Source organism: Aquarana catesbeiana, linkage group LG11 (assembly GCF_042186555.1).
Source record: "Aquarana catesbeiana isolate 2022-GZ linkage group LG11, ASM4218655v1, whole genome shotgun sequence".
Lineage (NCBI taxonomy): Eukaryota > Metazoa > Chordata > Amphibia > Anura > Ranidae > Aquarana > Aquarana catesbeiana.
Window position 1 is genome coordinate 90572416 of NC_133334.1, and position 144179 is coordinate 90716594.

The following is a 144179-nucleotide window of genomic DNA, read 5'->3' on the forward strand; positions in this document are numbered from 1 at the left end:
ATACCAAAAGATAATATCAAACGTACACCCTGATTTCATACAGTGAAATAATTTTATTAAAAGTAAAAAACCTGTTTAAAAAAAAAAAAACGCGTTTGTGATTGCATTTTGGGGGAAAGGAGGGTGAGGTTTAATATAACAAATTCCCTTTTGAGCATTAAGTTCTGTTTTACCAACATTATGAATTTGATTCATCAGTGAGAATTTGATTAAATAATGTTAGTGAACATAAAGAACAAAATAGGATATACTGGACAATTAGCATATTTTTACATCTGTTAACCCTTGTGTTTGGTTAGAGATACGCACAGTTTTTCGTATAGGATTGAATGTTAATTTCCTTTGCACCAAGATAAAGCAAAGTGTTATTTAATTTTGATTTAGGATTCTGTCACTTTCTCTTTTTAAAACACTGTCTTGCTTTTCCATTAGCCTAGAATGTGTCCTTTATTTAGCAATGCAAAAGCACAGCTTACATAGAGAAAAAAGAGAAACTTAAATCTTAAAGCTCAGTCTGACAGTGACAAAGCGAGAAGAAAAGAAAATAAAGCTTTAAATAGACTTAAATCATTTTTGTCAATGTGTCTATTTAGATTACATTAATTCATATTTTGAACTGATTACTTCATTTATAATACATTTGAAATACATATTTTTCATTCCAATATTCTTATTGCATGAATATAAAACTTTTTTTTTTTTTTTTTACTGGTGGGGTATGGAAGGTTTTGGAAAAGTTTAGCGGACCCTGGCCTCACTAGGGTTGAGGACCACTTCTCTATGCACTTGATAAAGATTTAGTTTGCTAACACATGAACCTTTTCTCACTTTAATGAATCAAGCAGTAATAACACATATTAATATTGACTGATATGCCACACCCAACAATCAGTTAGTAGTATCAAAGCTTGATGAATTAAATATAATGCAGTAAAGATCAATGCACCAATTATTTTGAGGGTTATTAGTTAAAGCGTAACTCCACCCACAAAGTGAAGCTCCGCTTATTTGCTTCCTCCCCCCTCTGCTACCAAATTTGACACCTTTCTGGGGTGAGGGGGTACCGCGGCGAAATCCCCTGGAAGTTTGGCCCCCCTCCTCCTTCTCCTGCCAGCAGGCCATTCAAAAAAGTGCAGTAGAGAGCATGGCTTCAACGCCGGTTACCCTTACAAGAAATGGCAGCAGCACCCGAGAGTCAATTGAAAAATCGTCTAGGGCGAAGACACAGCTGAATTCCAGGACACGTAAGTGGCCTAATATTAAAAGTCAGCAGCTACAGTATTTGTAGCTGATGATTTTTAATTTTTTCTGAAGGAGCCTGGAGCTCCGTTTTATACTAGCTTCTATCATGCTACAAGATTTTAGTATTTTGATTTATTTAAGATTTTAGTATGTTAACAGTATACAAGGAAGGGACGTTATCAGAACTGCAGCAGTTGTGCATGGCAAGCAACTTCTATCTTTAAAGTATCTTTAAATCGTTCACTTTTTTTTTTTTCTAAAGCCCAGCTCCCCTATGTACTAATATACCATCAATGTACCTCAGTTGCATAAAAATAAAAGCTTTCTTTGATTTGGAGAACAAGGCCTTACCTTAGTCCAAGCTATATTTCTTAGAAAGCTTCAGAGACTCCCTGATATACAGTGACAGAGGAACCAGAAAGACACCAGAAGAAGTTTACCAGCTGACATCATTAGCACACACCCTTCTCCCATCAGCTACATTTTCACAGCGTCCCCGGCATTTCTCCACGTGTGCATTTACCTGGCTTCTCCAGAGTTCCTTCAGATTGGCTCAGGCTGCATGCTAAACTCCCTGGGGCCACATGAAGCCCATGGGACACCCTTGATGGGCTTGTCTGATTGGATACAGAGTGATTGGATAGATGGTGTGTCCTCCTATTAAATAGTTTTGGTAAATCAAAGGAGACTGTACAGAGATTGTACAATTAGATTGTAGTGTATGGCCACATTTATACAGTACACCTAAAATTACCTATTTGCGCTTTCAGTGTCATTAATTGTTCAGGACACACCAAACACAGAAGCAAACACATTTTGCCACATTAAAAGACAGGTGACAAAAGCAGTAAATAAAAGGGCAACTTGAACAAGGCCAAATTGTCCCATGAGCTACTTTGAAATGTGTAGCGCAACCCATTGGGATCAACAGGCTGCCCTATGTTAAGAAAGGTTTAATATGTTATCCCGCGCTACCTCCACAAAATAAATGATAAATCTTCTATTGGGTGGCCGCATACAACCTGAATGTGTTCCCACAATGTGAAATCAATACCAAAATATACATAAATGTTGTTGCGTCAATACCCTTCCTAATGAGTGATATTTAAAAAAAATCTGAATTCATAAAAGGTTTTCAAACAATAATAGTGTGTGTACCGTGATGAAATACTGTGAAGTAAAAAAATACACATGACAGTGAACACAAAAGTTGTCCTTTTAAATCAATAATATTTCAGTGAAACTATAGACCAATATGTCCCATTTAAAATACTAGTCCTTTTAAATCACTATAAGTAATAGGTATTAAAAAAGGTATACCGCCCTTCACCAAAAACTAATACCTCCACCGCGCCACTATGTTTCACAAACTGAATGTGAATTTGCTCAAAATCAATCTATACAATAACCCACGTGGGGAATTGAATTCCCACACCCACTATGAAGCAGCCCCTTTAAATTATAATGCATATACTAAGTATTTAATCGGAGATGTCTGTAAACTACCCAAATCCTCCCACAGACATCTAGGAAAAAATAAGAGGCGCTTTCAAACAAAAAATCAAGTGTATTAAACACAGTGATGGTGTGACCCTCTACACATGTGTATGTGAACACTAATGCAAAGGTGAAATCTATAAACAAATCTACACAAAATGTATATAGGTGTAAATGTACCAGCCAGATCAGTGGTCAAATATCGATCAACACAGTGATGGTGCGACCCTCTTAATGTGTATAAACCTTACATGCAGTGTAATCTTAGGAAATACATATCTCAATACATTTCCAGTGATAAAACCTATCCTGCCACTTCATATCATGCTGTACATGCAAAAAATATATCCAAAAATAAAAAATACAAAATACAAATTAACTTCAAAAATATAAATCAGTCCACAATAAAACGTGACCACACACGTGAGAAAAATGTGTCCGAATAAAGTGGTAATAAATCTTGATAAAGCACAGGTGATGTGTCTCCTCCACCTCTCCTCTTGTGTGCAGTGATTCCACTCCCTCAAGACCTACACTCACCGACTTAATTTGCCAGCACTCTCACGCAAGGCAATAATCGCTTATCTACCATACACCAAGGTAGTAGGATCAATCGTTGTTCCACAGTGAATGTTTCCAACCCGGTCCACATGAAAAAAATAATATGTGCTCCAATAGTGTAAACCAGTATCACACATTTATTAAAATCACTGCAATCTTCAATCAGTACACTCACATGTAAAATGATAAAATACAGCTCATACACATGTGTAGAGGGTCACACCATCACTGTGTTTAATACACTTGATTTCTGTTTGAAAGCGCCTCTTATTTTTTATTTGACCACTGATCTGGCTGGTACATTTACACCTATATACATTTTGTGTAGATTTGTTTATAGATTTCACCTTTGCATTAGTGTTCACATACACATGTGTAGAGGGTCACACCATCACTGTGTTTAATACACTTGATTTTTTGTTTGAAAGCGCCTTTTAAATCACTACTATTTTAGTGAAGCCATGATCCATACTTGAGTGCAAAGTGCTTCAGTGACTTCAATGAAAAAAAATACTCCACCTAAAAAGTTCAGAGTGCTTCGGTGAATCCCACCACCTTCCAGGCTATGCGCTCACCTCTCCTATTATTATTATTATTATTTATTATTATTATACAGGATTTATATAGTGCCAACAATTTACGTAGCGCTTTACAACTTGAGGGTAGACAGTACAAATACAATACACTTTTATACAGTAGGAATCAGAGAGCCCTGCTCCTTAGAGCTTACAATCTAAGAGGGAAGGTCAAGTGATACAAGAGGTAATACGTAACTCTGATGTGCTGATTGAGAAGATAAATGTACAGTTGTTAGGTGGGGGACATATAGGCTTCTCTGAAGAGATGAGTTTTCAGGGATTGTCTTAAAGTGGATAAAGAAGGAGAAAATCGGACGGATTGGGGTAGAGCATACCAGAGGATGGGAGAGGCTCTGGTGAAGTCCTGAAGGCGAGCATGGGATGAGGTGACAAGGGAGTTTGAGAGCAGGAGGTCTTGGGAGGAGCGAAGAGAACGATTAGGCCTCATGCACATGGACGTTTTTACAGCTGCTTTTTTGAGCTTTTTTTTCAGCTTAAAAAGGCCTGTCTATGTTAGTCTATGGCTTCATGCCCACCTAGGCATTTTTGAGCTGCAAATGGCATAAGCGTTTTTAAGCTGTAAAAAAAACCCAGGACCAGTGGGTTCTGAGAGACGTTTTTCAGCTGTAAAAACGCTCTAACGCTCAAAAACGTCATTCACCAAAGTTTGTTAACATTTTTGTTCCATTGGAAAAAAAAAAAAAAAAAAAAAAAACCCCGCTAAAAACGCTAACGCGGAAAAACGCTCAAAAGCGCTATTACAAAAACGTTGAAAAAAGCTGAAAAAAGTTTTAAAAAAATCACTGCAAAGATACTGGCGTTTTCATAATGTTATTTTAACAGCCTGTGTGCATGAGGCCTTAGGTTTGTATTTTGAGACTAGGTTAGTGATGTAGCTGGGTGCCAGGTTGTGGATGGCTTTGTAAGTTATAGTTAGTATCTTGAATTTAATTTGGTGGCTGTGTGGCAGCCGATGGAGGGATTGGCAGAGGGGTATAGCAAACGGTGAGCGGTTTGTGAGGTGGATGAGCCTGGCAGCAGCATTCATGATGGACTGAAGTGTGGATAGCCTATTTAGAGGTAAGCCAATGAGGAGGGAGTTTCAGTGGACGAGGCGGGAGATGACCAGGGAGTGGATTAGAAGCATTGTGGTGACATTGGTTAGGAAGAGGCGTATCTTGAAGATGTTGTGGAGGTTGAGGCGGCAAATTTTGGATAGCGATAGGATGTGGGGCCGAAAGGTTAGTTCAGATAGTTGATAGTTGAGCCGTTGATATTGATAGAGAAATCGGGGAAGTGGCACCTGAGGGAGGAAATATCATGAGCTTGGTTTTGGATAGGTTGAGTTTGAGGAAGTGATGTGACATCCAGGCTGATATGTCTGCTAGTAAGTTGATAATGCGTGAGGAGACAGATGGAGAGAGCTGGGGGGTGAAGAGATAGATTTGGGTGTCATCAGTGAAGAGAAAGGGGTCTCACTATCTAAGGAAAAAAACACACAGATTACAATAAACATATAATAAAAAGAAAAACACTGTTTGTCTCCTGTCTCGACATAAACAGTGTTTTTCTTTTTATTATATTTTTATTGTAATTATCCTTAGATAGTGAGACCCCTTTCTCTTCTTTGCAACTACTGAACCCCAAATGTGCCCTGAAGAAGTGTATAACGAAACGCGTAGACGCATTAGGGCTCATATCATATATAGATTGTTTTTTGTATATATGATTTTTATCAATGTTTCTTTCATGTTCCTGTTATTTGTATTATATATATATTTCAATAAATGCTAATATTTTTGTGTATTTCTACTGTTTGTTGTGCCTTTAAAGTCCGACCACAGGTTTTCCTTTTTTGGAATTCTTTTTCTTTATTTCAGTACAGTCACGGAGACCAAAGGAGTGGAGTTTATTGAGGAGGAGAGGGTGGTCCACTGTGTCAAAGGCAGCAGAGAGATCCAGAAGAAGTAGTACAGAATAGTGTCCACTGGTTTTAGCCGTTAGGTCATTTGAGAGTTTAAGGAGAGCAGTTTCCATGGAGTGTTGAGGGTGAAATCCGGGCTGAAGGGGATCAAGAAGTTTATTCATGGTCAGATGGTTGCTTAGTCTGTTGTAGACCAGTCTTTCAAGAAGTTTGGAGGAGAAGGCGAGTAAGGAGATGGAACGTAGGTTGTTAAGATTGGTGGGGTCCAGTGAGGGCTTTTTAAGTATGGGGGTGACTAGCGTATGTTTTAGAGAGTTTGGGAATATGCCACACAAGAGGGAGAGGTTGAAAATGTGAGTTAGAAAGTGTAGAATTGAGTCAGAGGATGACTGTAGCATTTGCGAGGGAGCAGGATCCAGGGGGCAGGTGGTTAGATGAGTGTTAGATAAAAGTTTAGCAACCTTATTAATAGTAGTAGGGTTGAATGAGGGAAGTAAAGATTGTATCTGTGGACATGGGGTGTTGAATGGGGGAGGTTTTTGCGCATTGGAGATATCCTCATGAATTGTATCAATCTTATGCCCCGTACACACGATCCGATTATCGGACGAATGATCGGCCGTTTTTTTTTGCATGCTGATCTCGCGTCGAATCTGATGAGTTTACTAAAGTCACGTAAATTCCCGTACGACAGCATAAAAATTCGGAAGTGATGTCATGTGTTGTAATGCATTTGTATTGCATTTTCGTACGATAGGTGTACTGATGAAACGAAAATCGTACGATCTGGCATCTTACGAAAAAAATTTTCGTGCATGTCCGATAGAATAATATCAGATGAACTGTCCTGATCGGCTCTCGAAAGCTCTGTACTAACAATCCGATTATCATACGATTGATTCAAATGCGGCATTTTTCGTACGATTTTCGGATCGTGTGTACGGGGCATAAGTTTTGAAGTGATTGGCGATCTCCTGGGCAGTGAGTGAGTTAGAGGGTGGAGGCAGTGGAGGACAGAGTAGAGTGTTGAAGATAAAGTAGAGTTGACGTGGACTGGATGAGAAGGTGTTAATGAGTGTGATAAAGTGGTCTGTTTAGCATTGTGAAGGCAGGAATAGTATTTTAGGAGGGCAGATTTATATTGTGTGAAGTCTTCCTGGAACTTAGTCTTATGCCACAGACGCTCAAGAGCGCGGCTACATTTTCTGAGACTTCTGGTGTCGTCTGTTTGCCAGGGTTGTAGCAGTCGAGGCCTAATTGTGCATGTAGTGAGGGGGGAAAGCTTGTCTAGGGAGGAAGACAGTGCGCTGTTGTAGATGAGAGTGGCTAGGTTAGGGCAGGACAGGGGTGAGAGAAGCGTTGAGGAGGCGAAGGTTTCTACGTGTAACTGTTAGGCGGTTGGAGGGAGAGGAGGTGGAAGATAGGGAGAGGGCAAAACTAATAAGGTGGTGATCAGAGAGTGGGAGAGGATTGTTGGAAAAGTTGCACAGAGTGCACAGATAGGAGAAGACAAGGTCAAGGGTGTTGCTGTTGGAGTGAGTAGGAGCCTGTATCCATTGCTTCAGGTCAATCGATGAGGTTAGACTGAAAAGTTTAGAAGTAATAGTAGTTTTAATGTTAACAGGGATGTTGAAGTCACTGAGAATAATTGTGGGGATTTCAGAAGAGAGAAAGTAGGGTAGCCAGGCAGAGAAGTCATCAAGGAAGGCTGATGCTGGTCCAGGGGTCTGGTAGATGACAGCAATTCTTGGGAGAAATGGGAGAGAATAGACAAATGCAATGTGCCTCAAAAGAGGAGAGTCAGAGAGGGTGGTGGGTGAAGTACCTGATGGGTGCTGCATGGGGCTAGAAGGATTCCCACTCCACCTCCCTTCCATCCACTTGGTCTGGGGGAATGAGTCCAGAGAAGGCCACCATGGGAGAGGGAAGCTGGAGAAGTAGTATCCGATTCATGAAGCCAGGTTTCAGTAATGGCATGTAGGTTAAAGGAATTTGTGATAAAGAGGTTGTGGAGGGCAGTGAGTTTGTTACAGACAGAGCATGCCTTCCAAAGGGCACAGGAACGAAAGACAGGGTCACCTGCAGTCTGTTAGGTGCTTTCCAGTGCAATTTCCTATATATGTTTGCTTCGTGGTATCGCTGAAGTGCAGAAATTGAAGTGCATATCACTTGTAGAAAGAATCACTTAGAGATAGAAGCCCCTGCAATGTGCTCCACCAGCAATGTGCTGACCCCTTAAGGATGCTCAAATTTATACTGTTATACTCCTATTGACCTATATTAGGTCAAAACACGCTTTCCCCTAGGTTGGGGCATGCAAGGTAGGGCTCCTATGTACTACTCCTCCTCTCTTTTACTCCTTCTCCGTATTTGGGATGTATGGCCCTTTAAATCTGCAATATCCTCCATGTGATGGTTCATGCAAAAAGGGGGGTTCTCATAGTGCAGTAGTTCGGTATAAAACTTTTATTAAAATAGTAACTACTTACATTTCACAGTAAAACATTCAGCTTCTAAAATCTGACAGTGGTTCTGGGAGGCTCCCGCGTCTCTACCTGTCTCGGCAGTGTCACCTGGCTCCACCCCACGCGTACCGTCACTGCACTATGTGGAATATTTTTTCATTGAATTCACTGAAGCACTTTGGACTCAAATATGGATCATGGTTTCACTGAAAAATTATTGATTTAAAAGGACAATGTTTGTGTTCACTGTCATATGTATTTTTTCATGTTGCAATAACACAGTATTTCATCACAGCACACACATTATTATTGCTTGAAAACCTTTTAGGAATTTTGTATTTTTAAATATCACTTATTAGGAAGGGTATTGGCACAACAACATTTACAGTGCCTTGCAAAAGTATTCATCCCCCTTGGCTTTTTACCTTTTTTGTTACATTACAGCCTTTAGTTCAATGTTTTTTAATCTGAATTATATGTGATGGATCAGAACACAATAGCCTAAGTTTGTGAAGTAAAATTCAAAAAATATATACATAAAACGATTTTTCAGAAATAAAAAAATGATAATTGGTATGTGAGTATGTATTCACCCCCTTTGTTATAAAGCCCATAAAAAGCTCTGGTGCAACCAATTACCACCAGAAGTCACATAATTAGTGAAATGATGTCCACCTGTGTGCAATCTAAGTGTCACATGATCTGTCATTACATATCCACACCTTTTTGAAAGGCTCCAGAGGCTGCAACACCTAAGCAAGAGGCACCACTAACCAAACACTGCCATGAAGACCAAGGAATTCTCCAAACAAGTAAGGGACAATGTTGTTGAGAAGTACAAGTCAGTTCTAAACAAATATCAAAATCTTTGATGATCCCTAGGAGAACCATCAAATCTATCATAACCTAATGGAAAAAACATGGCACAACAGCAAACCTGCCAAGGGACGGTCGCACACCAAAACTCACAGACCGGGCAAGGAGGGCATTAATCAGAGAGGCAGCACAGAGACCTAAGGTAACCCTTGAGGAGCTGCAGAGTTCCACAGCAGAGACTGGAGTATCTGTACATAGGACGACAATAAGGCATATGCTCCACAGAGTTGGGCTTTATGGCAGAGTGGCCAGAAGAAAGCCATTACTTTTAGCAAAAACCAAAATGGCACGTTTTGAGTTTGTGAAAAGAACATGTATGGAGGAAGGTGCTCTGGTCTGATGAGACTAAAATTGAACTTTTTGGCCATCAAAGAAAACGCTATGTCTGGCGCAAACCCAACACATCACCCAAAGAACACCATCCCCATGGATGTTTTTCAGCAGTCGGGACTAGGAAACTGGTCAGAGTTGAGGGAAGGATGGATGGTGCCAAATACAGGAATATTCTTGAGCAAAACCTGTACCACTCTGTGTGTGATTTGAGGCTAGGACAGAGGTTCACCTTCCAGCAGGACAATGACCCAAACACATTTGAGTGGTTTAAGGGGAAACATATAAATGTGTTGGAATGGCCTAGTCAAAGCCCAGACCTCAAGCCAATAGAAAATCTGTGGTCAGACTTAAAGATTGCTGTTCACAAGCACAAACCATCCAACTTGAAGGAGCTGGAGCAGTTTTGCAAGGAGGAATGGGCTAAAAACCCCAGTGGTAAGATGTGGCAAGCTCATAGAGACTTATCCAAAGTGACTTGGAACTATGATAGCCAAAAAAGGTCGCTCTACAAAGTATTGACTTTAGGGGGGTGAATAGTTATGCACATTGACTTTTTCTGTTATTTTGTCCTGTTTGTTGTTTGCTTCACAATAAAAAAAAAAAAAAAAAAAGTCTTCAAAGTTGTGGGCATGTTCTGTAAATTAAATGATGCAAATCCTCAAACAACCCATGTTAATTCCAGGTTGTGAGGCAACAAAACACGAAAAATGCCAAGGGGGTGAATACTTTTGCAAGGCACTGTACATTGAATGTCCTGTTGCTTTTTTTTTTTTTTTTTTTAACATTTTGACTAAACTTAGGTTTTAAGTGATTTCCCTAAATCGCATCACACAGACATTGCATGTGATGTGAACAGCAGTGCGCTGCGAATCACATGCGATGTCTGGCATCGCACCAGTGTGAACTGGGCCTAACGCATGGTTTCAGTCATTACAAACACCACATTGCAATACCATATACCCATGATGCTGTGCCTTGGGGCATACAATTATAGAAGCCCCCAAGGCAACAAGCAACCATTCTACCAAAGTATGTACATATACTTGCTCTTGTACTAATAGACTTTTCTTATCATTAATGCAACATACAATTCAGCCAAACATACACCACAAATGTAAAATTCATTTTAATTAAAAAAGTAAAAGAAAATAGCACAGGATAAAGGAAAGGTCACAGCATACGTTTTTATTTTATAACAACAGAATTGTAATGGCAATTTAAGATCAATTGGATTAATGGGAATAGGCTAGAAATAATTGAAATACAATGTAGAAATTCATTTATGATTTTACATTTTGACAATAGATACGCTTTAATTAATTTAAAAAACATTATAATACTCAATCTTCTCATCTTCACTTCCCAGACCCTAACCTTGAGACAGATGTACGCTACTTATTTAATAATACCATGAATTATATTTTCACGTTGTTTATTTTCTTTCAGTGCTGCTTTTAGTTTTTTGGTTGATGTCCAAGGGTTTTATTATGATTTTTATGTCCTATGCTAGTGACTCGAGCCTTCTTTTGGAAGAAGTATCACTTTCTGGTAAGTCCTTGGTTCATTACTAGAAATTTGTTCCTCATCTTGATTATTTAACCCTGATCCCCTGCCAGAACTGTTATCACTGATGTGTTCTGTTTTCATGCCTGAACCATAGCGTTAGTTATTTTTTGCTTTCATTCCAGAGTGTTTGCTTTAGCCAATGAGTTTTGCTTTCATACCAAAACTATGGTCTTCACTAATATGATTTACTTCCATGCCTGAACCTTGTCCTTGGTCTCCCCAAATTTTTTTTAAATCCATTCCAGAACCAAGCTCTTGGTCCTTCCTTGATATGACTTTAGCTCTACCTCCAGTCGATATGTGTGGTTTAGACACATGTTCAGATGGCTTGAAGTTATTCTTATTCACATCAGCCAGTGCTGTTTCATTGTTAACATTTGGAGTATCTGCAAACAAAGGAAATATTAAAAAGTCTGTATAGTTCAGAAATAAAGTATAATAATGTTTAAATAATAGGTATAAAGTGAATATCCAGTGAACATAAGGATTGTAAGTTGCTAGCCACAACGTCACCTCAGAAGTTGTCAGTTTGGCCCTCCACCTCCCTTGCATCACTATTTGTCAGCACAACTGCCATTCACATTCAAGGACCAATAATAAAGGTGAGGGGGTGGGCCAAAGCGATAACCTCCTTGAGTCAGATTAAGGGGCACCTCTTTGTACATATTTATATCTATAATCTACATGCCTGGTGAGCATGCTTATCTTCAGTGCACTAGAATAAATACACACCAGAGGGTGCTAATCTACAAAATTAAACTTTAAAAAACCTAAAATATACAATTTTTATTAATATAATTTCTGGATGCCTTAAACCTGCATTTGAAGTTACAGAGGATTACGATCTACAACTTAGAAGAGACATTGTTTGCATACAGCAAACGGGGATCTGTCATTTAGCAGTAGTGACCATGACCATATTTGGTATAGTGGCCATAACCATATTTGGTCAATAATGTCACCCAGGATTTCCAGGTGGTTTGTTTACAAACAGAAGCTGTTCAAGATCTGTCATTTTGTAGCAGTAGTTGTACCACCAAATATTTTAAGATCAATGGCTGGCTGCTGTTTTGTAAACAAACCAACCAGTGGTTTTTCATTTAGCAATAATGCAAGCGATAGTCAAGCCGTAGCACTATTGTTAGTGTAGCAGTAGTGCTACCACTGCTATGACAGTTTGTTTACAAACATCAACTGGTCGGGGGTCTGTTATTTTGTGGCTGTAGTGCTATTGATGTAAAATGTAAGGTCTCTGGCTGACTTGTGTTTTTTTTTGTTTAATAAGTTTTTATTAAAGAAAATATATCATGCATACAGTTGTAACAGTTATAACACAAATCTTCGAATATTTTAACAACAAAGGTTATAGGATTTGTAGAGTTCACTACTTAGTTAGTTTTGTCAGGTGCGCTTAAAAAGTTACAATAAGTCAACCAAGCAGCTGATTTGGATAAAGAAGTGTGAGCTAGGTGATCATCATACATTAAGTGGAATTAAAATAGAAAATATTGCTTTAGTTTAACAAAAATATACATCAGGACAAAATAGTGGTAAAGAGAGAGAGGATAGAAAAGAATGAGTTGAAGATGGGAAGGAGATAGGGTAGGAGGTTGCTGGCATGCTAGACCATGTATTGAGCATAGGGGAGGATTATCTTGGGTGGGTGTTTAATGGCTATGCTAAGGTATTTGGGTTGAAGGGTTAGAGCAAGAGGTTTATATATGTGGCAGTAGTCTGAAATTTTTTCCAGGGTTCCCAGGTTAAGGAATGTTTCTGGGAGGTCCCTCTAATATTGTGGGTGATACTCTCCATAAGGTATACATTGTCAATCATTTGTAGCCAGGCCTTCATAGAGGGAATAATTGGTTGGCCCCACAATGTGGGGATTAAGGCTTTGGCAGTGTTTAGTAGATGAGGGATGATTGATTGTTTGTACGCCTTTATGGGGGTTTTTGTGATATGAAACAGAATAGCCCATGGGTCATTTGGTATTTGAACATCCGCTATCTGAGCAATCAGAGTGCGAATGTTTTCCCAGTATGGTTTAATCAATGGGCAGAACCACCATATGTGTGCGTGAGTAGCTTTGTTCCCACAGTTCCTCCAGCACAATGGGGAACTGGCGGGGAACATTTGGTGTAGGCGAACTGGGGTGTAATGCCACCTGGTGAGCAGTTTATAGTTGACCTCTGTCATTCTTGAGGCCATGGACGAGGTATGAGCAAGTTGGAGGATCCTATCTTTTTGGTTGTCAGTTAGGGAGAGACCAAGGTCAATTTCCCATTTAATCAGGTAGGAAGGAGGGTCTGGGTTTTGAAGTGTAATAAGAGCTTTATAGAATATAGAAATGCAATGTAGAGGGGGGTCTTTTGGAAAGAATATGACTTCTATTTCGTTTAAATCGCTAATACCCCTAAGTGGGTTAGGAAGGGAGCTTAGAAAGTGTTGTAATTGGTGGTATCTCCATTTATCTAGGAACGTGGCTGGTTTAGGGGTGAGGATTGAAGTTAAGGGTTTAAGTGTATTGCCTTTTAGAACATGGTGTAATAAGAGGGGATCCCCTGACCTCCAGGACTGAAAACCTGGGTCCAAAAGACCTGGAAAAAAGTATGTGTGATTGAGAAGGGGTAACAAAGGGGAGTCATAATTCCAGGAATGTTTTTTGTGTAGTGCATCCCATATATCCAAAGAAGAAATGGTAAGGGCCGAGGTGGTGTGGGCGAGGTTCCTGTGGGAGCGGGGTATCCAGGGAGCCATTGAAAGGTCCACTCCACTCAGGTGATATTCGATTTGTACCCATAGCTTCCTGCCAAGGGCATATTTCCATTCAGCTAGTCTGGCCAGTACCGTTGCTTGGAAATAGGCTTTAAAATTAGGAAGTGCCAAACCACCTGAGCATTTGGAGCGGAACAATAATCCCCTGGATATTCTAGGGTGTCTATCCTTCCAGATAAAGCGGGAGACCAGGGACTGTAGAGTAGTAAAAAAAACCCACCGGAACACCTAGTGGTAGCATTTGAAAGAGGAAGAGGATGCGTGGCAATATGTTCATTTTAATTATATTAACTTTCCCTAACCAGGTATGTGACAGGTTAGACCATTTTCGTAGGTCAGTTCTAATTTTATTTAACGTGGGGATATAATTATATCGGAAAATGGATTGAAGATTAGGGGTGAGGTAAATACCTAGGTATTTCAAACAGTTTGATTCCCATCGAAAAGGAAAAAGGGGTTTGAGGAAGAGAGTCTCGGCCTTGGGGATGTTAATGTTTAAAATTTCAGATTTAGATAAATTTATTTTGAAGTTAGAGATTGATTGAAACGTGGAGAATGCAGACATCAGATTCGGAATCGAGATCCGAGGTTGTTGAATAAAAAATAGTACATCGTCTGCATATGCCGCGTATTTATGGGATCTATTGCCTATTTGTATACCTTTGATGTTAATATTGTTCCTGATTGTGGCGAGAAAAGGTTCTAGAGTGATAGCGAATAGGAGAGGGGAGAGGGGACAGCCCTGCCTGGTACCGTTATGTAGGATAAAGGGGTCGCTCAACGTTCCATTAATCCTGACCTGAGCCGAAGGATTAGCATAAAGAGAGGAAATACGGTGAAACATTTTAGGACCCACCCCAAAATGGCGTAAGGTTAGCTTAAGGTACTCCCAGTCCACCCTATCGAAAGCTTTCTCGGCATCAGTAGAGAGGAGTAGGGTGGGCTGGGAGCACCGTCGAACGTATTGAATCAGAGAAATTGCACGAAGGGAGTTATCTTTCGCTTCTCTGGCGGGTATAAAACCTGATTGGTCCGCCGAAATCCAGTTTGGAATAAGGGGAAGTAGGCGGTTTGCCATAACTTTGGCAAATAATTTAATGTCAACGTTTATTAACGATATAGGTCTAAAACTATTACAGAGTGTAGGGTCCTTGTCTGGTTTAGGGATAACTGTAATGTGGGTCAAAAGTGATTCTGGGCGTAAGCCTGAAGAGTGGGAGATTGAGTTTGCGTATTCAGAAAGTCGAGGGAGAAGGATGTCACTAAATGTTTTATAGTATAAGATCGTGAATCCGTCAGGTCCAGGGGCTTTACCAGAGGGGGAGGACTTCAATGCTGTCTGGAATTCCTCAACCGAAAAGTCTTCTTCTAATTCTTTTAGAACAGATATGGGTAATTTGGGAAGATTTGCCTCTCTCAAGTAGGATAGCATACGGTTTCGTCTCTCCTCACAGGGGAGAGACGATAAGTCATTTTTAACATTATATAGGTCCGCGTAGTAGTCTCTAAATGCTTTAGCAATATCTGGGGTTGCATGGGCCAATGTACCTGACGGAAGCTTAATCTTGGGGATGAATGATTGCGACTGTTTAGTCTTTAGTGATCTAGCTAGAAATCTACTTGGTTTGTTCCCCCATTCGTAAAATTTTTGCGACAAACGCTGAAATTTTCTCTTGGTATCTAGATTGAGGAGGGACTTCAATTCCTCACGTTTAAGTGTGAGAGATTTAAGGTGTTCATTATGTAAAGAAAGTTTATGTTGTTTATCTAAAGCCTCTATTTGTTGTAGCACCCGGTTAATTTGTTGACCATGCTCTCTTTTTATCCGCGCACCAAGCTCAATGAGCCGACCTCTAATGGTAGCCTTATGAGCTTCCCAAACGACCGAGGGGGAGGTATCAGAGGATTTGTTATCACTAAAATATTGCGATAAGTGGGAGGCTAGTATAGAGACCTCTGCTTCATTAGTGAGAAGGGAATCGTTAAGCCTCCAGTTGGTAGTGCGTCGGGGTAGGGAGGGCATGGTCAACGTCATCGACACAGGTGCATGATCTGAGATTGATGTGAGACCAATGTGGGCAGAGTGTAAAAAGGGAAGATGGAAATGGTCTAAGAATATATTATCTATTCTAGAGTATGATTGATGTGTTGAGGAGTAGGCTGACTTGTGTTTGCAAAGAAACCAGCTTGGGATCCTGGGTGATGTCCTCAATCAAATATAGTCATTGCTATATTTGGTCAATAATGCCATCCAGACTGATTTGTTTCCATACAGTAGCCAGCTGGGGATTTCCCCATGGTTGAATAAGTATGGGGTACCTAGTCCGGGGAGTCATCAGATATTTTGGGCCCCTTACACAGCTTTAGACCTGCCCCAAACCCCCCCCCCCCCGAGCCTGAACACAAATATCCCCCAGGGCCAACCCACTGGCCATCCCACCAAATCCACCCACTGGCCATCCCACAGTCCTGCAGGCAGTCCCCCCACACCTGTACACACTCAGCCCCCCCTCACATCTGTACACACTCAGTCCCCTCTGACACACACAACACAACACACACACCATAGCACAACACGCAAAACACACACAAAACAACACACACAGCACAAAACCACACACCATAACACAACGCGCACAACACAGCAAGACAGAACACAATACCACACACACAACACACACAGCTCTGCCCCCCCCATACACAAACAGTCCCTCCCCTCACTTATATGCACAGACCCTACTTGTAAAGGAGGTCTTCCTAGTCGCAGCTCGTTTCCACAAAGCTGACACATGTCCCTGAGACTGAGTCCCTGAGGAGCTGCAGCCAATCACAATACAGAATACAGTACAAGCGGCGCACTCACGAGGTGCGCAGATGCAGGAAGCAGCCACAGTTGGCAGTAAAGAGCCCAATGTGAGCAAAATAACAGAGCAGCACCTGCCGACGCTTATGTTGTGAATGAATGCATAGAGAAAGACAAGGCAGACATGCGCCTCCCGACCCTGTTCGGCTGTCGGGCCCCTGGGGACGCTCGGGACCCTCCCATGTGTATTGGTTGTCTCCCCTGATGGCAGCCCTGTACCTAGTACTCCTTGTTACTCACAAGGATATCAAGGGGTTAAAAAGTTAAAACGCGAACAAAAACTATCACACTGTGAAAAAAGCCATGATTTATGAAAAATAAAGTAAAATAGAAAAACAATGTCCTCCGGTGTAAATCCAACATCAATCACTTCATCCAATGACTCAGATCTAGGTGAATCATCATGGCCCACTGTCTGGCAATGTTAAACAACCAACACAAAAACCTGCTGCCCATTAATGTTCGCCGTCCACTACTCCTGGAGCGAATAACAGATCCCCAGCATGTTCAACCTGAACCCAAGGCTCATCCCTAACTATAAAAAGACAGTGAATAAATTACTTCATTTAACCTGAAAGGCTGTAACCATCTAGTGAAGAAAATGAATTACTGCTGGGACAACTCTGAATTTAACCTGGGTATTGCAGCAGAAGCGGCTTTTTAATTCATCTGGAGTGAAAACTTCATTGCTGTCATTGATACTAAGGAATGAGCTATGTGTTCTAGAATGCAACCCAGGGTAACACACTTTATGCTTGTTGTTGCTGTGTGTTGCCATTTATTCTGAACTGTACCCCAGCACACCTTCACAATGAACCTCATTGCATGGTTATGCACTATTAGGGGTGATGAAATGAATCGCTGCATCGGTGCATCGCGATTCGGGTGTCCTCGATGCGGCATTGATGCCGACTGGAAAAACGATTGCCCGGTGATGTCATCCCGACTTGCCTCGCCCCTCCCAGGGGAGCGCTCCAAGCTTATTGTTAAAATTACTGTGTTTTAATAAATCCCATGTTAAATCAATTATGTGCCCTGCTGTATGTGCTTTAAAAAAAATATGCTACAGTCAGCGGATGGGGCTGAGAATTCCCCGCTGATGTCAGGAGAAGCGTGAAACGTGTGAGGAGAGAGTCACATGAGCGGCATGTATTGTACTGAGAAATTCGGTATGAAGTTCCATATTTTTTAAAAAGCACATACAGCGGGGCACATAATTGATTGTAATATGGGAATTATTAAAACATAGTAATTTTAACAGCAGTAAGTAGAGTACAAATGTGTTTGTACTCTACTTACACCTCGTAAATGCTCCGTGCTGACAGTTCCCCGGCTTCCCCTTTCTACGTTCCATTGTGTTAACTCCTAGTGTGCTGAAAGGTGCAGACAGGAAAGCCAGGGAACTGTCAGCACCAGTGGTGGCCCGTGCATTGTGGGGGGGGTTAGTGAAGTGATGGCTGCATTTGATGGGGCAGAAGTGGCTGCATATACTGGGCAGAAGTGGCTTCATATGATGGGCACAAGTGGCTGCATATGATAAGCACAAGTGGCTACATTTGATGGGCACAGTGGCTGCATTTGATGGGCACAAGTGGCTGCATTTGATGGACACAGTGGCTGCATTTGATGGGCACAAGTGGCTGCATTTGATTGGCACAAGTGGCTACATCTACTGGGCACAAGTGGCTGCATATACTGGGCACAAGTGGCTGCATTTGATGGGCACAAGTGGCTGCATTTGATGGGCACAAGTGGCTGCATTTGATGGGCACAAGTGGCTGCATTTGATGGGCACAAGAGGCTGCATTTGATGGGCACAAGAGGCTGCATTTGATGGGCACAAGTGGCTGCATTTGATGGACACAAGTGGCTGCATATACTGGGCACAAGTGGCTGCATATACTGGGCACAAGTGGCTGCATATACTGGGCACAAGTGGCTGCATTTGACGGGCACAAGTGGCTGCATTTGACGGGCACAAGTGGCTGCATTTGACGGGCACAAGTGGCTACATTAGATGGGCACAAGTGGCTGCATTTGATGGGCACGAGTGGCTGCATTTGATTGGCACGAGTGGCTGCATTTGATGGGCACAAGAGGCTGCATTTGATGGGCACAAGTGGCTGCATATACTGGGCACAAGTGGCTGCATTTGACGGGCACAAGTGGCTGCATTTGACGGGCACAAGTGGCTACATTAGATGGGCACAAGTGGCTGCATATGATGGGCACGAGTGGCTGCATTTGATTGGCACGAGTGGCTGCATTTGATTGGCACAAGTGGGTGCATTTACTGGGCACAAGTGGCTGCATATACTGGGCACAAGTGGCTGCATTTGATGGGCACAAGTGGCTGCATTTGATGGGCACAAGTGGCTGCATTTGATGGGCACAGTGGCTGCATTTGAAGGGCACAAGTGGCTGCATTTGATGGGCACAAGTGGCTGCATTTGATGGGCACAAGTGGCTGCATTTGATGGGCACAAGTGGCTGCATTTGATGGGCACAGTGAGGCTGCAATTGATTGGGGGGTTCCGTATTTTTCAGTTTGTTTGCGCCCCCCAAAAAATTTTGAGCACCAGCCGCCACTGGTCAACACAGAGACAGTACAGGGAACTTCACAGGGCTGTTTGTCAGCTGTGGATTGTAATCCCTCCTGACCTCCCAGCAGCAGTGTGTGTGAATGCCTATACCCTGTAGTGCACTAGATTAGTGCACTTTTTAAGGGAGTGAGGTTATTTTTAATTCAAAGCGGAGTTCCAGTCCATTTTTTGTTTATTAAAAGTCAGTAGCTGCAAAAAAAGTGTATCTTCTGACTTTTAATAAAGACTCTCACCTGTCCCACAATCCAGCAATGTGGCTACCCAAACTCTCCCTTCTCTCCCCCGCCTGTCCACGGCACTGGCAATACTACTGTGAGGGGGGCATCCGGCTGTGACCGCTTGCAGCTTCACAGCTGGATGCGCTTGTCTCACTGCGCTGTTCTGCATAGCCGGGCAATCTTTTGGGACCTGTGATATGTCCCAGAAGATTGCAGGGAGGAAGGGCCGCCTAAGCCGCCCAAGCCAAAGTGGGAGCTCGTCGGTAATCATGATGCATCATGATGCATCGTGGAATCGTATCGAATTGAATGGTTGACCAGATCATCGTAATCTAATCAAATCGTGAGACCAGTGAAGATGCGCACCTCTATTCACTACTATGAATTTTGGTGCACCAAGTCTGTAAAAAAGACTGCAGGTAGCATTCTACATCAGCACTGGTCTGTTGGCAGCCCATTAAAGATGAGCGGGCTGCCTTAACACAACACATGTGCAATAATACAATGCACCAGAGCTGAGAGATGTGAATGGGCCTTTAATTGACTCTGTCACTAGCTTAAAAGTGAGATGAAGGCAACCTGTAAAACAGCATGTTGAATAATTACTACTCTGACACTAGCGGATCCAGTCTTCACTCTCTTACAGAGCTCCTGGGCTACTGCTGCTATCCAACACTTCCAAGTATCAGATAATGTAACCACACTGAGTGCTGTGGTTCCTCCAGCTGGTTTCTACATCACACATGTATCCTGTGGTCAGTGCATTAGTAATATGTGGCAGGAGCCGCACCGAGACCTGCTGAATGACAGCAGTACCTGAAGCTCTACAAAGGAGCACCAGGCCAGTAAGTATTTCAAAGTGTTCTTTTAAAGGACTCTATTGTTTTATTTTTTTAAAAATGTATTAATATGGTAAATTTATGCTAGAAATTGTACATTTAAACTTTGCCTATGTAGCCTGACCCTGTGAATGTAAGGGAAAAATAAACATTTATCAGAATTTAACTTACCTGCAGACCTTGTGCTGCAATCACCTAGGCATGCTGACCTTTGGTCCTGCGTAACTAGGGAAAAATACATTGTCATCATTCTCTGCATATTATTATTTCATATAGTTTCATTACTTTTTAAAATGACAGTGACAATGACTGAAAACTGGCAGCTGCATGCATATGCTCCTTTCTGAAATATCATTGTTGCCATTGTTTCTGATTTTAAGTGACAATCAAATATTTGACTAAATGATGCCAAACATTGATTTGTCTGTAGTAACAGCCTCTTCAACTAAAGGACATTCCAAAAGAGAACTAAATCAAGTTACCATGTGGTACATAAGGATAATAAAATAATCAAAACATTTCCTTTACCATCCCTCACTGAGCCAAATCCTCCTTCATTTGTGTCTCACTTGCTCCCCCTCCCAGACACTGCAGCTAACAATAGGGGTGTTTCAGCAACAAATGCAGTGCTGTAGTATAGGGGGCAGGACTAGGTGTGACCAGGTGCTGATCAAGGCTTCATGCAAATTAGGTGTCTAGCTCCTTCTGTACAGAAAATCTCAGAATGGGAGAGGGTGAGGCATGGGGGGGAATGGGGCATTCTGAAAAGGAACATTCTCTCTGAAGGAAAGAGCAGAGTAAGCACAGGGACAAACTAATCAGCCTGCTGTTCCTTCACAGGTACAGCAACTGTTTTCTTGGAATTTAGTATTAGGATTCCAGGTAAAGGACTAGGACAAGCTTTGAATTTTGGGCTTAAGTTATGTTAAAGCACAACTAAAGGCTAAACTTTTTGGGGGGATTTTGATAGAGTGGGTTAGAACTGTTTTTATTGCTGTCTGTACCTCCATTAGGGAGAGTCACCCTTTTTATTTGTTCTGATTACCAGTGTTACCAGGAATGAAAATGTGGATATATCCAAAATCTTGAGTTTCCATTATAACAGGAATAGAAGGGAAATCTCCCAAAGGAGACACATGTTCTGGTGAACAATGTAAGGAGGTTTCCCACTGAAAAGATATCCTTTAATTTCCTGTAGAGTCTACAGGAAAGGAAGTGAAGGGTAATTTCGCTAAAGTGACAACAATGGCAAAAACCCTTTCCCTACTCTAGTAAAAATAAGTTTGGCTTTATATTACTTTAGGTATTTAGTGTTAGGAAGGGTTCAAATTTACGATAAAGGCTGCTTGTGTGGCTCATATAAAGCATTTGGTAAAGGGTTGGGTTAGGAATTTGGTTTAGCTTTAGGCTGGGTTCAGACTATTTCCCTGCATCCAATTCACATGTCAGGAGATTGTGACTGGCTCTCTATAGAGCCGGTTCACACATATTCGGAGCAGCTCTGGAGTGGATTGCACAGGAGTCCTGTGCGTCTTCTGGTCCATTTTAGGTCCGAATTCAGCCAAACATTTGGACCGAAATCGGACCTTAAAGGGTGAACAGAGAAGCATCAGACTCCTGCTGTGAGCCACTTCGTACGGCAGTGTGATCAAAGCCTTCATGATAGGTTTAGAGGTTGGACTATTTTAGCAACTAATATTGATGTACTGTATATGACTGTGAAAAGGAGGTAAATTATGATTTAAACTGTAGATGTTCGAGAAATGCCAATTGCACAGACACAGTGAGTTTGATTTGCTAAAACTGAAGAGAGTGCAAAATCTAGTACAGCTCTGCATAGAAACCAATCAACTTCCAGGTTTTATTGTTAAAGCTTAATTGAACAAGCTGAAGTTAGTAGTTGATTGGCTACCATGCACAGCTGTACCAGATTTTGCACTCATTTTAGTAAATCAACCCCAGTGTGCCCATCTGAGATAGCAAGTATAACTTGCCACAAATTTTAGGCAGTTTTGAAATGTAAGTCTGTTAACTTGCTGCAAATTTTCATTGGCAAGTTGTGCACATGAAACAGTTCTAGTTGACACTTTTCCAATTTGTAGCAACTTTGCATGGCAAGTCTCTAGCAAGAGCAAAGTTGCAGTGGTGAGTCTACAGCAAGAGCTCTGCACGTCCACAGCATGAAAATTCAGCCACAGTGACCCCTGTGGTGGGATGACTATTGCACAACATAACTGAACCAGAACTTTCAGAAGACTTGAAGAATGTTTGCAAAGAAACTTGATCTGGAGTCATGCACTGCAGACTTGCAACAATTGTGCAACAAACTTGTGAAGCCTGGCAAGTCTAGCAATAGCTTAGCAAGTCATTTTCAAACTTGCAGCACAATTGCTTGCTATCTGGGATGGGGATAACTATGACTCCAATTACAGGGAAGAACATAGAAAAGGTTAAAGAGGAAGTAAACCCTGATGGGTGTTACTTCCTCTTTGTTTTCTTGCAATGGTAAAGCATAATGGGTTACTATGCATTGCATAGTAGCCCATTATGTGACACCTGCAGGAGAAGCCTGCGCTGTCCCCGTTTTCCTCGCTAGTAGCGAGCATCCATTCTTCACTCCTCTTCCTGCCGGGGCCGCCCACTCCGGCTCTGTGACTGGCCGGAGTCGCGCGACGGCGTGTGACGGTACTCCACACGCATGCACGCGGGAGCCGCCTTTAATGGCATGACCTGAGCTAGAAACGGCACAGCGTGCCCTTTCTAAATCTGGCGCATGTGCAGAAGAAATCACCCTACGGCGATTTGCAAATATCTCCTAGATCGTGCAGGTCTGGGAGATATTTCAAGCACCTACAGGTAAGCCTTAATCTAGGCTTACCTGTAGGTTAAAGTGGTTGTAAAGGGTTTACAACCACTTTAACAAAAACAAATATTCCATCTAAGACTGGTTGGTTTGGAATGTGCGTTGACTGTTTGTGGCCAACACTAGCCCTTAAAATATGACAGACAAAATTAGAGAAGAAACTGGTTTTACTAGCCACACTAGCTAATGAGGGCCATGACTGGTTTTATGGTTATCTACCCCATCAACATTTTTCAGTTCAGACCTCTAGTCCAAATGTGTCCATGCTTTGGACAGAAAAAAACAAAACTATTGTTTGTAAAATCTGTAGACTGCCATTCCACTAGTTTTTCTTGTGTTGCTATCTTTGAACAAGAAATATAGCTATATAAAACTGCATACCCATACATTTAAAGCTGAACTCCACCAACTTGATTTTCCGGATAGCAAAAAAATACTTTAGAACCTCTATGAGTTTGCTATCTCTGTCCCTGCTGGGGAGATCTCCCACTGTGGAACATGACACAAAGGGAAACTCTCTACAATAGCAATATAAACCCAACTACCGCTAGTCTGTATAACTAACAAGAAGAAAAAAAAACTTTTGCTGAAGTTCCACTTTAAACATAAATATAAAAAAAAAAAATAATTGGATATAACAATTTGTTGATTTGCTGATGATGGGACATTTACTGATAAATAACAATATATGTGCAAATTATTTGAATAGAAAGGTTGTTTTGGATATTATCTAGTCAGCTATTAGCTTTTAAGGCCAAGAGGCAATCAATGAGATATAGGATGGCCAGGATGGAAGACAGAATCTCTGTGTTAATGGCTCTGGCTTTTATTGTCTTCAGAGCATCAAAAAGATGAATTGGCGATTTGATCGATCGCAAGCATTTGCATTTACTAAAATCTTTGAATCAACTTTTTTCAAGGTTCTCTAAATTCCCATCAGGGCTTGAAATATTACAGAGGAACAGCTGTAGGAGTGAGCTCTATGTGTGTGTCAGAGTTTTCAAGTAAACAGTCTCTATAAGGAAAATTAGGGATGCAGAGGTCTGGTGCTCAGTGTTTACATGGAGATACTCTACATGTGAATTCACATTTCGCATATTGCTCATTAGTGACTTTTTGAACACTGTTAACCATAATACCTAAATTATACCTAGTACTGATGCACCATACTAGGGACTATTATAAATAGTCATATGTTATCATTCCTTGTTTTTAGGTGTTTATTTTATTTTATTTTATTTATGTATGTGTTTAACCTTATTATCTAATTTCTGTTGATTATTTAATAAAGTAAAGTTTAAGATAGATACATATAAGATTTATTAATGGACTATGTTAATCAGGGACCTATAGTAGTGCTCCATTAAAGACCATTTTACCCTCTTGTAGGTTGTAGACACTCAAATTTGGATTTATAGTTGTACTAGTATATATGCTTTAATTTTAAGCCATTTTAATTTAAAGCCTGTAGTTTATATGTGCATAACATGCTAAATAAACAAAATATTATAAGACATAAATGAAGCTCACATATATTTATACACTTTGTTGTATTCCAACTATGGGAGTTCAGACATACTGGTGGTACTAAACAAATTTTGCATTGCATTATGCGTGTGACTTAAAAATGTCTTTTATTAGGTAAGCACCATTCATTACTACATATTAATGCTGGCCCTATATAAGTAAAGACAAAATCAAAGAATTGTCCTTTAAAAAAAAAATCTAATTTGTCATGTGTGTTACAAAACACACCTAGACTATTATTATATATATTTTTTATATATAAATGGCCTTACCTGGAAAGCAGAGGACTTGATTTAACAGGAAGAGGGTGAGTACAAGTGTCACTGGCATCATGATGCTCATTTTCCTTTTGACTTCTTCAAGGTAAGAATAAGAATAGGGCTAGATGATGGTCAGTGTGTCCTATTTATATAGTATATGTTGATGGTGACAGGGCTCCTCCCTACTGCCTACATTTATCATGTTACATTAAGATTACCAGCTTTCTGCATGTTGCATTTGCTTCTGGCTTATGTTTTTTAGGAGAATCAGAAATATATTTTTTTTTACTTCACCCGTAGGCAGGTTTGCAGTAGTGCGGGTGCCAAATTCTAACCCCATTAAAGTCAATAGGATCTGAATGTTAAAAAACAGTAATGTCCATTTCCTAAGCTAATAGATAGGAGATTGTCAAACAAATTGCACGGGGAGCTGGGAAATGTCCCAGGAACATGTACTAAAGCAAAATTAAAAACTAAAAACTCCTTTAAAGTGTTACTAAACCCAGGACCCAGCATTCACCCTAGTCTCTCACAGTACACAGAACATGGAAATGCAATTATTTAGTAAATTTAAACTGCTTAATACCTTTTCACACCAGCAGTATATAGCAGTCTTGTGACTTCTATCAGTGTCGGGCCAAACACTGGTTAAAGCTCGTAGGAGGAATTTTCGGTATCTTCTGACTGTTCTATGAGGCTGCATGACCCCTGACTTTCTGTTTGGACAGTGCTGATTGGTCCTGTGCTGATCACATGCACCCCCCCCCCCCAAAAAAAAATCTCTCTAGCAATACACACCAAACTGTGCATGTGCAGAGTGCCTCCTAGTGCTCTGTTCTATCAGCAGATGGATTGGGGACTGTTGAAGAGGAGGATCAGACAAGACAGGCTCAAACATCCTTTTACAAAATGCGGAGGATTATTCCCTTAGGTTCCACAGTGAGTATAACAAGCATGCTTTACTGCACATACAGACTGATTTTACTGTTGTGGGTTTAGTAACACTTTAAATAAGGAAGGGGAATTATTAGTGTCCCATCGCCTGTGTCAGTGGAAGGAACAGTGCCCTATCTCCGGGGTCATTGGAAGGAACAGTGCCCCATCGTCAGTGTCAGTGGAAGGAACAGTGCCCCATCGCCGGTGTCCGTGGAAAGAACAGTGAACTAAAAAAAGAAATTCCCCTAACTGGATTTTTCCGGCACTTGCACAAAAAATTGTATAGATTGTGATCTCATATAAGAGTAAAAACAGTATTTTTATTTAAAGATTATAAAAACAAAACATTCCAAGCAACGGAAACATGTATAATACATATAATTCAAAAACATTACTGATTGTGTTCAACTAGACAATGATATTCCTACAGTCGGGGTTTTTTTAGGCCCATTAATTGTATTCCACTACACGGTGGTATTTAAACGATGGAAACTCTTTGCCAGCCCAACGCGTTTCGAGATATATTAAAATTCAGTCCTTCTTCAGGGGCTTAATTGGAAAGAGGAATTCATCTGAATTAATTAAAAAAGCGTAATAGGTAAGTTACCATGCATCTTTTTATGTCAATATCTAACTGTATAGGTTGATCGATTGATCACCTACCTGTGATGTTGACGTTGCTTGTTTTAGAACCAATGGTAAAAAGGGAGAACAGGAGTACTTGAAAATATGATGACAGATGGTTATAATTTTTATATATATGAAGTGCTGTTCTCTGGATACTCCATCAATATATTTCAATCCCTCAAATTGTGGATATGTACAATTAACATTACACCTACCCTGCCCGTCTCGGATGCGTGCTGGCCGCAGCGGTACACTGGAGCAAAAACAGGGGAGAAGGCAAACCTATAGATAGAATTTAAATAGAGATTCTCTTTTAAAAATAAATTCTTATTCAAAGTAACTAATTGTGAAGAGAAAAAAAAAAAAAAAAAAGGGGCATGTATAGACATATATACATGAATGCGTAATACACACACATACGTATACGCATACAGAATTCAAATGGGCCATTGTTATTGCATCCTAAAAGTGGAAGTGTAAAAAATAATCATGAGAGCTAATAAGGAGGAAGAACCTCTAGAGTATTGCTGCATTTAAGTCTTTTTTATTATCCTGAAAACAAATTGTAGTATTACTTATGGTATTCCTACATATAGGTCTTTTAAATATTATAAAGGCGTTATTACATAATTATAATTAGGGCAAAACAATATGTAAATATAGTAATAAAATATATCCATATATAGAATGTTCTATAACAGAAGCAGTATAAACAAACAGATTGCCTTGCATAGCTTGTAGAGATAATTATCATATCATCTCCACAGTGTGCACCTAGATTGCACCTAAAGATATGCATAAATGAATCAGGAAGCAGCCAATACTAAGCAGGACATAGGAAGCAAAGCTTAAGTATATAATTGTAGATAAAGAAAAAATATAAATATAAAATAATTAGTTGCAGTAGAAAAGTAAAGAGTAATACCTGTAATTGAATATTTAAAGTTTTAGCCAGCCACAGATCCCAGCATCCGACAGACACGGTGTCTGGGCTGGGAATAAATGAGGCTGGTTTTTAAAGTAGAGCGAGTTCCAATCAGCTGGCGCAATAATCGCGCTCAGCTGATAAGTGGAACTCATCAGCTGGAGAGCCTTCCTATTGCTCCCTGGGACAGGGATGCGCGGCGCCGCCCCTACCGCGCATGCGCGAGCGCAGCTACGTTGGGACGGCGTCACGCACATCCGTCCCACCGGCACGGAATGCCTCACCGGCGGACTGCGCATGTCCGCCGGAGTGGCAATATGGAGGAGAGAGGGCGTGATGTTAGGTCGCCCTGGTAATCTCCCAGAACGCCGCCCAGACCAACATTCAGGGCGGCTTCCCGTGCTGGGTGACCGCTGAAGCAACACGCACCCAAAGCCGGACAGTAGAGGGCAGACATAAAGGGGCATATTTGTCGCCATTTCCAAAGTAATATGTGTATCTTATGATATAAAATAAAGTATAGATACTTTGATGTAGTAAACAAGGAGCAACAGGGATATCAGCAAGACATATATTTTTTAGTTAGAAATCATCATATATTCATAAAGTAATATTACGAAATGGGCAAAAAACTGGTACTACAAATGTTTGTTTCTAAAGGAACATGAAGTAATAAACATAGAAGGAAAATACATTCCGTAATTCTCTGTTAATTACAACAGACTATGCTTAATTAGATATTGAACAGTATATAATGAGTGATACAAGTGCAGTTGCTAATCAGAATTCTATATAACAATAATAGACAATTGATGTTAGTAAATAGACTGGTATATTACACAAATATAATAGGGGAGAAGGAGAAAAAAGGGAAAAAACAAAAATTTAAAGGTATTGTCATAGCATTACTATTGATTTGCCTGAATAAGTGCACACACAGTCTCTGCATCTAACTAGTCCTGAACGAGAGACTAAGTGTATGTGAATATGTTTCTATTTGCAATCAGAAACAGATGAAATTATTCCATTAGATGTAGTAAGATTTGGATCAGCATTGAAAATGCTGAAAAAAAAAAAAAAACGCCATATGTTTGTGCAGAAGTCGTGTGTGCATCCCGACAGGCATCTCAAGAGTTTACAGCGTAGATGTTGAATACATATTATTGTATGGTACTCACATGAAATCGTATTACGAGAGACCTAAGTACCTGAGGGGACAACTGGAACAAAACCCCGATACATGTCAAATGTTGTTTCTATATCATTCCTGCAAGATTGTAGAAAATCCTCTATTAAGGTAAATCTTACGTTATATCTTATTTTTCCATTCCACCGGAGTTAAACCCTTCTAGGAATGGTTTAAAGCATACAGCCTCATTAAGGCCTGGAGGCGAGGTAGCTTTTAATAAATAAATCCATTTAAGCTCTTTCTGGAGCAAGATCTTGTTCCAGTCGCCCCCCCTGGGACTCGGGTGCACCCGATCTAAGATTAGAAAGCTGACCTTGGGAAATTTGCCCCCATGTACTAGGGCAACATGGCGACCCAGGGGAAGGTCAGGATCGGAAGTTTGCATGGACACAATGTGTCTGTATGCTCTTTTCCAAAATTCTTGTTTTGTTTTCCCTATATAAAAACAACCGCAGTTGCACTGGAGTAGATAAACCACTCCAGTGGTTCTGCAGTTAGCAAAATGTTTCGGATACAATTTCCTTCCATTGGGGAGGATAGGGTTCTTTTGTGTAAACATATATGCACAATAACGTCAAGAGCCGCACATGAACGTTCCTTTATATTTACAGTGTACCTTTGTCGATTCATTTCTAAACTCACTGTTTGTTATCTTGTCGCCAATAGATGTCGCTCTCCTAAATGTAAACTGAGGTCTACTTGGCACCAGATGACCCAGAGATGGATCATGGGTCAGTAGGTGCCAATATTTCTCAACTATTTTTTGTACTTGACGGTGTTGTTGATTATATGTGGTTATAATACGAAGTGGATTAATATCTTTTCGTCTAGGGGCCTGAAAGAGCGTATCTCTGGGTTTACTCATTACTCTTTTAAAAGATTTTTTCAAGGATTTATGTGTATATCCTCGTGCTAGTAATCTATTTCGTAAGTTCGCCGCTTCTTTCAGGAATGTATCATTATCAGTACAATTTCGTTTGATTCGAAGAAATTGTGAGTACAGTATAGAGTCTATGAGAGGCTGTGGATGGAAGCTCGCAGCGTGCAGTATAGTGTTTCCTGAAAAAGGAGCTTTCTAATCTTAGATCGGGTGCACCCGAGTCCCAGGGGGGGCGACTGGAACAAGATCTTGCTCCAGAAAGAGCTTAAATGGATTTATTTATTAAAAGCTACCTCGCCTCCAGGCCTTAATGAGGCTGTATGCTTTAAACCATTCCTAGAAGGGTTTAACTCCGGTGGAATGGAAAAATAAGATATAACATAAGATTTACCTTAATAGAGGATTTTCTACAATCTTGCAGGAATGATATAGAAACAACATTTGACATGTATCGGGGTTTTGTTCCAGTTGTCCCCTCAGGTACTTAGGTCTCTCGTAATACGATTTCATGTGAGTACCATACAATAATATGTATTCAACATCTACGCTGTAAACTCTTGAGATGCCTGTCGGGATGCACACACGACTTCTGCACAAACATATGGCGTTTTTTTTTTTTTTTTTTCAGCATTTTCAATGCTGATCCAAATCTTACTACATCTAATGGAATAATTTCATCTGTTTCTGATTGCAAATAGAAACATATTCACATACACTTAGTCTCTCGTTCAGGACTAGTTAGACGCAGAGACTGTGTGTGCACTTATTCAGGCAAATCAATAGTAATGCTATGACAATACCTTTAAATTTTTGTTTTTTCCCTTTTTTCTCCTTCTCCCCTATTATATTTGTGTAATATACCAGTCTATTTACTAACATCAATTGTCTATTATTGTTATATAGAATTCTGATTAGCAACTACACTTGTATCACTCATTATATACTGTTCAATATCTAATTAAGCATAGTCTGTTGTAATTAACAGAGAATTACGGAATGTATTTTCCTTCTATGTTTATTACTTCATGTTCCTTTAGAAACAAACTTTTGTAGTACCAGTTTTTTGCCCATTTCATAATATTACTTTATGAATATATGATGATTTCTAACTAAAAAATATATGTCTTGCTGATAGGTTTAAACAGATTTGTGAACAATATTTGAGAGAAATAGGTCTTTTGTGTACATAGGAAAAGTCATAGATCTTTCTGTTCAGCTCATGATAAATAGGGGCAAACACAAAAGTGTTACATTTATAATTTTGCTCAGTGTATATATGTAAAAAAATCTCCTAAAAAAAATATCATACAATCCTAAGTACACAATCCTGTACCCATAGTTGATCCAGAGGAAGGCAAAAACCCCCAGCAAAGCATGCTCCAATTTGCTCCAGAAGGGGAAAAATCCTTCCTGATCTGAGAGGAAGTCAGATATTCCCTGTATCAGCGTTACTTATTAATGTTAGTACCCAGTTATATTATGTACATTTAAGAAAGAATCCAGGCCTTTTTCAATCTACTGGACAGAACCAGCTCTGGAGGGAGTCTATTCCACATTTTTACAGCTCTTACTGTGAAGAATCCTTTCCGTATTTAGATATTAGATCTTTTTTCCTGTAGATGTAAAGAATGCCCCCTTGTCCTCTGTGATGACCGTAAAGTGAATAACTCAACACCAAGTTCACTATATGGACCACTTATATATTTATACATGGTGATCATATCCCCCCTTAATCTCCTCTTCTCAAGAGAGAATAAATTCAGTTCCTCTAATCTTTCCTCATAGCTGAGCTCCTCAATGCCTCTTATCAGTTTGGTTGCCCAGATGAGGTCTTGCTATGTTATATGTTTTGATATAATTTTATTGTATGCACATTGGCACTTTTGAACTTTAAAGGGACAGTGAGCCCAGTTTTCTTAAAGTATATAATGTTACATACCAACATCAAATCAGATTTGAGTCTGTTGCAGCAGATAGAATCAAAGAAACCATGGCAATTCCTTGATTTCCTTTTTCCTTTTTTTTTTTTTTTTTTTGCAAGGGCTCTTGAACAATATTTGTACTTGGCTCCTCCAATATATTCAAACAAATCAAGCATGTTTGTAAGTCATACCTCTCCACTTTTTAGTTCCCCTGCTGTCTTTTAAAAAACAGGTTTCATTAAGGCTACTATCTATTTAAATCGCCCTCTGTTTTCTGAAAATGCCATATTAAAACATAGAGCTCTCTGGATACATATAGAACCTTAATCAGCAGTGGTATTGTTTTAGATCTTCATGCTGCTCGAGCTAGGTCATGAATGGGATCATACACAGCTACGAGATCTTTCACCCAACAATACATGAATTATTATACATTCCATTGACAAACATTGCCATGCGTCAATCCACCTTGTGTTGAAAGGCTTCATAAGTGTCTTGAATGGCAAACTGTCAACCCAGACACAATGCAACATAGAGGACTACACATGAACTGCAACTGAGGAAGGAGTTCAGTTACTCTGAAATGCGTCAAATTGGTTGATGCATGTGTCTTTATGTAAATGTTGACAAAGTTATCTTTGTAAATAACAATGTGTTGTGATGTGTACCCATCATAAAGTTTTATTTGCACCACTTTTTGAGATTTGTGTATCATTCAAGTTTTATACTTCTTTGATAACCAATAAATGTTGTACTTTTTTGTAAAATAAAAATCAACAGTTTAAATATACATTTTTGAGCCTTTAAAGTCCCATCTTTACTATAAGGGGGAAACCTTTCTTTCCATGTGATTAGGGATGTGGCCATACCTAACAGAATACATTTAACCTCCGCTTTCTAAAAAAAAAAAAAAAAAACTGTGTCTTCTGCAACATAGTCAAAGCAGGATCTCTGTTTTCTAATCTGAAAATGAGCACAAGTGGTCAAATAGGTATAATTAGTATAAGTCATGTTCACTATGCATTTAACGGATTCAGACTATCAACTTAGTGAAGCAAGTCTTGGTGCCTGAAAAGTAGATTTACTGAGATTTGACCCTTCCCATTACTAAGGATTTTTTTACAGTATAATCGTTGTACTTAGACATAATTTTGAATTTTTATTACCTCCCAGGACATTTCATGACCTGTCTAGTAACATTCCTGGATGCTTATTGTAGAAGATTGATAGCTCTGGAACCTTAAGACACTGGTGACACTTTTAGTAATTAAATGTATCTTTTCAGTTTTGTGCTAATGGTGTCTCTGTTGGGCTTTTGGATGATAAGGGGGGTGAGGGGCAGGATGTGAAAACTGTATTTGAATCTGAAATCAAAATGCCACATTGAAATCCTAGAGTCCAAAGTTTTTATTCCAAATATTACATAGGTATAAGAGCCAAAGCCTTTCAGAGGTCACATATCATCCCCCTTCATCGTGGCTTCTTGAAATGTGAGGTCTGTTTGTGTGGATTCTGGTACTGATATTTAAAAAAGTGCAGCGCAAAATGATACATATGAAATATTATATACATTAAGTTCACAGAGTAGCAAACTAAATAAGTCCAGTGACAAATATTGTGACAGATGTACCTTTCAGTGTAGCAAAACGTGCTGCTGAATCCCACCACTAGAAGATAAGTTGGCCGCTCACCTCACCTACTGTATATGACTCCTGAACCAACAGGAAGGTCATATTAGGCATTCCCCTCAGGATAAAATCCAAAGGCAAAGATATTGATGGGATCGCTGTCTCCCGAGGCAGGACTCTGGCACACATATGCAAATAAAAAAGGCGATAGCATAGTGCTCTCTGTATACACTGATTTATTCAACAGAACATAGAAAATCCACTAGCATAAGATGGCACTGATCCCAATGTATATAAAAGGCAATATTGATCAAGCAACTCCACATGAGACAGCTGCGGGTGACATCATCTCAAGGCTCCTCCCACCATGCGCATTACGTCCAGGGTGGGACTTCGTCAGCAGGGATAGAGCTTGAACATCAACCCACATATTAATAGCTGATAAGTTGCCATAGTAATCAGAAGCACCGCTGAACTAGCATGGCCAGGTGTACATGGACACAAAATAGCGAACCTCCTGGTAATAGTGACCCCTCTAGCTGGACTTATACATCACTGACTTCCCTATACCTTAATTTTAGTTAATTACATTTGGTATATATGTCCAGCTAGCAGGGTCACTATTACCAGGAAGTTTGCTATTTTGTGTGCATGTATACCTGCCGTGCTAGTTTAGCGGCATTCCAGGTTACTATGGCAACTTATCTACCTACCAGTGTTCAGCTTGCAATTTTATATTTCATTCTATTTATTATATGTATCTATTTTAGCTTTAATGGTAGTGATATGGATAGGTATGTTGTCCAAATGAACTGTGCAACAAACCAAACCAACCGCTGAATGCTACTAAGTTTATTTTGACAACATACCATACCTGGTATACCATACCACACAAACAGAACCCATATTTGCAAGCCCTGATGAAGGTAGGAAGTGTTTAGGGCTCAAATTTAGGGCTCAAATGCATTGGCACTTATAAGTAATTCATATTTGGAATAAAACCCTACTTTGGACTCTAAGGGGGTTATTTACTAAAACATGGTGCAAAATATGTTGCAGCTCTGCATAGAAACCAATCAGCTTCCAAGATTTTTTGTCAAAGCTTAATTGAACAAGCTGAAGTTAGAAGCTGATTAGCTAACATGCACAGCTGCACCAGATTCTGAGTGCTCCCGTTTGAGTAAATCTCCCCCTTAAGATTTTGGTGTATCGCTTCAATTTCAGATTGGAATATAGTGACATTTCTGGACAGGTGAGAGACAAAAATGGAAAAGAGAAGAGGAATGGAGTACTGGTAACATCAGCTAATATACAAAGGAAACATGTTGACTATTTTGCATTTTGTGCCTGAAGCGTAACATATTACCCTGTTTTTTAACTACATATAGATAAACAAATTAAACTAAAAAAGGTACACCAGTTTCCTCCAACACTCCAAAGACCTGCTGGTGGGTTAATTGGCTCCTGTCTAAATTGTCCCTAGCACTGTAAAAGTATGAATGTGAGCAAAGCCTAGTACACACTGTTAGTTTGCCCAATGGGCTGAACGAAAAGAAACTGACAGCTCAGGTCGGAGCCACTGTACTAGCAATCCGATGTTAGTACAGCGATCTCCCCTTTATTTTATGCTACAAATGCTTTGTTAAGGAAGGGTTTGTACCAAATTGGAACATGTACATGTTTTAAAGGTTTTTAATTAAAGGAAAAAAAAAAATGTACGCTATGTGGAGCCCGTTTTTCTTTTTGGTTTCCATGAGGTTAACCCTTGGATTACAGATCACAGTAAGGAGACTACGATTGGAGCTGGTTCCGTGGTCACTGAGACCACCTAAAGCGCATTTGACCTCTCGTACGACATTGAGGGTCAACTACATTTGGTGAGTAGGGATCTTCACTTTACTCCTACAAGCTTGTTTTGGGAAGCACTTTCAACTACAAATCACTATCCTGTGGGATTCAAACGGAGAACATGCACTTTTTTGGCAAAAAAGGAGTTCATTCCAATCACTGTTTATGGACTCATGATACATTGTATACACATGCTAAGTATTTGTCTATTGCAATTGCACAATTGTTTATTTATGGGAATGTTTGTTATCACTTTATGCAAGCACTGTTTGTTCACAGGAATCTAGATTTTTGTGACACAACAGTGCTCTATAAGTACCTGTAATAAATAAATAAAACAGAATATGTCCATTTATTGAAAAAATAGGGCTCTACTTTTTAATTATAGTAGTGCCCAGGGTTTCACTGGCTTAAATACATAATGGCACCAACCTTGAACAAGGACACAACATGTAAAGTTGAAGTCAATCAGACCTACATACTGATCCCATGTTTACAAGACAAAAAATATTTAAGCCCGAGGATCAACATGACAAGGCTACCCGAATTTTCAGTAGGAGGTGTTAGAAACTGTACTAGGAACGAATTGTTCGGTGCACTCTGTAAAGATTGCTTGGTATGTCAGCAATGTTTAACTATGGGAAATAAGTAAATATAATAAATATCTGCCCATGTATTTCTGTCAGCGCTGGTTTTCTATAAGCTTATTCGGTGCTTGTAACGTCTAATTTTCTCTGTTAAGGAATAATGTGCTGTCAACTCCCTGCCCCAACTTGCTTATTGAACAATGTAGAAGCAGTGGGACACTAATGAGATCATCTCTGCAAAATGCTTTTGTCTATGGGATAGAAAACACACTTTCACTTACCCGATTCTACACTCCCCCTGTAAACAGCACTCATTAGAACATAAGTTTGACCCAAACATAGGGTGTTCGGCCGTTCGCCGAACAGCGAACATTATGGGGCATTCGCAGAAAATTTGAGCGCCGCGGAAAGCCCCATAATGCACTGCGAGATCGCAGTGCATTGCTGTATGATGATTGGCCAAAGCATGCACCTGACCTGCATGCTTTGGCCATAGAGAGAGCCTTAATTGGACTTAGTCCCCCTGAGCCATGGTTGGCCAAAGGCACCCTGCACCCTGGACTAAGTCCATGCCCCACACTATATAAGGCTGCTTACACGGCGGCCGTGTGTAGTGTTGTTGGCATGGACAGAGAGATAGCTTGAGTTAGATTAAGCAGGCAGGTTATTCCGTTAGTGGCAGTGTATTTGATATACATTTACTCGATATTCAGTCAGTGCAGGCAGTGTATATATATATATATATATATATATATATATATATATATATATATATATATATATATATATATATATACTCTGCATCCAGTGTAGCCTATGTCTACAGTGCATTCTGTGGTGTACTGTTTCTAATACACTTCAGGCGGTGTATTAACCACTTGCCGCCCGCCATATAGCAGAATGACGGCAGCAAAGTGGTTTCAATATCCTGACTGGGCGTCATATGAAGTTCGCAGGATATTGAGCCGCTGCGCGCCCCCGGGGGCGCGCATCGCGGCGATCGTTGTTGCGGGGTGTCAGTCTGACACCCCGCAACACCGATCTAGGTAAAGAGTCTCTGATGGAGACTCTTTACCACGTGATCAGCCGTGTCCAATCACGGCTGATCACGATGTCAATAGGAAGAGCTGGTGATCGGCTTTTCCTCACTCACGTCTGACAGACGCGAGTAGAGGAGAGCCGATCGGCTGCTCTCCTGACAGGGGGGTCTGTGCTGATTGTTTATAAGCACAGCCCCCCCTCGGATCCTACCCAGGACCACCAGGGAAGCCGCCCAGGACCACCAGGGAAGCCGCCCAAGACCACCAGGGAAACCAGTCACACTGGACCACCTGGTATGCCCCCTAGACCCCCAGGGAAATACTAATCTGTGCAAAGGCAGCTGCCAATCAATGCCCGGGCAGTTGCCAATCAGTGCCCACTCCAATGCCTACCACTACCAGTGCCACCAGGGATCAGTGCCGTGGATCAGTGCCCATCAGTGCCACGTATCAGTGCCCATCAGTGCCGCCTATCAGTGCCCATCAGTGCCTAGCAGTGCCGCCCATAAGAACCCATCTTTGCAGCCTTTCAGTGTCGCCCATCAGTGCCACCCAGTGCCACCCATGAGTGCTACATATCAGTGCCACCCATCAGTGCCCATCAGTGCCGCATATCAATGCCCATCGTCAGTGCCCGTTAGTGCCCGCTCATTGGTGCCACCTCATCGCTGCCGCCTTATCAGTGCCTGTCGGATTGAGCAGCCGCCAGTGAGTCCCGTAGTGTACGAACGAACCCGCCCCCTGGTATGGCTATGACTAGGAGGCGAGGGGAGGATGAGGCGGTCACGCAGGAAGGAGGGGGTGCAGCTGGAAGCGCCCAGGCCCTACGCGGTCCTAAGGGGGAAAAAACGAACCAGGCTACATTGGCTGCTGCAAAATTGGAACGGTTTGCGCACACGCCAAATCAGACACCAAGGAAAGGAGGGGAGCAGCAGCACCAGCCTTAGCGGCCCAACCTGCGGGGAGGAAAAGTCAGGGCTCTACGGCGGATACACAAATAAAATCAACAACAAAGACAATAAGATCTGCAGTGGCAGTGGCGGCATCGGCGGGGGTACCTGTGGTACTGATACCCCCGGGCCCTGAGGAGAAACAAGGGGTGGTGGAAGATACACTCACACCCACTTTAATAATAGGCGAAGAACCATCATTGAAAGAGATCCTCTCTGCAATCAATAACTGTAAGTTATCCTTAAATGAAGTATTTGTTCAGCTAAAATATATTGGTGAAGATGTGTTACTGATTAAACGTGAGATACAGGAGGTATCTGCGCGAACAACAGTTCTAGAGGAGAGACTTAGTCAGATAGAAGATGATGTAAACCCGATCAAACAGGATATGCAAGCAATGCAGAAACAGCTGAATATGTGCATCCATAAAATAGATGAGATGAAAAATAGAGCATGCAGGAAGAATGTGAGGGTACTAGGTCTCCCAGAAAAAAGCGAAGGGGCTCATCCTGCAGAATTTATGGAGGTATGGTTCAGAGAAACATTTGGCAGAGACTCTTTTTCAAATTTTTTTGCCATCGAGCGTGCACATAGAGTGCCATCCAGACCATTGCCCTCAGGAAGTCTGCCTAGGCCCATGATTATTACATTTTTGTATTTTAAGGATAAAAACACAGTTCTCCAAAGGGCAAGAGCAATGAGAAACATTCAGTACAAGGGCGTAAGAATTTCAGTATACCCAGACTTTTCCCCTGAATTGCAGAAACAAAGAGCAAAATTTACAGACTGTAAGCGCAAAATGCAACAGCTTAAAATCAATTATGCACTACTATAGCCCGCTTAAGAGTGACAGCTTTTGGGGAAACCAGATTTTTTAACACACCTGTAGAAGTGACAACTTGGTTGGAAACAAATGAAGGGAAGATACGACAGGGTGAAGAGCCATGATCCAATGGACTGACTTGGGCTTCCTCCTTTTTTTTTTTCTCCTCCTATGTCCGAATTTCTTTTTCCATTTTCTCTTTTTGTAGTTATTTGCACATTTATATGCACAAAGATGGGGGTGGGGAGGGGGGAGGGCAAGGGAAAGGTGGTTTAGAGTAAAAAGTGTGAGAAGGTTGAGCTATTCCCCCCTAGGAGGGGGAACCTCGAAGTGGTTTTGTGTGTTATGGAGGGAGTTGTTTTTTCTCTTCTCCCTTCCTTTTTTACAATGGACACAGTTAAGACATCTGGGACATTTGGGACTATTTTTTTTCTATTCTTCTTGATTTATAGTACACAGATTGTTTTTTACTCACTTGTTGGAAAGTTAGAAAATCTCACCTTGGGGAAGAAATGCGGTCAATTTAGAAGCCCCCAACATAGGCCCAAAGGAGGGCAGAGAAGAGGGGGGAGGAGGGGGTGGCGGGAGAGGGGGGGGCTGGGGGGGATGGGGGTGGGGGGAGGGGAAAGGGGGGAGGAGGATGTTTGGGGTGGGGAGGAGTTGGGAAAGAAGAATAGGGGAATTTGGGGGGGAAGGTGGTATGAATCTGGAGTGAGAGGGGGGAAGATTGCGAGACGTGTGTTGTGGATGGGATATAGTAATATATATGGAATAGGGTTTGAGCTTACATTGGAAGACAAACCACGAATAACACAATGCACGAGGGTAAGGAATTTGGAAATTTGAACACAATAATTATGGAAAATGAGTATAATAGATGTAAGGAATTATTTTGCAGGGACAGGAAGACTGGGAAGAGGAATGGTGAGGTTTGGGGATAGGAGGGAGGTGGCCTCAGGCCAGACCAAGAAAGTCAGGAATGTTAGGATATGCTCTTGGAATGTGGGGGGGTTAAGGATCCGTCTAAGAAACAGGCAATTTTTGCAGAGATCAGCTTTGATGGATCCAAAATATTATGCCTGCAGGAGACACACCTAGAGAGAGAGTCTGTCAAGGTTTTGGAACATAAAAAATATAGGGTACAATATCATTCGACACACACCTCTTACTCAAGAGGGGTGAGTATATTGATAGAGGCTGGGGTGGTTTTCTCCTGCAGGCAGAATAAATCGGATGAAAATGGAAGGTATATTTTCCTTTTTTGTATGATTGAAGATTGCGAATGCGTGTTAGCAAACGTATACATTCCTCCACCATTTAAATTGGATGTTTTGTGTGATTTGATGAGGTTTGTTGCTGATAAACCAGGAGTGCCGGTTATAATAGCAGGAGACTTTAATATGACAATGGACAAGAGTTTGGATCGGTTCCCACAGAGGACTCCTGTTAATGGTGCACCTGGAGGTCCACTGTTTGGAGATAATCAAGGATACGGAAGGGATTGCCACCAATTTGAGAGAATTTATAAATGTGAATACTGGGACTGCATCGTTAGGAATAATCTGGGATACGCTTGAAGCATATCTACGGGGGGAGTTGATACAAAAAATAACATATGTTAAAAGGCAATCACAGGCTAAAGAAATTGAGCTGAGGAAAGAGGTGGAAAGGGCAGAATCACGTTATGTGGAGTCATCTACTCTTGAGGATTAGGATAGATGGTTGAGGAAGCAGGATGAATATAAAAAAGTAGTCTGGGAGAAAGCAGAAAATAAAAAACTGTTTCAGAGGCGGACCTTTTTTGGAGAAGGTGAACAGGTGGGGAGAATCCTGGCTCTAATATCTAAAGCAAACAGCCCCTCAAATACCATATCAGCAATACAAGATAAAGAAGGGGATATTAGAACTATAGCGCCTCACAGAGGAACGTGGAAAGGGAGATGGGGGGTTTCTTTCAAAAACTAAGGATACCTCAACTATCGTAGGAGGACAGAGAAGGGTTGGAGGCTCCATTGACTCTTGAGGAATTACGCAAAGCCACAGCAGATATGGCAAGCCAGAAAGCCCCGGGACCAGATGGCTTGCCAATAGAAATTTATAAAAAATACGGGGACATTTTATTGCCTAAACTCCTTCAGGTATTCAATGGAGCTATGGAGGAAGGAAAGCTGCCAACATCTATGGTAGAAGCAACAATAATTGTGTTAGCAAAAGAAGAGAAAAATAGCTTAGAAACAACTTCCTACAGGCCAATATCCCTCCTGTGCTCGGATGTTAAAATTTTGGCAAAAGCTCTGGCTGCTAGATTGAACAAAATAATTAGCAAGGTAATACACCCGGATCAAACCGGGTTTATCCCGGATAGATCTACAAGCTTAAATATAAGACGAGCCTATCTGAATACACAGATCCCAGTCGTAGACGGAGGGAATAGAGACATTTTATCATTAGATGCAGTCAAAGCTTTTGACAGCTTAGAATGGTGCTACCTGTGGAAAGTATTGACAGAATTCCGTTTTGGTCCCCAATTCGTCCGCTGGATAAAATTATTATACGAGGGCCCCAGGGCAAGGGTTAGAATAAATGGGGAGTGCTCGGAATGGTTCCAGTTGGAGAGGGGGACGAGGCAGGGGTGTCCTCTGTCTCCTCTTCTTTTTGCTCTTGCAATAGAGCCTCTGGCCATTGCCTTGAGAACCTCCCAGGGAATACAGGGATTTAAAAGAGAAATAGGAGAAGAAAAAGTTGCTATGTACGCTGATGATGTCCTGTTATTCCTGGGGGACACACAATCTTCCTTGGAAGAGGTCTTAAGGCTGGTACAGGACTTCGGACGCTTCTCTGGACTGGAAATAGGATGGGAGAAGTCAGTGCTTATGCCCATAGACCCCCTTGTAGAGCCACTTCCACAGCAGGCAACCCAGATAAAGATAGCAAATCAAATAAGATATTTGGGTGTTAACTTAACAAAGGACCCGGGGCAGTTTATAGCAAGGAACATGATTCCGCTTATGGTAAAACTTAAACAGAAAAGCAAGGTGTGGGGCCGACTGCCGCTGTCGGTGGCGGGTCGGATTAATCTAATTAAAATGGTGTGGATGCCACAAATATTATACATAATACACAATTCCCCAGTATGGATCCCAAAGTATTGGTTTAGAAAATTAGAAGGGGTATTTAAGGAACTGATTTGGAGGAATGGCCCAGCAAGAATCCGCTTGCAGGCACTACAGCGCCCGAGAGATATGGGAGGGTTTGCTCTGCCAAACCCGGAATTTTATTTCCTGACAGCACAACTACAATATATGAGGGGTAGTAATTTACCTATAGGAAAGGAGGGAGGGAATAAATTACTAGTGAGCGATACAAAACATAGCACAGTAGTGGAAGCGGTAGAGGCGGACTCCTTTGAAACCAGATGTTTAACAACACAATTAATGGTAAGAATTTGGAACACTGCTAAGGCCATATTGGGCTATGGCGGTTTCTCTGAATTTTCCCCTCTTTGGGATAATAAAAACTTGGAAGAACTTAAGACATTGGGGAAGGTGGAGGAATGGGACCGGAAGGGCATTGGCTTCTTAGCACAGTTATACAGGGAAGGTAGACTGATTTCAGGAAATTAGTGCAGAATTTGAAATTTCGAACCGATTATTTTATAGTTATTTACAAGTCAGGCATGCGTTAAATACACAATTCAAAGGGACGGCACCAGAACTGAGTAAAATGCCGTACCTTGAGAGTTTGGTTAAGGCAGGATCATATAAAGGGTTAATATCAGGAATGTATGAGAAGATAAGGGGGGCAGCACAGAAAGGTGAAGTGGAGCGCAGTAGCAGGATTAGGTGGGAAAGGGATGTGGGGCCAATAAAAGAGGATCAATGGAGTAGGGTTTTGGCACTGGGCGCCAAGGTCTCGCTATCACCATCACAGACGGTATCCCACCTATACCTGCTGCATAGATCCTATTACACACCCGCAAGGCTGTTTTTGTTTGGGAAGAGACCGAATGCAGAATGCCAAAGATGTGGAGATGGGAGGGGCGATTTGGTGCATATGATCTGGCGATGTCCCAAACTGCATAGATACTGGCAGGGTATAATCAGGAAAATCAATGGGGTGTTTGGAACGTCACTAGGTACAGAGGCCAAGATATGCCTCTTGGGGTTAATAGAGGAGGAAGGGGTACGGAGCTCCGTTCAGATTGCAGTGACTAGATGCCTGTTTCAGGGAAGGTTGCTAATTGCTCGTAAATGGCAAGAAAAAAACCCCCCAACAGTAAGGGAATGGGAGAAAGTGGTAAATGAAACAATTGATAAGGAGAAATACATATATAGGAAAAGAAGGAACTATAAGCAGTTTATTAAAATATGGAAACAGTGGTTAGAATCGGAACTAATCAGTTAGGTGAATGTGAATTAGTATGAATGAAGTAGGTTAAGAATGGATGTTGTGGATAAAATGGATGGGGGTGGGGGAGGGTAGGGAGTGGGCAGGGTTGATAAAAGGGGAAATATGGTTTGTTTTTCTGGAAATTGCGACCCGTTGCTATTTTACTTCTGTTTTTCTTTCTCGTTGCTTACGCTAACCACCTTCACGGGTACTGTATATGGCTTTGTAATGTGATTTAGTGCTTGGAAAACAAATGAAATTTCTTAATAAAAAGTATTTAAACAAAAAAAAACTGCAACAGCGCTGAAAGCTGAAAATTGGTCTGGGCAGGAAGGTGTCTAAGTGCCCTGTATTGAAGTGGTTAATAAATATATATATATATATATATATATATATATCAGTCTTGTGTGTGTGTGTGTGTGTGTGTGTATGTATAGGTGTGTGTATGTATATATATATATATATATATATATATATATATATATATATATATATATATATATACACTCTGCATCCAGCGTGGCCTATATTTACAGTTCATTCAGTGGTGTTTCTAATACACTTCAGGTGGTATACTAATATATATATATATATATATATATATATATATATATATATATATATATATACACAGTCTTGTGTGGGGCCTAACAGTGTAAATTTGCTGTCCCCTCAAAAAAAACTCAACACACAACCATTAATGTTTATACTGCTGGCAACAAAAGTGAGTACATCCCTAAGTGAAAATGTCCAAATTGGGCCCAATTATCCATTTTTCCTCCCCGATGTCATGTGACTCATTAGTGTTACAAGGTCTCAGGTGTGAATAGGGAGCAGGTGTGTTAAGTTGGGTGTTATCGCTCTCAAATTTCTCATACTAGTCACTGGAAGTTCAACATGGCACCTCATGGCAAAGAACTCAGAGGATCTGAAAAAAGAATTGTTGCTCTACATAAGGATGGCCTAGGCTAAAAGAAGATTGCCAAGACCCTGAAACTGAGCTGCAGGACAGTGGCCAAGATCATACAGTGGTTTAACAGGACAGTTTCCACTCAGAACAGGCCTCACCATGGTCGACCAAAGAAGTTGAGTGCACGTACTCAGCATCACATCCAGAGGTTGTCTTTGAGAAATAGACGTATGAGTGCTGCCAGTATTGCTGCAGAGGTTGAAGGGGTGGGGGGGGGGGTCAGCCTGTCAGTGCTCAAACCATACGCCGCACACTGCATCAAATTGGTCTACATGGCTGTCGTCCCAAAAGAAAGCCTCTTCTAAAATGATGCACAAGAACGCCCACAAACAGTTTGCTGAAAACAAGCAGACATGGATTACTGGAACCATGTCCTGTGGTCTGATGAGACCAAGTAAAACTTATTTGGTTCAGATGGTGTCAATGGTGTGTGGGGGCAACCAGGTAAGGAGTACAAAGTCAAGTGTGTCTTGTCTAAAGTCAAGCATGGTGGTGGGAGTGCCATGGTCTGGGGCTGAATGAGCCCGCAATGAGGAGCTACAGTTCATTGAGGGAACCATGAATGCCAACATGTACTGTGACATACTGAAGCAGAGCATGATCCCCTCCCTTATGAGACTTTGCTGCAGGGCAGTATTCCAACATGACAATGACCCAAACACACCTCCAAGACGACCACTGCCTTGCTAAAGAAACCGAGGGTAAAGATGATGGACTGGCCAAGCATGTCTCCAGACCTAAACCCTATTGAGCATCTGTGGGGCATCCTCAAATGGAAGGTGGAGTAGTGCAAGGTCTCTAACATCCACCAGCTCCGTGATGTCGTCATGGAGGAGTGGAAGAGGACTCCAGTGGCAACCTGTGAAGCTCTGGTGAACTCCATGCCCAAGAGGGTTAAGGCAGTGCTGGAAAATAATGGTGGACACACAAAATATTGACACTTTGGGCCCAATTTGGACATTTTCACTTAGGGGTGTACTCACTTTTGTTGCCAGTGGTTTAGACATTAACGGCTGTGTTGAGTTATTTTGAGGGGACAGCAAATTTACACTGTTATACAAGCTGTACACTCACTACTTTACATTGTAGCAAAGTGTCATTTCTTCAGTGTTGTCACATGAAAAGATAGAATAAAATATTTACAAAAATGTGAGGGGTGTACTCCCTTTTGTGAGATACTGTGTATAGATAAATAATCTACATCCAGTGTAGCCTATAGCTACAGTGCATTCAGTGGTGTACTGTTTCTAATACACTTCAGGCGGTGTACACAGTATCTAATACAATGTGTACAGTTTCTACTACACTTCTGGTGGTGTAGACAGTATAAAATACAGTGCCGCCATTGTGCAGTTTTTAATACAGTGCAGGCGGTGTACACGGCATCTAATACAGTCTGTACAGTTTCTACTACACTTCTGGTGGTGTAGACAGTATAAAATACAGTGCTGCCGTTGTACAGTTTCTAATACAGTGCAGGCGGTGCACACAGTATCTAATACAGTGTGTACAGTTTCTACTACACTTCTGGTGGTGTACACAGTGCACAATACAGTGCAGCTGTAGTACAGTTTCTAATACAGTGCAGGTGGTGTACACAGTATCTAACGGTGGCGGCCCGTCCATAGAGGGCGCTCGGGTGCCCCCCCCCAAAAAAGAAAAAAATGGTCACTTTAAGAGTGACCAGATGCCGGGCATGCAGCAGTCTATGGGAAGCTTCCCAGCCTGCAATCAGTTTGCCATACCCCGAGGGGTCTGGGCTCTGGGGGTGACATGGGGGGGTGGGCTGGAGGCGGATCGGGCGGAGAAGATACCCAGACCCCCCCCAGCCGAAGCCCCACGGACCGGGGAGGTGGCTGGCTGGCTGGGGAGTGAGCGAGGTGGCCTCTACTTCTCAGATGGTGTGAGCGGAGGATCTGCTGTGAGGCTGCACCGAGGAGGAGTGGCGGGGATGGCTGGGATCCTGAAGGTAGGAGAGATCCACAAATACATTTGATGGGCACAGTGACAACATTTGATGGCACAGTGGTGGCATTTAATGGGCACAGTGGCGGCATTTGGGCACAGAGGGGCACAGTGGCTGCATTTGATGGCACAATGGGGCACAGTGGCTGCATTTGATGGGCACAGTGACTACAATTGATGGCACAGTGGCGGCATTTGATGGGCACAGTGACAGCATTTGATGGGAACAGTGGCTGCATTTGATGGGCACAGTGTCTGCATTTGATGGGAACAGTGGCTGCATTTGATGGGCACAGTGGCTGCAATCGATGGCACGGTGGCTACAATTGATGGGCACAGTGGCTGCATTTGATGGCACAGTGCCTGCATTTGATAGGCACAGTGGCAGCATTTGATGGGCACAGTTGCGGCATTTGATGGGCACAGTGGCTGCATTTGATGGCACAGTGGCTGCATTTGATGGACACAGTTGCTGCAATTGATGGGCACAGTGGCTGCAATTGATGGGCAAAGTGACAACATTTGATGGCACAGTGGCGGCATTTGGGCACAGTGGGGCACAGTGGCTGCATTTGATGGCACAATGGGGCACAGTGGCTGCATTTAATGGGCACAGTGACAGCATTTGGGCGCAGTAGCTGTAATTGATGGCACAGTGGCGGCATTTGATAGGCACAGTGACAGCATTTGATGGGCACAGTAGCGGAATTTGATGGGCACAGTGGCTGCAATTGATGGCACAGTGGCTGCAATTGATGGCACAGTGGCTGCAATTGATGGCACAGTGGCTGCAATTGACGGGCACAGTGGGTGCAATTGATGGCACAGTGGCTACATTTGATGGCAGAGTGACTGCAATTGATTGAAACAGTTTCTGAATTTGATGGGCACAGTGGCAGCATTTGATGGCACAATGGGGCACAGTGGCTGCATTTGATGGGCACAGTGACTACAATTGATGGCACAGTGGCGGCATTTGATGGGCACAGTGACAGCATTTGATGGGAACAGTGGCTGCATTTGATGGGCACAGTGTCTGCATTTGATGGGCACAGTGGCTGCATTTGATGGGCACAGTGGCTGCAATCGATGGCACGGTGGCTACAATTGATGGGCACAGTGGCTGCATTTGATGGCACAGTGCCTGCATTTGATAGGCACAGTGGCAGCATTTGATGGGCACAGTTGCGGCATTTGATGGGCACAGTGGCTGCATTTGATGGCACAGTGGCTGCATTTGATGGACACAGTTGCTGCAATTGTTGGGCACAGTGGCTGCAATTGATGGGCAAAGTGACAACATTTGATGGCACAGTGGCGGCATTTGGGCACAGTGGGGCACAGTGGCTGCATTTGATGGCACAATGGGGCACAGTGGCTGCATTTAATGGGCACAGTGACAGCATTTGGGCGCAGTAGCTGTAATTGATGGCACAGTGGCGGCATTTGATAGGCACAGTGACAGCATTTGATGGGCACAGTAGCGGAATTTGATGGGCACAGTGGCTGCAATTGATGGCACAGTGGCTGCAATTGATGGGCACAGTGGGTGCAATTGATGGCACAGTGGCTACATTTGATGGCAGAGTGACTGCAATTGATTGAAACAGTTTCTGAATTTGATGGGCACAGTGGCAGCATTTGATGGGCACAGTGGCTGCATTTGATGGCACAGTGGGGCACAGTGGCTGCATTTGATGGCACAGTGGCTGCATTTAAGGGGGACAGTGACAGCATTAGATGGGCACAGTGGCTGCATTTGATGACACAATGGCTGCAATTGATGAGCACAGTGGCTGCAATTGATGGGCACAGTGGCTGCATTTGATGGCACAGTGGCTGCAATTGATGGCACAGTGGCTGCAATTGATGGGCACAGTGGCAGCATTTGATGGTAAGATGGCTGCAATTGAGGGCACAGTGGCTGCAATTAATGGGCACAGTGGCTGCAATTAATGGGCACAGTGGCTGCAATTGATGGGCACAGTGGCTGCAATTGAGGGCACAGTGGCTGCAATTGAGGGCACAGTGGCTGCAATTGATGGGCACTGTGGCTGGATTTCATGGGCACAGTTACAGCATTTGATGGGCACAGTGGCTGCATTTGATGGCACAGTGGGGCACAGTGGCTGCATTTGATGGCACAGTGGTTGCATTTAATGGACACAGTGGTGGCATTTGATGGGCACAGTGGCTGCATTTGATGAACACAATGACAGCATTTGATGGGCACAGTGACAGCATTTGATGGGCACAGTGACTGCATTTGATGGCATAGTGGCTGCAAATGATGGTGCAGTGGCTGCAATTGATGGGCGCAGTGGCTGCAATTGATGGGCGCAGTGGCTGCAATTGATGGGCGCAGTGGCTGCAATTGATGGGCACAGTGGCTGCGTTTGATGGGCACAGTGGCTGCGTTTGATGGCACAGTGCTTGCAATTGATGGACACAGTGAGGCTGCAATTGATGTTTTTTTTTCAGTATTTTTCAGTTTGTTTGTGCCCCCCCCCAAAAACTTTGAGCACCAGCCGCCACTGGTATCTAATACATGGTTTACAGTTTCTACTACACTTCTGGTGGTGTACACAGTACACAATACAATGCAGCTGTAGTACAGTTTCTAATACAGTGCAGGCGGTGTACATATTATCTACTTAAAGACCAGCCTCGTTTTGGAATTTAGGTGTTTACATGTTTAAAACAGTTTTTTTTGCTAGAAAATTACTTACAACCCCCAAACATTATATATTGTTTTTTTCTAACACCCTAGAGAATAAAATGGCAGTCATTGCAATACTTTTATTCACACCGTATTTGCGCAGCGGTCTTACAAGCGCACTTTTTTGGAAAATATTCACTTTTTTGAATAAAAAAATAAGACAACATAGTGTGAAAGATAATGTTACGCAGAGTAAATTGATACTCAACATGTCACGCTTCAAAATTGCGCCTGCTCAAGGAATGGCGTCCAACTTTTACCCTTAAAAAATCTCCATAGGCGAAGTTTAAAAAATTCTACAGGTTGCATGTTTTGCAATACAGAGGAGGTCTTGGGCTAGAATTATTGCTCTCGCTTTAACGATCGCGGCGATACCTCACATGTGTGGTTTGACCACTGCTTACATATGCGGATGCTACTCACGTATGTGTTCGCTTCTGCGCGCAAGCTCGTCGGGACGGGGCGTTTAAAAAAAAAAAGTTTTTTATTTTACTTGATTTTATTTATTTTTATACTGTTTTAAAAAAAATTGTGTCAATTTTATTCCTATTACAAGGAATGTAAACATCCCTTGTAATAGAAAAAAGCATGACAGGTCCTCTTAAATATGAGATCTGGGGTCAAAAAGTCCTCAGATCTCATATTTGGACTTAAATGCAATAAAAAAAAAAAAGAAAAAGTAATTTAAAAAAATGACATTGAAAAAATGTGGCTTTAAGACATATGGGCGGAAGTGACGTTTTGACGTCGCTTCCGCCCAGCAGTGTCATGGAGACTGGTGGGTGCCATCTTCCCCTCACTCGTCTCCATGCACAGCTAGGGAAAGGACACAATCGCCTCCGCCGCTGTCGGCGGCTCCGGATCGCGGTGGAGGGCACCGGATTGCAGCGGGGGCCCCTCTCCCTCCACCGATAAAAGTGATCTCGGGGCGAATCCGCCGCAGAGACCACTTTTATCTTGTAGCCAACCGCCGGCTGAAAACGGGGATACAGGGGTTATGGCAGCTAGCTGCTGCCATAACAACGATATCCGCCCCCAAAGTTAGGACGTATATGTACATGCGGCAGTCGGCAAGTGGGTATCTAATACAGTGTGTACAGTTTCTACTATACTTCTGGTGGTGTACACAGTACACAATACAGTGCAGTCATAGTACAGTTTCTACTACTTTTCTGGTGGTGTACACAATATCTAATACAATGTGTACAGTTTCTACTACACTTCTGGTGGTGTACACAGTATACAATACAGTGCAGCTGTTGTACAGTTTCTAATACAGTGCAGGCAGTGTACACAGTATATAATACAGTGTGTACAGTTTCTATTACACTTCTGGTGATGTACGCAGTACACAATACAGTGCAGCGATAGTACAGTTTCTACTACTTTTCTGGTGGTGTACACAGTATCTAATACAGTGTGTACAGTTTCTACTACACGTCTGGTGGTGTACACAGTACACAATACAGTGCAGCTGTGGTACAATTTCTAATAAAGTACAGACGGTGTATACAGTATATAATACAGTGTAGTGTGCTGTTGCAAAACTAAAAATACAACATGTCCGGAAGGCCACCAAGGAGAGGCAGATGCTCACAGGCCACTAAAAGAAGGCAAGCAGCCTCTGTGTCTTCAGTCAACAGTGGTGGTCGTGGACATGGTGCATCCTCTGCAGGTGGCTGTGGGGCACGCTTGTCCTTTTTTTCTGCTGCTGGCCGTGTTGTTGAGCCACAACATGCAGAAGAGTTGGTGGAGTGGATAACAAAGCCATCCTCACCCTCCTCATCCTCTGTCACCCAGGCTCAGAGTAGTTTGCCTCCCAATGCAGCTGCCAAAGCATCCTATTCCACTGGCTCCTTGTCCATGGTCACTCCTTCTGTAACCCTACCATCATGCACGGAGGAGTCCCCGGAATTATTCAACCACAGTGTTGGGTACATGCTGCTAGAGGACGCGCAGCGATTTGAAGGCTCTGATGTTGGTTCCCAGGTTGGGGAAGGGAGTAACGTGAGCCTAGGGAGAGGGGGTGCCACAGAAGGACAAGAAACTGGCAGTCATGTTCCCCCAGCTGCAGCATACTGCCAAGTTTGCTCCAGTGACGAGGGAGGGAGGGGATGATGAGGTCACTGACTGTACTTGGGTGCCTGAGAGAAGAGAGGTGGAGGAGGAGGAGGAGGCAAACTCCAACGAGGCAGGATGTCCTTTAGGGGGCAACTTAATGGCAGCCACCCTATTGCATCACACCGCAGAGCTCCGCAGGTGTGCAGCAGATCGTACCATTGCTGTTTGCAACCTATGTCTGAAGCGGATCAAGCATGGCCAGAACAGCAGCCGCTTGGGCACCATATGCTTGACCAGACATATGATGACCTGCCATGCAGTCCATTGGCAACAGCACTTGAAAGACCCACATCAAAGAAAAAGGCGGACTTCTCCTTGCTCCTCATCTGGGATCTCCAACCCTACTATACCTCCAGTCCTCTCAAAAACCTGCACTGAGAGGTATAGCAATAGGTGTCCCAAGTACTTGCAGCGAATCTGCTAGCAGTACACCACCATCTGATTTTAGCAGGCAAATTTCCCTACCCTAGTTGCTTAATCGAAAAAAGAAATTCGGTCCCAGCCATCCACATGCTCAGCGTCTAAATGCTAGCTTGGCCAAATTGCTAGCACTGCAACTGCTGCCTTTTCAGCTGGTAGACTCTGCCCCCTTTCGTGAATTTGTGGAATGTGCTGTCCCTCAGTGGTAGGTTCCAAAACGCCATTTCTTTTCACAGAAGGCCATTCCGGCTCTACCGGCATGTGGAAGGCAATGTTTTGGCCTCGTTGGACAGGGCAGTCAGCAGTAAGGTTCATATTACCGCGGACTCATGGTCCAGCAGGCATGGGCAGGGACGTTACCTTTCCTTCATGGCGCACTGGGTAACTCTGCTGGCAGCTGGGAAGGATGAGGAACAGGGTTCAGTGTTCCTGGAGCTTGTTCCATCACCACGCCTCCAAAATTCTAGTGGTGATTCTGCCACAGCTCTCTCCTCCACCCCCTCCTCTTCTTCTTCCTCTGTGGCCTCTTCTGCAGATTTGTCCTCTGAACCAGTGGTTGTCCGTAAGCGTCAAGCGGCTATTCAAGCAGTCAGGCTAAAAGTTGCCATGCAGTGTTTGAGTTGGTCTGAATAGGGGACAGCAGCCACACTGGGGCAGAGATTCTGTCAGCTCTGCAGGGGCAGGCTCAGAGGTGGTTGACGCCATGTCAGCTTCAGCCAGGAATGGTTGTATGCGACAATGGCACCTACCTTCTCTCCGCCCTCCAACAGGGACACCTGACCCATGTTCCATGTTTGGCACATGTCCTGAATTTGGTGGTGCAGCGGTTCTTGAGCAGGTACTCAGGCTTACAGCATCTCCTGAGGCAGGCCTGAAAAGTCTGTGGTCATTTCCCCCTGTCTTACAATGCCAGTGCTCGGCTGGCTGACATTCAAAGGGAATGCAACCTGCCCACCAACCGCCTCATTTGTAACATGGACACCTGGTGGAACTCAACGTTGGCAATGCTGCAGCAGCTGCACACACAGCAGAAGGCCATCAATGAGTACCTGTGTGAGTATGGCACCAGGACAGGGTCAGGGGAGCTTGGCTTCTTTTCCCCACACCAGTGGCTACTGATCAGGGATGCATGTACTGTCCTGTTACCATTTGAGGAGGCCACAAGGATGGTGAGCAGTGACAATGCCTGCATCAGTGACACTGTCCCTCTAGTCTTCCTGCTGGAGCGCATGCTTTGTGGAATAATGGACAGGGCACCAGATAGCATTTCTGCTGGCCCACCAAACACACAGGAAAAAGAGGTGGAGGAGGATCATTGTGTCAGCATGGATGTAGAGGATAACACTCAGCAGCAGTCTTCAAAGGATGGTTTTCAGTCCCCAGAAACCCAAGGAGTTGTACGTGGCTGGGAGGAGGTAGTTACAGATCATGTGATCCTTAGTGACCCATAGGACTCAGAAGCGAATGCCTCTGCAAACTTAAGCTGCATCGCCTCCCTGATTCTGCAAAGCCTGCAAAAGGACCCTAGGATTCGTGGTATCGAGGAGAGGGATCGTTACTACCCTTCTTGATCCCAGGGCCGTCTTTAGCGCAGGGCAAACGGGGCACTTGCCCTGGGCCCAATCTTTGTTTGGGGGCCCGCGCTACCCGTGAATTGGGGCCCCGATGACGGCTTTGCAGAGTGCACAGAGGACAGGGGATGATGTATTCCCATGCTAGCCAGCTGAGAGGGGGCGGGGCCGGGAGCTCCACTGATTCTCTGACCCCGCCCACAAGCAGCTTGTATACTGGGAACAGAGCGTCTGTAGTGAGAGCCAGTGATCTGAGTGGGAGCGTCAGTGGAGCTCCCGGCCCCGCCCCCTCTATACTGGCTGTTGAATACAGAGGTCCGGGGGTGGGGCCGGGAGCTCCACTTACGCTCCCACTCCGATCACTGGCTCTAACTACAGACGCTCTGTTCCCAGTATACAGGCTGCACGTGGGCGGGGTCAGAGTGTCAGTAGAGCTCCCGGCCCTGCCTCCCTCAGCTGGCTAATGAGGGAATACATCCTCCCGTGTCCTTTGTGCACTCTGCAAAGCTGTCATCGGGCCCCCAATTCACGGGTAGCGCGGGCCCCCCAACAAAGCGTCAGTGGAGCTCCCGGCTGTTGTAGTGAGAGCAGAGAATGAAAGCCCTGCCCACAGACCTGAATGTATGTAGTGAGTTTGGCTGGCCAGGTATGTCCTTACACCCATAAAATAGAAAATGAACTCTATAGAACCCGTTCACCTCTCTACATACATGGGCTCCCTCCCCCCCCCTTTCCCCCCCCCCCCCTTTTTCTTGAATAGGCCCCCTTTCTTCCCTTTATGTTGTTATGAGCGGCGCATGCATGGAGGCCACTTAGCAGTGGGCCCCTTATGCGTGCGCAAGCACCTGACAAAATACATACCTGTGCACATATATGCACATATTCGTACATGTATATAGATGTATTAATAATCTTAACCTTAATGTTAATCTTAATGTTCATTTTACTCAAACTATCATCTCAAGATACAACAACATTAGCATCCATAATTATCATCATCACTTTGAGCATATTTTTATTTTTATTTATTTTTATTTTTATTTTTATTTTTTATTTTTATTTTTATTTTTATTTTTATTTTTATTTTTATTTTCATTTTCATTTTTATTTTTATTTTTATTTTTATATTTATTCTTATTTTTATTATTTATTTTTAATTTTAATCTTAATTTCATTTTTATTTTTATTTTTATTTTTATGTTTATTTTTATTTTTATTTTTATTTATATTTATTTTTATTTTTATATTTATCTTTATTTTCACTTTTACTTTCACTTTCATGTTTATTTCTAATTAAATCTTCATATCCACCTTTATTCTATTTACATATACATTCCCCTACATATTGATTTACACCCTGTCATTCTTTGGATAAACCAGATACACAGCCATCATCCTTTGTCCTTTTCCCTCCCCCTCACTGTGTTCCTGCCAATCCGCTCTTCCTTCTTCCCCTTTTCTCTCCAGTCCCCGCCCCCATTCTCTTCTTAAACCACTTCCACGATCCCTCTGCAGCTTTGATGAAGGAGCGCGGCTACCGTGCTATCGTAGCCTGCACGCTCACGAAACGCGTCGCATTCCAGTGACGTCACAGCTCCGCGCCTGCTTTCCATCAGCGTCTCAGGCCTCGCTTTGGAACCTCATCACCGCGGCCGGCTTCAGCGGTGTTCGGGCACAGCCGCACGCACAGCAGGACCCAGCGCCAGTTAGTGACAGACCTGACGGACCCCTCTCCTCCTGGATTTCTAGTTACATTACATGCTTAATGTTAATCTACAAAATGTGAGTGGTTTGCACAGAGTTTTTATTAAAATTGGTTTTAATACTGCACTTAGAGGCGCCTCCTCTCCTTGTGTTTTTTTGCAGATTATTGGGGCTTAGGTTCAGCTCTTCCAGGAAGGCAGCCATTAGTGTGGACTTTGAAATACTTGTTTGAACGTTTTATTTAGTCCCCTTTTTTCCCCACATAGACTTTTGATGGACTTTATTGATTATCACCTCCTGCCATCTACATAATGGGTACATAGGAATGCCCAGCAATTTTGCGCCTTTACTTGCCTACAGTGAAAAATTCTCGAAACCGAACTGTGCTGCATGCTGGTATCCTGTTATAATACCCGATGTTTTTTAATAATACCTGATGTTTTTTAATAATACCTGATGTCAATACATTTTATACTTTAGGTTTATCTTATGTTTACCATTCTTTTTTTCTTTTTCTTTGTACTAACTAACTTAACCCATTTCATACACTCCTGAACATTATGTAACATTAATCCTTTATTTTACCTCCAATTGTACCATACACGGGTCCCCCCCCTTTTTTCTATATTTCTATCACGTTAACACCATCTGTACATATGGATATTATTTCTAAAATAACCGCAAAAAAATATGCAACTACCAACGCAATATTTGCAACAATGTCCTCTGCAGTTCATTTTTCTGATACGATTAAGTTGCAAGGTAGGACACGTCAGAGCCTCTGTGGTAAATTCAAACAACTAGAGAGATTGATTTGCACCACCAATTTTCATTGGTGGGACAAATTCTTTCTACAACTATATATTGACTTAAAAGTTTCCCCTAGAGGCCTGCGTGTGATGAAGGATTGTCCCCTCTACCTGAATGAAGAGTTAAATAAGGAATGGACTAGCATTGCAGAATTCTGCACCACTAAGTGGATGGGAACACTCATTTCCCACCGTACGGATAAATTTAACTCAGCCAACCAACAAATCAACTCCCTCATTGAAGAGATATCTAGATCCTCTACCGAGATTCCATCATCATGGTTAGAGATACTAAAAGAGAAAACACAAAAAGATGAAGATAATTTCATAAACAAAAAAATGGGGAAATTGAAACGTGACCTGGATGATTATAACCTCAATAGGATTTTTTCATGGAATAAAAAGAATAGGCCCTATACACCCCCCACTCATACCAATTCTCATTCCCTAAACCATACTAGGCAGGACCCCGTATCCCTTAGTCACCCCCCCATACCTCTCATGAGTATTCGTTTTTCAAACGATAGAATTTCTAACATACAGCAGCGGAAGAGTCGTCACCTACAGTTTTCCAACCCATTGCCTCGTCATCCCCACAATGGCGATAATAACAAAAAGGATGAACTCATCCGTGCTTTACACCAATTCTACAATAGGCCCCAGAATCCAAAAACCCCGACTTCATCCATTTCTTCTGGCCCCAGTGTTTCAGTTGCTCCCATGGAGGTCCCAAACAAGTCTAGTGGTTCTTCTCTCACTCCTAACCCAGTGAATTCCTCCATTCCCACCAAACCAGAATCCTCTCTAATTAAGACACTATCTACCCCGAACAATCCAATCTCTTGTGGTCCCCCATCTGCACCCTCTTCCAGTACTATACCACCTCCTTTTTTAGCGCCCAGTCCTCCTCTTGCACAAACCTCCCGAAAAAGAAAACTCATAGAAGAGGATGCAGAGGGGGACAGAAGAGAAAATCAGACAAACACACTGAAATACCCCAAACTATAAAAATATTCAACTTATCTTCACATATGTTATCCCATGCAGATTTATCCCTCCTTGGTCGAGGACTCAACTTTGCGCCAACCAATAAACCAAACCCTTTTGTTCTTTTTAAAGATCTAAATGCTTATGTACGTAATCTTACTTTAAAAAGGCACTTTCATATCCAATCCGAAAAATTAGCTAATACCCCATGCAACCCCGATGCCCAGATCAGTTCCACTTTAGTACCACCTGAACTCAGCCCTGAACTCTCTTCAGATGCGGATAGTTCTGACGTATTTGATAGTGATGACGCATTGCTTCACATACTGACCCAGCATCTTGCAACATCCCCTCCAATTATCCATACTTCATTAAAACCGAAGTCTATATTTTTTCCTACACAATCTAAGGGCCCTTATATAGAAGCATTCTACAGAATTGTCTTCTCAGACTTAAAGAAACTGTGCGAATCCTCCTCGGCCTCCAAGTCCAACAACTTATCCCCCTCAGAAATTAAAGCTCTTGACCAAATCATTCATAGAGACGATCTGGTAATAAAATCTGCCGATAAGGGAGGAGGTATTGTACTACAGAATAAAGCAGATTATCTCAAGGAATCATACAGGTTACTTTCAGATAACAGGACATACGTCAAACTTTCTAAGGACCCTACTACCGAATACGCCATGGAAGCTGACCAACTGATTTCCACTGCCCTGCAAAAGGGTATTATCTCTAAAACTGAGAAGTCTTTTTTGCACAAGACCTTCTATCAGGTACCTTATTTTTATCACCTACCTAAGATCCATAAAAGCTTAGAGGATCCCCCAGGCAGGCCTATCGTGGCGGCCATGGAGAGTGTCACCACTGGTTTCAGTTTATATATTGACCAATTCTTACAACCCATGGTTACCCAGCTACAATCATATATTCGGGATGGTACTCACCTTATGGAAATGTTGTCCCCTTACAAGTGGGAGCCTACCTACATCTGGCTCTCACTCGACGTAAGTTCACTGTATACTTCCATTCCACACGACTTCGGACTGAAGGCACTGGAGCATTTCCTATCTGCAGATCCTTTGATCAACATGCGCCAAGCAGAGTTTGTTGTGCAAGCAGCAAGGTTTTGCTTGACGCATAACTATTTTTCCTTTAATGGAGAGTACTACCTACAGATACAGGGCACAGCAATGGGGGCAAACTTTGCACCATCTTACGCTAATCTAGCGATGGGTCTATGGGAAAATAATTTCATCTACAAAAACAATCCCTTTGCGGCCAACATCATATTCTTTGGTAGATATATCGATGACCTAATTATCATCTGGGATGGGGACATTGACCTAATCAACTCCTTTGTTCAACATTGTAATACCAACCCTTATGGGTTGTCCTTCACGTCAGTTTCTGACCCGGCTACCATTGCTTTTCTCGATCTGGAATTAGGACATGATGGTTCCATCATTACTTCTAAAAATTATACTAAGCCTACAGCAGGTAATTCCTATTTACACTTTAACAGTTGTCACCTTCCCAAATGGGTTACAAATATTCCAAAAGGACAGTTCTGCCGGCTTCGTCAGAACTGCACCAAGGATTCAGATTATGTTGAGCTAAGTGAAACTCTCAAGAGAAAGTTCCATGACAAAAAATATCCCGAACCCTTGGTGGAAGATGCTTTTAGTTATTACCTGCAAGGTAAACCATCAAAACCCAAAACTAATCTGTCGACTTATGGTGAGTCTAGCAAGTTTATAACCACCTTTCATAATAAGTACAAAGGTATGGAGAAGATTCTGGTAAAACACTGGGGGATATTACACCAAGACCCCCATTTAAAAACATCACTCCCAATTCGCCCCAAGGTGATCTATCGCAGGGCTCCCAACCTTAGAAGTAAGATTGCACCCAGCAAGTTCAGATCCATTCCAACAGCATCGTCTGTACCTACACTGATCCCCCTAGTAGGCATGTACCAGTGCCGTAAGGCCTTGTGCAAAACCTGCAAATTCATTCAGCATGGACAGAAGTCCTTTACCACTAAGGGTAAGACCTTTGTGCTAAAGGAATTCTACAACTGTTCATCCGACTTCGTCGTTTATGGCCTAATGTGTCCGTGTGGCCTAATGTATGTGGGCCGGACAATTAGAGCCCTGAGACGAAGATTTGGGGAACACAGAAGGCTCATAGAAGGTGGCACAGATCCTCATAGTGTCCCAAGACATTTCTCCTTAGCCCACCAAGGTTCTACTGAGGGCCTGAAAGTGTGGGTAATTGAACAAATTCCGAGGTCTCTCCCGGCGGCTGAAAGATTCAAAAGGCTCTGTGCACGTGAGACTTTTTGGATCTATACCTTAGATGTACTCTCGCCGGGAGGAATCAACGAAAGCATTGAGATTGCAACTATTCTGTAAACACAATATTATACCCCAATGTACTCCTTTATCTATTTATTTTATATCTGTTTACCATTTATAACCAATTGAGTAAGCTGTTTTAATGATAACCATACACTGACCTCCGAAGGTCTGATGGGTTCCCCGTTTTCGCTTTTGTTGTTGTTTTCTGTTTTTGTTTTTCTGTGTTTTGACTGTTTTTTTAGAAAATGAACTCTATAGAACCCGTTCACCTCTCTACATACATGGGCTCCCCCCCCCCCCCCTTTCCCCCCCCCCCCCCTTTTTCTTGAATAGGCCCCCTTTCTTCCCTTTATGTTGTTATGAGCGGCGCATGCATGGAGGCCACTTAGCAGTGGGCCCCTTATGCGTGCGCAAGCACCTGACAAAATACATACCTGTGCACATATATGCACATATTCGTACATGTATATAGATGTATTAATAATCTTAACCTTAATGTTAATCTTAATGTTCATTTTACTCAAACTATCATCTCAAGATACAACAACATTAGCATCCATAATTATCATCATCACTTTGAGCATATTTTTATTTTTATTTATTTTTATTTTTATTTTTATTTTTTATTTTTATTTTTATTTTTATTTTTATTTTTATTTTTATTTTTATTTTCATTTTTATTTTTATTTTTATTTTTATTTTTATTTTTATATTTATTCTTATTTTTATTATTTATTTTTAATTTTAATCTTAATTTCATTTTTATTTTTATTTTTATTTTTATGTTTATTTTTATTTTTATTTTTATTTATATTTATTTTTATTTTTATATTTATCTTTATTTTCACTTTTACTTTCACTTTCATGTTTATTTCTAATTAAATCTTCATATCCACCTTTATTCTATTTACATATACATTCCCCTACATATTGATTTACACCCTGTCATTCTTTGGATAAACCAGATACACAGCCATCATCCTTTGTCCTTTTCCCTCCCCCTCACTGTGTTCCTGCCAATCCGCTCTTCCTTCTTCCCCTTTTCTCTCCAGTCCCCGCCCCCATTCTCTTCTTAAACCACTTCCACGATCCCTCTGCAGCTTTGATGAAGGAGCGCGGCTACCGTGCTATCGTAGCCTGCACGCTCACGAAACGCGTCGCATTCCAGTGACGTCACAGCTCCGCGCCTGCTTTCCATCAGCGTCTCAGGCCTCGCTTTGGAACCTCATCACCGCGGCCGGCTTCAGCGGTGTTCGGGCACAGCCGCACGCACAGCAGGACCCAGCGCCAGTTAGTGACAGACCTGACGGACCCCTCTCCTCCTGGATTTCTAGTTACATTACATGCTTAATGTTAATCTACAAAATGTGAGTGGTTTGCACAGAGTTTTTATTAAAATTGGTTTTAATACTGCACTTAGAGGCGCCTCCTCTCCTTGTGTTTTTTTACCCATAAAATGCCTGACTGTTTAAACCCTGAGCTGTGTTATTCAACTGTAAAGCTGTGCGTTTCTGAACGTTTTCTGACCATCTCCTATATAATGTCTGCAGTCTCTGATTGTCTCCTGCAGTATGTCCGCAGTCTCTAGTAATCTCCTGCAGTATGTCCGTAGTCTCTAGTAATCTCCTGCAGTATGTCCGCAGTCTCTGGTAATCTCCTGCAGTATGTCCGCAGTCTCAGGTAATCTCCTGCAGTATGTCCGCAGTCTCAGGTAATCTCCTGCAGTATGTCCGCAGTCTCTGGTAATCTCCTGCAGTATGTCCGCAGTCTCTGGTAATCTCCTGCAGTATGTCCACAGTCTCTGATTGTCTCCTGCAGTATGTCCGCAGTCTGATTGTCGCCTGCAGTATGTCCGCAGTCTCTGGTAATCTCCTGCAGTATGTCCGCAGTCTCAGGTAATCTCCTGCAGTATGTCCGCAGTCTGATTGTCGCCTGCAGTATGTCCGCAGTCTCTGGTAATCTCCTGCAGTATGTCCGCAGTCTCAGGTAATCTCCTGCAGTATGTCCGCAGTCTCTGGTAATCTCCTGCAGTATGTCCGCAGTCTCTGGTAATCTCCTGCAGTATGTCCGCAGTCTCTGGTAATCTCCTGCAGTATGTCCGCAGTCTCTGGTAATCTCCTGCAGTATGTCCACAGTCTCTGGTAATCTCCTGCAGTATGTCCGCAGTCTCTGGTAATCTCCTGCAGTATGTCCACAGTCTCTGGTAATCTCCTGCAGTATGTCCACAGTCTCTGGTAATCTCCTGCAGTATGTCCGCAGTCTCTGGTAATCTCCTGCAGTATGTCCACAGTCTCTGGTAATCTCCTGCAGTATGTCCGCAGTCTCTGGTAATCTCCTGCAGTATGTCCGCAGTCTCTGGTAATCTCCTGCAGTATGTCCACAGTCTCTGGTAATCTCCTGCAGTATGTCCGCAGTCTCTGATTGTCTCCTGCAGTATGTCCGCAGTCTGATTGTCGCCTGCAGTATGTCCGCAGTCTCTGGTAATCTCCTGCAGTATGTCCGCAGTCTCTGGTAATGTCCTGCAGTATGTCCGCAGTCTCTGATTGTCTCCTGCAGTATGTCCGCAGTCTCTGAACCTCTTATGCAGTATGTCTGCACTCTCTGACACTCTCCTGTAGTATGTGCATTAATGTGCCCCTTTACTTGCTCAATTATTTGGGATTGCTCCACTGCTCAGTGAGAGGTAATGATGTGCATTAACCTCTAGCAACCAATCAGCGAACAGTAGTGATCTGCAATAATCTCTAGCAACCAATCAGTAAGTGGTAATGATGAAGATAGAGGAGAAAACCGGGACTTTGCGTGAGGCATGTTGGTGAAGATATAAACTGAATAGTGTATGCTAGAATATGTAATCTAGGGTACGTCCTATACATAGTTGTGTCCACCAAAAGTAAACCAGGTATGAATGGTAAAATATTAAATAAAAGTTGAATTGCATAGGTCCTAGAACCAAATACAGTCATGATAAAACATCATATGCAACATTTAGGCATGTAATAGACAATATATTAGAAGGCACAATAAAAACACTGGTTGTACAATTTACAGTAGAGAATACAATGTATGCTGGATGAATATGTGCATCGATAGTTATTAACTCAACGCGTTTCTTGGCTTATAACCAATCATCAGGAGTCCGATGCAATTTGGGCTGCATTGAAACAATAAACGTGTATTAATATGTGGGCAGATATATAGGAGAAAGATGCAGAAAAATTCTAATTTGCCATCGTACTCACAGACAGTGTCTTGGTCTATGATAACCTAAATCCTAGAATGCAGCATTGATCTGGGTCTACAAAGTCTCCCCCGGGGTTGAGGCAGGAAGCTCTCCCCAGGAGACCGTCGGCCACAGCCACCAGATTGACCAGGGTACACATAGGGGCCGCCAGGAAGGGACAAACAACGAGGCCACAAAACCCTGAAATGACTGTGAAAAAAATGTAAAATAAGTGTTTGAGCATGGGACAACCGTGAAAAATGGATAGGGTGACAAGATAGTGAAAAACCAAAGAGTGAGTGGGTATGGAGTGTAGACCAGAGCCAGAAAAAGAGCAACAAAGAGAGATAGGGAAGTTTGTAAGGAGAATGAGAGAGAGAATGTGTGCAGCTAAGAGGCCAAGGGACCAAAGTGGAGATGTGCACCGAAGTTACCTGTGTAGTGAGAGTGATGGGCCTGGCCAATTGTCACAAATCCCTAGCGAAACCTACATGCATCCGGCATGGGGCCGTCATTATATGACACGCGGGCGTAATTACGCAACGGGGGAGGGACAGACAGCCCGGACACGATGGTGGCCGCCTCCCATCCCCGCAGCGCAAAAGCCCTGGGGTGGTATACCACTGGATCCCGCAGAATGGCGGCGCACGGCGCCGCATGCGGGGCGTGGTGGAAAATGACGCCGATGCGCCAAGGTCAAGACACGCCCACCGTCACGTGACAAGACGGGTGACAGGTCAAGAGCTGGGCGCATCGCAACCCCGGGTTTGGGACCGAACAGACCACAACATCAACTGCACTCAAGGAATAATAGGATAAAGATGTATGAACCAGTATTGAAAAATAATGGATTGATAAAAGAAAAACTAAAAGCAGAAAACAAAAAGGAAGAGAGAGGAAAAAAGAAGAACAAAAGAGGTTGAGAAGGGGAAGCAAAGGCACAGTAACAAAATACACATTCACTTTTTGCACTGAATAAATCAATATGCAAATAAGTGTGAAAAGTAAAAACTTTAGCACTGAATTGAATCAGCATAATTATGACTAAGGGAGAACAAAAACCAAAAACAAAAACTTCAGCCCTGAATTAAATCAGTATTTATCTGACTGAAGGGAAAAAACGAAAACATAAACTTTAGCCCTGAATTAAATCAGTATTATCTGACTAAAGGGAGAACAGAAACTTTAGCCCTGAATTGAATCAGTATTATCTGACTAAAGGAAAACAACAAGGGAAAAAAGTTGAAAAAGTTTAAGAAATGAAAAAATTATTATTCTAATTTTTTACAGTAAATGGATATTATGTAAAGGAGTATATATATAAAAATAGGTATACGACTCTTGCATTGAAAATACTCAATGAACAAGGGGGGGACCATAGGTCTCTATCTAATATAAATTACTCTAGAAGGAAGAGAAGAGAAAAAACACAACATCTATGAAAATTGAGAATGAAAATGAGACATAGAATGGAATATGATTAGGTTGCATGAAAATAGATAAAGAGCTAATTGCAAAAGATATGTATAGACTTGATAGGTGGATTGGGTCACAGGAAACGGGTGTTTGCCACCCTAGTATTGATGTATCAAAAAATGGGGGTGTGACCTGTCCACTAAATTATAAAAAATGCACCAACATGCCTCCATCCCAATTAGGTAACAAATGAAGATAGAGGAGAAAAGCGGGACTTTGCGTGAGGCATGTTGGTGAAGATGTAAACTGAATAGTGTATGCTAGAATATGTAATCTAGGGTATGTAATGGAAATTTGTAAGTTCTGTATATAATTGTATTGTATTTTGTATGTATTGCACACTGCCCTCACTGTGCACACGGCACTAATAATGTTTTCAGTACATGTTTACATTCTTTCGAGTCCTGATTAGAATAAGCCTGCCTATGTAACGCCCCTTGTTACGATAAACCTACCATTGTAATATTAATGTGATACCTACGTAATTATGTGCATAAAAACCTTCAATTGCGTCATAATAAAGCAGAACAGTAATTTGGAAAGATCCTGAGCGTATCTTTTGTGACTGTTCCCTACTGCAGTAGTTATTATTAATTTGGAACCACTAATCAATATGAGGATAGGAGTTGCCTATCATCAATTTAACCGAGTCAGCATGGCGAGCCAGCCAGGAGGGGATTCCAGGTGACCCTGAGTATCCGAAACGAGGAGACTGAGACGATTCGGGAATTTCTGATAATCAGCCGGCTGAGGTAAGCCTTTTGCTTACATTTGAGTTATCAGACTTCCTTGATCGGTAAGGCATTTTCGGGACAAAGGGTACCTATTTTACTCCCCTTAATCGAACTGTATTGATTGGTGGTTATATGTTATGTTGTCCCTGTCTATTGTCCATTGGAGTGTTATAGATAAGAAAGGGAAGAATAATGCTGTTCGCAGGTATATGTAGTAAATCTGCTAGATAAAGTAGTTTAGAGGCAAGAGGGTATAGGCACACGTAGAGAAGAGAGAAGACTGGCCAGTCATTATGGGCATTGAATTAAGTAAGGGAATGAAGGGTAAGAGACCCTCAAAAATGCCCAGCGCAAGAGGAGTGCTACATATGAACCAAAGGTGCAGTTCTGCCTATACTGAGCCCCTAGATTAATGGTTAGAGTGGACAGGGATCCACAATGGGTAACTGGGTTACCAAGGTCCACAGGGACTAAGAATCATGCAGAGTCAACAGCTAGAGAAACAGCTATCTATGTGAGCAGGATGGATCAAGGGTGACAATATCACTAGACAGAAAGGGACATTTTCATGTTAAGTTGTGGGATGAATTTGGGGTCAGGCACTACCACTATTAGAATCAGAAACAGAGAAATCAGAGGTAAAACAGAATACTTTATATGTTGTCAGAGAGGGAAGATGGGATGAGCACTCTGGCTGCCCGTCTGATCATAGAAGCTAGATATAAAAGATATCTGAACAAAATAAGGAATGCAGAATTTAAGGCAGGAAAATATTAATGAGAGTTAAAAGAAAGTGAGAGAATGATATGCTTGTGTTGTGTACAAATGGGAAAAATGTAAGCGATTTTAGAGAGATATTGGTGTTGACTCGGTTAAATTGATGATAGGCAACTCCTATCCTCATATTGATTAGTGGTTCCAAATTAATAATATCTACTGCAGTAGGGAACAGACACAAAAGATACGCTCAGCATCTTTCCAAATTACTGTTCTGCTTTATTATGACGCAATTGAAGGTTTTTATGCACATGATTACGTAGGTATCACATTAATATTACAATTGTAGGTTTATGGTAACAAGGGGCGTTACATAGGCAGGCTAATTCTAATCAGGACTCAAAGAATGTAAACATTTACTGAAAACATTATTAGTGCTGTGTGCACAGTGAGGGCAGAGTGCAATACATAGAAAATACAATACAATTATATACAGAACTTACAAATTTCCATTACAGTCTCCCCTCTTTTGATCAATATTTTGATCACTAACCAATCACTAATCACATACCTGCTATCACCTTTAACCTGGAACCTCCACACGCTTAGGTGGAGGTAGTCCTGGCCAAAGAGGCAAAAAAACTCCATTGTGGAGAAAATAGCTGAGCAACTTTTTCATTACAAAATGACTTTTCATTGTGAAAAACAAATGATTGATAAGACATATTTACAGAGTACTGGCTGTACACTCCTGTGGCCAGAATGGCCTTCTAGCTGAATTGTGGACATGCTGACTTATCAGCATATGTAAACACAGACAATTCTACATAAAATGGAAGACGTACAAAAGACAAATATGACTTCAACATGGCTAAACTATTTTTCAAATATATATATCCCTTACAATTAAAGTAATTGAATCAAAAAGTACCCTAGACTGTGATCACAAGAGGGAAACAAATCAAACACAGAGATTTCTTTAATTTAGTCATTTTTTGCAGTGTCTGGTGTGGATCCAGGTGACTTTTCCTTCAAGTTTTGCAAAAACTGTACATGAAATAGATGCTGTATTGAGTCTCCAAACATTTCCTTATATATAAATGTCTCTTAACAATCCAAAAGTCACCTGGCTTTAGTTTTAGATCCTTCCAAACTTTTAGGATCTGGAATTAGAGAGAAAACACATAAATGAGTTTGTAAAAAACCTTAAAAGATCATCAGCATTCTCCGTGAGATCCGAATGAAGGACTTCAGCTGCTGAGACAAAATATAAGCAAGTGAGTAACACACTCCCAAACAATATCTCATAGGGAGAGAGTCCAACATCCCCTTAGGGGCTTGATAAAATTTAAGAAAACATTCAGGCAAAAGTTTTCTAGTTTCTTACTTTACTTTGTCCGCTACATTGTAGACAGTAGGGGGTGTAAAAATAAAACCTCAAAACTTCTAGTAAGGACTCTCCTATAAAAAATGATTTCTTTTGTTACTCTCTGTACTTTCTGCACTCTATATTTACAAACTACTTCTGATAACACTTTTTACTGTGGCCTTTGCAGTAGCATTTGCCACTGGACATCCAAAAAACATGTCCATACACACAAAATGCATACTCGTAAGATCCTGACTTGGGCATCTGGATATATCTTTTTTGTAATCTCTGGAAGGGATGTTGAGCTTTTGGTAACACCTTTGGTAACAGGTAAAACAAGAAGTGGTATGTTATAAAAACAACTGTGGTGAACCCTGGCTCTATCCCATGCTCATTTACTAAGGCAGCCATAACTGCTTGTGACTGATGACACTGTCCATGTGTCAAGCTGGAGGGAAAAGAGTGGCTGACAGACATAAATGATCACCTTTTCCAAAGTCCTGTTTCATAAGAAGTTGCCCCCTGTGGACCACTTGTTCTTCTCATTCTGGGGTCCTTAAAGTTGAATTATTAATCCCAGCTATACTGGGCCAGAACTAGGGTGGAATCTGTGAGTTGCACAGACCCATCAAGTGTCCGGGGCTGTAAATGCAGCATCCTTAGTCACCTGGTCTGCTTCCATGTGTGAAAGTTAATATGGCTACCTCAGCAAGAAGCTGGAAGGCTGAAAACAGCCAATCAAATAACTTGGCATGCTTTATTGGTTTACCTGCCGAAGTAAAAACAAACTTCTGGCCCTTCAAATGGAACCAAAAGCTCTCTATATCTCGACTATCTATATAAATATACACTCTTTTTATAGCTCACAGGCTTTGCTAAAACATGGAGCTCTGCTTCTTGAGCTGGGGAAAAAGGATCCAATGACTTTGAATACAGGGTATCCTTCTGGGTGATAAACTGCATACTCAAATCTACAAAAAATGTAATATCTGGGTCTTCAGGGAGTGTGTCCTGCACTGGACTCACAGCAGCTGATTCCTATGTCATCAATTTAACACATGCGTCTTTTCCTTTCTTTTGAATAAATGTACGCATTTTTCATTGTTAGATTTGTACATAAACAAACTCATATTTTAAACCTTTCATTAGACAAACATTTAGTTAGCTGTAAATTTGCTGCACAGAATGTCGGACCATTGACCAAAACAATATCTAACTTTGTCTAATAGCACCTTTGCATAAAAGCTACAGCTCTGATATATCGGGGTAACCCTTCATTACTGGGTCCAGCTTGCATAAATATATTACAATGTCTTGTTTTCTATCACACTATTTGTGTAAGAACTCCAGTTTCATGTTTCAAAAGACAACTTTTTCCTGGCAATATTATAATAAATGATAACAATACCCTGCGGTCATGCAGAGATGTCCATAAATCCAAAACTATTCTTCTGCTTATACCACTGTACTTTACAAGAAAAAGGGGCACATCATTTCACAATCCACACATTCTGCTTTGGATTTCAAAAATAAAAATAAATAAAAACAAAAGGACCAATCTGTATGATGGACCAGAAAGCATCAAAAACTATAAAACAACTGGCTGCAGGTGGCATCTATCCTAACAGGGTGTGTGGACTTGATGTGATGGGTCTGTTATATTTAAATTTTATTTATTATTACTCTTACATCATGGACCGCACATCAAGTTTTCATCAAAAACCTTACAATATCATTTTTGTAGAAAAACTTCTTATGTATCCCATCCATCTTGGCTTTGTTAAATATTATGGCAGCTTTATTCAAAATAACAACCTCATCTTAATCTTTTTTTCTCTCAATAAGGGCTTATTGTATAAATGTAAAATTACAAAATTGTTATCTTAATCTAAACTAATCCCATTTTTACAAATTTCCCCAATAACCTGGATTTCATTTCCAACCAAAGGTTGTCTAAACCAGTTTCATTATATCTATATAATTGTTAAACTCATATTAGAAATTAATACTCATTATTACTTAATTTTACTTAATTTCCCTTTTTTAAATGCACCGTTTCCACTATCAAAGGATATTCAATTTGTGTAATACACGGTTAAATGTAACCTTCATTTTACCATGTTTGGAAAACAGATTCAAAATAATTGTGATCACATTGTTTTCCATTAGATTCGTTAACCCGGCACATTTTGTTATAAATGTTTTGTCTAAAAAACAGAAATTGGCAATGGTGTCCTTCCAGCTTATCACTAACCTCTCATCCCAGCCACATTTCTTTCATGAGAGCACAAAGGAGGGGGTCACATCTGCGTACATGACACACACAAGCAATAGAACTAGAGGTCCCAGCATTCGCACACACACCAATATCTCTCTAAAATCGCTTACATTTTTCCCATTTGTACACAACACATGCATATCATTCTCTCACTTTCTTTTAACTCTTTAATATTTCCCTGCCTAAATTCTGCTTTCCTTATTTTGTTTAAATAACTTTTATATCTAGCTTTTATGATTCTGTGATCAGATGGGGAGCCACAGTGCTCATCCCTTCTTCCCTCTCTGACAACATATAAAGTATTCTGTTTTACCTCTCATTTCTCTGTTTCTGACTTTTACTAGTTGTAGTGCCTGATCCCAAATTCATCCCACAACTTAACATGAAAATGTCCCTTTCTGTCTTGTTCTAATGTCACCCTTGATCCATCCTGCTCACATTGATAGCTGTTTCTCTAGCTGTTTACTCTGCATGATTCTTAGTCCCTGTGGACCTTGGTAACCCAGTTACCCATTGTGGATCCCTGTCCACTCTAACCATTAATCTAGGGGCTCAGTATAGGCGGAACCACACCTTCGGTTCATATATAGCACTTCTCTTGCGCTGGGCATTTTTGAGGGTCTCTTACCCTTCATTCCCTTACTTAATTCAATGCCCATAATGACTGGCCAGTCTTCTCTCTTCTCTACTTGTGCCTATACCCTCTTGCCTCTAAACTACTTTATCTAGCAGATGTACTACATATACCTGTGAACAGCACTATTCTTCCCTTTCTTATTTATAACAATCCGATGGACAATAGACAGGGACAACATAACATATAACCACCAATCAATACAGTTCGATTAAGGGGAGTAAAATAGGTACCCTTTGTCCCGAAAATGCCTTACCGATCAAGGAAGTCTGATAACTCAAATGTAAGCAAAAGGCTTACCTCAGCCGGCTGATTATCAGAAATTCCCGGATCGTCTCAAGCTCCTCGTTTCGGATACTCAGGGTCACCTGGAATCCCCTCCTAAGGCAAAGCTCGCCATGCATGACTCGGTTAAATTGATGATAGGCAACTCCTATCCTCATATTGATTAGTGGTTCCAAATTAATAATATCTACTGCAGTAGGGAACAGACACAAAAGATACGCTCAGCATCTTTCCAAATTACTGTTCTGCTTTATTATGACGCAATTGAAGGTTTTTATGCACATGATTACGTAGGTATCACATTAATATTACAATTGTAGGTTTATGGTAACAAGGGGCGTTACATAGGCAGGCTAATTCTAATCAGGACTCAAAAGAATGTAAACATTTACTGAAAACATTAGTAGTGCTGTGTGCACAGTGAGGGCAGAGTGCAATACATAGAAAATACAATACAATTATATACAGAACTTACAAATTTCCATTACAGTCTATGTGTGTGCGAATGCTGGGACCTTTAGTTCTATTGCTTGTGTGTGTCATGTACGCAGATGTGACCCCCTCCTTTGTGTTCTCCTGAAAGAATGTCCCTGAGAGGTCAGTGATAAGCTGGAAGGACACCATGCCAATTCCAGTTTTTTAGACAAAACATGTGCAGGGTTAACGAATCTAATGGTAAACAATGTGATCACAATTATTTTGAATCTGTTTTCCAAACATGGTAAAATGAAGGTTACATTTAACCGTGTATTACACAAATTGAATATCCTTTGATAGTGGAAACAGTGCATTTAAAAAAGGGAAATTAAGTAATAATGAGTATTCATTTCTAATATGAGTTTAACAATTATATAGATATATTGAAACTGGTTTAGACAACCTTTGGTTGGAAATGAAATCCAGGTTATTGGGGAAATTTGTAAAAATGGGATTAGTTTAGATTAAGATAACAATTTTGTAATTTTACATTTATTCAATAAGCCCTTATTGAGAGAAAAAAAAGATTAAGATGAGGTTGTTATTTTGAATAAAGCTGCCATAATATTTAACAAAGCCAAGATGGATGGAATACATAAGAAGTTCTTCTACAAAAATGAAATTTTAAGGTTTTTGATAATAACTTGATGTGCGGTCCATGATGTGAGAGTAATAATAAGTGGAATTTGGATGTGACAGACCCATCACATTAAGTCCACACACCCTGTTAGGATAGATGCCACCTTCAGCCAGTTGTTTTATAGTTTTTGATGCTTTCTGGTCCATCATACAGATTCTTGGTCCTTTTGTTTTATTTATTTTCATTTTTGAAATCCAAAGCAGAATGTGTGGATTGTGAAATGATGTGCCCCTTTTTCTTGTAAGTACAGTGGTATAAGCAGAAGAATATTTTGGATTTATGGGCATCTCTGCATGACCGCAGGGTATTGTTATAATTTATTATAATATTGCCAGGAAGAAGTTGTCTTTTGAAACATGAAACTGGAGTTCTTACACAAATAGCCTGATAGAAAACAAGCCATTGTAATATATTTATGGAAGCTGGACCCAGTAATGAAGGGTTCACCCCGATATATCAGAGCTGCAGCTTTTATGCAAAGGTGCTATTAGACAAAGTTAGATATTGTTTTGGTCAAACATTTCATTTTTAATGGTCCGACATTCTGCGCAGCAAATATACAGATAACTAAATGTTTGTCTAATGAAAGGTTTAAAATATGAGTTTGTTTATGTACAAATCTAACAATGAAAAATGCGTACATTTGAATCCAGCCACTTTATTGCCTCTATTGGAGGAGGCTGGAGACAAAGGAAGACATGTGTGTTAAATTGATGTGGGAATCAGCTGCTGTGAACCCAGTGCAGGACACACTCCCTGAAGACCCAGATATTACATTTTTTGTAGATTTGAGTATGCAGTTTATCACCCAGAAGGATACTCTGTATTCAAAGTCATTGGATCCTTTTTCCCCAGCTCAAGAAGCAGAGCTCCATGTTTTAGCAAAGCCTGTGAGCTATAAAAAGAGTGTATATTTATATAGATAGTCAAGATATAGAGAGCTATTGGTTCCATTTGAAGGGCCAGAAGTTTGTTTTTACTTTGGCAGGTAAACCAATAAAGCATGCCAAGTTAATTTGATCGGCTGTTTTCAGCCTTCCAGGTTCTTGCTGAGGTAGCCATATTAACTTTCACACATGGAAGCAGACCAGGTGACTAAGGATGCTGCATTTACAGCCCCGAACACTTGATGGGTCTGTGCAACTCACAGATTCCACCCTAGTTCTGGCCCAGTATAGCTGGGATTAATAATTCAACTTTAAGGACCCCAGAACGAGAAGAACAAGTGGTCCACAGGGGGCAACTTCTTATGAAACAGGACTTTGGAAAAGGTGATCATTTATGTCTGCCAGCCACTCTTTTCCCTTCAGCTTGACACATGAACCGAGTCATCAGTCACAAGCAGTTATGGCTGCCTTAGTAAATTAGCATGGGATAGAGCCAGGGTTCTCCACAGTTGTTTTACTAACATACCACTTCTTGTTTTACCTGTTACCAAAGGTGTTACCAAAAGCTGAACATCCATTACAGAGATTACAAAAAAGATATATCCAGATGCCCAAGTTAGGATCTTACGAGTATGCATTTTGTCTGTATGGACATGTTTTTTGGATGTCCAGTGGCAAATGCTACTGCAAAGGCCACAGTAAAAAGTGTAGTTTGTAAGTACAGAGTGCCAGAAAGTACAGAGAGTAACAGAGGAAATCTTTTTTAGACGAGAGTCCTTACTAGAAGTTTTGAGGTTTTATTTTTACACCCCCTACTGTCTACAATGTAGTGGAAAAAGTAGAGTAAGAAACTAGAAAACTTTTGCCTGAATGTTTTCTTATATTTTATAAAGCCACTAAGGGGGATGTTGGACTCTCTCCCTATGAGATTTGGTTTGGGAGTGTGTTACTCACTTGCTTATATTTTGTCTCAGCAGCTGAAGTCCTTCATTCGAATCTCACAGAGAATGTTGCTGATCTTTTAAGGTTTTTTTGGCAAACTCATTTATGTGTTTTCTCCCCAATTCCAGATCCTAAAAGTTTGGAAGGATCTAAAACTAAAGCCAGGTGACTTGTGGATTGTTAAGAGACATTTATATATAAGGAAAAGTTTGGAGACTCAATACAGCATCTATTTCATGTACAGTTTTTGCAAAACGTGAAGAAAAAGTCACCTGGATCCACACCAGACACTGCAAAAATGACTAAATTAAAGAAATCTCTGAGTTTGATTTGTTTCCCTCTTGTGATCACAGTCTAGGGTACTTTTTGATTCAATTACTTTAATTGTAAGGGATATATATTTGAAAAGTAGTTTATCCATGTTGAAGTTGAAGTCATATTTGTCTTTTGTACGTCTTCCATTTTATGTAGAATTGTCTGTGTTTACATGTGCTGATAAGTCAGCATGCCAACAATTCAGCTAGAAGGCCATTCTGGCCACAGGAGTGTACAGCCAGTACTCTGTTAATATGTCTTATCAATCATTTGTTTTTCACAATGAAAAGTCATTTTGTAATGAAAAAGTTGCTCAGCTATTATTTTCTTCACAATGGAGTTTTTTGCCTCTTTGGCCAGGACTACCTCTACCTAAGCGTGTGGAGGTTCCAGGTTAAAGGTGATAGCAGTTATGGTTAGTGATCAAAATATTGATCAAAAGAGGGGAGACTGTAATGGAAATTTGTAAGTTCTGTATATAATTGTATTGTATTTTGTATGTATTGCACACTGCCCTCACTGTGCACACGGCACTAATAATGTTTTCAGTACATGTTTACATTCTTTCGAGTCCTGATTAGAATAAGCCTGCCTATGTAACGCCCCTTGTTACGATAAACCTACAATTGTAATATTAATGTGATACCTACATAATTATGTGCATAAAAACCTTCAATTGCGTCATAATAAAGCAGAACAGTAATTTGGAAAGATCCTGAGCGTATCTTTTGTGACTGTTCCCTACTGCAGTAGTTATTATTAATTTGGAACCACTAATCAATATGAGGATAGGAGTTGCCTATCATCAATTTAACCGAGTCAGGTACGTCCTATACATAGTTGTGTCCACCAAAAGTAAACCAAGTATGAATAGTATAAAAGTTTAATTGCATAGGTCCTAGAACCAAATACAGTCATGATAAAACATCATATGCAACATTTAGGCATCTTTCTCCTATATATCTGCCCACATATTAATACACGTTTATTGTTTCAATGCAGCCCAAATTGCATCTGACTCCTGATGATTGGTTATAAGCCAAGAAACGCGTTGAGTTAATAACTATCGATGCACATATTCATCCAGCATACATTGTATTCTCTACTGTAAATTGTACAACCAGTGTTTTTATTATGCCTTCTAATATATTGTCTATTACATGCCTAAATGTTGCATATGATGTTTTATCATGACTGCATTTGGTTCTAGGACCTATGCAATTAAACTTTTATACCATTCATACCTGGTTTACTTTTGGTGGACACAACTATGTATAGGACGTACCCTAGATTACATATTCTAGCATACACTATTCAGTTTACATCTTCACCAACATGCCTCACGCAAAGTCCCACTTTTCTCCTCTATCTTCATTTGTTACCTAATTGGGATGGAGGCATGTTGGTGCATTTTTTATAATTTAGTGGACAGGTCACACCCCCATTTTTTAAGTGGTAATGATGTGCTGTAACCCCTAGCAACCAATTAGTGAGCGCTAATAATGTACATTAACCTCTAGCAACCAATCGGCAAGCAGAAATTATGTGTTGTAACCTCTAGAAACCAGCCATGAGCAGTAAAGATAGGATGTAACCTCTGGCAAACAATTGCAATTGCTGCATGATCTGCTGCAGTAAACTGATTTTGAGTCTCCCTGCTATTTTTTGCCCCAATCAAAATGAAAGACGGCCCTGCTTGATCCACATCACAAGGGTAAGATTGCAGAACTCACTCTGCCTTCGCAGAGGGAGCAGAGGATGAAACATCTTCAGGAGACCTTGAAGAAAGGTTTGTGCAACGCATTTCCAGACCCTGTGAGGTTACCATAACCTGGTGCTGGACACCGTGTTGCTGAGGTTTCGTTCAGTCAGAGGAAGAGCGGTGGAGAAGTTGGCCGGCTGACGGAGGATGCCTTTAAACAATTTTTCAGTCCTCAGTGCCAAGGTCTGATCGGTTCAAGCAACCGTCTGCATTATATTGTGCAGGAATATCTAGGGGCAAGAGCAGACTTTGAGACCTTTCTAACAGAGCATCCACTGGGTTACTGGGTCTTGAGGATAGACCACTGGCCAAGACTTGCTCAATCGAGCTACTGGCCTGTCCTGCATCTAGCGTGCTTTCTGAACGCACATTCGGTGCTGGAGGGTTTGTAACGGATCAAAGCGTGCGCCTGTCCACAAACTCCGTTGATAGGCTCACATTCATAAAAATGAATCAGTCTTGGATCAGCAGCTATCAAGCACCTGATGCTGATATAACTGATTGAATTTGCTATGGATGTGGGATCCCTTGAAGACTGCCTATGCTGACTATCCTATTCCTCCTCAATCTTGATGATGCTAGCTTCCAACAATATTTTTGGTTTAGGGCGGCACCACCACCACCACCCAAGGCCCAATTTTTCTGCCCCTGTTTAACAGGGGCATGTAATTACAATTTTTGATATAATATTTCACAGCAGGGCCAGTTCCTGCACCCAACAAGAGTATCTATGAGGGGTTACAGTGTTGTGGCACCACCACCACCACCCTAGGCCCAATTTTTCTGCCTCTGTTTAACAGGGACATGTAATTACAATTCCTGATATAATATTTCACAACAGGGCCCGTTCCTGTGTCCAACAAGAGTAACTGTGAGGGCTTATGCCCTGTACACATGGTCAGATTTTCCGACGGAAAAAGTGCGATCGGATTGTGTTGTCGGAAATTCTGATCATGTGTGGGCTCCATCGGAATTTCCGACACAAAGTTTGAGAGCAGGATATAAAATTTTCTGACAACAAAATCCGATCGGTTAAATTCCGATCATGTGTACACAAATCCGACGCACAAAGTGCCACGCATGCTCAGAATAAATTAAGAGACGAAAGCTATTGGCTACTGCCCCGTTTATAGTCCCGACGTACGTGTTTTAATGTCACTGCTTTCAGAACGATCAGATTTTCCGCCAACTTTGTGCGACCGTGTGTATGCAAGACAAGTTTGAGCCAACATCCGTTAGAAAAAATCCATGGATTTTGTTGTCGGAATGTCCGATCAATGTCCGATCGTGTGTACAGAGCATTATAGTGTTGTGGCACCACCACCACCCAAGGCCCAATTTTTCTGCTCCTTTTTTACAGGGGCATGTAATTACAGTTTTTGATATAATATTTCAACACAGGGCCCCGTTCCTGCTCCCAACACAAGTATTTGTGAGGGGTTACGGTGTTATGGCACCACCACCGCCACCCAAGGCCCAATTTTTCTGCCCCTGTTTAACAGGGGCATGTACCCGTATTTATCGGCGTATAACACGCACAGATGTATAACACGCACATTCATTTTAAGAGGGAAGTTTCAGGAAAATAAATTTAATTTTAAATAAGGAGCTTTGAAGCAAATTAAGGGTCAGTGCCCATCTGCAGCCTCACCATTGCCATCAATGCAGCCTGATCAATGCCCATCTGCAGCCTCACAATTGCCATCAATGAAGAAAAAAGGGGAGTTGGGATTTTAGATGAAGCAATTGAATAGTGGAGGTGGATTACAATAAAGAATATTTATTTAATGACATAAGTCTAGAGACATCAATGCAGCAGCCTCACCACTGCCATCAATGCAGCAGCCTCACCATTGTCATCAGTGCAGCCTGATTGATGCCCATCTGCAGCCTAGAGGGGACAGGGAGGGGGGGTGGGACGAGCGCCGACAGATTACATACAGTGAGAATCTCCTATGAAAGACAGAACAGTGGTCCAATGGCGGCCCAGGAGAAGGGACTTCCTATTACAGAGGCCGCCAAGTAAACAGGAGATTCTCACTGTATGTAATCTGACGGCGCTCGCTCCCCGCCCCCCTCCCTGTCCTCTTAGAAGCAGCTAAAATTGAAGTATTGGCGTATAACACGCACACACTATTTGCACCCGATTTTCAGCGTGAAAAAGTGAGTGTTATATGCCAATAAATACAGTCATTACAATTTTGATATAATATTTCACACAGGGCCCGTGCCTGTACCCATCAAGAGTATATGTGAGGGGTTACAGTATTGTGGCACCACCACCCAAGGCCCAATTTTTCTGCCCCTGTTTAACAGGGGCATGTAATTACAATTTTGATACAGTATTTCACACAGGGCCCGTTCCTGCGCCCAACAAGAGTAACTGTGAGGGCTTACAGTGTTCCGGTACCACCAACACCTAAGGCCCAATTTTCTGCAGAGTATATAGGGCAGGCCGTATAGTATATATACTGTTGTTCAGAGAATATATAGTGCCTGGGGGACCCCCCACACCATTTTTTTAAACATTTGGGTGTGGGCTTCCCCTTAACATCCATACCAGACCTGAAGGGACTGATATGGATTTTGGGGGTGACATCCAAGCAATTTTTTTTTGAGATTTTTATTTATATTGCCGGGATCCAACAATACATTACAACCACGAGCAGTTTTAAATTACATTTTTTCCTTTAGAAATGTCATTTTGCTGCGGCACTGTTATAAACATGGGAAAGATGCGCTACTTTACAGGCATACTAAGGACACCCCCCAGGCACGATATTTAAAGGAATATTTCATTTTTATAGTTTCACTTTAAGCATTATTAAAATCACTGCTCCCGAAAAAATGTCAGTTTTTAAAACTTTTTTTTTTTGCATCGATACATTTTCCCCTGGGTAGGACCCGGGTCCCCAAACATTTTTTATGGCAATATCTTGCATATAAGTCTTTAAAATTAGCACTTTTGATTTTTCACGTTTGTGTCCCATAGACTTTACCGGTGTTTGCGTGTTCAAACAAATGTTTAGCCTGTTCGCGTGTTCTACTGCGAACCGAACCATGGGGTGTTCGGCTCATCCTTATCTGGCAGTGAATAGTTCCTTGACATCCTCACATCCAATGCAAAACTATGGTCTGTGCATCGATCTTGATGACCTCGTGGGCAACTGACTGCTGCAGTGCAGTGGAGAAGAGGCTGCAAGAATTGGTCTAGCAGTGCAGAGGAGCCTGTATGATTAGATATATAAAGATTCTTACTAGTCCCCTAGACATAAATGACCTGTCAACCCTTCCAGCTTAAGCTTTTATTTACAATAACCCATGTAGTACAAAAATTAATTTAACATATGCTCTATTTACCGCAGAAGCAGGCAGTTCGCTTTAAACAATGGGGTTGATTTACTAAAGGCAAATAGACTGAGCACTTTAGAAGTGCATTTGCTCCAGAGCTTAGTAAATGAGGGGAAGCTCTGCCGACTTCCATCATCCATTCATGTGCAAGCAAAAAGGCAGTTATTTATTTTTTTTCCTTGCACGTGATTGGGTATTCTTTGCAAACTGAAGCTTTACCTCATTTACTAAGCTCAGGAGCAACTGCACATGCAAAGTGCATGGGTCCGCAGTTTGTTTTTTTTTGGCTTTAGGGAATAAAACATTTAGCAGCTTTTTTACTACCACTGACAACTTCACCTCAGAGAAACTGGTTGTCATGAAGCTGACACCTGTCAGCATTCTAATAACCAGTGACTATTCAATGTCCTCCTCATTCAGCTGTCAACTGGGGATTCCTGGCTGACAGGTTAATGTGAACAAAGCAGCTGGGATAGTGTTTAAAAAAAACAAAAAAAAAAACAGCCTGGGAGTTCCCCCACAATGCATAGAAGGCACTTCAGGTCTGGTATGAATTAAAAGGGGACCCATTGCCAAATGAGCCCCCCACCCCCTCCTCAACTATAGCAGACCACACGTCCGCAATATGGGGGGGTTCCTTGCCAGGATTATGTTGTAGAAAAGTTCACCACAGCACAGACAGGCCTAACGGGAAGGCACGCACGGGCAAAGCCACTGACAAACTATAACAGTGGTGAAACAGCGGTCTGACAATTAGAAGATGCCGACAGCATATGCTGCAAGGAAAGTAATGTGGCCTGGCTGATCCACACCCAAACGGGAGGCTTCTCGATAGGAGACAGCATAATCCCTACAATTTCCCTACTCCCCTGGAACCTCTCCCTGCCACTATGCACTGTCCCTAACAGACAGGGAACCCATCCCTGCACTAACCACTCGCACAATGTGTGCCAGAGCAGGGAGCCAGGGCCTAAATAGGCTCTGCCCTCATCCAAGATGTCCGCCAATGTCATATGGGGCACCAGCATCCAATCAGATAGCTGCCCCCTTGTGACCGAGGAAATCATAGAGGAACCAGGTTCCTCTCAAACCCCCCCCATCTGCATTGCTGCTGCAGTCAAGCGCCACCTGTAGTGGAGAATACAGACTGCACCTGCCTACAAGTGGTTGTTGGGTCTACGAGCAGGGATTTTTTTGAAATCTGGAAACCCCCTTTAAAGATATAGAGTCCTCTAGATACCACCCCCCATGTGAATGAGTAAGGGGTACATAGTACTCCTATTCATTCACAAAAAAAAACACCCAGTTCACTAAAGGAAAAACACATTTGTGCTTTCTGTCATGGTGCAGGGGTTTCCAAACTATGGCCCTCCAGTTGTTCAGGAACTACAATTCCCATCATGCCTAGTCATGTCTGTGAATGTCAGAGTTTTACAATGCCTCATGGGACATGTAGTTCCACAACAGCTGGAGTGCCGTAGTTTGGGGATCCCTGGTAGGTAGCTGATATTTTAGGAATGTACAAAATATCAATGCGGGGGAACTCTGCACTGGCCAGTAAGTTAAAAGAAAACAATATATCAGTGTGACAATGTTATGCCCTGAGGCTGAGCGCAGGAATGTACAAAATTTGTTTCCTTCCACCAGAGGTAGATTGTTCTTTTATAGTTTTACAATATTTTTGTGAACGTTCCTTTACAGAACTATTATCCACTGGTACAGTGTAAGCCTGTGAAAAAAAAATCCCAAAACTGTTATAATGCTAAATAATAAGTGCTAGATATCACAAAAATTATATATCTAACACATTTGTTAATTAACATATGTTTTTTAGCGAATTCACTACTTTAGAAGTAAATATCTCTTAGTGAATTAACCTTTTTGACTTTTTTTTTGTATACAAAACTTCATGCAATAAATGTTAGTGAATTGTCATATCGGCCACAGCTTTTTGATTATTTTAGTCCCTTCCCACCATAACCTGTATTGTTTATTTATACCGTCTTACTGACCTTATAAAAATTGGGGCAAATAACTACACAGTAGAGCAACTGTATTTGCTTTTTTCACTTGCAGACTGTGGTTTCTACTGCATAGCACTGTACTTTACTGCTTCTCTTCTTATGGGACAAATGATGCTAAAATCATTTAAGTTATTTTTTTTTCCTCCTTAATGTACACACAGCACCCCATATTAACAGAAAAACACAGAATTGTTGACATTTTTGAAGATTTATTAAAAAAGAAAAACTGAAATATCACATGGTCCTAAGTATTCAAAACCTTTACTGTGACACTCATATATTTAACTCAAGTGCTGTCTATTTCTTCTGATCATCCTTCAGATGGTTCTACACTTTCATTTGAGTCCAGCTGTGTTTGATTATACTGATTGGACTTGATTAGGAAAGCCACACACCTGTCTATATAAGACCTTACAGCTCACAGTGCATGTCAGAGCTCAGAGTTAGAATTGTGGCAAGGCACAGATCTGGCCAAGGTTACAAAAAAAAAAAATTCTGCTGCACTTAAGGTTCCTAAGAGCACAGTGGCCTCTATAATCCTTAAAAGAAAGACATTTGGGACAACCAGAACCCTTCCTAGAGCTGGGCGTCCGGCCAAACTGAGCTATCGGGGGAGAAGAGCCTTGGTGAGAGAGGTAAAGAAGAACCCAAAGATCACTGTGGCTGAGCTCCAGAGATGCAGTTGGGAGATGGGAGAAAGTTGTAAAAAATCAACCATCACTGCAGCCCTCCACCAGTCAGTTCTTTATGGCAGAGTGTCCCGACGGAAGCCTCTCCTCAGTGCAAGACACATGAAAGCCTGCATGGAGTTTGCTAAAAAAAAAAACACCTGAAGGACTCCAAGATGGTGAGCAATAAGATTCTCTGGTCTAATAAGACCAAGATAGAACTTTTTGGCCTTAATTCTAAGCGGTATGTGTGGAGAAAACCAGGCACTGCTCATCACCTGTCCAATACAGTCCCAACAGTGAAGGATGGTGATGGCTGCATCATGCTGTGGGGGTGTTTTTCAGCTGCAGGGACAGGACGACTGGTTGCAATCGAGGGAAAGATGAATGCGGCCAAGTGCAGGGATATCCTGGACGAAAACCTTCTCCAGAGTGCTCAGGACCGATGACTGGATGAATGTCATTCGAAAGTAAGTAAATGTTTTGTTTGCTTTTAACATTCGATTTTGGAATTAATGTAATTTCCCGAACAAAAACCACATTAGAAATTTGTTTACCGAGCATTTTTTATCCTGCTCCTTCAAATTTTGTCATCACTGTGGTTGAAAACAAATGTCAATTTGACCCCACTAACGATCAGAAAATTAAACAATCGTTCTTAAGAAGAAACATTTTGAACGAAATTCTATGGGTGCATAGCCAGCTTTAGTCCCTATACATATAAAGTATTTATTGTGTATATATACCATATATTATATGCAAATATCTGTGCCTCAACTGCTCTTACAATTATTTAGAATAATGACTTTAGTGTACATGTTTATAGGACAAAATCATTTTGGCCATTATCTTTTTATCTGGAATTACCTCTACTGTAAAGGGCTTGTCAGTATCTATGTACCAGACAAAATAGCAATAACAAAGTAAATAAGAGCCCTTGCACACTGGGGTGGGGGGCGGCGTCGGCGGTAAAACGCCGCTATTATTAGCGGCGTTTTACCGTCGGTATGCGGCCGCTAGCGGGTCGGTTTTACCCCCCGCTAGCGGCCGAGAAAGGGTTAAATACCACCGCAAAGCGCCTCTGCAGAGGCGCATTGCCGGCGGTATAGCCGCGCCGTCCCATTGATTTCAATGGGCAGGAGCGGTAAAGGAGCGGTATACACACCGCTCCTTCACCGCTCCGAAGATGCTGCTAGCAGGACTTTTTTTACCGTCCTGCCAGCGCATCGCTCCAGTGTGCAAGCCCTCGGGGCTTTCACACTGGGATGACAGCAGCGGCACTTTCAGGGCGGTTTGCAGGCGCTATTATTAGCGCAATAGCGCCTGCAAACCGCCCCAGTGTGCAAGGGCTCTAAATAAAAAAAAATATATACACACACACACACACACACACACACACACACACAGTATTCAGACCCCCTTAAATTTTTCACTCTTTGTTATATTGCAGCCATTTGCTAAAATCATTTAAGTTCATTTTTTTTTCCTCATTAATGTACACACAGCACCCCATATTGACAGAAAAACACAGAATTGTTCACATTTTTGCAGATTTATTAAAAAAGAAAAACTGAAACATCACATGGTCCTAAGTATTCAGACCCTTTGCTCAGTATTTAGTAGAAGCACCCTTTTGATCTAATACAGCCATGAGTCTTTTTGGGAAAGATGCAAGTTTTTCACACCTGGATTTGGGGATCCTCTGCCATTCCTCCTTGCAGATCCTCTCCAGTTCTGTCAGGTTGGATGGTAAACGTTGGTGGATAGCCATTTTTAGGTCTTAACACTGGTTATCACAAGTATTACAAAGTTCACCTTTTGTAACATACTTGTTACATTCATATTCAGGGTGTAACATGTTACATATGCACCAGCCCCCGCTCTTCCCTGATCCCCTGTTCTGACAGCAGGGATATTCACCCCGGCTAGCTGTCACAATCTAAATAAGATGTGGCTGTGCAGGGAAAAAATGCAAGGTCCGACAGCCTTTGAGGCTGTCGGCTTGTATTTCTCAATAAAAATACCATGGCGCTGTTGGGCTCTTTGGTAATTCATTGAGCTTCCTCGCTCAAGTGTAATGATTGTGGGTGCAATGCTTAAACAGGTCCCTCTCAAAAAAGAAATAATAAATGCAACTTTTTTACCTGCAAAAAAATGTCCATTTATTATTTTTTTGTAAAGGTGAACTTATCTTTTAAAATTAAAAAAAAACCTTCTGCTTTACAATCATTTTAACTTTTTTGCAATAGACCTTATAGACCCACTGCCTTGTAAATCAAAGAATGCCAGTTTATAGGAAAAAACACTTTTTTTATTTAGAAAGTGAACCGAGTTAATAGGTGAACAAATACAAGACAGTAAATGTAATAAAAGCACAAACTTACAGTTTCAGTTTGCTACTACAGCTTGTTTACACAAAAGATGGGATTGTAAAGCGTGGCAAATTAAATTTAATATAAAGAAATCTGAGAAATCTTTTATTCTCAATTTCTCCAGAACCCCTTCCCCTTCGTCTTGTCCAATTGTTCCCATTACATCCCTAGAATACTCCACCCCTTGGTCCTTTCCAATCAGTTTGGTTTGATCTTCAGGACCCTCTTCTTTGTTCTTTCCGGTCAGTCAAATTTCATCTCCAGAACCCACTTCTCCTTGGTCCTTTCCTATCAGTCCCATTTTATCTGCAGAACCCTCTACTCCTTGGTCATTTCCAGTCAGTCCCATTTCATCTCCAGAACCCACTTCTCCGTGGTCATTTCCAATCAGTCCCATTTCATCTCCAGAACAGACTTTGCCTTGGCAATTTCCAGTCAGTCCCATTTTTAGTAGAACCCTCTACTCCTTGGTCCTTTCCAATCAGTGCCATTTTATCTTCAGAACCTTCTTCTTGCATTTACTTACATTACTTATTATGTTTCCTTATAGTAGAAAAAAATGTTTTTATTTATTTGTGAGAAATAATGAACACGCTAACAAGACTGCTTCTGCACTGCAGGGGTTAAATGCCCATATTTACCCAGGTTATACGTAAAAAGCACTTTTACTTGCCTTACCCCTTGCTTAGCACTTACTGCTTCTTTGGACAGACTCTCAGTGTCCTAACTTACAATCCAAAGCTACTGGTCTTGTATTGAACAAGAAGACATCAGAGTTGCTACCATTAGCCAAAGCACCGAAGAGAAGAGGCTTTGGTGGACTGATTGCATGTAACAAGGAGACTGCTGAAGCAAGGCATGAGTAGAAAGTAATTTTAACAGGTACCTTAAGAAAAATCGAACATTTCCATTGCAGTGAAGAGAGAGCTACATTGCAGGGTAGATTTTTCATTTCCCCTTGGTTTCAGCTTTTTTTTTTTTTTTTTTTTTTTAAGTTTTTTTTTTTTTAAGTTTTTTATTGATGAAGGTAATGCAGATTACAGTATCATCTTATAAAAGATAGGTAGATATGTAAATACAAAACAACATTTGTAATAAATGTGTGAAATACAAGTTATGCATAGGCATAAACAAACAGCAAGAACAGTAAGAACAATGATTAAGCCTAACATCCAAGGAGGATTTGTATAACCGGTTAGACAAAATGAAAGCTCTTCTGTAATGGAATTTATGAGGGATGATATTATGAACGGTTGGGAATGTCATTTTATCTTGTGTTATAGAGGGGATAGGGAGGGGTCTGTAAAGTTGATTAATCTTTTGGATTGTTGCATGAGCGATGAGTTTAGGTGGCTGGTTAATGTCACGCTAAAGGGTTTTTCTGGAGGGAACAGCAAGTTACTATCGGTTGTTAGTACATATGCCTGATGACTAGGCTAAGGTGTTTGGGGGTATATGGATTGAGTGAGGTAAGACCAGGGTTTTTTTTTCTGCCGTAACATGACGGAACGCCGTTTCGGGACCTATGGCAGCCCTCTCTGCTCCGTCATGTCATGTAACACAATAGGCGGTAGAGGAGGTTTTCTGCACAACTTACTTCCTCTACCAGCTTCTTTGTGCTAGCCCATGTGGATCCTGCCCTCGATCGGGTCGGGTCACAGCACTGCACCTGCTTGTGGCCATCCAAGAGGCAGTGTACATCCCCGCCTGCCGCCGCCGCTACTCTGACAGTTCCGATGGGCGGAGCTTTCCGATTGTCACTTTACTGTGATGAGTTTGAAAGAAAAGAGCCCGCGCATATCATACAGTAGGGGCTGCTTTCCAGAAGAGGTAAGGGAGCTGTGAAAGGGGGGAGGGGAAGAGCTTTTTTTTGAGAGTGAACATAGACAGAGAGAATGGTGAAAGGTGAACATGGACAGAGAGAACGGTGAAAGTTTTGGGGACTTTGTACAGAGGAGAACTGGGAAGGGGGGGGATCTGTGCAATAAAGAGAGCTGGGAGAAAATTTTAGCAGAGAGGAGAGCAGGGGGGAGGGGGGATTTCAGCAGAGAGGAGAGGTGGGGGATTTTAGCATAGAGGAGAGCAGGATGGGGGAAATTAAGTGCAGAGAGAACTGGGAAATGGAAGATGTGTGCAGAGAGGAGAGCAGGATGGGGGAGATTTGTGCAGAGAGAACTGGGAAAAGGGGGAGATTTGTGCAGAGAGGAGAACTGGGAAAGGGGGAGATTTGTGCAGAGAGGAGAACTGGGAAAGGGGGAGATTTGTGCAGAGAGGATAACTCGGAAAGGGAGAGATTTGTGCAGAAAGGAGCAGTGGGAAAGTCGGAGATTTGTGCAGAGAGGAGAGCTGGGAAAGGGGGAGATTTGTGCAGAGAGAACTGGGAAAGGGGGAGATTTGTGCAGAAAGGAGCAGTGGGAAAGTCGGAGATTTGTGCAGAGAGGAGAGCTGGGAAAGGGGGAGATTTGTGCAGAGAGAACTGGGAAAGGGGGAGATTTGTGCAGAGAGAAGGGCTGGGAAAGGGAGAGATTTGTGCAGAGAGGAGAGCCGGGAACAGGGAATATTTGTGCAGAGAGGAGAGCCGGGAAAGGGGGAGATTTGTGCAGAGTAGAGCTTGTAAAGGGGGTGATTTGTGCAGAAAGGAGCGGTGGGAAAGGGGGTGATTTGTGCAGAAAGGAGCGGTGGGAAAGGGGGTGATTTGTGCAGAGAGGAGAGCTGGGAAAGGGGAAGATTTGTGCAGAGAGAACTGGGAAAGGGGGAGATTTGTGCAGTGAGGAGTGGTGGGAAAGGGGGAGATTTGGGCAGAGAGGAGAGCTGGGAAAGAGGGAGATTTGTGCAGAGAGAACTGGGAAAGGGGGAGGTTTGTAAAAGAGAGGAGAGCTGGGAAAGGGGAATTTTTGTGCAGAGAGAACTGGGAAAGGGGGAGATTTGTGCAGAGAGGAGCGGTGGGAAAGGGGGAGATTTGTGCAGAGAGGAGAGCTGGGAAAGGGGGATTTGTGCAGAGAGGTGAGCTGGGAAAGGGGGAAATTTGTGCAGAGAGGAGAACTGGGAAAGAGGGAGATTTGTGCAGAGAGGAGAGCTGGGAAAGGGGGAGATTTGTGCAGAGAGGAGAACTCGGAAAGGGGGAGATTTGTGCAGAAGGGAGCGGTGGGAAAGGGGGAGATTTGTGCAGAGAGGAGAGCTGGGAAAGGGGGAGATTTGTGCAGAGAAGAGAGCTGGGAAAGGGGGAGATTTGTGCAGAGAGGAGAACTGGAAAAGGGGGAGATTTGTGCAGAGAGGAAAGGTGGGAAAGGGGGAGATTTGTGCAGAGAGGAGAACTGGGAAAGGTGGAGATTTGTGCAGAGAGGAGAACTGGGAAAGGTGGAGATTTGTGCAGAGAGGAAAACTGGGAGAGGGGGATTTCTACTTATTGCCTTTATTTGGTGCCGCTGTACTTCTCTACCCTAAGGAAGGCGTGCTTGGGGGTGGAGTTTGGCCGTGGTTGGAGGCAGGTTTGGGTGTGGTTGGGGGCAGGAGGTTGGCCGGGGAGGGAGAGTTCCTGCACCTTTTCGCTGAGGTAAAAAGCCCTGGATAAAACGGAGGGGAAAGGAGTGAGGTGAGGGAAGTAAGAGGTGGAGGGGTATGAGAAGAATGTCAATCGGGGGAAAGGTTCCTCGGTCTCCGCAAAACCTTAGTTTGTCTACTCGACTGCGTAGTATTATATGTAGAGGTGAAAATTTGGTCATTATACCAGTGATGTGCTTGTGGTTGATTATCATGACACATGTCCTCCCCGACTCATTCCTTGGATAGGGGCGGGAGGTCTTGTGTCAAAGGTAAAGAGTAAGATCTGTGTATGGTCTTGTTTAGTTAGTTTTGACTTGCTAGTTCGGTGAAACAATGTGTGTCTGACCCATCAGTGTCATTTATTCGTTTGTAGTTCAGAAGTGAGTCCAGCAAGCCCAGGTGTGTGAGAATTTGGTTGGGAAGTCTTTAGCGATATGGAGTAATTCTTCCATTTCTGCAATTCTTTTGATGCAATTGAACCATTCAGGGATGGTCGGTTCTGTAAAGATCCCCAGTGTATTGGGATACAGATCTTAGCCGCATTAATTAGGTGTACTACTAGGGATTTACGGTATGTGTATGCCGACACAGTGGAGTAGTGAAGAATGAACTGGGCTGGGGTATGCTCCAGGGAGTATGTAGAGATTTGCATTAAGTCATGAACTTGTGACCAGAATTATTGTAAAAGTGGGCACAACCACCAGATGTGCAGTAAGGTGCCAGGTTCCCTGGAGCATCTCCTTCTCCAGCATCTATTGGATGTGTTTGGGTCATATTTGTTGACTAGTACCGGAGTACGATACAATTGTGTCAAGGTCTTATAATTGTTTTCCTGGGTCGAGACAGTGAGCGAGCCTTTGTGGGCAATCGTGAATATCTGTTCCTATTGCTCTTCTGTCAGCTCTAGTTGCAGATCTCTTTCCCAACTTGGACACACCTTCCCAGAGTTAGGGGTTATGTCCGCAAAAAGCATGTTGTGTATGTTGGAAATTATGTGTTGTTGGGGATCAGACTGGGAACAGAGAATTTCAAATGGAGTGAGTGATCTAGAAACTGAAGAATCTCGGTCAATGTCTCAGAGAAAGTGGTGAATTTGAAAGTATGTCCGGTAAGGAGGAGAGTTGTTGGTTGTATAAGCTTCCAACGTATTACGATCCAAGAGAGTGCCATCTTTAAAGAATTGATGTGCCAATATTGCAGGATGGGGCGAGGCGTCTGCTAGTAATTGTGCGGACATACCGGGGAGAAAGGCTGGGTTGAACGTAAAAGGTGTGAGGGGTCCGGGGTTGGAAGAAAGATGCATTTTTTTTTTACCTCTCTAGAGATGCTAAGAGTTGAGTTGATGAGCGGATGCCCTTTCAGGGCCAGAGGGATATGATGTGGTAGGAGCCATAGAGTTGATTTTAATGGTAAGGAGGAAAGGGAGTCTTCAAGGTTTACCCAATCGTTACATTTATGCAGGGCTTTTTTTCAGCTGGAACTTGGTGGAACTCAGTTCCACCACCTCTGGCTCAGGCCTTCTGCTCCCTGCTCACCACTATCACCTGTAGCACACAGAAATCCAGCTTCTGTGTTTACAAGTGTAAGCTTGGCTCCCACTGAGTGCAGAATGGGGACATGGGAGATGCAGGTGCTGGGGTGCGGTGCAGATCCTGATACCCCCACTGGATGATCTCCATGCAAGTAAGAGAGGCAGATCCACCTACAGTGTGCGAAGAGGTACTAGAGCCAGCTGAGTGTTTCAGCTTAATACAGCAACACAAGTAAGACATGTGGAAAATGGTGGAGCTTTTAAGGAGGGAGGGAGAAGATGAGGGCATTGGAATGGGGGGGGGTTGCATGCAGAGGTCAGAGCTGAAGAGGGGTGAAAGTGAGATGTGGATAGGGAATGCAGCAGTAAGCAGCTGTGAAAAGAATGGGTGAACTTTGCACTCTGCGTGTAGTGCACCCCTGAACTCTGCACTCTTGTAATGCGCTCCTGGTATTTAATGTCCCTTTGAAGCCAGCCATACATGGGTCGAATCCTGAACAAATTTTCTTTCAAAAATCTGACATTTTTATGCATTTTGTGATCTAATGGTGCCGCCATTGATTTCAAAGTTCAACCAACCAAGCCTTCAATTCCACCTCATGTTGCTAGAGAAAAGAACATTTGTAGCTGGGAATTTTAATTTCTTTCCAGATCACAGCTCATGCACATTTCTTTTTCGATCTTATTTCCTGCATGATTCTTCCATCATTGATAAGAAATTTGTTCATTTTTTGAAAAAATTTTCAACATGCCCGATCACTCGATGGCCGTACAAAATTCGAAAGAAAATTCTTAGTTATGATTTTTGTAAGAAAATTCTTTCAGAATGCAACCCATGTATGGCCTCCTTAAGACCCTTCCTTTGATGTGTTTTGGAGGGTGTATGTGTGTAGGTGGGAGGGGAATTTGGGGGGGGGGGGGTCGTGGTTGAGTTCCTGCACCTATTTTCTGAGAAAAAAAAGCCCTGCATTTATGATGTACTGCCCAGTCCACGATTCTGGCTAGGTGAAAAGCCCAGTAATAATTTTTAGGATCTGGAAGGCCGATTCTACCTTTCATTTTGGGTTTTGTTAGTTGGTCATAGTTTATTTTCAGGTGTTTTTGCTTCCAAAGGAATTTTACACAGCAGTGTTTATAAGATTGGAAGAAGGTCTGGGGGAGTTTGATAGGAATTTCTTGTAAAATGCGCGGAAGGATGTTCATCTTTAAAATTGCTGCTCTGGGGAACCATGAAAAGTAAGGTTTGTATTAAGTATGGGTAGGTAATTTTTGGTGTACAGATCTGATATGTTTGATGTTATGTGTAAACCTAGGTATTTAATTGCGTCGCTTTCCCATTGGAAGGGGAAATTGTTTTGACATTGTGAAACCAGTTGTTTAGGGAGGGTAGTGTTCAGTGCATGAGATTTGGCAAAATTTATTTTGAAGTTGGACAATCATTGGAAAAGTTTAAAATCTTTTAGAAAGTTTGGGATTGAGGTGTGTGGGTCTTTCAGGAATAGTAAAATGTCATCAGGAAAAGCTGCTAATTTTTAAGTTCGTTCTTCGACTTCTTTATCGATGGGTTTAGGACAGTATTTTTGAAGGAAGTTTTTAATGAGTGAAGTCCATTTGTCATTTCTCGCAGGTTTGGCAGACTGTTGGGATAGATTGTATAGTTCGGAATAGTATGCTTTAAACTGAGATGCTATATCGGTGGATGCAGCATTCGGTCTTCACTGGGAGTCTTTAATGGTGTGAATATCGGTGCTAGCTCTTTTTGTTTGGATGGCTCTGGCTAGGTATTTCCCGCATTTATTGCCAAATTCATAAAATAGTTTTTGGTTTAGTTCAAATTTACGTTGGGTTTTGCAGTCAATCTCTTCCCATAGTAATTTCCTAGTTTGTGTGAGTTTGTGGTAAACTTGTAGTGCTTGGGACTGTTTGTGGGTGCATTCTAGATTTTTAATCCTATGGACTAAGTCTGAAATCTTTTTTTGCTGGGCTCTTCTCCTTGTTAATTTTAGTTCAAGGAATTTTCCCCAGGTGACGCACTTGTGTGCTACCCATTGGGTGCGTGGTGCTATGCCAGGTGTGGTTATTCGAGAAAAATGTGCATATGCTATCACAAATGTGATTGATGTCAGGTTCTGAATTAATAAGAATGAGTCTAGTCACCAGATTTTTGTGAAGGGATTCTTGTCTGGTAGGGTCACGGTAATATAGATTGGACGGTGGTCCGAGGGGAGCACCGGCTCTATTGTTGCATTTGTTAGAAAGTGGAGGTCCTTTTGTGATATAAACAAATAATCAATTCTCGAATATCTGTTGTGTGGGGCAGAGTAGAAGGTGTAATCTTTATCATTGGGGTGTAATGTATGCCATGTGTCGTGTAAAAGGAGATCTTGAATTTGCATCTTGATTTGGTATAGTAGAGAATGCAGTACCCGAGGAGGTGTCTAGCATCGTGCTCAACGCGACGTTGAAGTCACCCCCGAGGATGGTCAACTCTGTTTGGAAGCATGCAAGGATTTGTGCTATTGACCCGAAAAGCTGACTTGAGCGGAGTTAGGGCTGTAAATGTTGGCCAAGGTGATGAGTTTGCCTTGGATTTGGCCCTTGAGAAAGATTCAGCTTTAATTTTTTTTTTTGATCGGATTCGCCTTGTGGACCAAAGCAATTTATATGCCAATCAATATATCGCCGCAAACCCAAATTTGACCCTTGCCAGACAATTTGCATGGAAATGTATCACAGTTTCCAAATGTAAACATTTTCTGGGCCTAACCCTCAACATGGGCATTACTAAAAAGAATGAGTTGCAGTCATATTGGTCCACTGACCCAATTCATCATATGCCCGTGTTTTATGCTGCTATGGCCAGCACTAGATACAAGCAAACATTGTGGTTTATGCACTTCAACAACAATGAACTCTGTCGTCCTCAGGGTGACCCTGGATATGATCAGCTCAACAAAATTCAGCCCCTTGTAAATCACTTGAACCAAAATTTTGCAGCCTTTTATACGCCTCAAGAAACTGTCTGCATAGATGAGTCCCTGATTAGGTTTTCTGTCCGCCTTGCTTTCAAATAGATTCTCCCCTGCAAGCGTGCAAGATATGGGGTCAAAATGTATAAGCTCTGTGACAGGTAAACAGGCTAAACATCTAGTTTCAGGATAGCAGCATGGAGCCCCCCAACTGCCCAGACTGCATTGGGAGCAGCAGCAAGATTGTTTGGGACTTGGTGTCACCCTTATTCCGAAAAGGGGTACCACTTGTATGTGGACAATTATTACACAAGCATGCCACTTTTTAGACATCTTTTTGAATTTGGAATTGGCACCTGTGACACCGTGCGATCTAATCAGCAGGGCTTCCCCCAACGGTTTGTAAATTCCTAAATTAGATGTAATGATATCATGCTTGCAGTGAGGTGGAAAGACAAACGGAAGTTTTCGTTCTGTCTTCCATTCACGCAGATATGACAGTCCAAACTGCAAAGGCCACTGGTGTTGTTGAGAACTCCTCTCTGTCCACGACTACAGTCTTAAAATGGGAGGGGTGGACTTCAATGACCAGATGATGGGCCGTACTTAGTTGCTCATAAGGCCAGACGTGGTACAAAAAAAGTGTCTGTATATTTTTTCCAATTGGCTCTGTTCAACACTTATATATTATACAAAGCGTCAGGAAGAAGTGGGTCCCTCCCAAAGTTCCAGGAAGAGATCATCACAGCACTTTTGCATCCAGTAGGTACTGTGGCCCAATTTTCCAATCCAAATGCAGTGAGGCGGCTGCATGAGAGCACCCCAAAAAAAGATGTGTCTGTAGTAAACGCAGATATGGGCGTGACGCCAGCTTTTTTTGTCCCTCCTGTCCTGGCCAACCTGGTATCTGCATCCAGGACTGTTTCCGTCGCTAGCACACACTAGTGGATTATTAATAGAGGGTACAGCATGGCACAGTCTAGGACACATTCACAAAGGGTCTCGAAAGATATTAGATGGATATCGCATTTTGAGAGTCCCTAATCTGGAACGTTTAGTTACAAAAAAATTGTAAAAAACAAAACAAAAAACACCATAAATGAAAAAAAAAATAAAAACAATAAAAAAAATTAAAAAAGCCAAAAATAGTTGTTTTATTCTATTGTTCTTACAATATTACTGTATTTTATACTATACTTTAATGTTTTATTGTTACTGTGTTTTATTGTTAACTATTGTTTGCTTTGCAGGTACAACATTCAGCTGCAGAACTGATCTGTTTATTCTGACAGCAACAAGGTTTGCTTTCAGCATACGTAAATCAGTGACTCCAGCGATGTAGGTGGTGTTTTCACCACCGCAGTTAAAAAAAGAGCATATATGTCGAAGCACCAGGGCTGGGGTAGACAGAGGGATTTTTACACACACAGATCCCAGTTCTCGCTATGTCACGAGCGGTCGCGGGTGCCTGGCGGTCATCGCACGTCTGCTACAGTGTCTTAAAGAGCCGACGTACAGCTACGATGGCTCACATATCATGGTCATCTCAGCATACCTAACCCACCCTGTCAGCTAGTTATTTATCACTAGTATGCTACCATGTTAGCGTCAGGAAAATGGGAAATTGTATCAAATACTTACCATAATTTTGCTTTCCTGATGCCAAACCATGGCAGCATACGGACTCACCTTGTACGTTTCGGTATGTAGCTTGTTACAAAGAATGGGGGGGGTGGTGGTTAACTAGCCCTTTTTTATGCTATTCACTGGTCCTAAGGGAGTCGTCAAGAGGCAGAGTTCTATCACTAGTATGCTGCCATAGTTTGGCGTCAGGAAAGGAAAATTACAGTAGGTATTTGATACAATTTTCCATTATTGAGTTTGATTGTGTGGATGGAGGAATCAGTTTACTTTCTTTGTTCAGCCCAGAGGCTGAATGAAAAAGCTTCTGTAGCTGGCTATGTTGTGTGAATAAAAGTGAAATAAAAAGTTAGTGATTTTTTTTTTTTCCCACCCCCTTTCACTGGCTAGCCTTAGCACCTATACCTAACAAATAGAAAAGAAGGTCACCATGTCATCCCAATCTGTTTGCAATTTAGGTACACAGTATCCTATTCATCAAGAAATTCACAATCTCTACAACAATGAGGACCTGGTTGTATTGCACAGTCAGGCAGCACAGCAGTATAAAATAATTGATTTTAAACTGGGAGCCAGTATATTGATCTGTAGGTATGTGACATCCCTATGAGCCCTGCCACCCTAGGCCATGGCAATTGTTGCCTATGCAGAAATCTGACCTTGACCATAGAACACAGTGATCTTGGCTTATTTGGGACACATTTGCTTTAACCACTTGCCTCACCGATTCAAAATGAGGTAGCCAGAGAATTTCCTTCATCCAGCTCTGTTTTACAAGAGTCTGGTGTACATTTTGTGGGTCCTGGTGGGTATTATTGAATGCCAATATCCTGTGCACACCCGAGAACTAAATCAATTACATCCTGACTGATCCTGTTGCGAAATGCACTTTCTGCAACCCAATGGAAACACAAAGCTTCCATGTTTGGGGTTACAAAGAAGAAGCTATTATGTAATCTTTGCAATTATGAGGATTTGCTATGTGCTCAACAGTCATCAAATGTGCTGAGAAGGAAGTGTTTAAAGTGGTTGTAAATTCTCCCCCACAACTTTGTCCCATGTAAATCAGCATAAAAAACCCCAATGAACACTGCTTGTAGATATCTCCTTACTTGCTTAGTATTGTAATCCTTTTTGTTCTTTAGAATGACGTCACTGAGCATGCCCATATCTCCCCTGATTTACGGCACACTCTGTGTGCTTGCCTGTCTATTATCAGGACTTCCTACGGCACAACACTGAAATCCCACGAGACTGCATAATCACTCAGAGCTTCCTACTACACCCCATATGACCATGTAACATCACATGGACTGTAAACCTGAGCATCGGACAGCATTACTGCAGTCTTATCAGCTGAAGCTAATAAGACTGACATAGGCAAACACTAGATAATCGGCACAAGTAAATACTATGAAATAAAACAAGTCAGCTATGAGCAGGGAAGCAGGGTTGCCATGGAAACGTTGGATTGAGAAGGAGGCTTGGTTAACAGTACAGGGAGAGCTCAATGTAAGGGCGGAAATACACTCTACTGTGGACTCAGAAAACAATACTTAAGATGGCACTGCCTTACCCCTGGAAAAAAGTTTTTTTTAAAGTTTCTTTAAACAGTAAGTAATATGCGATTTAGGCTGGATTACAGCGGCTATAGTTTGATAATTACTTATTATAATGGACTAAATGAAAAGAAGCATTGGAGTGGGAGAGTTTACTTCCGCTTTAAGGATCATTTTCTCTAAGATATACTTTATATTACAGCGAATTGTACATGAGTTTGCAGTTTGTTATTACCTTTTACTTTGTTCATCAGTAGGAATTAACTTCTGAAAATCAATTTGTAAAAAAACTGATAAATTAAACATTTAGGCCTGTTTGTTTCATTACAAATACAAACAAAATCAATAGTAGACACATAAACAAATAGGGGCCTGTCCAGTTTCACTAAGGGGAGACAAATGGCTGAAGTCACCAGGCGTTTAATTTATTATTATTCATTTTGCAAAGAGGACTCAGATGCCTTCTCTGGTTCTGACCTCAGATGCGGAGAAGGAGGTCAATAGAGTCCATTGGAATTACCCTACTTTAGTTCTCCATAGATTTGGATACCAGGGGCTGATCTTCTCCGCTATTCAAGCTCTTTACACGTGGCCCTCAGCCCAAATTTATACCTCCAAAATGCTTTCCAAACCATTTCAGATTACAAATGGAACCTGACAGGGGTGCCCTCTCGCCCTTGAATTAGGTACATGAACTCCCCTCTCCCAAGTCACTCCTTGTTTCCGCCCCTACCCACCTCCAAGCACCTTCCCTTGTTTCCACCCCATACCCACCTCCCAGTACCACCTCTTTTAGAGAAAACAGAACCAAGTATCGTTTTGTGGTGCTAAGTAATCTGTATAGAATTTGGTAATTATAAGACGAAAAGCAGTAAAACGGATCCCATGCCGCCAGCAACAATACCCCCCACACAATAATAGACACGCCCAACAAGAATAGATCCCCCCCCAGCAACAATATACCACTTGCAACAAAATACCACCTCACAAAAACAGACCCACCCCAGGAACAATAGACTCCACCAGCAACAATAGATCTCCCATCAGCCAGCATTAATAGACCCTCCAGCAGCCAGCAACAATAGACCCCTCCTGAACAGTAGATCGTTCCCAGCATCAATTGACCACCAGCAACATAAGACCCTCCAGCAACAATAGGACCCTCCCTCAACAAAAAATCCCCCCCCAGCAACAATAGATCTCCTAGCAGTCAGCTCCAATAGACCCTCCAGCAGCTAGCAACAATAGATCCCTCCCTCAACAGTAGATCCCTCCCAGCAACAATTGACCTACTAGCAACATAAGGACAGGAAGGGGGGTCTTATGTTGCTAGTGGGTCAATTTTTGCTGGGGGGCCAGCAACAATAGACCCCCCAGCAACAAAAGATCCCTGGCTGCTGACATCATTGGACCCTTCAGCACATCCCACTATCCCCTGCCACTGCATGCATTCAGTGCTGGAGGTGCTGGAACTGCATTCCCCCACATTCCCGCTGAAAAAAGCCCTGGTTTATTCCCCTTACAATACTGTATATGTAATATTTCTTGGAGAAGGCTGGCTTGTGCTGGGGTAGGTAGACCTTTACATGTTGGTCTAATGCTTTAACAATGGTATTATTCATTGTTTTCCTTATTGTAAATGTCTACATGTGCGAGAGATGGAATTTGCTCTTTCTTTTTGTATTTTGTTCTTTGGTTTTATTTTTTTTCAACTATATGGGCTCAGCAAAAGTTAGTATAAAAGATTAAAAAGAAACATACCCAAATCCACAGCACCACTCAAGACCCACTCCTTCTATACTCCTCCTATGCTGCATGGACAACTCAGGTGCCAGCTCCTGTAGCTGTGAGTTGGCAAAATATCCTCATTGTAGCTCCCGTAGCCCATCTCTGCTCATCATCCAGAAATAGGAGCTGAACTCCAATGTTTGCTGTATTTATTGAGCGATCAACAAATAAGCTGCATACATACCTCCACCCAAAAAACAAACTTCCTTGATGTGTTTCACCTTGTGATGCAGCCTACTTGTTGACCTTTTAATAAATAGAGCAAGAGGAGCTAACATTGGAGTGTTAGAAACATAATTGAGCTATAACTGAACTATACATACAGTATCCCAATTATTGGAATATAATACAATGCAGCTCTTAGAACTTCATAAAAAATGTGACAATCATCAAATGTGGAGAAATGTAAACCAAACCATAAAATACCAAAAATGGATAAATTAGAGATTGCTATTGGTGCAAGATTTGAGGCCAAAATATGTAGCCTCAAATCTTGCACTGCATCTGCAGCACTGACCGAACACTAATTTTCTATTAAGCCTGTTTGTGAGAAGTTGATCATTGGATAAACTTCTTAATGTAGCCAAGTCCTGGGCCTCTCCCAGCCTGATGGTGACCTCCAGAGTTAGGGACAGCTGACATCCTTCTGTGTAGAGTGGGTTAAGAGGCATGGTGGATGCGATGCAAGATAGATTAATGGGCACAGACACTTCTTGAATACAAAGAGATTTATTGTCTCTTAAACAGAACTGTGGGAGAGAGAGTTACGGCCAGGACACCCTTTAGTAGTTGCAATGTTAATTTAGCAGACTCTGAGACTTCTATAGGTAGACAGCCACGCAGGGAAAGGCATCCAGCAAGACAACACATCTAAGTAGGACCACTGTCTCCTATGGCAACAATCTTGAAACAGTTTCTAACAAAGGTTGTAATGAACTTATTCACTTCTTCTACAATCTCCTATTGTAGATCTTCCAACTGAGCTCCCAGTATTTCACTAAACTCTTCTCATTCAGTATCTTCCTTAAGCGTCACCCCCACGTCCCAGCTGGGCACTCACAGATGCTCCTCTAGCATCACCCCACTAGCCAGCTCGGTCCCTGGCTTGGCACACAATATTGCTCTGAAAGCGTCAGCTCCACTGGCTGGGTCCATGGCTTGATATCTGCTGAAGTTTCCCAATTCGTCACCGTCCCCAGTTGGTGAGAATGCTGCTTTGGTACTTACTTCAGCTACACAAAATGGGCCCTGATAGTAAGGTGGATGGTCCCTTAGTGGAGACAGTTTCCCCTCTACCCCGACCCCAACAGGTTCTCCGGCCAGCAGAACCGTCACTTCTGAATGAATGACTTGTATACCTATGCGAACTGAATCACCTCAGGGCGCTATTTGCCGCAGGTGTCCATCAGTGGTATAGCGCGGTCCTTTTCCCCAATGGGGTCTTGATGCGCTTACAAACACGTACACATACAACATACACATATTTAGCCAATTTTTTTGACAGGATCTAAATTAACCTACCAACATGTCTTTTGAGGAAACCCACACAGGCACAGGGAGAACATACAAACTCCAGGCAGATGATGTCGTGATCGGAATTTGAACCAGCGACCCCATTGCTGCTAGGTGAAAGTGCTAACCACTACACCACTGTGCTGCAACTTCTGGTTGGACTGCAAGCTGCAATCCCAACCCTACGCTGCTCTCTTGTTTCTGGATAGGCCCACAAACAGCCTAGCAACCAGATGTCCCCGTGATAGGCCTCAGGCTCCAGCCTAGCAGCCTGGGACAACACAACACGTGTCCACCCAGACAGCTGTCCAGGTGGCACAGAACCCCGATCACCTGACCTCACCCAAATAAATAGGCTCTCCCAGCTGAGACCCCCCCATATATATTCCTAATCTGTCACCCTTGTCTTATTTAATACCACCAGATACCCGGCCATCTAGTGACAGAAGAGAGAAGTGCAGCAATTCCAGAATTAGGATGAAATTAATTGACCTCCTATCAATTGGCAAATAAATTTACTAGCACCCCTACCTAAACCTCAGGGTGCTACATCCACCCCCTGCCTACGAAAACTACATTTTGGAGTTTGCAGAAAAATCATTTGAGCTTTCAAGCCTGAGAGCACATGTCCTGGCAAAAACTGGGATGGGTGGGGAAACAGGAAAGGAATAATAATAACAAACAATGCACATGGCGTACCACATGGAGTAAACATGTATAACATATACATGAGCGAATGGTAGTTCACACAAGGCAGATAAATATCAGACATTAAATACAATTTACGTGTGGCGTACCACCCAAACGGTTGAGGGAAAAATATAAACAATGGCATTGTATCCTAACTATCTATCTAATATATACAGTAATAAAGGGCATGAATAGTTAGTATTATTATCCATGTCGGGTCACTGTCTCTCCTTGTCCAAGGAGGACGCAATGGTGCAGGGACTCCTGAAAGAGAAAATAAACAGCTATGCAAATGCATCCTATCCCTATGATAATACAGTGTAATATGTACATAAGTGAACCTTAAGAAGTTGTAATTGTCCTCAGCCGAGTACAGCATTGCAGTGTAAATACACCCTATAATATGTCTAAACCATACACATATGAGTGAAAGTGGGCCCCATTCACATCTGAGAATGCCACTCTTTCACAACTATCCTACAAACTTTCTTAGTATTTCCTATAGATGAACACATAATGTAAATGAGAGCTCACCCAGGCTGGCACTTCTCACACCACCTGGTGGCCAATATGCGACACTGGGCAGTCCATTATTCAATGTACACGGTAAGAACTTTTACCCCCTTTCTTACCATAGCCTATTCTGTCTAGCTAACTAACACCCCAGTCTCTTTGAATCGTCCAGAGTCCATCAATATTATCACTTGGGTGAAACACATTTCCCAGCAGTTTCCCTTCTTTTTAGGGATAACTCCGGGAACGGGTGGCACAGCTGTGATTAGGCAACAAGCAGCCAGGCCATAGTGCAAGGGACCGCACTTCTGAACACATGTACCCTTACATTGGTAGTCTCAGTCTGTCCGCATGACAGCCGAGGACTTATAAAGATCTCCTTATCAACTGAGGGAACAACCTGCTGAACATCACAGGTTAGTTTTCAGAAGGAACCACACTGGCAATTCCACAGTATTGGCCAGCGCGACTCAAGTGGGTACTCCCTGTATTTGCTGGCAGCATTCAGTCCAGCACAATCTCAGCAGTAAAGCCAGGAATGTTCTCCACTAGCAACAACTTCTGTGCAGGGGTGAAGTGGCTTCCAGCATAGCATCCTTAATTCCACAGAGCACACATTTGTAATCCACAAGATTTGGTTAACAGATATAGTTCCATAGTATTTACCAGTAATACCTGGGATCCAGCAACTGGAGGGTTTCCCCTCTTGCGTTAACAGAGGTAATGTATTGGTGGATGTCCTTTTGGTTTGGCCGGCTGATAACCACACAATCTGGGTTAATTTTGCGACCATAACCCCAGGTTTTCAGCACCAAAGTATACCTCTCAGCTACCTTAGGTGACAACTTCTAAAGATCTAAGCACACAGGGATCCGCAGGAAAGTCCGCACGGCCTCATCCACCCACTGTGTTTCTTTATCCTGAATTTCTTCCTCTAAGTGAGCTGGTGTATATGGGTATAGGTAGCCATACTCTTCAGCCACTTTCTTAATAATTATATGATGTACTTTGGACAGCCTGGGCAGTGTTTTAGGTTCTCCATACCCAGTTAGGACTCGGGCATCAGGTGCATGCTGAACTGGATACCCAGCAACAACATCTGGCTTGCAATCAGACTTACAAATAAATTTATAAATGCGGCGCTGATAAGTGATATATAAAACAAAGTGACAACATATCACCCAAACATAGTGTGAAACTAGTAATAGCTTGATGATCAAACACAAGCTGGTGTGTACCAAAAATAACCTGTTGAATATATGTGGAAAGTCAATCTACAATATTTGTAAAAAAGATAGTGTCCATAGTGAAAAAATATTCCTCAATGAATACAGAAAAATTCCATGGGAGAAAGATGTGTGTAAGCGATGCCTTTTCAACCAATGGGTGCAACGAAACAATTTTCTTCATGTGGTCTAGGCCAACATACAGCTGTAATAGTAGAAGAAATGGGTACGCTTACCACAAAAGGTGGACACACTCACTATATGGCGGTGTGTCAATCAGGCATTTGGATCAATCAGTCCTATGGGTGCTTGATAGGAGACACTGATGGTATAGAGATGCACTTCAATGTCCTCATCCGAAGCAACAATGGATGGATGTGATGTTCCGATCTCCAGCAGATGGATATGCTTGCGTTCACATGAAGTGGTCAGCTGGATAGAATATGCAAACTCCACAGTGCGGCATATCAGATCATAAAGAAGAGAAGAATAAGCCTCCACATGAATCCAATGGGAAAAGGTTTATTAAAAAACACCAGGAAAAAAAGAAATATACAATCACCTGAACAGGTGAGTACAGATAGTGATCACATATAATGTATAAAAATCGCGTGGTGACAAGGCACAAAGGCTCAGCAACCCGACATGTTTCGGACAATGGTCCATCAACTGGGGCAAACAGCCTAGTGTTTGGCACCACGCTATATAAGAACCCATTAACATTGAATAAAACATCGATCAGCTGTGTGCACTGACACTGGGCAGACACAACAGCCAATCAGGGACCATCAGTATGTACAGTCAGTGCTGACAGGGGAATCCCTTCTGCTGAGCAATTGTATTGTCCCGACAAACAGTGATTATCACTAGCAGATATAGCAACCACTAGTGATAATCATATTCAGGGCTGGTTGTACCCAATTTGATCGATCAACTTGGCACATTCAGCCTGCCCATTAATGGCTCTAATCTCAGCCAGTTCTCACTGAAACAGCCGAGATTTAACCACTTGCTTACTGGGCACTTAAACCCCCCTCCTATCCAGACCAATTCTCAGCTTTCAGTGCTGACGCACTTTGAATGACAATTACGCGGTCATACAACACTGTACCCAAATTAAATTTTTATCATTCTTTCCCCACAAACAGAGCTTTCTTTTGGTGGTATTTGATCACCTCTGCGTTTTTTTTATTGTTAAAAAAATGTAAAAAGACCGAATTTAAAAAAAAAAAAAAAAAATGTTATTTATATTTTGTTATAAAATTTTAAAACAGGTAATTTTTCTCCTTCATTGATGTACGCTGATGAGGCAGCACTAATGGGTGGCAATAATGGGCACTGATCAGTTACACTGATAGGCAGCACTACTAGGTGGCATTGATAGGTGGCACTCATGGGCATTGGTATGTGGCACTGGTGGGCAGTGTGAGATGGCAATGGCAGGTGGCACAGATGAGGCATAATTGCCTCTTCCTCTTCGGGACTGATGTCCCTTGCAGATGAGCCAGTGATCAGCTTTTTTTTCTCCTCGCGCTGTCAACTCTGTGATCAGCTGTCATTGGCTGACAGCTGATCACATTGTAAGGGGCCGGGACTCAGTGACTCGGTAATCACAGCGCACACAGGGCACGTGCACAGGGGAGGCCGTCATATGAAGGCCTCCCGGAAATTCAGGTCCGCGCTGTGGCCGTCATTCAGCTATAGCGCAGATGTCAAGAGGTTAAACTATCTATGGCTGGTCTTAACTCTTAGGCAGTCCAAACATTGATCACTTTTTTCATTCAACTATTAGGTTGAATGAAAAAAAAAAAAGAATGTTCCAATTCCCCCATCTACACATTCCAGGTGGAAGGGGGAATCCTCCCACTGTGGACCAGTGGTGGAATCCATTGTGGTGGTGTATAGAGCCAAAAAGATTAGAATTGTGTCAATGTCCCAATATTTATGGACCTGACTGTACATATAATTAAAAGGTGTGAGTGAACTCGACAATGAAAGGGAGAGGACACTCCGAGAAATATAAGTAAAAGGGCTGCGCACCCCATAAGATGCATAAGAAAAACGAAAACCCCCCCCTGAGAGGGGCTTTAATGCAGCCAATGATGTGAGATTCAAAAAAGCAGTGGGATGTACACAAATTTTATTTTATTAGTACAAAGGTTATAAAAATATTGACTTCTGACATTAAAAGTCAAGATATGAGCTGTGTGAGTGAACTCTGTTTCTATCGCATTAAACCTAATTGAATTTGTATTGTTTTAAGTATATTCTTGTTTTGAAATGACATTGATTCTTTCTTAAAAATGGGGGGGCGCAGATTGCCATCTTTGCCCTGGGCACCAAATGGCCTTGTCCCAGCACTGCCCCCCTGGTATGTGGTCCCCCCCTCCAATGTGGGACAAATTTGTCAATTTGGAACTTGGAGTGCCGCTCGGGTTTTTATCATGGAAGTGTAGATAATGCCGGGGAACACTGTGATTAGTGCAACATAATTTGATAGAAGTAATGTGTTCGTTTACTCTAGCTGCGAATGATCTTATAATGCGTCCCACATATTGCTTATTACAAGGACGTGTAATAAGGTAAACTATGTATCGAATAGTACATGTGGTAAAATGTTTCATGTGGTAGATGGTAGAGGTGACTGTAGACTGGAACGACTCAGATTTTTTCCGTCCATAAAGGTTATGCATACATACATTGCATTTTTTGCAAGGGTAGTAACCCTTGGATTCGGGAAAAAAAAGTTGGTTTTGTTGGAGCATCAATCACATTATGAGAGATACGGTTACTCAAAGATGGAGCTCCCCTAAAACTGTACTTTAGACAGTCTGGGCAGTGTTTTTTAGGTTCTCCATACCCAGTTAGGACTCGGGCATCAGGTGCATGCTAAACTGGATACCCAGCAACAACATCTGGCTTGCAATCAGACTGAGTTACAGGCATTGGCTTGGCAATGCAAACTTTAGGGACCCATGGGGCCCAACGAGCCTCATCAAAAGATCTATTGATGCATAACGATGGAGCTGCATTGACAGACAGCTCAATTTTAACACTAGCGGCAGTAGCAGGAGGAACTTCATCCTCCTCCATGTCACACACTTGCTCTTTATCACTGTCACTCCACTTCCCAGTCCAAGACAAAGTGTCCGAAAACAGTTCAGATAATCCATCAGAGGGGATGTCTGAATTGGTTATTGTGGAGCACTCTTCGGCCTGAAGATAGTTGCGCTTGACACTGGCTTTAACCGTCACAACTGTGTTGTCTCCCTTAATGGCCACAGGTATCACCTCCTCCACTGGCACACTGCTTTCACCCCATGTAGGCTTACCCAACTCCGGTACCCTTTTCCTTGGTGACTCCGTCATCAAAGCGAGCAGATGGACCCGACTGCAGCCTCGAGGAGCGACCGGATCACTGGGTCCTGGGGCAGCCGTTGGGACAGAAGGAGCAGCTTCCCGCACGACTTGGATGATGGCAGGTGGACTTATTCACTTCTTCTACGATCTCCTATTGTAGATCTTCACTCAACTGAGCTCCCAGTCTTTCACTAGACTTGCTGATCCACTGCCACTGGATCCCCTGAGCTCTTCCAATCTTCTCATTCAGTATCTTCCTCAAGCATCACCCCCACGTCCCTGCTGGGTCCCTAGCTTGGCACTCACAGATACTCCTCAAGCGCCACCCCGCTAGCCAGCTCGGTCCCTGGCTTGGCACACAATATTGCTCTGCAAGCGTCACCTCCACTGGCTGGGTCCCTGGCTTGACATCTGCTGAAGTTTCCCAATTCTTCACCATCCCCGGTTGGTGAAAATGCTGCTTTGGTACTTGCTTCAGATACTCACAGTGGCCCCTGGTAACTTCCCCTCTACCTCTGACCACGACAGGTTCTCTGGCCGGCAGAATCGTCACTTCTGGTTGGACTGCAAGCCGTAATACCAACCCTGCGCTGCTCTCTTGCTTCTGGATAGGCCCTCAGACAGCCTAGCAGCCAGATGTCTCTTGGATAGGCCTCAGGCTCTAGCCTAGCAGCCCGGGGCAGCACAACACACATCCACCCAGACAGCTGTCCAGGTGGCACAGAATCCCGATCCCTTGACCTCACCCAAATAAATAGGCTCTCCCAGCAGGCCAAGGGACTAAGAAAATCCCTGCCCATTGGCTGAGACACCCCATTCATTCTTAATCTGTCCTTGCAATGCCCTTGTCTTATCTAATGCCACCAGATACCTGGCCATCTAGTGACAGAAGAGAGAAGTGCAGCAATTCCAGAATTGGGGTGAAATCAATTGGACTCCTATCAATTGGCCAAGGCAACTATAACTTGGCAAATAAATTTACTAGCAACCCTGCCTAAACATCAGTGTGCTACATTAAAAACTGGGAAAGGCATAGATTTGATCAGGCCTTCCTGAGCCGCAGTAATTTCCATTCCTCTATGGTCAGATTAAAGTGCATCTAAAGGCTGAAGGTATGCGGCTCCCTCCGCAGCCCCCCCCCCCCCACCAATACTTTCCAGAGCCCGATTGTGATCCAGTGACGTGGGGGGGCACTCGGAGAAGAGGGGAACCAGGAGTGCTGGCGGGGGGGACCCGAGAAGAGAAGGATCAGGGTTGCTCTGTGCAAAACCATTGCATAAAGCAGGTGAGTATAATATTTTTCTTAATTTAAAAAAATAAAAAAAAAAGAAATCATTTAACCACTTCAGCCCGGAAGGTTTTACCCCCTTCCTGACCAGGCCATTTTTTGCTATAAGACACTGCATTGCTTTAACTGACAATTGCGTGGCTGTCGACGCTGTACCCAAATAAAATTTATGTCCTTTTTTCCCACAAATAGAGCTTTCTTTTGGTGGTATTTGATCACCTCTGCGGTTTTTATTTTTTGCGCTATAAACAAAAAAAGACAATTTTGAAACAAAAACAATATTTTTTACTTTCTGCTATAAAACATACCCAATAATTAAAAAAATCGAATTTCTTCATCAATTTAGGGCAATATGTTTTCTGGTACATATTTTTGGTAAAAAAAAATTCCAATAAATGTGTATTGATTGGATTGCGCAAAAGTTATAGCCTCTACAAACTATGGGATATTTTTATGGATTTATATGGACTTTTTAAAAATTGTTTTTAGTAGTATGACGGCGATCAGCGATTTTTAACGGGACTGCGACATTGCGGCAGACAAATCTGACACTTCATGGGGACCAGTGACACCAATACAGTGAACAGTGCTAAAAAAAAAATGCACTGTATAAAAAAAATAGGAAGGTTGTCAAAGTGCCACATCCATAAATTTGAACAAAAGAATGGATACCCCTAAGTGGACTTTAAAGGCATTAGTATCTACACAACAAAAATAGATTAGAGGATGTACAAAATATGTTGCAAAAGTATATTTATTATACAAAACACATCATTAAAAACATGCTCACTAAGGACCAAACAGTGAAGAGGAATGTATACAAATCTGCAGAAGAGAACACCAAAATGACAGCGCACGATCAAATGTGGTCCTTCAGCCGACACGTTTCAATTACATTCTTTCCTCAGGGGTGTTTTTCAGGAACTCACAAATGTGCATCTATAATATTGTTTGAAAATGTACAATATAAGTAAAGATGAATACATATAAATCCGTAAAAATATATCCAATTTTGTATATAATGGATGCACTTACATGTGCTGAAATGGTGTCACAGATGAAACATTCCATAATAAAAAAAAAAGGATTATGCCTTTGTAAAACGATCCTAGTTGCCCCACCAAGGTAACTACCTCTGGGTTGAACCTATGTCGGGAAGTCAAAGATGGCGGACCTCTCCTCCCCCCACAGAGAAAACCACCCAGGACCAGGCAGACAAGAGCACTGAGGCCAGCAAATGGAAGGTCAGCCTAAGTATGAAAGAGATAACGATGAATAGTATCTATGTGATATTGCACGTATATACCCCATTATTGGAGTATAGTAAAATCTATACAAAAGTTTGTACCTGATTGGAGTATTAGGTCAGAGTAGGGATGTTAACAATCACAAAAGCCATATGGATGACCAATATCTATAAGATGAATACAAATTGAACAAAGTCAGATCAACCTTAAGAATCAAATAGTGAAAGTATAAAGGGGCTAAAGAGGATACATCAGCATGGCGCAACGAGTAAAGGTTATGGAGTTAAATCGTTTACCTTCAAGGGGGTGAGAGAGGCACACAGCGATCTGACATCCGGCTATTATGGAGCGGATGCCATATTGAGACCGGTGTGTGCTTATAAGTGCTTGCTAATTGCTGAATCTACACAGCTGACAAGTGTCAGCTGTGTTGCCTTGTAGGCCTACCCTCCTGCTGGCCTCCTGGGCCGCACCGCCCCACCCCAACCACACATGCACGATGTCAGCGCGGCTGAGAGGAAAGCTGCGTGCGCCGCCTACCAACACGCAAGGCTTCACCGGCGGACTGTGCATGTCCGCCGGAATAGCAAGATGGAGGGCAGCCAACATTGTGCTCCAAATAGCCGCTATGGGTGAAATACCCAGGCGGCTTTGCATGCCAGGTGACTGCAAGCCCGCCCTAAACGGCAAAACAATAAAGGGGAGAAGAGGAATGATGAAAGGCCCCATATGAATGACAGCCTAATGTGGCGTGGGGCGACAGGATACAAGAGACAAAATCAAATACCTCCACTCTGTGTAGTGTGTCTGCTGGTAAACCGAACAAGCTTGTTGCCCCCTAGGGGGCATATTGTAGAACTACAACAGAGAATAGAGAAAATTAGCAACTAATGCATAGAGATCAATTATATATGGCATTACATAAACAAAAGTATATGCTGCCTATTGACGGTAACAAAGTAAAGATAGAAATACTAATGATGACAGGTAAATGAGCAATAGTGTTACTTTAGAAGAAAGGAACATGCATCAAAGGCTAAGCAATAAGTAACAGATAACAGGAACATCAGGTTTCTATTTCTCCATACCCCCTGATGAGAAGCCCTCTAAGAAGGGTTTAAAGCATATTGCTTAACCCTTATGTGTTATAAGATTCTCAAAAATCAGGAGTGGTATAGACGTATTACAGGAGACATCATTGAAAAGTACAATAAAGAATTTTACACCTTGATTGATACAACATTCTTAAATGGAACTATTACAAAAGCAACTTGGGATTTCATTAGAACCAAGTTCCCTAAAGTGCCAACGTTTTACACACTCCGAAAATTCATAAGGTTCCATCCAACCCACCTAGGAGACCCATAATATCGTGAAGGGGGGCTATTAGCGAAACTTTAAAACCTTATGTGACAACGTTACCATCATATGTTAAGGACACAATCCATATGCTACAAATCATTGATAATCTCTTTATCCCAGAGCACTCTGTTTTGGTCACAATTGATGTGGAAACGCTGTATAGTTTGATTCCACATTATAAAGGCCTAGCGGCCATTTTGCATATTCTACTTACTAAAAATATGCACAAACTAGCCTATAGCAAATTTATCATCTCATTATTAAAATGTATCCTTGAACATAACATTTATACGTTTTAATGGGGCCCACTACCTTCATATACAGGGGGTAGCGATGGAGACATGTTATGCCAGTCTTATGCCAACCTGTATCTGGGGGAGTGGGAACAAAAGCTTTTTACAGACAAATCTATGTCATTGTACACGAACCACATCTGTGCGTGGTATCGTTACATCGACGACACTTTAGTCGTCTGGAATGGACCCATAGAAACACTTGAACAATTCCTGTTGAGATTAAATAAAAATGATTTTAATCTGAGATTTACTATGTCTCATGACAAAAACAGTATTACTTTTCTAGATATCTCAATCTATCGGCAGCAGTCTGTATAGAAAACAAACAGCAGGTAACACAATCCTGCATGCCTCTAGTTTCCATCCAAAATCTCTAATAAATTCAATACCGTATGGTCAATATTTAAGACTAAGACGCAATTGCTCCGGTGATAGAGCATTTGCAATTGAGGCCAAAAACCTTCGGGGCAGACTGCTGCAGAGGGGGTATTCACATGCCTCCTTAAAAAGGGCCTACAAAAAGGCAATTGCTAAAACTAGATCGCAAGTACTTTATTCTCAGAAAAGGACTAAGGACACTGATTCCATAAGAATAGTCACGAAGTATACCAACCAACAGGAAAAAATTAAATCTATTGTTACCAAATATTGGCATATGTTAACTATGGACCCCATACTTGGACAATTGGCCCTTGAATATCCATTATTCACATTTAAAAGAGCACAACCCATTAAGGATCAACTTGTTTGCAGTAAATTTAAGGGAGAATTTCTCAATGATCCCTGTAAATTCAAGGGTACCTTCATCTGCGGGGCATGTAATTACTGCAAGTACATGCTCACCCAGAAGGATCCCATTCTCCATAATGGGAGAATCTTTCGACCCAAGCATTTCGCCAACTGCAAGACGTTCAGGATTATCTATCTCCTGTCCTGTGAGTGTGGGTGTTTCTATGTGGGTAAAACGAAGTTACAATTTTGGAGGCGTGCATACAGACATATCAGGAGTATGCAGATCTCCAATCCAGACCTACCACTTGGTCGGCATACAAAATTAATACATGGAGGAAAATTTCCAAAAATTTAATTTTTGATTCTAGATCGCATTCACCCAGACCCAAGAGGGGGGGACTGGAATAAAGTCCTTCTCCACAGGGAACTACGGTGGATATATAATTTAAAAGCTACATGTTCACCAGGATTGAATGAAGCAATATGCTTTTGTTAGGTTCAACTCTTAAACAAGTTGCTTAACCACTTGAGCCCCGGACCATTATGCTGCCTAAGGACCAGAGGTCTTTTTCCAATTTGGCACTGCGTCGCTTTAACTGCTAATTGCGCGGTCATGCAATGCTGTACCCAAACGAAATTTGCGTCCTTTTCTTCCCACAAATAGAGCTTTCTTTTGATGGTATTTGATCACCTCTGCGGTTTTTATTTTTTGCGCTATAAACGGAAAAAGACCGAAAATTTTGAAAAAAAATGATATTTTCTACTTTTTGTTATAAAAAAAATCCAATAAACTAAATTTTAGTCATACATTTAGGCCAAAATGTATTCGGCCACATGTCTTTGGTAAAAAAAATGTCAATAAGCGTATATTTATTGGTTTACGCAAAAGTTATAGCGTCTACAAACTAGGGTACATTTTCTGTAATTTACACAGCTTTTAGTTTATGACTGCCTATGTCATTTCTTGAGGTGCTAAAATGGCAGGGCAGTACAAAACCCCCCCAAGTGACCCCATTTTGGAAAGTAGACACCCCAAGGAAATTGCTGAGAGGCATGTTGAACCCATTGAATATTTATTTTTTTTTGTCCCAAGTGATTGAATAATGACAAAAAAAAAAAAAAAAAAAAAATATTTACAAAAAGTTGTCACTAAATGATATATTGCTCACACAGGCCATGGGCCTATGTGGAATTGCACCCCAAAATACATTCAGCTGCTTCTCCTGAGTATGGGGATACCACATGTGTGGGACTTTTTGGGAGCCTAGCCGCGTACGGGGCCCCGAAAACCAATCACCGCCTTCAGGATTTCTAAGGGTGTAAATTTTTGATTTTACTCCTCACTACCTATCACAGTTTCGGAGGCCATGGAATGCCCAGGTGGCACAAAACCCCCCAAAATGACCCCATTTTGGAAAGTAGACACCCCAAGCTATTTGCTGAGAGGCATATTGAGTCCATGGAATATTTTATATTTTGACACAAGTTGTGGGAAAGTGACACTTTTTTTTTTTTTTTTTTTTGCATAAAGTTGTCACTAAATGATATATTGCTCACACAGGCCATGGGCATATGTGGAATTGCACCCCAAAATACATTTAGCTGCTTCTCCTGAGTATGGGGATACCACATGTGTGGGACTTTTTGGGAGCCTAGCCGCGTACGGGACCCCGAAAACCAATCACCGCCTTCAGGATTTCTAAGGGTGTAAATTTTTGATTTTACTCCTCACTACCTATCACAGTTTCGGAGGCCATGGAATGCCCAGGTGGCACAAAACCCCCCCCAAATGACCCCATTTTGGAAAGTAGACACCCCAAGCTATTTGCTGAGAGGCATGGTGAGTATTTTGCAGCTCTCATTTGTTTTTGAAAATGAAGAAAGACAAGAAAAAACATTTTTTTCTTTTTTCAATTTTCAAAACTTTGTGACAAAAAGTGAGGTCTGCAAAATACTCACTATACCTCTCAGCAAATAGCTTGGGGTGTCTACTTTCCAAAATGGGGTCATTTGGGGGGGGTTTGTGCCACCTGGGCTTTCCATGGCCTCCGAAACTGTGATAGGCAGTGAAGAGTGAAATCAAAAATTCACGCCCTTAGAAAGCCTGAAGGCGGTGCTTGGTTTTCGGGGTCCCGTACGTGGCTAGGCTCCCAAAAAGTCTCACACATGTGGTATCCCCGTACTCAGGAGAAGCAACAGAATGTATTTTGGGGTGTAATTTCACATATTCCCATGGCATGTTTGAGCAATATAACATTTAGTGACAACTTTGTGCAAAAAAAAAAAAAAAAAAAAAAAAAATGTGTCTCTTTCCCGCAACTTGTGTCGCAATATAAAATATTCCATGGACTCGACATGCCTCTCAGCAAATAGCTTGGGGTGTCTACTTTCCAAAATGGGGTCATTTGGGGGGGTTTTGAACTGTCCTGGCATTTTATGCACAACATTTAGAAGCTTATGTCACACATCACCCACTCTTCTAACCACTTGAAGACAAAGCCCTTTCTGACACTTATTGTTTACATGAAAAAGTTATTTTTTTTTTGCAAAAAAATTACTTTGAACCCCCAAACATTATATATTTTTTTTAAAGCAAATGCCCTACAGATTAAAATGGTGGGTGTTTCATTTTTTTTTTTCACACAGTATTTGCGCAGCGATTTTTCAAACGCATTTTTTTGGGGAAAAAACACACTTTTTTAAATTTTAATGCACTAAAACACACTATATTGCCCAAATGTTTGATGAAATAAAAAAGATGATCTTAGGCCGAGTACATGGATACCAAACATGACATGCTTTAAAATTGCGCACAAACGTGCAGTGGCAACAAAATAAATACATTTTTAAAAGCCTTTAAAAGCCTTTACAGGTTACCACTTTAGATCTACAGAGGAGGTCTACTGCAAAAATTACTACCCTCGATCTGACCTTCGCGGTGATACCTCACATGCATGGTGCAATTGCTGTTTACGTTTGACGACAGACCGCCGATTGCGTTCGCCTTAGCGCGAGAGCAGGGGGCGACAGGGGTGCTTTTTTTTTTTTTTTTTTTTTTTTTTTTTTTTCTTTATTATTTTTCTGCTTTTTTTATCTTATTTTTAAACTGTTCCTTTCATATTTTTTTTTTTTAATCATTTTTATTGTTATCTTGGGGAATGTAAATATCCCCTATGATAGCAATAGGTAGTGACAGGTACTCTTTTTTGAAAAAATTGGGGTCTATTAGACCCTAGATCTCTCCTCTGCCCTCAAAGCATCTGACCACACCAAGATCGGTGTGATAAAATGCTTCCCCAATTTCCCAATGGCGCTATTTACATCCGGCGAAATCTAAGTCATAAAATGCTCGTAGCTTCCGGTTTCTTAGGCCATAGAGATGTTTGGAGCCACTCTGGTCTCTGATCAGCTCTATGGTCAGCTGGCTGAATCACCGGCTGCATTCTCAGGTTCCCTGTTGAGACAGAGCCAGAGAAAAACACGGAAGACGGTGGGGGGGGGGGGGCATTCCCTCCCACGGCTTGTAAAAGCAGTCTAGAGGCTAATTAGCCGCTAGGATTGCTTTGACATGAAAGCCGACCGCTGGCTGAAAAGAATGATACCAAGATGATACCTAAACCTGCAGGCATCATTCTGGTATAACCACTCAAAGTCGTGAATGGCGTACCTGAAGACAAAAAAATGGTTAACAATAAAGCACAGTAAACGGTAAAGTATAAAAAATTGCATACCTGAAAAAGCAAACATGATAAAACATAATAACAATAAAACATTGCAGAATAGAATACAGTAAAAAAGAGCAGAACAATAGAGAAAGGAATAGAGAGAGAGAACAATAAAACGACAACTATTTTTTTTTATTTTATATATATATATATATATATATTTTTGTTTTGACACTTTTTTTGTAACTAACTTTTGTAACTGTAACCGGTTCCAGGTTCGGGTCTCTCAAAATGCGATGGCATCTTGGGAGACCCTGTGAAAGTGTGCCTAGTCTGTGCAATGCTGTACCCTACGCTAATACTCAACTAGTGAATGGTAGCGTTCAAAACATTCACCAATGCAAAGACCAGGATTGTCAGGACAGGAGGGACAATAATAGCGGGTGTCACGCCTATATCAGCGCTTCCTGCAGACACAACATCTTTTTTGGGGGTTCGTTGGGTAGGGGTACTCGGGAGGACATAAAGAAAATGCCTCTCATGCAGCCGACTGCATTTGGTTGGGGATGTGAATGGGGGAAGTACGGGCGCTGCAGAAGTGGTGGGTTCCCAATTAGGATTGGCGAATGCAGCAGGAAGGGCACTATGGGCACGACGGGCCTGTGTTTGTCTTCTTGGTGGCAGCGGGACACTACTTGTGCTTGCCACCTCACCAGCTTGAACTGCACTTATGGGACTCGCCACGTCACCAAGTGTTGCTGCAGTGCTGGTTTGACTACGACCGGGGTGTACTAGGCCGCTGGTGCTTGCCAGTTCACCAAAACGCTACCAAAAAAACTGTTAGCGATCGCAGGGGTCAGGCCTGACTCTGCGAACGCTGCAGTTATGCGTTTAGTGTTTTGTAAGTGTCGGTGATCGATCGATACTGCACTTGGGTGGGCTGGGCTGGTCCGGGCGGAGGGGCAAAACACAGGTGCTAGCAGGTATCTGGGCTGATCCCGCTAACACTGCGTTTTTGGGAACCCTAAACTGCTGGGGACGCTAGTATAGATCTGATCGGATCAGATATTGATGCGTTCAGATACTATACCACTAAGGGAGGTGTACGGTGCGTGCGTGGGTGTTAGCGCTACTGGCGCTAACCTGACGCTGCCTGGTGCTTGCTTGCCAGTTCACCAAAATGCTACCAAAAAAACTGTTAGCGATCGCAGGGATCAGGCCTGACTCTGCGAACGCTGCAGTTATGCGTTTAGTGTTTTGTAAGTGACAGCGATCGATCGATACTGCACTTGGGTGGGCCGGGCGGAGGGGCAAAACGCAGGTGCTAGCAGGTATCTGGGCTGATCCCACTAACACTGCGTTTTTGGGAACCCTAAACTGCTGGGGACGCTAGTATAGATCTGATCGGATCAGATATTGATCCGATCAGATACTATACCACTAAGGGAGGCGTATGCTGCGTGCGTGGGTGTTAGCGGTACTGGCGCTAATCTGACGCTGCCTGGGGCGACGCATATCACCGCCGGGCGATCAGGGGGCTAAACCTTTATTAGGTAATAAACGGCGGGTGCCCTGACACTATAAAAAATAAACGAACTAACCAGCGTCAACCGTAACGTTTATACGGTGATCAGTGGTGAAAGGGTTAACTAGGGGGCAATCAAGGGGTTAAAACATTTATTAGATAGTATATGGGGGTCCCTGATGCTATAAAACGCTGACGGCGAACCTAAATATTTACGTCCCTAACTAGCGTCACCAGTGACACTAATACAGCGATCAGAAAAATGATCGCTTAGCAACACTGGTGACAGGGGGTGATCAAGGGGTTAAAACTTTATTAGGGGGGGTTAGGGGGGTATCCTAGACCTAAAGGGGGGTAATACTAACTGTCCCAACACTGTAACTGTCACAAACTGACACTATGCAGTAATCAGAAAAAAAAAAAAAAAAAAACCTGCTGGTGTCAGTTTGTGACAGGGGGGGGGGGGGATCGGGGGGCGATCGGGGGGGGGATCGGGGTGTTTTGTATGCCTGGCATGTTCTACTGTGTGTGTAGTGTGTTGTGCACTTACATTGATGTCTTCTCCCCTCGGCGCTGGAACGGAATACCGAGCTGAGGGGAGATGACATCATTTCCTTTGCTGCTGTTTAGCATACAGCAGCAAAGGAATGTTCCCATTGGCCGGCGGCGATCGCGAGGGGGGGGCCACGAACGGATGGCCTCCCCCTCATCTCGGATCGCCGGGGAACAGAACGGGACCGCCTCGGGCGGCGGGGGGGGGTCCGATCGGACCCCCCACCCGCGGAAGGCAAATCACGTACATGTACGTGATTTTGCCTGCCCGTGCCGCTTTGCCGACGTAAATCGGCGTTAGGCGGTCCTTAAGTGGTTAAGTTTATATTGCTTTGTCAAATTATTGCTTCTATAAGAAAGATGACACGGAGTCAGGTATGTCTGTATCACAGTTCTCAGCATAAAGGACTGCTCCCTTTACTTCTTTTATAGGCAGTTCTACAAGCAGTAATCTTATCGGCATTACCAAATGAGGTTAAGGTACAAAGTTTCTTATCAGCGAACATGTAATGATTATTCAGCAGTTCCAAATTCCATCTAGATACAGATTGATACGTACACAGAAGAGAAAAGAGCACAAACAATTTAAATAGAACAATTGATACGTACACAGGTAAGAAAGGAGCATAAACAATTTAAATAGAACAATTGATACGTACACAGGTAAGAAAAAGCAGAAACAATTAAAGTGGAACTCTAAGTCATTATTTCAACCCTATCAATTTCCCCCTTTGACATCATCCTCTCCTTCCCCCTGGGTCCTCATGAATAAGTTCTAGTCAGTTTTTCCCCAGAGTCTTTTCCCTGACCGCGAGTTGTCAGAGGGGTAGAACCCATCCCCCTAGGTATTACCAACATCTTAAAATTCAAGAAGAGGAGTTTTATAGGAGTAGGGTGATGTCAATACACATTTATCAGTATACCCTGTCTATTCTCCTAATTTTCCTATTTATTTTCCTGTATACACATATATTTGTGATTGTAAGTGATATTAATATTAGAATAATAATTACCATTGGACTTAACAACCAGTGAAAGATATTGGTTGCTGTAGAAGACATTCCACTAAATATATCCCACCAATGTGGTGCAGTATCCTGTTGTATCTGTGAGGAAAGATGTACTAGTCTACCTTTGTCAATAATCATTTGCTACTTTAGGATCATCTATAGCCCATTCGAAAGTTGTTGTTTCCTCTACTTCAAGTACATTAATACCAGGAGTCCATGCATATATTTGTAAAACAACAATCTTCAACAAAAAATATGTAAGTAGATATTTCATCATGTTGTTTTCTCGGGTTGTTTCTTGCAATGTGATGCGTGTATCCAGGTAGGTTTTCCTTCCAGCTTTACTGAGGTGGCTGTGGTCAAGAGTACTTGGTAAGGACCTTCAAACCTGGGTTCCAATGTCTTTCTGGTGTGTTTCTTTACATATACATAATCCCCTGGTAGCAGCGTATGTGTACCTGTTATTGAATTAGGGTCTGGAAGAGAAGAATACACACTTTTGTGGATCTTAGTTAGACGTTGTTGTAATTGTATCACATATGCAGTCAAACTATCACATTGCAATTGCATACTCTGTGGAAAGTATAAACCTAATCTAGGTGCATTCCCAAAAAGTATTTTGTATGGGGATAATCCTGTTTTTCCTGTTGGAGTGTACCTTATAGAGAATAAAGCCAGAGGCAGGCATTCTGGCCAAGGCTTGTTTAACTCTTGCACGGCTTTTTGTATTTTTAACTTTATTGTCCCATTTACTCTCTCCACTGATCCTGAACTCTGTGGGTGGTAAGGGGTGTGAAAACTTTGTTGAACCCCTAACATGGTCATCACATTCTGCATGATTTCTCCTGTAAAGTGTGTCCCCCTATCTGATTCTATGGTTTCAGGAAGACCAAACCTAGGTATTAACTCAGTGATCAGTTTCTTAGCTGTGGCTTTAGCTGTAGCCGATTTTACTGGATAACTTTCGGGCCAACCTGAGAATAAATCGATACACACGAGGACAAATTCAAAGGGGCCGCTCTTAGGCATTTGTATGTAATCAATTTGCAGTCTCTGGAAGGGGTATTGGGCCCGGACCTGGTGTTTTTGTGGGGTTTTTACTCTCTGTCCTGGGTTATTCAGGAGACAGATTTGGCAGGCTGCACAGTAGTTTCTTGCAGTGCTACTGAATCCAGGGGCGAGCCATCCTTGGTTCACAATCCTATACATGGAATTGGAACTGACGTGTGTGGGTAGGTGAACTGCCGCTGCCATTGCTGGATACAGAGGCAGGTAGGCATATTTTGCCCCCTTCCCTCCATACATTGTCCAGGTCTGGTGCTGCTCCCATTCTGACCCACTTATCTTTCTCGCTCTCCCCTGCTTGCTCCTGTAATTTACTCAGCTGCTGCCATGTTGGTTCTGGGATACTCACCTCTACCGCTGCTAAGGTCTCAGGGCTTCCTTCCCCTAGAGCTGCCTGTTTTGCAGTCAAATCTGCAAATGCATTTCCTTTTGCCTCAATTGTTTTTGCGCTCGTGTGTGCCGCTATCTTCATGATGGCTACTCGTTTAACCTTTTGAAGATTGTTCAGGACTCTCTTAATCCCTTCTCCATGTTTTACAGGTGTACCTGCTGCTGTCAGATAACCTCTAGCCCTCCATATGTGGCCATAATCGTGCGCTACACCATAAGCGTAGGCAGAGTCAGTGTAAATATTCCCTTCTCGTCCTTTTAAGTATTCTAAGGCTTGTTCTAAAGCTTTTAATTCTGCTTCCTGTGCTGACATGTGGGCTGGTAAGGGCTGTGCTTCAATTACCTGGGTATCAGTCACTACAGCATACCCTGTGTGATATTTACCCTTGTCATCAGCAAACCTACTGCCATCTATGTACAAAGTGTGCTCAGCATTTAAAATCGGTGTATCTGTAACATGTGGGAATCCCATTGTCTCCTGTTCCATGAGCTGAAAACAATCGTGCTGATTTACTTCTTTAAACAAAAGAGTGTCAGTGTCCTCATTTCTTTTCTCACTAGTACTATTAGTACTATCATTCCCCCTTTCCAAATCTGGTGACTGAAGAGGCAAAAAGGTGGCCAAATTTAAGGTTGTACAGCGCTGAAAAGTAACATTTGGAGGTAAGAGTAAAGTACACTGTAACCTTAATTGCCTAGCCATTGAAATGTGTTTGGGCTGTACCTGAGACAAGATTGCATGTATGTCATGTGTGGTATGCACTACGACTGGATTGTCTAGAACAATCTCTGATGACTTATCTATGATAATTGACACTGCAGCTACCGCCCGTACACAAGACGGTGAACCTCTAGATACTGGATCTAATGCTGCTGAAAAGTAAGCGACTGGTCTTTGTTTTACATGTGCCTGTGTCAGAACACCTGTGGCGTGTCCAGTGATCTCAGCAATGTACAAATTAAATATCTTGGTGTAATCTGGTATACCAATAGCCGGGGCAGAAATCAACAACTTTTTCAAAGTGATAAACGATTCATAAGCTACTTCTGTAAGCATATACGGTACAATTTTCAAACAATCGTATAATGGCTGCATCAAAGCGCTAGCATGTGGTATCCACTGTCTACAATATGACACGATACCTAAAAACATACGCAATTGTTTGAAATTCCGTGGGGGTAACATTCCCTTTATCACTTGAACCCTCTCCTCAGTGAGATGTCTTGTACCCTGTGATATACAATGTCCCAAAAAGATAACTTTTTCCTGACACACTTGTAACCTTTTCTTATTAACCTTGCAACCTTTTTCTGCCAAAAATCGCAACAAATTAAGGGTGGTGGCCAAACAAGTTTCCTTGTCAGGGCAGCATAACAATAAATCATCCACATATTGTAACAATACACAGGAATCTGGTGGTACCCATTCTCCCAACACCGTTTGCAATGCTTGCGAATACAAGGTAGGTGAATGCGCCATACCCTGAGGTAGGCGTGTCCAGGTTAGTTGCCGATTTTTTATTGAAAATGCGAACCAAAGTTGGCATTCTTCAGCAAGCGGGACGGAAAAGAAAGCATTCGCTAAATCTATAACCGTAAAGTACATACTGGTTGATGGTATTTGTGACAGTAATGTATGTGGATTGGGTACTAAAGGTGTCATCGGGGCTAGTATTTTGTTGACCGCTCTAAGGTCTTGGACCATTCTATACTTAACCGGACTACCGGCTACTGATTTCTTTTTAACCGGGTACAAGGGAGTGTTTGCCGGTGATTTTACCTCTTTTAGAACTCCACTTTTTAAGAAGGATTGGACCTGCATTTCTATGGCCGTCTCTTGGGGTGCACTAAGTGGATACTGCTTTTGTTGGGGAAGCACTGCTCCTGGAATCAGCTGTAGGGTAACCGGAGGTATGGGCAAAAGTCCAACATCAGCTGGATGTTTTTCCCATAGTTCTCCTGGAAGGGACGACAAAATCTGATCTAAGTCTGAAGGAGGTGGGCCGGATAATTCCGATTCCTCCTCTAGGTATTGTATCAGGTTACACATCTCCATGTGTTCTTGATTATCCCCTATAGCTAAGGTGACAGTGCCATCTGGGTGATAGGTAATGTTAGCTCCTATTTTCTGCAAAATGTCAGCTCCTAACAAATTAGTGGGGGCTCCTCTGGATACCAGAAAGCGTGAAAGGAACATGTGGTTTCCTACTTTAACTTTCAGAGGTTTTGTAAGCGGGGCGTCGGCTAAAATGCCATCATATCCAGTTATTAGTAAAGTGTCAGGTGATTTTTGGCCAGGGAGTAGTTCAGAATCAGAAAGTAACGAGCGTGAAGCTCCTGTATCGACTAAACAAGAGATTTTCTTATTATCAACCGTTATATTTGTCTTAAGCATTGTTGTTTTGGATTTTTCTAAAACCGGGGCGAGTCATGCTCGTGGACCATCTCCCTGCTGCCTGATATGACTATTTTTGTTGTCCCTGGGCTGGTTCCTTCTCTGATTAACTGGAGAATCAACACCTTCCTCTCCTTCATCCCTTATTCTTTTCCTACAGTTGCGTCTGATGTGACCAATCTTGTTACAGTAGTGACAGGTAAGGGGTTTGCGAAAGGAACCTCTACCTTGCTCTTGGAAACCCCCGAGTGCGTTGATAGCATGAGATTTCCTCCCTTTGGTTTCTGCTAAGTCCGCCTCTATGCCTTGCGCTTTTTGTAACAACGTCCCTCTATCTCTAGTTGCCCTCCACTCTGGTGTGCAGGCTTTCAGTCTCTCACTTATCTGTGGAATTAATCCCTCCATAAATTGTCTATTGAAGGCTCGGATTGTGACTGGCAGGGCCAAGTCCAATCCCTCATCTGCCATCATACTTTCCATAGATAAGTAAAATTCCGATACAATCTGTCCTGGCATTTGCTTCATGGGTGATATGGACCCCCTCTCCTGTTGTTTTGCTTGACAAAAAGCTTCTAATCTAGCAATAAAAGGGGCCCTTGAGTCTATATGTCTGACATGTCCTGCCTCCAGGTTGCCATCCCCATCAACTTGTCCTGCAGGTCTGTGTGGACCTATTTCTGTCATAAACTGGTTAAACAGGGTCAGAGTCATTTTTTGTCTGCATAGATCCTCCCCATCCTGCCAGGTCGCTTCATGTGTATTCATTAACTGTGTCACAAATCTACAAAAAGCAGCTGGCTTTGCTACCGGGTCTGGGGCGCTCTGTATTAATGCCATAAGGGTGTCTGCTGACCATGGTGCCCAAGTCCTTATTTGCATTCTACGAGTGACAGTAGGCGGGGCATTTGGATGGGCTGCTTGTCCAAATTCTGGATTGTTTACCTGAACAATGCGTGTATCAGTGCGTACGGGAGCTACAGTTTCTGGATGAGGTTTTTGTGCCCCACAATGCACACATTCTACTGCCCATTCTGGGTTTTGTGCTCCACAATCCTGACAAACCCATCCTCTCCCCTCAAGTACCGGATATATCTTGTGTGGTTTGCGTTCTACGTCAGTATATGGGGGTGGGATGGCTGAGCTAAGATTATTTAAAATTTCAACATTTTTTGTTCTTCTATCTTTCATATCCCAACCATCACAGTCTGGATTATATTTCCACCCCTCTTCTTTTGCTCTATTTGAAACCTTAATTAAGCATTGAACTTGACGCATCCATTGCTTCTCTAACACCTCTCCTTGTCTGTCCCTTTTTATTTCACTCCATACATCCAGGTCTAAACCCGCTGCTCCTTTCACCTTAAATTTACGAAGGACATCCTTTAAGTCCTGTGCTTCAGTTTTCCCATAAATGTTCTTAATTATCTGTGGCACCGTATAGTGCGCCACAATTCCCTGACGGGGTTTTGTGTTCCTCTGGCCCATTCTAACAGTCCTGCCTAGGTAGCGTGTGGGACACTTAGTGTACAATATAATGCGGCTACAACATATACAAGAATGAATAATTACTTTATATGCTAGCCCAATAACAAACCAACTAAGTTACACTAGTTCCTCGTTGCCTTCCTCCTAGGGTGCTAGAATTCTAAAAACCTCTTCCGGAATGAGATTTCTGAAATCAAATTACTTTATATGCTAGCCCAATAACAAATAATTACTTTATATGCTAGCCCAATAACAAACCAGAATGCGGCTACAACATATACAAAAATGCGGCTACAACATATACAAGCATTCCTTTAAGTGGCCAGGTATCCGACTAGATCTCCGGACTTTTGGAGATCTTATTCCCTCCCCGTATCTGGGAATCCCTCTCATACACTCTTATCCCTGCTTTATGGAGCAGACAGGGCTTATACTCTCAACCCGTCTATGGTTTATGAGTTAGATGTGAGGTTAAGCATAAGCGTCAGACCCCCAAGCTCACAAGCCCTCAAGTTCCCAATCATGTGAGGTAAGGCGCATTCCGTTGTTTAGTTCGGCAATCCCCTTCTAACTCATACCATCCTTGACAAGGCTCATTCACTTTCTCAACAAGACAGACAAGACAGACACAGACAACAAAACAAACAAATAATTCCAGCAATATAAACTAAAATATGCAGTAATTCTAGACTCACCACTACAGAGGCTGGTGTTTTAAAACCAGGAGAACCGTAACTGACAGAACGGATAGGCACAAATCAGGGGAGCACAGAATATAAGAAAAATAAAGCTTTTTCTTACCTGGCCAGGTTTTTTGATCTGTGGTTCCCGGAATGCCTGTCCTTTCGTTCCGTCAGCGTAGCTCAGCCACCTCTTGTAGCAACTTGGTGAGTCCCTGTTCAGGCGCCAAAATGTTAGGTTCAACTCTTAAACAAGTTGCTTAAGTTTATATTGCTTTGTCAAATTATTGCTTCTATAAGAAAGATGACACGGAGTCAGGTATGTCTGTATCACAGTTCTCAGCATAAAGGACTGCTCCCTTTACTTCTTTTATAGGCAGTTCTACAAGCAGTAATCTTATCGGCATTACCAAATGAGGTTAAGGTACAAAGAGTTTCTTATCAGCGAACATGTAATGATTATTCAGCAGTTCCAAATTCCATCTAGATACAGATTGATACGTACACAGAAGAGAAAAGAGCACAAACAATTTAAATAGAACAATTGATACGTACACAGGTAAAGGAGCATAAACAATTTAAATAGAACAATTGATACGTACACAGGTAAGAAAAAGCAGAAACAATTAAAGTGGAACTCTAAGTCATTATTTCAACCCTATCACTTTAAACCCTTCTTAGAGGGTTTCTCATCAGGGGGTATGGAGAAATAGAAACCTGATGTTCCTGTTACCTGTTACTTATTGCTTAGCCTTTGATGCATCTTCCTTTCTTCTAAAGTAACACTATTGCTCATTTACCTGTCATCATTAGTATTTCTATCTTTACTTTGTTACCTGTTAATAGGCAGCATATACTTTTGTTTATGTAATGCCATATATAATTGATCTGTATGCATTAGTTGCTAATTTTCTCTATTCTCCGTTGTAATTCTACAATATGCCCCCTAGGGGGCAACACGCTTGTTCGGTTTACCAGACACACTACACAGAGTGGAGGTATTTGGTTTTGTCTCTTGTATCCTGTCGCCCCACACCACATTGGGCTGTCATTCATATGGAGCCTTTCATCATTCCTCTTCTCCCCCTTTTTGTTTTGCCGTTTAGTGCGGGCTTGCAGTCACCCGGCACGCAAAGCTGCTTGGGTATTTCACCCATAGCGGCAATTTGGAGCGCAGCGACCTTTCCGGTCGGCTGCCCTCCATCTTGCTACTCCGGCGTACATGCGCAATCCGTCAGTGAATCTCCTCTCTGCCGCGCTGACATCGTGCACCTCCGTGAAGGTAAACAATTTAACTCCATAACCTTTACTCATTGCGCCATGCTGATGTATCCTCTTTAGCACCCTATATACTTTTACTATTTGATTCTGTGTGCATCTCTCACCCCCTTGAAGGTAAACAATATAACTCCATAACCTTTACTCGTTGCGCCATGCTGATGTATCCTCTTTAGCACCCTATATACTTTGACTATATGATTTATTAAGGTTGATCTGACTTTGGTCGATTTGTATTAATCATATAGATATTGGTCATCCATATGGCTTTTGTGATTGTTAACATCCCTACTCTGACCTAATACTCCAATCAGGCACAAACTTTCATGGCATATACTTTTGTATAGATTTTCCTTCACTTCAATAGTGGGGTATATACATGCAATATCACATAGATACTATTTATCGTTATCTCTTTCATACTTAGGCTGACCTTCCATTTGCTGGCCTCAGTGCTCCTGTCTGCCTGGTCCTGGGTGGTTTTCTCTGTGGGGGGAGGAGAGGTCCACCATCTTAGACTTCTCGACCCATTTGTGACACCATTTCAGCATATGTAAGTGCATCCATTATATACAAAATTGGATATATTTTTACGGATTTATATGTATTCATCTTTACTTATATTGTACATTTTCAAACAATATTATAGATGCACATTTGTGAGTTCCTGAAAAACACCCCTGAGGAAAGAATGTAATTAAAACGTGTCGGCTGAAGGACCACATTTGCGCTGTCAATTTGGTGTTCTCTTCTGCAGATTTGTATACATTCCTGTTCACTGTTTGGTCCTTAGTGACCATGTTTTTAATGATGTGTTTTGTATAATAAATATACTTTTGCAACATCTTTTGTACTTCCTCTAATCTATTTTTGTTGTGTATATACTAATGCCTTTAAAGTCGACTTGGGGTATCCATTCTTTTGTCTCTGTATAAATGACACTGGCAGGGAAGGGGTGAACAGCAAAGGTGATCAAGGGGTTAAGTGTGCTCCTAGGGAATGCTTTCTAACTGTGGGGGGTGGTGGATGCACTGGATAAAAAGAGAGATCAGTGTTTCTGATTAGCAGAAACACAAGATCTCTCTTGTTTACAAGTTCTGCCTTTCCTCAGAAAGGCGGGTTCCGGCAGGCCATTGTTACCGCCGGACCGGCTGATTGGCTCCCGCTGTGTCCAATCACAGCAGGAGCGGCGCTCTGGGCAGCACACGCATGTGCCCCAGATCATGTGCACAAAATCACGTACAGGTACGTGATTTTGCGCAGCCGGGCCGCCCTACCACAGTATATATGCCGTGGGCGGTCACTTTAAGACAACCTCTCAATTCGCACAACTTTTAAAAGGCCCTGCTGGTGCTTTCCAATGTCAGAATGTCGGAAGAAGTCACAGTGATAGAAAAATTGAAATTCAACCAGATCAGTCTGGCTCTGGCAAAATATCTTTAGGGTTGGACCCCTACCCCCCTTTTTCCAAGGCCTTAAATTAGGTTATTTTACACAATAAAATCTGTTAAAATGTTAATTAAAAAAAAAACTCCAGAAAATATAATTCTACAGCCCTGTTCTCTGCTCTGCATCATTGTGTTAATGGAGGGGAGTATCATTGGAGGGTCAATTACTTTTAACAATTTCAGTTGGTGAACATGTGATGCTTTGTAATGTAAAATATATACAGTATCTCACAAAAGTGAGTACATCCCTCACATTTTTGTAAATATTTTTCATGTGACAACACTGAAGAAATGACTCTTTACTACAATGTAAAGTAGTGAGTGTACAGCTTGTATAACAGTGTAAATTTGCTGTCCCCTCAAAAAAACTCAACACACAACCATTAATGTTTATACTGCTGGCAACAAAAGTGAGTACATCCCTAAGTGAAAATGTCCAAATTGGGCCCAATTATCCATTTTTCCTCCCCGGTGTCATGTGACTCGTTAGTGTTACAAGGTCTCAGGTGTGAATGGGGAGCAGGTGTGTTAAATTTGGTGTTATCTCTCTTACTCTCTCCTACTGGTCACTGGAGGTTCAACATGGCACCTCATGGCAAAGAGCTCTCTGAGGATCTGAAAAAAGATTTGTTGCTCTACATAGATATGGCCTGGGCTATAAGAAGATTGCCAAGACCCTAAAACTGAGCTGCAGCACGGTGGCCAAGACCATACAGCAGTTTAACAGGACAGGTTCCACTCAGAACAGGCCTTGCCATGGTCGACCAAAGAAGTTGAGTGCACGTGTTCAGCGTCATATCCAGAGGTTGTTTTTGGGAAATAGACGTATGAATGCTTCCAGCATTACTGCAGAGGTTGAAGGGGTGGGGGGTCAGCCTGTCAGTGCTCAGACCATAAGCCGCAAACTGCATCAAATTGGTCTGCATGGCTGTTGTCCCAGAAGGAAGGAAGCCTCTTCTAAAGATAATGCACAAGAAAGCCAGCAAACAGTTTGCTGAATAGAAGCAGACTAAGGACATGGATTACTGGAGGGAGGGGATCATGATCAAGGGATAGTATACTAATAAAAAACAACAACAATTGCAATGTATAGTTTATAATATATCTAAATGGATCTATCAGCTAAAGTCAGCCAAAGGTCTGAAACACAGCTTTGTCTTCAGGATGGTATAATGTGATTAGGTCCTGTTTATATGATAATTAATTATCACATCAATTGATCTGCAAATGAGAGAGAAGGTACAATAGAGTGATGTTCACATTAGATAAATGTGTAAAACAAATACATTAACATTTGCATATGATAGTACACAATCCAACCTTAAGTATATTTGTGTATAGATATGCAGACTTAGACAATATGAGCATTCGGCCTCCTGATCCAAATGGTTTTGCTAGGAAAACAATTTAAGTTCCATAGACTTCCCAAAACAAAGACATGAATGGAAAATTGCAGGATGTCTGCAGGTTCTTCCACTGCCCTCCTTCATAGGCTAAGCACAAAAGCTTATCCAGTATGTCTTACTTCGCCACTTAAGGACCTCTTCTTGAGATTTGTTGTTTACAAGTTAAATACAGCTTTTTTTGCTAGAAAATTACTTAGAACCCCTAAACATTATACATTTTTTTTCTAACACCCTAGAGAATAAAATGGCGGTCGTTGCAATACTTTCTGTCACACCGTATTTGCGCAGCAGTCTTACAAGCGCACTTTTTTTGCAAAAAATACAATTTTTTGAATAAAAAAATAAGACAACAGTAAAGTTAGCCCATTTTTTCTTTTTTATATTGTGAAAGATAATGTTACACAGAGTAAATTGATACCCAACATGTTACGCTTCAGAATTGCGCTCACTCGTGGAATGGCTACAAACTTTAACCCTTCAGAATCTCTATAGGCGACATTTAAAAAATTCTACAGATTGCATGTTTTGAGTTACAGAGGAGGTCTAGGGCTGGAAATATTGCTCTCGCTCTAATGATCGCGGCATTACCTCACATGTGTGGTTTGAACACCGTTTTCATATGCGGGCACTGCTCACGTATGCGTTTGCTTCTGCACGCGAGCTCGGCGGGACGGGGCACGTTTAAATTTTTTTTTTTCTTATTTATTTTAACTTTTATTTTTTATTTTTACACTGTTATTTAAAAAAAAAAAATGTGTCACTTTTATTCCTAATAAAAGTTATGTAAACATCCCTTGTAATAGAAAAATATTGGGGGATTGTGCTGGTTTGGCCACACAGAGTAAAGTTTACCGACATCCCAAATGAATGTGTATACTGGAAGAATTATTCCTCTAGTGGGACTTTAAAAGGTAAACTTCTTTATAAGTAAAGGTGTAAGGTATGAGTATAAGATATTTATTTGAAGGAAATGGTAGAAATACACAATCTACATATAAACAAGTGAGAATACAAAATAGACAAGTGGGTATACAGGATGCACAAAATCTGATCAAAAATAAACTTGCAATACATAGGGTACAATCATAGCTCCGTTGTATGTGGTTATACAAACAAGAAAAGACCCAACATTTTGAGTTTAGGATAGATATTACTCTTCTTCATGGGTATAGAATTGTGACCATGACGGAAGAGTATGGCAGTATGGCAGGATGACCTGAACCCGCACCTCCCATGTATGGGGCGCCGCCTGTGTCAAAAAGGCACAGGGCGGCCCCCCTGCGTCGAGTGGGGAAAATCCATGGGTCCACGCCAGACAAGCCCCACTGGACATGACAGGAACTGCAAATCACACAGGACAGTGCAGGACACTTAACCATCTATGCACAAATTGTTGTGCATGATGGAACAAACAGGATGGTGTGAAGGACAGATTAATTCAAAGTATCTACAATTGGATAAAATGAATGTGGGAAATAATGAACACCAATAAAAAGATATACATGAAGAAGGGAAAATTGATAATGATACAACCAGATCCCAAAGATGAGCAGGATACGCCTTATTATGTAAACATGCATAATGATTTGGTAGGGAGTATTTACATATATTACAAAAAAAAACAAGCATGCAGAGAAAGGGAGGAGTTGGTTTGTTATTTTGATATGTGTATTAAGGTGGTTCATTGGGCTCCCATTCTGACCCCTCCGAAGTGAAACCATCAAGGAAAGGTCTGAAGGTGGTTGGGTGGCTTTTAAACGAAAAATACATTTCTGTTCAAATTGTAGAAGGGTTTTGTTCCAGTCTCCCCCTCGTATGCCCGGATGTACACGATCCAGGATAAGGAAGGAGAATTTGGAGCAGATACCCTCCTGTACCGAAGTCACACGTCTGCCAAGTGGAAGGTTGGGATTGCAGGTTCTCATGGATGTGACATGTCTATATGCTCTACGCCAGAATTCCTGGATGGTTTTTCCCACGTAGAAACACATGCATTCACACATTAGGAGGTAAACTACGCCTGGTGTTTGGCAGTTGGCGTAGTGTCTAGGTTTAAACAATGTGAACTAGTGAGTGTACAGCTTGTATACCAGTGTAAATTTGCTGTCCCCTCAAAATAACTCAACACACAGCCATTAATGTTTAAACCGCAGGCAATGAAAGTGAGTACACCCCTAAGTGAAAATGCCTAAATTGGGCCCAAAGTGTCAATATTTTGTGTGGTCACCATTATTTTTCAGCACTGCCTTTAACCCTCTTGGGCATGGAGTTCACCAGAGCTTCACAGGTTGCTACTGGAGTTCTCCTCCACTCCTTCATGATGACATCACAGAGCTGGTGGATGTTAGAGACCTTGGGCTCCTCCACCTTCCGTTTGAGGATGCCCCACAGATGCTCAATAGGGTTTAGGTCAGGAGACATGCCTGGCCAGTCCATCACCTTCACCCTCAGCCCCTTTAGCAAGGCAGTGGTCGTCTTGGAGGTGTGTTTGGGGTCGTTATGTTGGAATACTGCCCTGCAGCCCAGTCTCCGTAGGGAGGGGATCATGCTCTGCTTCAGTATGTCACAGTACATGTTGGCATTCATGGTTCCCTCAATGAACTGTAGCTCCCCAGTTCAGGTAACACTCATGCAGCCCCAGCCCACGACACTCTCATCACCATGCTTGACTGTAGGCAAGACACACTTATCTTTGTACACCTCACCTGGTTGCCACCACACATGCTTGACACCATCTGAACCAAATAAGTTTATCTTGGTCTCATTAGACCACAGGACATGGTTCCAGTAATCTATGTCCTTAGTCTGATTGTGTTCAGCAAACTGGGGACTTTCTTGTGCATCATCTTTAGAAGAGGCTTCCTTCTGGGACAACAGCCATGCAGACCAATTTTATGCAATGTGCGGCGTATGGCCTGAGCACTGACAGGCTGACCCCCCACCCCTTCAACCTTTGCAGCAATGCTGGCAGCACTAATACATCTATTTCCCAAAGACAACCTCTGAATATGACGCTGAGCACGTGCACTCAACTTCTTTAGTTTGGTGAGGCCTGTTCTGAGTGGAACCTGTCCTGTTAAACCACTGTATGGTCTTGGCCACTGTGCTGCAGCTCAGTTTAAGGGTCTTGGCAATCTCCTTTGGTCCTTCCAGTGACCAGTATGAGAGGGTGAGAGCGATAACACCAAATTTACAACACCTGCTCCCCATTCACACCTGAGACCTTGTAACACTAACAAGTCACATGACACCGGGGAGGGAAAATGGCTAATTGGGCCCAATTTTCATTCACTTTTGTTTTCAGGGGTTTAGACATTAACCATTTCAGCCCCGGACCATTTGGCTGGCCAAAGACTAGAGAACTTTTTGCGATTCGGCACTGCGTCATTTTAACTGACAATTGCGCAGTCGTGCGATGTGGCTCCCAAACAAAATTGATGTCCTTTTTTTTCCAACAAATAGAGCTTTCTTTTGGAGGTATCACCTGTGTGGTTTTTATTTTTTGCGCTATAAACAAAAATAGAGCGACAATTTTGAAAAAAACGCATTATTTTTTACTTCTTGCTATAATAAATATCCCCAAAAAATATTAAAAAAATTTTTTTTTCCTCAATTTAGGCCGATACGTATTCTTCTACATATTTTTGGTAAAAAAAATCGCAATAAGCGTTTATTGATTGGTTTGCGCAAAAGTTATAGCGTCTACAAAATAGGGGATAGTTTTATGGCATTTTTATTAATAATTTTTTTTTTTTTTACTAGTAATGGCGGCGATCTGCGATTTTTATTGTGACTACGACATTATGGCAGACACATCAGACAAAAGACCATTGTCATTTTTACAGCGATCAGTGCTATAAAATTGCACTGATTACTGTAAAAATGACACTGGCAGTGAAGGGGTTAACCACTAGCTGGCTAGGAAGGGGTTAAGTGTGTCCTAGGGAGTGAGTCTAATTGTTAGGGGGCGTGGTTATGAGTGACACATCACTGATCACCGCTCCCGATCACGGGAGCTGTGATCAGTGACAGTGTCACTAGGCAGAACGGCGAGATGCTTGTTTATATTAGCATCTCCCCGTTCTTCCTCTCTGTGAGATGATCGCGGGTACCCCCGCGGACATCGAGTCCACGGGACCCGCGATCCTACTCACGGAGCTCGCAGCGGGTGCGCGCGCTGCCGCCGGCGCGCATGCAATGGCACGGCGGCAAGTTCAAAGGGACGTACAGGTACGCCCATTTGTGCAGCCATGCCGTTCTGCCAACGTAAATGTACAGGCGGCAGTCGGCAAGTGGTTAATGGCTGTGTGTTGAGTTATTTTGAGGGGACGGCAAATTTACACTGTTATACAAGCTGTACACTCACTACTTTACATTGTAGCAAAGTGTTTGTTTACATCCCATAAAGTGACAGGAAGTTTGGACTGAGTCAACGCTAAAGCGGAGATACCCCCCAGAATGGAGTTGCAAGTTTTTCACAATAGCAGAATGGTATATGACAACCTTTGCACCCAATCAATGTACCTATAGAAAAAATGAACCTTTTCCAGACTAGATAAAATAATCTGAATTTGCTAAAACTATTTTGATTATATGATGTAAAGTTTAATCGGGCTCTATCACCCTGAACTTTTTAACAAGAGTGCTAAACTAATTAATCAGTGCATCAAAAAAAAAAAAAAAATAAGTACATCAACATGTATATACCACAATGCATCAAATTATATAAGTGCAAAATTCCTCAAAAGTGCTCTTAATAAATATATAAAATTCATTCAAAAATGTGCAGCTCATATAAAACAGTGGGGTTGATTTACTAAAGGCAAATCCACTCTGCACTACAAGTGCACTTGAAAGTGCACTTAGAAGTGCAGTCGCTGTAGATCTGAGGGGAAGCTCTGAAATGAGGGGAAGCTCTGCTGATTTTATAATCCAATCATGTGCAAGCAAAAATGCTATTTTTTAATTTCCTTCCATGCCCCCCTCAGATCTACAGTGACTGCACTTGCAGTGCACTTGTAGTGCAAAGTGGATTAGCCTTTCGTAAATAACCCCCACTGTGTGTAAAATTCCCAAGTGTTGCAATGCGAAGCAATTCAAGTGCTGCCCAGGTTCCTCAGTGATCATCACGTGACCTCTCCCTGAGCGTACAACTCACCAAATGGGAAACAGCCAACTGTGGTGAAAATGTCACATTCTTTCAATAGAACTAAAACTCTCTTGACATATAGAAAATTCTCTCCAGCACATAGGAGGTTAATCCTTCTTGTCTGATCTTATCGCATTCTCTTGTGTATACACATAGAGGGAAAGAGAGGCACCCATAGGGGTAGATTTACTAAAGGCAAACCCACTTTGCACTACAAGTGCACTTGGAAGTGCAGTCGCTGTAAATCTGAGGGGAAGATCTGAAATGAGGGGAAGCTCTGATTTTATCATCTAATCATGTGCAAGCTAAAACGCTGTTTTTTTATTTTCCTTGCATGTCCCCCTCAGATCTTGCATGTCCCCCCTTGCAGTGCACTTGCAGTGCAAATTGGATTTGCCTTTAGTAAATAAACCCCATAGTGTAAGACTTTTCAACATTTATTAGGCATCACTCAGTAGCACTGTCGACTCCGGTTCTCTCACTAAGCCGCGAGCTAGACAGATTGTGTGGAATTAAGTCACTATTGAAGCCATGTTTACGTGTTTCAGTGGAGCGTGAAATGCAGAGCTGCTGAGCCCCACACGACATTTCCGATTTCCATATCGCATCATTTTTAATTTTGTCTGCAATATTTTTTATATATAGATATACTACACTATGACCTTCAGTGCATCCGAAAATTATTCACAGCGCTTCCCTTTTTCCACATTTTGTCATGTTACAGCCTTACTCCAAAATGGATTGAATTTATTATTTTCCTCAAAATTCTACAAACAATACTCCATAATGACAACGCGATAGAATTTTATTTGAAATCTTTGCAAATTTATTAAAAATAAAAATAACATGTACATAAGTATTCACAGCCTTTGCCATGACACTCAAAACTGAGCTCAGGTGCATCCTGTTTCCACTGATTATCCTTGAGATGTTTCTACAACTTGATTGGAGTCCACCTGTGGTAAATTTGGTTGATTGGACATGATTTGGAAAGGCACACACCTTTCTTTATAAGGTCCCACAGTTAACAGTGCATGTCAGAGCACAAACCAAGCCATGAAGTCCAAGGAATTGTCTGTAGACCTCTGAAACAGGATTGTATTGAGGAACAGATATGGGGAAGGGTACAGACACATTTCTGCAGCATTGATGGTCCCAGTGAGCACAGTGGCCTCCATCATCCATAAATGGAAGAAGTTTGGAACCACCGGGACTCTTCCTAGAGTGGGCCGCCCGGCCAAACTGAGCAATCGGGGGAGAAGGACCTTAGTCAGGGGGGTGACTAAAAACCCGATGGTCAATCTAACAGAGCTTCAGCATTTCTCTGTGGAGAGAGGAGAACCTTCCAGAAGAACCGCCTGAAGGACTCTCAGACCATGAAAAACAAAATTCTCTGGTCTGATGAAACAAAGATTAAACTTTTTGGGCTGAATGGCAAGCGCCATGCCCGGAGGAAACCAGGCGCTGCTCATCACCTGGCCAATACCATCCCTACAGTGAAACATGGAGGTGGCAGCCTCATGCTGTGGGGATGTTTTTCAGTGGCAGGAACTGGGGGACTAGTCAGGATCGAGGGAAAGATGAATGCAGCAATGTACAGAGACATCCTTGATGAAAACTGGCTCCAGAGCGCTTTGGACCTCAGACTGGGGAGAAGGTTCATCTTCCAACAGTACAACGACTGCTGTGCACCGACGATCCCCATCCATCCTGATGGAGCTTGGAAGGTCCTGCAAAGAAGAATGGGAGAAACTGCCCAAAAATAGGTGCGCCAAGCTTGTAGCATCATACTCTAAAAGACTTGAGGCTGTAATTGGTGTGAAATATGCTTCCACAAAGAATTGAGCAAAAGCTGTGAATACTTATGCATATGTGATTTTTTTTTTTTTTTTTAATAAATTTGCAAAGATTTCAAACAAACTTCTTTCACATTGTCATTATGGGGTACTGTTTGTAGAATTTTGAGAAAAATAACGAATTGAATCCATTTTGGAATAAGACTGTAACATAAAAAATGTGGAAAAAGTGAAGCGCTGTGAATGCTTTCTGGATGCATTGTACATTTGGTGGTCAGTGAGGGCCCATTCACACTAGGACATTGGGATACATGCTATAAGGTTGATTTACTAAAACTGTGCAAAATCTGGCGCAGCTGTGCATGGTAGCCAATCAGCTTCTAACTTAAGCAATGACGGAAAAAAAAACCTGGAAGCTGATTGGTGTCTATGCAGAGCTGTACCAGATTTTCCTGTCGCATCATGGCAGCATACACGTTGGGTTGTGACTCCGCCTCCACAACCTGATAGGACCACATAGCTATAAATTAGAGAGTAGACACCTGTCCCAGTATTCTCTTATTTTTCCTCACCTGTCAGGACCGCACGGATCAGCACCCCCTTACCGCTTCGCCCCAGCCAGGTTCTAGCCTCTCCTGGGTGGAAGTCCTTCTTGTACAGCCTCTAAACGAGCTAAATGGAAGGAGCCCCACTCTGGTGATCTCAGGGGCACTCTCTCATCTCAACTCAACTGTTTGCCACGATATAAGCCTTAAACAGGCTTCAGGTGCAGCAGCCCACAAAAGCCTTAAACAGGCTTGCTGGAGGATTGGCCAGGGAAGCTTCAGTATGGCCTCATGAAATAAGCCTTAAACAGGCTTAGTTGTGTGCAGCGGTCTCCATTTCCCCTCTCCCCTCCTCTCCTACCGTTTTCCTGCTCTCTGCTGGGCTCTGTTGTTCCACAGCTGCTGTGTGGGACCGCTGAGCGTTCTCGGCGTCCTCGCGCATGCGCAGTACGGCTCTCTGGGCGCCTCTATGCCGCTTTCCAGCTTCCAAGATGGCGCCGGGTGTCTCGCGGCGCTACTGCGCATGCGCGAGCGTCCGACGCTGATGGCGGCGAATTTAAAAACCCAGCACTAGCTGTATGTGCTGCTGCTGGTTGTTGCATGTCTCAGATCGCTTGTCATTGCAAAAGAAAGAAGAAAAACGCTCTACAAAGGTGGGTGACCTTCTCCTATTCAGCTCTGTGTCAGGATCCCTGGTTTCTCTCTCTCTCTCTGCATTGCTGCTTGTCTTTTTCCCCGCAGGTTTCCAGCCCGCTCACCATGGAGACCGCTGCCCCAGCAGATCACCGCCAGCCTATTAGGTAAGGGGGGGAAGACAAGGGTAAGTAGTGAAGATTGGAAAAAGAGAGCACTTCTAATGCTGCCTAAATTGGTCAGCCCTACCAGGTCCTCAAGAACGTCTGCGTCAAGACAAAGAGAGTCCTCACGCAGGAGAAGCCGCTCCAGACATAGACGGAGCCGCTCCTACCATAGAAGAAGCCGCTCAAGAGGAAGCCGCAGAAGAAGCCGCTCCAGGTCGCATTCCCGACATGGTCAATCCCGTCATAGAAGGTCGTCCTCATGCAGACACCATTCCCCTGCACGCCACTCCCGTCCCGCCGGGAACGCATGCTGGATTTGCGGTGCAGTGGCTCTTCCGGATAAACTGGCTTGTCAGAAATGCCTGGAAGAGGCCACAAGAGAGAGAGCCTCGGAAGTTGGGGACTCAGCCCCTCAGGCCTCGATATCAGATGTGGATTTCTCCACCACTACCTCTCCAGCCCGGGCCAGCACATCAAAGGAGCAAGACTCCCTGTCTGATAATGAGGGTCTGGAGGTGTCGGCCGGATTCGACTTCGGTCTGATAGAGCCGTTTGTTAAATCGGTTAAGGAGGCAATAGGATGGGAGGAACCCCAGGAAGTCCAGCCAAAGCAAAGAAAATATTTTCCTCAGCTTAAGAAGGAACCAGAAGCTTTTCCGTTCATTGACGAACTGGAAGACTTAATCAAAGAGGAGTGGCAGAGACCGGAGAAAAAGTCTAGTCTGAATAACAGATTCCAGAAGCTATACCCACTCAAGGAGCGTAAAGTGAACCCTATGGTGTCCCCTCCGGTAGTGGACGCATCCTTGATGCGCTTCGCCAGGCGTGTTACCCTCCCGCTAGAAGATGTGGTAACGTTTAGAGACGTCCTCGACAGGAAGATCGACACGGATCTTAAGCGAGCTTACCTATCAGCTGGAGGCGCCTGCAGGCCTGCAATAGCACTCGCGGCAGTAGGAAGGGCCATCTCGAGCTGGTCTTCAAGCACGGAGAAGCTGGTATCAGAAGGTGCAGACCAAGAGAAAATAGTGAAGGCATTACAAGAGTTAAGCTTGGCTGGTGATTTCGTAGCTGAAGCCTCGGTCGACACGATCAGGTCTGCATCAAAGTCTATGTTGGCCTCAGTGATGGCCAGAAGAGCTTTGTGGCTGAAGCCCTGGACGGCGGATACAGCATCCAAGTCTAACTGGTACCGTATTCCGTTCGACGGTGAGCACCTCTTCGGAACAAAATTAGACACGGCTATCTCCAAGGTAACTGGTGGCAAGTCCGGGCTCATTCCCTCGGATAGGAGGCCTAAACAGAGACCTCCTCCCTTTAAGCGGAATCTCCCGGAAAGGTATAGGGACGCGAAAGCGTACAGACCAGGGAAGGAGTACCGAAGGAACTGGAAGAACCCTCAAACCTCTTTCATGAAGTTCCAGAAGCTTAAGACTCCCGCTTCCAGTGACCAGAAGCCTTTTTGAAGGTGCGCCCGTCCGGCCAGCGGTAGTGGGAGCAAGACTCTCCAGTTTCAAGCTGGTCTGGGCGGAGACCATACACGATACCTGGACCCTGGCCACTGTCAGTTTCGGCCACAGATGGTCCTTCAAGAATCGACCCCCAAGGGATCAATTCTGCCCAACCCGTATTCCTCCACCTGGGGAGAAAAGGTTGTCCCTTCTAAACTACGTCCAAGAACTTCTTCAAAAACGAGCGATAATAGAGGTTCCGCCAGCACAACGATGCAGGGGATTCTATTCTCCACTATTCCTCGTCAAGAAGAAGTCAGGGGACTTTCGGCCGGTTCTAGACCTGAAGAACCTCAACAAGTCCATCAGAGTGGAGTCTTTCAGGATGGAAAGCCTGCAGTCTATCCTCCAGGCCATAAATCTAGGAGACTGGATGCTCTCCATAGATCTCCAGGATGCCTACCTGCACATACCAATCCACGTGGCATTCCAAAAATTCCTGCTATTCTCGGTGGGTCAGGGGCACTTCCAATTTCGAAGCCTCCCTTTCGGAATCTCTACAGCCCCCAGAACGTTTACGAAGGTTCTGCTTCCAGTGATAGCCTCTTTGAGGGAGAAGGGTCTAAGGGTCCACCATTACCTGGACGACATTCTCCTCCTCTCAAACAGCCAGGAATCACTCGTGCAACATCGTGAGGTCTTAGTTTCCACCCTAACGAGTCTGGGTTGGATAATCAACTGGCAGAAGAGCAACATTCAGCATACTCAAAGGATGGTCTTCCTGGGAGCCGAATTAGACACCCGAGCCAACATGGTGGAACTGCCAAGGGAGAAGTTGTCCCTAATAGTTCAGAAGGTGAAGGATGTCATTCCGGCGTCATGCCTACCAGCCAGAGCATACCTCAGCCTTCTGGGTTCCCTATCAGCAACCATTCCGATGGTCAGATGGGCACAATGGAATGCCAGACCCCTGCAAACCTCCTTCTTGCGCCAGTGGGACGGATGGTCCATGTCCCAGTTAATTCACGTCTCTGAGGAAGCCAGGTTATCGCTACGGTGGTGGACTCACCCCGACAACCTCAGCAGATGCAAACAGATAGTTATCCTCCACCAGGAGGTGGTAACTTCGGACGCCAGTCTGGAGGGATGGGGGGCACATTATCTACATTACGCAGCTCAGGGCTGCTGGTATTTCAAAACCAAGGCTGTAGTATCAAACGTTCTAGAGATGAAGGCAGCCTTCCAAGCCCTCTTAGCATTCAGTTCACTCCTGAGAGGGAAACAGGTCCTCATTCGAATGGACAACCGAGTGGCTGTAGCCTACATCAACAGGCAGGGGGGTACCAAGAGCATCTCCATGATGCGGGAGGTCGGTCTGATAATGCGTTGGGCCCAAATGAACTTGTGGAATCTGAGGGCGGCCTACATTCCGGGTGTCCAAAATCTCCTGGCGGATTCTCTCAGCAGAACATTTGTTTCCAACAACGAGTGGTGTCTAAGCCCACAAGCATTTGCTCTTATATGCCAGACATGGGGTCATCCAGACATAGACCTTGCAGCGACGCCAGGGAACAAGAAATGCTGGAGGTTTCTGTCAAGGAACCCCTTCCCTCGGCGGAAGGAACAGATTGTCTCCAACACCCCTGGAACTTTCGCCTAGGCTACATTTTTTCCACCGACGCCACTGATAGCCAGGTTCCTTCTGAGGCTCAAACACTCAGCGGCTCTAGTATTAGCTGTGATTCCCTTCTGGCCACGGAGGCCTTGGTTCACCACCCTCCTGCAGCTAAGCACAACGGATCCACTTCCGCTCCCGGTAACAACGGATCTGCTAACCCAAGGTCAGCTCCTCCATCCGAACCCAGACACCTAGCGGCCTGGAGACTGAAAGGTCTAGGTTCCTAGTCCAGGGCTACTCTCAACGGGTAGTTGATACACTGCTCCAAACTAGGAAACTCTCCACAAACAAAACCTACAGGAGGATCTGGGGAAAGTTCTCTTCCTTCGCCCAGGAACAAGGTTGGGACCCTTCTTCCCCATCAGCAGTTCAGGTGCTTGAATTCCTCCAGTCAGGTCTGGACAAAGGCCTTAGGTCCAACACCCTAAAGGTTCAGGTGTCTGCCATCTCCGCTTTGACAGGGGTCAAGTGGGCCCTTAACCCTCTGGTGGTCCAATTTCAGAAAGCCTGCCTGAAGCTGAGGCCCCCTAGAAAGCCTTAGTTTCCAACATGGGACTTATCGACTGTCCTAGAGACCCTATCCGGAGAGCCATTTTTCCCACTCAAAGACGTCTCCCTCTGGGACCTGACTCTGAAGGTATCATTTCTAATTGCCATCACATCGGCGAAGAGGGTATCGGAAATGCAAGCGCTATTGATCAAGGAACCATATCTGATGATTTACCCAGACAGGCTAACCCTGAAGCCTTCAGACAGATTCATCTCAGAAAATGTGAAAACCTTCTAGTCATTCCACATGTGTTCAGGAAGGGCCAGGCAGCTTCTGCCTGTACCATCGCCTCATGGCTCATGAAAGCCATCAAGAAGGCCTACTCCTTAAGCACCTCGCAAGTTCCGGAAGGTTTAAGGGCGCATTCCACCAGGGCAATGGCGACTTCATGGGCAGCTTACTGCAGAGTCTCAGCGGAAACCATTTGTAGAGCGGCCACTTGGTCTTCCAGAAACACCTTTGTTTCCCATTATAAAATAGACGCTGCGCGTTTAGCAGCAGTTGAATTCGGGAGGGCCGTTATACAGGCCAATTCTTCTGTTTCTTGTCAATAAATGTATTTTGCATTCCCACCCAGTTAGGCGAGTTACTCCCCAACGTGTATGCTGCCATGATGCGACAGGAAAACGGAAAATTGTATACTCACCTTTCCGTAATTTTCCTTTCCTGTCGCATCTTCATGGCAGCATACAATCACCCACCCTCTGAGGTGACGTGTATATATTTACAGAGAATACTGGGACAGGTGTCTACTCTCTAATTTATAGCTATGTGGTCCTATCAGGTTGTGGAGGCGGAGTCACAACCCAACGTGTATGCTGCCATGAAGATGCGACAGGAAAGGAAAATTACGGAAAGGTGAGTATACAATTTTCTGTTTTGCACTCTCCAGTTTTAGTAAATCAACCCCTCAATGTGTTTGCGGATTACAGTGTCAACTCAAGCCCACCTTCCCAACGCAACTACTACTGTGTATTGCCCTGCACTCACCAAACGTGGTGCATATCTGATTTTTGGTCATCTGTAACTGCCATAACACAGCTTCTGTTAATGTGCAATGTACTGGGCATTAGATTGCCTCAACAGACCACCCTGGCATGAATGGACCTGAAGGTCCCCACAATACTTCACAGATATTGAGGGTCAGTACATTAGCCCTACTCCCTTCCCTCATCTAATATAAAGGTCTTGTATAGATGAAGAGAAAAACCACGGTCGATTTGTTCACAAAAAGAAAAAGCATTTGGGAGCTGTCATTTTCCCAGCAATTTGAACACACTTTTTTCTTTAGAAATCTCAGTTTTGTTGTAGTAGGTGCAGATGATCATGCACCACTTCACAGGCAGGGTCCAGGCATCCCCAAGGCATGCTGTTTAAAGGAATTTTGCATTACTACTAGCTGTGCTGTGGCTGTGTGTGTCGTTGGAAGCCTCAGAGAAAACTTGCTGGGCAGAAGCTTTGAATGATGGGAATCGTAGTTCTTAAAGGGGGTGCTGCACCATACTTGCTATTGGAGACTAATGGCGACTTGACTTCAATTCCTACTAGTGGCTGCACTTAGGAGAGGATAACTTCACAATTTTTCTGGAAAAATTGATCCAGATCTCGAGCAGTCAAGGGAAGAGAGGGACCGGAGCCATTAGGGAGAAGCTAAGAGGACCTGTTGCTGTGCCTGTTCCCCCATGTTAGGGGTTGGGGAGGTTCCTGCATCTGAACCTACCAGAACTGCCTTTAGAGACTGAGTTAAAGAGAGAAAGGGAGTCACTGCTTATTCAGGATTGGATCTGAGAGAACGTGTAAGGTGTGTAGGAGGGGCCAAGACTTGATCGCTGGGGACTGCTGATCGCCAAGCCATTGGGACCAGACTAACTTTTGGCCTGGAAGTAGTGAGCTGAACAACACATCATAAATGCCCACCATAGTCCAAATAGAGACTGCTTCTACTTAGAAACCTATCTCCTTCCATCCAACCAAACTCTTAAAGGAACAGTACACCACCTAAAGAAGGGTCCCACTAAAAGCCGGCCAAGGTTAACTGCTAGAAGCCAGGTACTTTCCACCACTCTAAGGGGTACCCCATACTAGAAATGCATACACCTGCCTGCTTTGAGGTTTTGTGCACAAGGTGTGTACGGGGACGCTTTAGATCAGGGGTAGGCAACCTTGGAGAGGTGGAGGTGTACATGAACAACACAAAAAATTCAAAGATCACCGGGGTTCAGCACACTAAACTAGCAAGGCCTAACTAAAAAGTAAGAAAACCTTAGGCAAATATAATAAAACAAATGTCACCATAAAAATATAAACTTGGCCTACTTTAACAGTGGACAGTGTCAGTCAGTAGAGCAGTGGACAGTGTCAGTATGCCAGTGGGAGGTGCCAGTAGGGCAGGGGATGGTATCAGTATGGCAGTGAACGATGTGTGGACAGTATCAGTAGGGCAGTGGATGGAGTCAGTAGGGCAGACATTGGTGTCAATAGAGCAGTGCTCAGTGTCAGTAGGGCAGAGGACAATGTCATTAGGGCAGTGGATGGTGTCAGTAAGGCAGAGGATGATGTTGGTAGAGCAGTGGATGCTATCAGTAGGGAAGTGTATGGTGTTAGTAGTTTTTATTTTTAGCAATTTCTAGAATTTTTTTTTTATTCTTTTTTACAATTGTTGGGGGTCTTTGGTGAAAGGGAAGCACATGGGGTTGTCTGGCAGCAGAAAAGAGAGAAACAAGGACAGGAGGGGCAGTGGGGGAGCCATTTACTGGAACCAATTTTCCTGCTGCAGTAACTCAATGCCGGTGGGCGGGAGAGGAGGAGAAGCTGGCTTTCCGATGTTGCAGGAGGAAAATACAGCAGATCGTCAGAAGACAGGTGTTTTCAAAATCCACATTTTTCTGATTTTACCACCCCCCTCCCCCCCCATCCTGGCGCACCAAGCAGCCTTATGCTGATGCCGGCCCTACCCACAAGAGTGTTCTCTGCCCCCTTCACATCTCCCCCCTCCCCACAGTAGTGTCCTCTGACACCCCCCATAGCAGTGTCCACAACAGCCCTTCACATCATCCCCCCACAGTAGTGTCCTCTGTCCCCCTTCCCCCCATACCAGTGCCCTCTACTCCCCCCTTTTCCCTCATAGCAGTGTCCTCCCCACTCCCTCCTCCATAGCAGTGTCTTCTACCACCCCCCTTCCCCCCCATAGCAGTGTACTCTACCCCCCCTTCCCCTCATAGCAGTGTCCTCTACTCCCCCCCTCCCTCCATAGCAGTGGCCTCTACTCCCCCCACTTTCCCCTCATAACAGTGTCCTCTACTCCCCCCCCATAGCTGTCTCCTTTGCCTCCTCTCCTTCCCCAATAGCAGTGTGGTCTGCCACCCCTCTCCCTCCTCCCTCCCCCATAGCAGTGTCCTCTGTCCCTTTCAAAACACCTCCCACACAAGCATCCCACACACTACCTATTTCTGTACACAGTGGAGATTTGAAGGCAGCACAGCTCAGGACAGAGGGTGGGAGTGGGCGGGGAGGACTGTCACCTAAGTGGTGACCATTTCACCCTTTAAAGAGCTCTTAAGTCTGTGTAATTACATGTTTATTGATTTATCCTTTGTTTGCATTGCCATATTACATTTAATCAATGTACCTCAAATTTGATGTGGCCTAATTCCTGTGCACTATTACAGAGGGGTAGGCTACTAATTCTTCAGTTACACAGGTGCATTTGGCTTTAGTATACGACCAAGTGTGTCAGTGGAGACCAAGCAGTTAAGAGTGTTTTGGCAGAACAGAGGACCAGTCATTACCAGTGGCTCCTGTGGGATAAGCGCTACATTTGGGGGCTAGTCTAGCATACCTCTGTTCTGCAAGTAAGCAACCAAGAAAAAATGAGCTAGAGAGAGCTGCCATGGATACAGAAGTAGACACCACAACCTCTGCATCACTGTCACGCCTCCCACCTGCCTCCTTCTTGACAGATGTGGGAAAGCTTGTGGAGACCTTCATGAAGAATATTTCTACCCCCATCAACCATGGATACAGATAGTACCCTCCAATGACCCTGTGGTAAACAATAGTGTAGCACTCTCTAGTTTGCTAAAATAGTTTTCTCGTTAGTGTAGGAACATTTTTTAGGCTTGGCTGGCAGCGGGTCGGAGGGGGGGGGGGGATTTGGGGAGGGCTGGATGACTCACAGACCTCCCCCTACTTCTGGAACTTGCTGGAAACTTCAATAAGAATGGGAGTGGAGGTGAGGAGAAACTGTCTGAAGTATACTAAGGGCCCTGACCAATCCCCAACAGATGGATTGGCAGGTGGCAGGAAGCAGAAAAATACTCTGGTTCAGCCCAGCTGGGGCGATGGAATTCGGGTGGAAGTTGGAGATGGAGTGTTAGGAGGCTGTCAGAGACCCCTGAGGGTAACCCCTAGTCTGAGGGGGGGGGGCACCTTGGGTCTGGGAGTTTGGTGTAGAAAAGGACCCTTTTCATGACACACAGGGGTGTCCTGACTGGAGGCACAGGAGCAGGAGAAGAACAGCTGGAAGAAAACACTGCCAGGCAAATCTCCAGGGTGTAAGACAGACAGGTGGGCTGGTGAGTGTTACACGGGGAGGACTGAGAGGCAGCCTGAGAGGACTGGGTGAGAGCAGTCTGGGATGGATGCAGATTCAATCTGAGAGGACTGTGTAAGTTTAGCCAAGAGCACTGGAGAAAGGGGCAGCTGCAGCCAGGTGGGCTGGCAGCGCCTGAAGAGGTGGTGCTCTGATCAGTAGCCACAGGACAACTGGGCACTAGAACTTTGCTACACCCCCATCAAATCATTCTCTGCAGCTATTACCTTTTGTACCACCACCCCCTCCCTTTAGAATGTAAGCTCTACGAGCAGGGCCCTCCTGTACCTTTTGTATTGAACTGTACTGTAACTGTGTTGCCCCCCTTATACATTGTAAAGCGCTGCGTAAACTGTTGGCACTATTTAAATCGTGAATAATAATAATAATAATAATACACAAACAAGGGGCCTGCAGTCCCTGCCTGTAAAGGATATTTGCTACCTATCCAACAGTGCCAGCTGGTCCTGGGAGTTGTAGTGCTTCAAGCAAGTGTTGTGCTGGAGGAAGCCGAGGAGTGAAAATAGCTGTACAGAAGAAGTTTGTCCCTGAAAACTTCTACTAAAGTCAAGTGGGCATCTCATATTACCCTTCTCCCTATCCATGTTTAACCCCCTAATAAAAATTCAAAACAAAGCACTGAACTGTTTCTTGCCTCAAAGTGTGCTGTGGAAATGCAGTGTGCCTGACTGTGCAGGATGGGGGATCCCTTTCTACTTGCAACTCCTTTAGGGGGTGCGCCACATTATGCAGGGAGGACTAATGCCGTGTACACACGGGTGGACTTTTCGACCGGACTGGTCCGACAAACTTTCCAGCGGACTTGCGACGGACTTTTGACGGACTTCCGACTGACCTTCTAATGAACGGACTTTCCTACACACGATCACACCAAAGTCCGACGGATTCGTAAGTGATGACGTACACCAAGCTAAAATAAGGACGTTGATAGCCAGTATCCAATAGCTGCCCTAGCGTGGGTTTTTGTCCGTCGGACTAGCATACAGACGAGCGGATTTCTGGGTCCGGCGGAGTTACGACGTAAAGATTTGAAGCATGTTCCAAATCTAAAATCCGTCAGATTTGCGACTGGAAAAGTCCACTGAAGGTCCAGTGAAGCCCACACATGATCGGATTGTCTGCCGGATTTGGGCCGTCGGCGTCCGTCAGACCAGTCCGGTCAAAAAGTCCGACCGTGTATACGCGGCATTAGACAAAATTAGGCAAAAGAATTAATGACCACGTTTAAAACACATATAGGTTTTAAAAATCATAGTGTGTCTAAGCATTTTTTATTACACTATAATAATCATTCATCATTGCTTCAATTTTGGTGTCTAGAGAATTATAGGAGTCACTGGAGGGGGAAAATAAGATAAAAACCCTAAGCCAACAAGAATCTAGATGGATTTATAAAATAACGACTATCCTAGAGGAATCCACATTGAGTTTGATCTAAATTGTTTTATTAGTGAGTTTTAAGTAGGAATAGGTGCAATATGTATTTTATCCACTAGATGGCAGTGTGATTAAGGGAACCAAATACACCATTGTTGTTAACAATATTTATTTTATTATTGGTCTTCATTTTTTTTTAAGTATTGCTATAAATAATAAGAGCGTTTTTTTATAGTAAGTTATGCAGGAAGTCATGTGACCGTGAAGACATTGACAATCAAAACCGTAAGTGACGTGGGAGCCGCAGCCCCGCTATCTGATTGAAGTGTCTGTTTATTTTAAGTTGATGTAAATGCAGTTTTAATATATTAAAAGCATATTGATTGATCCAGATTTATCCCCAGTGGGGAAGGCATATTGTGATCTGAGATTATAGTAAACTAAAGCGCTAATGGAATTATAAAGTGATGTCATGATTTAAAATATGGTGATACAAAATATGAAATTCCAATAAAATTCTAATATAGGTGATGTAGTGATTCCAAAATTCTAGTGATACAAAAATATGATGATTCAAAGATCCAAAAAAATTATTCAAAAAATGATTATTAATCAACAAATTGTTGTGTGTTACTATTTCAAGTGCACTTCTCCCTCAACAAAAATATTTGACATAATGTGTATAAAGCTGCACCTCTATCATAGTGTTCTGATACCACTCAAAAAGAATTAAATATGTAAAATAAGATAAATACGCTACAAACTCTGTGCTAAAATGAATACAAAGATAAATAAATAATTAATGAGTACAAAGATAGTGATAAATACTTAAAATTGCTTATATTACTGCTAAACTAATATACGGCTGATGGTGATTCATATATACATTAATATGATGGTCCCAAATGGATATAAATATCAAGTCCATATATTACATTTTAGGTGTGAACAGCTGGTGTTGAACATGAACAGAGTAGAGTGATCGCTGGCACACTGATTATCTCCCTTAATGGATGGAATTCAGCCTATGTTCCAATTCCACCTTAAATTGACTCACTGAATTCTTGGTGATCCGCTGGTGTTTTAGCTCCAATAATTAAATTTCGTTCATGCAATCAAATACAAAGAAACTTTCATTGCGCAATGAACTTTTCACTTAAAACATCATGGCAACACAAACAAGGTGCACTCACTGTATTGGTATCGTATGATAGCGCATAGAGCAGTCAGCCGCCCACCGCTATCTCCTCTTCGCTTTGAGCTGCGAGTATGAATCAAGCACCACGGGTGACGTCACTTGGCTCCTCCCAACGTGTTGCGTCACATGTCACATGACTTTATCAAGGGTAAGTGTCACGGACTTCATAGTCTGCAAGCAAGTGTTGTGCAGGAGGAGTTGAAGAAATGTCATGATATGTACAAGGAGTATACATAGTTCTGTCCCCAAACTGACTTTTCTATAAATTCTACTGGGCATCCCATATATTCCCATCCCTATCCAAGTTCAAATCCCTTAATAAAAATACAAAAAACAAACATATAGACTG

General features: G+C 42.6%; 1 long non-coding RNA gene across 3 annotated transcripts; it reads right to left on the bottom strand.

Annotated features, from left to right (window-relative positions):
- Window positions 1-10795: 10795 nt before the first annotated feature.
- Window positions 10796-95695, bottom strand: LOC141112980 (uncharacterized). 3 transcript variants are annotated; one of them, XR_012236681.1, is made up of 4 exons: window positions 95523-95695; window positions 26769-26835; window positions 20512-20565; window positions 10796-11428 (listed from the first exon to the last, which is right to left on the bottom strand). It is a non-coding gene; the product is annotated as an uncharacterized lncRNA (long non-coding RNA). The 3 variants fall into 3 exon arrangements; XR_012236683.1 differs by lacking the exon at window positions 26769-26835 and adding an exon at window positions 93997-94028; XR_012236682.1 differs by lacking the exon at window positions 26769-26835 and having other exon boundaries at window positions 10797-11428.
- Between the last annotated feature and the right edge of the window lie 48484 nt (window positions 95696-144179).